Source organism: Mauremys mutica, chromosome 1, assembly GCF_020497125.1.
Source record: "Mauremys mutica isolate MM-2020 ecotype Southern chromosome 1, ASM2049712v1, whole genome shotgun sequence".
NCBI classification, from domain to species: Eukaryota; Metazoa; Chordata; order Testudines; family Geoemydidae; genus Mauremys; species Mauremys mutica.
In genome coordinates, this window is record NC_059072.1 from 252,056,813 (window position 1) to 252,200,991 (window position 144,179).

The following is a 144,179-nucleotide window of genomic DNA, read 5'->3' on the forward strand; positions in this document are numbered from 1 at the left end:
TCAGGCCTCTGATGTGGATGCAGCAGTGGGAACTGCAGTAATGCAAGCATCTTTGCTGCCAGCTTCCTCGCACCCTTCTCCTGTCTGAGCACTGCTTGTCAATCACCCACATGTGGAATATACATAGGGACCAGCACTCAAAGGAAAAATTGAGATGATTTACCTGTAACTGGAAGTTCTTTGAGATGTGTGGTCCCTGTCTGATTTCCTCTACCTGCCCTCTGTCCACTCTGCTTTGGATCTTATTGGATTCATGGTAAGAAGGGGAACTGGAGAGGCATCAGTCAGCATTTCCTCTTATACCCTCAGTCAGGCGCATGAGGAGACCTACTGTGCACGTGCAGGCCAATGGACACTGCTAGTTAGAATTTCTAGACTCGGAGGCATGGTGTGCATGCTTATCCACATGTGGAATACAAAGAGGAACCACACATCTTGAAGAACTTTCAGTTACAGTAAGTAAGTAACTTCCAGTTACTAATTTTTTTTACTCTTACATCATTCATGTATTTTATGTACTTTTCAAAGCGATACTCTTAACCTGTAGTATGTGTGTCTGAAATTTGTGTGTGTATAAAAATAATGAGAGAGAGAGAGATTCATGAGCATACCCTATTGCAGTGAAAGCATGAATCAAGCAATGCAAGAAATTAAATCTATTAAGGAGGAAGAAATGGCTGCAAGTTAAAAAATGGATAAGGTTAGACATGCATATTGACTAGATTATATTTACAAGATGGAAAGAAATCCCTCCTATTTTAGTTAATAAACACTAGACATCTTGATGAAATTCTCCCTGAAAACCCACTTCCTCCGCTACATCTACAAGAAATTAGCTACATCTATTTATCTCATGTACAATTTTAAAAAGTGCTTACTTGACTTAGGAGCCAAATTTCATTTTCAAAAGTCACTTTTGAGACTAAGGGTGACAATTTGGAAATCTGTCTGAACATGAATTTCAGTTCGCTTTTATGAATGTGTGTATGTTTATACCCTTACGGTTGTCTTTTATTGTCTTCCTTCATGTGATGAGGCAGAATGGCCTCCCACTGATCCAGGGGGTAGTCAACTGCTAACCCAGGGTGGGCAGAGCCTGAGTGGTCTCGCCCCACCCCCCCAGAAGTCAACGGGCGGGACAGAAAGTATAAAGGCCAAACCCAGCAGCTCAGTTGATGGCAAGCGGTTGGAGGATACAGATGCCTCCTGCCTGCTCCAGGAGTTGGAGCCTGGCCACGCCGAAGATTTGCCAGAGTTGCTGACATCGCCAATGGACCTGTGCACAGAAGAGTGGCTGGGGCAGTTGCCAGATATCTACCCCAAGGAGTCAGAGGACCCACAGAGTCAGGTATACCCCAAGGGGAGGGGAGGAAGTGTCCCGGGGCAGCCGATTCCAGTCAGGCTGCAGCGCATGCCAGAGACTAGGTTAGCATGTTGCAGTCAGAATCCCTGCTGACTCAATGGCAGGGTGGCCCTGAGCTGGGACACAGTGGAGTTGGGTGGGCCTGCATCCTCCAACCCCTGCCACCCAACCCTGGGGGTGGTAGTACTCCCACTCCTGCCTGAGGCCTAGGCTGACAACTGCCCTAACTATAGGACAGAGCCCCCTCAACAGTTGGTGCCCTGCCCTGCCTAAGGTCCCAGGGATTCCTAGACTGCTATTCCCCTAACTATTTGTTCTGCCCCGCCTAGGGCTAGAGCCACGGACTATTTATTCCCCTGCTAATTCCCCAATTGTGAGTGGCCTCCTGACAGGTAGTGAGGCGGAGGAGCCTCCCACTGAGCTAAAGGGGGAGGAACCAACCACTAAACCACTACACTGCATCATAGCTCTTGTGTGTTGAACGGATGGGGTTGGCAGCTAGGCGTCTGCCCTTTAATCACACAGCTTATGGACCATCAACCACTGAATAAACTTGCCCTAGCAGGACAATGGTGACTCTCTGAAAGCACCCTGTTAATTTGCTAATGTCTCCCATCAGCTCTACCACCCTCTGTGACTAAGGGGGTAGTGCATATGAATGCAGCAAGGCCAGGGCATGAGGTCTTAAGCTAGGACTCATGATCAAAAACTGCATATAAGCGGGAGGGCTTCTATGTGCGTGTTCAAACAGAGAGAGATCAGAACCAGAAGACGAGACTAGTTGAGGGGTGTGTGTGTGTGTGTGTGTAGAATTCTAGATGCTCTGGAAGATGCTGATTAAGACCCAGAGGACGGGGTCAGGATGGATGAGGAAACGGAGTCTGGGTCCTGTGTGCAGGGGTTTATTTTTCTATAGATCGGTATGTCTCTTGTGCTTTCTCTGTGACTAAAGGAGGGGGGGAGTGTTTCAATATTCATTTGCAGAGTCTGTGTGTGACTTGCTTACACAGTCACAGCCCTTGAAAAGGGAAACTAAATCAGAGGGCCCCGGCTTTGGGGTGTAACTCTGCGAGTGTGCAACAGCTACCAGGGAGGCTTGGGCAAGCCGGCACTAGTTTCAGGGCCTAGGTAATTGGACTGCGAGATCTTCACTGCCAAGAAGGGTGTCAGAAATTAGATCTGCCCCTGACATATGTAGACAGAACCTAAGCTCTGCCCATCCCCAGCAAGCCAAGAGCACATGAGACCCAAGGTTTGGGTCCAGTACAGCAGCCAGGTGAGCCAGCAGTGACAGCATATGTAGAGTTGAAACACTAAGTCAATGGGATTTAGGAGCTTAAGTGCTAAATCACTTTTGAAAATGAGACTTAGGTTCCAAAGTCATGTAGGCTCTTAAAGTATGGGTCTTTTTTCAAAAAAATGGAGTGTACTGCTATTTTTCCCTGAGGAAAGACATCATTGTTGGAAGGGAGAGGCAAAAGAATGCTGCAATTGAAGCATAGGATTGCTGTGTGCAGATTTAACAGTGGAGAGAGGATGAGAGGGGAACAAATATGTAACCAGCAAGTCATGTGTTTATCATCCTGATCTCTTTGCTTGTGCTTTGTGCCCAATTTTCCCCACCCTGTGTCTTTTTTGTGAGCTATCAGCTTCTCTAGCAAATTTCCTGTCTGTTTTGTGGCACCCACCAGATTCAGAAGCTGTGAAACTGACCACAGTTGGATTCATTTCACTCTGCTGCTGTTTGGCAAAGCTGAGAGCCACTACAGAGGCCAGGTCAGAAGAGGCACTGCATTTGGTAACTTGGAAAGTTTACTTCACAACAAAGGCTAGAAACTTTGTTTAAAAAATTGTTACATTTTGCAGAACTTCATGTCTTACTACACCATGCTCACCATGGAAAGCTTCCCACTTCCCATTAACAAGTGGGCAAATAGATATTTTGTGTTTGAGCTACAAACTTTGATAAAAATATAAACAAAGTAAGTGAACATTTTAAAGAGACGTTGCTGCTGTTTGGGATGCATGGTGGTTGTTGCTTTTTCATAAACACAATGGATTCAGGGAAATAAATTGGCTAACAAGTCCTGGCCTGAACAATTGTACTGGTTACCTACATAGTTTTAACTGTTGCCAGCCAATCAAATGTCTCTCTTTCATAATGGCATGTAATTCATAGTTATCTACCAACTTCACTGTATATGAGTCAGTTTTCTATTTTTAAGTTTTAAATAAATGGATTTAACAATAAATTATAGGGAAAAGATTTTTAAGCAGATAAATTAAACTGAAAGCTAAAAGATATGCCTATAGCAATATTTTTTCCTTAAGAGCTTTCATTCACAATAAGCATCAGTGTCTACTATGTATAGTTTAATTTATCACATCAAATTAAAAAAGAGCTGTGAGCAAAATTCATAATTCACAGCTGTGACATTGCATCCTTTAATTATAGGCTAAAGTTTTTCTTCCATAGAACTGAAAGGCTTGGGGGATTGATAATCTGATACAGAGCCTTTTAGGTCTAGTAACCCATTCAAATCTGGCCCAGATTGGTAGCTTCTGAAAGCTCAATGGTTTATGTCAAATAATTTGGTCTCCTATTTCTTGGTGGCCAGAAGCTGGGCTATGATACTTCAGTAACTGTGGGAGCTATTATTTTCTCAGCAATAGTTTAATGCTCACACATTTCTATAACTTTCTACAATTATTATTAAGAAAGGAGAAGTAGGCCGGCACATCAGTGTTGTCCTCTTCCCTTTCTGAAATGTATCATATGATCTTTAACTTCCACCTGGACTACTGCCAGGGAAAGGTGTCTTCTCATGTGAAGTATGGTGTCTCTAACAGTGCAACCCAAAACAACTTGGTTTGGTACAGGTCTTCAATCCACAGTCTTGTGCCCAATTATAGGAGTATATTCCTTTTTATGAGGCTGATAGTGTTCCACAGAGGAAACATGGAGAGGAAATACTGTGCACGACTAGGAGGTATGGAACGGCTGCCTCATGACTCATAGGAGAGGTAACTTTGGACAAAGCTACTTGTTAGACTTGTAGCTCCCTTTGCTGAATGGATGTTCCTGAACTTTGCATTTAGCTTTTATGAGAAGTTCTGACCCCAATTTCTGTGGGTCAAAATAATCAGGTGTGCATGGGAGAGAACCCATTACTTTAATGAACTATAGAGGTTTTTCAAATTAAGCCGTGGTTGATTCATAAGAACGGCAATACTGGGTCAGACCAAAGGTCCATCTAGCCCAGTATCCTGTCTTCTGACTGGCTAATGCCAGGTGCCCCAGAGGGAAGGAACAGAACAGGTTATCATCAAGTGATCCATCCTCTGTCGCCCATTCCCAGCTTCTGGCAAACAGAGGCTAGGGACACCATCCCTGCCCATCCTGGCTAATAGCCATTGATGGACCTATTCTCCATGAATTTATCTAGTTCTTTTTTGAACCCTGTTATAGTCTTGGCCTTCACAACATCTTCTGGCAAGGAGTTCCACAGGTTGACTGTGCATTGTGTGACAAAATACTTCCTTTTGTTTGTTTTAAACTAGCTGCCTATTAATTTCATTTGGTGGCCCCTAGCTCTTGTCTTATGAGAAGAGGTAAATAACACTTCCTTATTTACTTTCGTCACACCAGTCATGATTTTATAGACCTCTATCATACCCACCCCCCATATAGTTGTCTCTTTTCCAAGCTGAAAAGTCCCAGTCTTATTAATCTCTCCTCATACAGCAGCCGTTCCATACCCTTAATCATTTTTGTTGCCCTTTTCTGAACCTTTTCCAAATTCCAATATATCTTTTTTGAGATGGGGCGACCACCTCTGCATGCAGTATTAAAGATGTGGGCATATCACGGATTTATATAGAGGCAATATGATATTTGCTGTCTTATTATCTATCCCTTTCTTAATGATTCCCAACATTCTGTTAGCTTTTTTGACTGCCACTGCACATTGAGTGGATATTTTCAGAGAACTATCCACAATGACTCCAAGATCTTTCTTGAGTGATAACAGCTAACTTAGACCCCATCATTTTATATGTATAGTTGGGATTATGTTCTCCAATGTGCATTACTTCGCATTTATCAACATTGAATTTCATCTGCCATTTTGTTGCCCAGTCACCCAGTTTTGAGAGATCCTTTTGTAGCTCTTTGCAGTCTGCCTGGGTCTTAACTATCTTGAGTAGTTTTGTATTATCTGCAAATTTTGCCACCTCACTGTTTACCCCTTTTTCCAGACCATTTATGAATATGTTGATTAGGACTGGGCCCAGTACAGACCCTGGGGAGACACCACTATTTACCTATCTCCATTCTGAAAACTAGTCATTTATTTCTACCCTTTTAACCAGTTACCAATCCATGAGAGGACCTTCCCTCCTATCCCATGGCAGCTTACTTTGCTTAAGAGCCTTTGGTGAGGGACCTTGTCAAAGGCTTTCTGAAAATCTAAGTACACACTGGACCCCCTCAAAGAATTCTAGTAGAGTGGTGAGGCATTATTTCCCTTTACAAAAAACATGTTGACTATTCTCCAACAAATTATGTTCCTCTATGTGTCTGACAATTTTGTTCTTTACTATAGTTTCAACCAGTTTGCCCGATACTGAAGGCAGGCTTACCAGCCTGTAATTGTCGGGGTGACCTTTGGAGCCCTTTTTAAAAATTGGCGTCACACTAGATATCCTCCAGTCATTTGGTACAGAAGCTGATTTAAATAATAGGTTACAGACTACAGTTAGTAGTCCTGCAATTTCACATTTGAGTTCCTTCAGAACTCTTGAGTGATACCATCTGGTCCTGGTGATTTATTACTGTTTAGATTATCAATTTGTTCCAAAACCTCCTCTAGTGACACCTCAGTCTGGGGCAGTTCCTCAGATTTGTCACCTAAAAAGAATGGCTCAGGTTTGAGAATCTCCCTCACATCCTCACTCGTGAAGACCAATGCAAAAATTCATTTAGTTTCTCCTCATTGGCCTTATCGTCCTGGAGTGCTCCTTTAGCATCTTGATCATCCAGTGCCCCACTGGTTGTTTAGCAGGCTTCCTGCTTCTCATGTACTTAAAATGTTTTTTGCTATTAGCCTTTGGCTAGCTATTCTTTAAATTCTTTTTTGGCCTTCCTAATTATATTTTTACGCTTCATTTACCAGAGTTTATGCTCCTTTCTATTTTCCTCACTAGGATTTAACTTCCACTTTTTAAAGGATGCCTTTTTTGCCTCTCACTGCTTACTTTGTTGTTTAGCCACAGTGGCTCTTTTTTAGTTCTCTTACTATGTTTTTTAATTTGGGGTATACAGTTAAGTGGAGCCTCTATTATGGTGTCTTTAAGAAGTTTCCATGCAGCTTGTTGGGATTTTACTTTTGGTGCTGTACCTTTCAATTTCTGTTTAACTAATCTCCTCATTTTTGTGCAGTTCCCCTTTCTGAAATTAAATGCTACAGTGTTGGGCCGCTGTGGTGTTTTCCCTGCCACAGGAATGTTAAATTTAATTATATTATGGTCACTATTACCAAGCGGTCCAGCTATATTCACCTCTTGCACCAGATCCTGTGTTCCACTTAGAACTAAATCAAGAATTGCCTCTCTTCTTATGGGTTCCACGACCAGCTGCTCCAAGAAGCAGTCATTTAAGGTGTCAAGAAACTTTATCTCTGCATCCCATCCTGAGGTGACATGTACCCAGTCAATGTGGGGATTGTTGAAATCCCCCATTATAATTGAGTTTTTTAATTTAATAGCCTCTCTAATCTCCCTGAGCATTTCACAGTCACTATCACCATCCTGGTCAGGTGGTTGGTAATATATCCCTACTGCTATATTCTTATTATTCAAGCATGGTATTACTATCCATAAAGATTCTATGGTACAGTTTAAGATTTTTGCTTCATTTGATTCTACGCTTTCTTTCACATATAGTGCCACTCCCACACCAGCACAACCTGTTCTGTCCTTCCGATATATTTTGTACCCTGGTACTACTGTGTCCCATTGATTAGACTCATTCCACCAAGTTTCTGTGATGCCATTGCCTATTATATCAATATCCTCATTTAATACAAGGCACTCTAGTTCACCCATCTTATTATTTAGACTTCTAGCATTGGTATATAAGCACTTTAAAAACTTGTCACTTTGTAGCTGTCTCTCATTACATGATGTAATTGAATGGGACTCTGTTTCATTTGACTGTTTCTGATCAAATCCTACCTGTATTTTATTATCTTCCATACTCTCCTTGTTGTGTATTTGGTTGTCATGGGTTTTGTTACTATGGCAACTGAGTTAGACTATTAAGGGATAGCTCAGCTGGTTTCAACCGGCTGAGTGAGCTCTCTGTGTCTGTAAATAAAATGGAGGTTTTGGTTAGCTGTCTGCTCTCTGGCCTCAAGTGATTGCTTCCTACACCGGCTGCCCCAAGGATATAACACTGGCGACGAGGGTGGGATCCTGGTGCTGCTCCAGTAACAGAAGGAAGTAGAAGTCAAGGTAAAGACCAAACAAAGAAAAAAAGCTGCTTGTTTGCACTGACTGTGAAAGTGAAACTAAAAATCATGGCTACTCTGACCAGGCCCCTGGAGCCTTTTGATGAGAATACAAAGCAGTGGCATGTGTATACTGAGCGTTTTGAGCTTTTTGGTATTGCAAATGACATTACAGAAGCGAAGAAGGTGCCAATATTCTTAACTGTTGTAGGGGCTAAAACCTACTCTCTGCTACGCAGCTTACTACACCCTGTTAAGCCTGAGACTAAATCTTACAGTGACATTGTGGAAATCCTGGGGTCTCATTTCTCCCCAAAACCACTGGTAATTGCTGAAAGATATAGGTTCCACAAAAGAGACCAAAAGGAAGATGAAACAGTTGTAGAATTTGTAGCCATTTTAAAAAAGCTAGCAGAACACTGTGAATTTAAAGAGATGTTAAATGATGCCCTGCGTGACAGGTTAGTGTGTGGCCTCTGCAGTGAAGCTATACGGAAGCGCCTACTGACAGAGGCTCAGCTTACATTACAGAAGGCTGTTGATATTGCTGTCTCCATGGAACTGGCTACAAGGGAGGCACAATACATCGGTGCACCCCCTAGGGTGCAAAAAGTGTCACAAGAACCGACCCACAAAACTGTGCAGAGTCAAGAATGTTACCGCTGTGGTAAGCCAGGACACCAGGCATCAGAATGCTGGTGTAAGGACCTGGTGTGTCGACACTGTGGCAAAAAGGGACACATTGAGTGTGCCTGTAAACAAAAGAAAAAGAGGCCTGTGGTCTGGCCGACAAAAAGAAGAACCTTGCATACCCTAGAGCAGACCCAGGATGATCAAGGTGACACCGCCTCACAAGAGGAAGTGCCACTGCATGTTTTGTCTTTGGCAGCGGGCTCACATGAATACTGGGTAACCCCCTTATTGGAGGGCAAACCTATACGCATGGAACTAGACACCGGTGCAGCTGTCTCGCTGGTTCCTGAGACTGTGTATAAGGAAAATCTACAGCATCTTCCGCTTAAGGCAACAAAAACTGTTCTGAAGACGTATACAGGTGAAGCTGTGCCCATGTTGGGCACTATTGATGTTAAGGTGGAGCTCAATGGACGGGCGGCTAAATTGCCACTGTTTGTGGTGAGAGGTAACTACCCAGCCTTAATGGGTAGGTCTTGGCTTGGGAAGATTCAGCTGAACTGGGCAGAAGTGCACCGGATGACTAAAGAAGAAACCAGTCTAACCCCTATACTAAGGAAACATGCTGCTGTTTTTGGAGATGATTTGGGAAGTATGAAGGGAATCACTGTGACATTGAACATTAAACCTGGCAGTCCACCAAAATATCTGAAAGCCCGAACTGTGCCATATGCCATCAGGCCAAAAGTTGAAGCAGACCTGGAGCACCTGGTCACCAATGGAGTCCTAATACCAGTTACCCATAGCTCATGGGCCTCTCCTATCGTTCCAATAGTGAAGAAAGATGGCTCTCTCCGGATTTGCGGTGATTTTAAAGTCACTGTCAACCCAGTGTTGTGTGCAGAGCAATACCCGCTTCCCCGCATCGATGACCTCTTCGCAGGCCTGGCTGGGGGACAAAAGTTCAGTAAGATTGATCTGAGTCAAGCATATTTACAGATGCACGTCGATGAAAAGTCCCAAGAGCTGTTGACTATTGTGACTCATAAGGGGCTTTATCGATACTGTCGCCTACCCTTCGGAATCACATCGGCTCCCGCCCTGTTCCAGAGGGCTATGGACCAGATCTTGTGTGGCTTGTCAGGAGTTCAGTGCTATCTGGATGATATCCTGGTCACTGGAAGAAATGAAGAGGATCACTTAAAGAATTTAGAGGCTACCCTACAAAGACTGGAAGAGTATGGCCTACGAGTTCGCAAAGACAAGTGTGAATTCTTCAAGCCCTCTGTTGAATATTTGGGACACATCGATTCTGCAGGTCTTCATAAGGCCCCTGCAAAAGTTAAAGCTATTGTGGAGGCTCCCCCACCTCGAAATGTAAGCCAGCTGCGCTCATTTCTAGGACTACTGAACTATTATGGAAAGTTCATCTCACAGTTAGCCACACTGCTAAAACCACTTCATGAGCTCCTTGGGCAGAACAAGGCCTGGAAGTGGACTGAAGCCTGTGATGTTGCATTTAACAAAGCTAAGGATGCATTGTTAAATTCTGAAGTCTCTATAATGCAGTCCACTACTGCAGAGAGTACTATTCAAAAACTACGAGGACTCTTTAGTCGTTTTGGTCTGCCAGAACAACTTGTGAGCGACAACGGACCGCAGTTCGTCTCTCAGGAGTTTCAAAATTTTATGAAGGCAAATGGGATACACCACATCACGTCAGCACCATATCATCCGTCCACTAACGGATTAGCTGAAAGATTTGTGCAGACAATGAAAAACGCTTTGAAATCAGCAAAGGGACAACACTCCATTCAAAAGCGTCTGGATACCTTCTTACTTTCCTATAGAAACACACCTCATGCTACGACCCAGGCTTCCCCAGCCTTTCTAATGATGGGACGACAGCTGCGCACTTGCTTTGATCTGCTGAAACCTTCTGAACCCAGACAAACTGTGCAACATCAGCAGCAATATCAAGTCATCAGACGGGCACCCAGAGCAAAAGACCGAACCTTTAGCCCAGGACAGCCAGTTTTGGCTCGGAATTATACTTCCAGAGCTAAATGGGTCCCGGCCACAGTCATCACTCAAACAGGACCTGTTTCCTATACAGTCCGGACTGCAGAGAATCTTACCTGGCGGCGACATGTAGATCAGCTGTTGCCAGGTCATGCCAGTCTTCAGGACGCATCTGCAGTTGAGGGGTCTGACTTCACCCCTCCTGGTGAGACACCGAATCATGAGTCACCTGTTCCTGACTGTTCTCCTCCATTACCGCCGGCAGCTGAGATACCCCTTTGCCCAGCACGAGCTGATACCACCTCCTCACCTATTCGTGCTGCGGACCCTGAGCCCCTAGTACTTTCGGGTGCAACAACACCAGAAGTTCGCCGTAATCCACCTAGAGACAGAAGGCCTTCTCATCGGCTGGATCTTTAGTTAGGGCGAACCCACGGTTATGGGGCAAAATAATCCCCAGGGTTTAGCTGGGAATGGAGGCAGTCTACCCTCCTTCTCTAGTTTAGTGTGTGTTTTATTTTGGGGATGTTCTTATTAGGGGGGGAGGAATATGTTGTGTATTTGGTTGTCATGGGTTTTGTTACTATGGCAACTGAGTTAGACTATTAAGGGATAGCTCAGCCGGTTTCAACCGGCTGAGTGAGCTCTCTGTGTCTGTAAATAAAATGGAGGTTTTGGTTAGCTGTCTGCTCTCTGGCCTCAAGTGATTGCTTCCTACACCGGCTGCCCCAAGGATATAACACTCCTCCTTACTAGAACATAGAGAATCTCCATTATTAGATCCTCCCCTAAGAGATGTCTCTGTCTGAACCACGTGATCCTCCGCACCTGTCAACTTTCCCCCAGCCCTTAGTTTAAAAACTGCTCTATGACCTTTTTAAGGTTAAGTGCCAGCAACCTGGTTCCATTTTGGCTTAGGTGGAGCCCATCCTTCCTGTATAGGCTCCTCCTTTCCCCAAAGTTTCCCCAGTTTCTAATAAATCTAAACCCCTCCTCCCTATACCGTCGTTTCATCCACACATTGAGACCTGCAATTCTGCCTGTCTAACTGGCCCTGTGCATTCAGTCCAATGAAAGCTGATTAAATATTTTGGTTCTTTGAGTGATTGAACATGTGCATTCCACTCTTGGTGTGTGCATGCCCCAAGCACAATTGTTGGAAATTTTTCACCCAGCAGTACCCATTGGGACAATTCAAGTGTCCTCTGCTGCCATGTGCCACTGCATGCAGGTATAAAAGATGGAGCTTCCCCTGATCCCTGTCAGTTCCTTCATACTGCCCATGACAGTTATTGGAATCTATTGGTCTTGCTTTAGCAAGATTTGTCAGGATGTATTTCTTGTATATAGTTACATAGCTGTATATTTCTTAGTGTTAGTGAAAAGTTTGTTTAGTGACAGTTTTTTCTTGGTTCTCCAATTTTGGGGTTCTGCATGTTGGTACCAAGGAATGCCTTGGTCACTGGGCTTTGAGCCCTGTCTTTCATGGTTGAAGCGGATGCCAATGAGTGACCTGCACTCTAGCTGTTTAAAGTATTTGGGTGAGTCTCACATTAGGGATCAGTGCCAGATTTGCAAGGACTTCAAACCAAGGACCAAAAAGATTGAGTGGCCAAGCTGAAGTTTCTTTTGATGGAGGCTGTTTTGAGATCACCTTCAGAGCCTTGTTGGTTGAAGAGGGTGCCAAGGTCTTTGGCATCTGTGAGAAGTGGGCCTCCAGTGCTCATGAGTCCCAGCATTGCTCACCCTTGTCAGTGCCCAGGAAGAAACAGAAGGCTTCCAAGGATGTTGCTGGGAGAGGCGGATCTCTGGTCCCTATATCTGCCAAGAAAGGGAACAAAGCATTGAGTAATGTATCAGAGCATTCCTCCATTTGCTTTTTGTTTAAGATGGCACTGTTGACAGTGGTGCTGGGGCAGGCATTGTTGAGTCTGGGGCCTGAAGCAGCACCTTCATTGTCAGTGGTAATGTCTTTGTCTTGTGCCCTGGTCAGAGTGTCACATTCTGGGGTGCAATCCAGACTCGTGAGGGGTTGTCATCACCTGCCCTGCAACCATGGGTGCCTCACAATGCTGTGGTGCTATAACTTCTACCTGGGCCGCTCACAAACAGCCAAACAGAATACAGGTCATGCCGTGAGTGTCTGTGTATATAGCTGCAACCTGCCAGCTACACACCAGTCACACTTGGCTTCCAGCTGCTTCGGTTACTGCTTTCAGAGTGACCCCAACTCACTCCCAGTCCTGAATTTTTCCCAAAATCTGTGTTCTGAGAGAGTGTAAGGGTACGGTGTGAAAGCAGATTCTATTGTAATTAATGAGGATAAACCAATAGGTAAAATTTTCAAAAATACCCCAAGTAACTTAGAAGCCCGATTTCCAATTTAAAATGTAACTTAGAAGCCTAAGTCCCACTGACTTTCAAGGATACTTAGGGCAAAAATTTGAAATGTCTAAGTAACTTATGCTCCTAAGTCCCATTCCGAAAAATGAGTTGGGCAGTTAGCAGCTTAAGTCTCATTCTTTTGAAAATGGGACAGGTGCTTAGTCACTTTGATGCTTTTAAAAATGGCACACAAACACCACCTTCAGCCCCAGGACATAGTAGCCTCAATACATGGGTTTGGAACTACAGGGAAAAAGGGAGAGAGAAATGAAACAGGAATCTAAAATTAAAAAACCAAAACATTAATTTACACCGTTTAAATATTTTAAATATTGTTTTTAAAGGAATTACTTTTTTAAAACTATAGATATATATAAAAATGATCTTTTTCTAGATACCACTTAATTTTTAAGAAATAATTTTACTGCTCTTTCACTGTTTGTACAGGTATTTATTGTAGTTGTATTGCCTATATCTCAATTCTGTGACATTTGTTCTCAGTGATACTCTTCTATTAATTAATCTGTATATAGTGGCTTCATAGATAAAATAGCATCTGGCTAGAGTTCATTCACAGGGAAATGTGGGAGCCTTGATCCAGAGTGCGTTTAAAACACAGGCAATGGCAATATCAATATCTTGCCTTGGGCAATTTGTCTCCCTAAAATATAAGTCAGAGAATGCACTAGAATCTGTCACTCATCCAATGATAGAAATATTTCTAAAAAAATCATAGTTGAGCCTTCTGATTGAAAAAATTAGAATATATCTGCTTTCCTGGATGGCCTCTGGTGCTCCCCTCCTCTCTGTTTTGGAAAGGTGTTGGCTAATTATCAATGGGTTGGTCGAGTATTTGGGTTTGATTTCTGTCATCCGGTAGAAACAAAATTCTGTCTAAAATGTGGATTAAAAACTATTTATTTTTAAAACTTGGCTAAATGGAATGTCTGGGATACCTGATTTTTCCAGACACACAAGTTAGATAATAAAAGTGTATTACTTCCTTTGTTTCCCTCCATGTGTGACTTCATGCTTTTTTCACACCATTCCTTATGTCTGGTACACAAAGTGTAGACCAAAACCAGATATAGATTCAGGCTCTTTTTATATATTATAATAATATATACAATATATAATAATTTTATATATTTATATAATATATAAAAAGAGCCTGAATTTAGGCTCCCAACTGGCTTTCCTTTCCTACTTCAAATCGTCCGTGTATGTTGTGTAGGCAGTCTGTTCCACAGGAATATAAAGTGCCTGCTAGCCTTGAGTGATTTATTTAATTACAGATGTCTGGATCAATAAGCAATTTAAATGAAGACATGACTAATATTATGTTCAATATCTTTATTTTATTAGTATATATGTTTATTCGTATTATACAATTTAATAAGTTATATGTACAGCATTAAACAAAATTATTAGAAATGACGCCTTTAGGCAAGATATACAGAAGTATTCTGTTTTATTCCTGTACATCTTTTGTGTAACACAATAAAAAATTCTCTATATACCAAATAAAATAATGTTAAATAGTCTGTGTGCACATTGGCACATTAATTTCAAGGGCCTAATGTTTCTCAAGGCTCAATAAACAAATGATCACTGTTTGTCTTTACATAAGTATACAATATGTTAATATTAAATGAAACAATAAATGTCAGACCAGTCCTATAGTTGTAGGACAACACTGTAGTTATATAGTGGCATAAGAAAAATAGCAACTTTCCTTTTTATTAGAGTTGGGCTCAAACTGCAGAATTCAGATCTTGCCTGAAATCCTGGCCCCACTGAAGTCAATTGGGGTTTTGTTATCTCTGTTTTTTAAATGTGAAAGTATTTTTTTTAAGGAAGCAGCAAACTTCCTTTAAGGACAGAATTATGATTAAATTTGGCATTTGCAAACTAATTGAGGGAAGCATTTTTATAATTTCCATAGAACAAGTACTAAAAGAAGATTTCAAAGAGAAACTAAAAGGATAATTAAATTATGTAGCTCCCAGACTACATGAAATAAGTACTGAAAAGATCAGCAAATTAGAAGCTACATGGTGATATTAAACATTCAGCACATAATTATAGCCCTGTCATAGATAAGTTCTGTATGCTCACTGGTGGAAAACTGGTTGTTAGTTTCAAGGATATCACTGATATTTTTATAACACATTAGCTCAGTCATGCAATTTGTAATTAAAAAAGTATTGCTTTGTAAGTCATGGAATTTGTTTTAATTTAGTAATAACTCTCTCTGAAATCTGTCACCACACCATTGAGCAATGAACTGAACTGTAAATTAACCAACTGGGTTGTTAACAGCTACTGGCTTCTGGCCTCCACAATTATAGGTTTAAAAAACCCACTATCGCAAGAAAAATAGAGATTTGTTAACTTTTAAACAAATAAGTTGATAGGTTGCTGCCGTGGACAACCTCAAAATAAAGCTTCCATGGTTTGTTTAATCCTGTGATCTCTGTGTTCATGTTCATATCACATTTTTACAAGAGCACAGCTTTTCAAATACCACTTGATTTGCTACATTTTCTTCTTTTTCAAGTGTTTTACTGAATCTACCTTTTTTGTTCTCTTTGTCTTCTGCAGTTCTAGAGTATGCACCATTTTTGTTTGGAATTCCTCTATTTGGAATATAACTTAAGAAGCACAGACGTCATTAATACTGAGAAAGCAAAATGTCTTGTAATGCAATAGACGAGGGTTGGTTAAAAATACAGAGAATAGAAAAAATATTGTCCTTTTAACTTAAGAGCAATCACTGCCATCTTTCTTACCAGTATATACAGTCATTTGAAGCACTTGGATCATGTAGACTCCATTAGTAACTTTTTTCATACAGTATAATAAGTTAATCTAAGCACTTCTTGATTCAACAAATCTGTAGTATGTATAAGGAATGAAATTGGTTACAATTACATGTGTTAGAGCTGTTAGAAATATGTAAGCTTTCTCTGTATTCCATGGTACTGTATCTAACTGTAGATTTTAAATTATTGAACAGAGCCCAAGGTGATAGAACTATCCTTAGACAGTAATTAAATGGGCTTTCTTCCAAGCCAGACAGGCTATCAGCAGATTGACCTGTACCTATACTTGTAAACTTTGTGGAAAATGGATATTAGTGTCCACTTACTATCAGTAACTGTTTAACAAAACCCATTCTGTTTAATTAAATATTTCATGTTGAGCTTCAAAGAAGAATTTTTGCCCTTGTTTATTTTGTTGGTGATAAATTCAGTTGCAAATCTTGCCTCACTTTACTCTTTGGAGTCAATGTGAGTAGTGTATGAGAAAACCACCGATTCTTTTAAGTCTGTGCCCCATGTCTTTGAACCATTGCTCTTGGGATCAATGTTCTTGCAAATCCTTTGGAAATGATGCTCACATCAGGATGTAACCACTGGTTCAGGTGAAGGCATCACTTGTGCCCACTCCAAAATATCTGCGCACAAAGACTCAACAGCATCTAACCGCTCAATTTGCACTAGTTTGGTTAGAAGTTCTGGGATACTGTAGCCGGCTGTGCTGATGCGGTCGAAGAGTTGCATGCCATCTGTCATACCACCTATTTCATCCCTCTTTAGGCCAAAGCTCTCAGCAAGGTGGCGCCATGTTTTCACAATAGCTTTTTCTGAGTTGTACGTTGAGCTGAGCATCCTGCTGGTCTTCTCCAGGCAATCAAATGGCAGCTCTGTGGGACTGAGACCTATGAAGTAAAAATTCTTAGAGTCAGAAGTTCTATATACAGATCTTCATGACTACTAGAAATGTTCCCTTGTTCAGTACTATAATATTATTATTATTAGCATAATCTTAAAATATTAAATAATAAGTACACCCCAAAAAATCATGAGTAACACACTTTGTCTGGTACTCAACTCTTTGGGTCACTCTCACATGAGTATTTTGACATGGGTAGGCCTAAATTAATAGCCCCAAATGACAGTATCAAATTGGAAAAGTCTTGAAAGAGAGAAAAAACTGAAACAGGAGAGAGGATAAGAGAAAGGATAAGAGAAGAACGCATGTGTGAATTTGGGTGGGAAATAATTAAGATAAGAACATAGAACATAAGAACAGCCATATTGGGTCAGACCAATCATCCATCTAGCCCAGTAGCCTGTCTTCTGACATGGTCAATGCCAGGGGCTTCAGAGGGAATGAACAGCACCGGTAATCATCAAGTGATCCATTACCAGATCCCAGCAAACAGAGGCTTGGGACACTTCAGAGCATGGTTTTGCATCCCTGCCCATCCAGACTAATAGCCATTGATGGACTTATTCTCCATGAACTTATCCAGTTCTTCTTTGGACTCTGTTATAGTCTTGGCCTTCAGAACATCCTCTGGCAAAGAGTTCCACAGATTGACTGTATGTTGTGTGAAGAAATACTTCCTTTTGTTTGTTTTAAACCTGCTGTCTATTAATTTCATTTGGTGACCCCTAGTTCTTGTGTAATGAGGAGTAAATAACACTTCCTTATTTACTTTCTTTGTACCAGTCATGATTTTATAGACCTCAATCATATCCCCCCTTAGTCATCTCTTTTCTAAACTGAAAAATCCGTTTTATTAATCTCTCATCCTATGGAATTCTTAACTGAGTTGTGTATTGCCTTACTACTGTATCCCTTTCTCAGCTAATCCTGAAGTAGCTATCCCAGGGAATAAATTGTAGATGTATCCCTAGTGAGCACTTCAATAGATGTAGCTAAGCATGTTTCATTACAAGAGTTTCATTTTGGCTTTGCAAACTGGCCAGCAGCCACCAGTTTTCTAATGGTACAAAATTCAGTTATTTAATGGCACAGAGAGTACTTTGCAGACAATAATCATCTCCCACAGATGGCTCAGTGTTTGACTCTCCCCTGACTCTCTCTGTCTCCGTAAATGGAAGGTGGTCTTGCAGGGATGAGATGAGCACAGGTGGTACCATGATGCCTACTGCCTCCATGCATATAAATTCCTGCAAGAGTTTTATTGTTGAAGTACCTCCATAGGAGATCTTAGTGAATATTAGCACTGATCATGTGGTTGAATGGATGCTCTTTGCTAGACAGTTTCTCCATAATACTAGATGTAGTACAGGAGACAGTATCAGCAACAAATAATTAAGCATCAATTTCTGAACACCTAGAAGATAATAAGGTGATAAGTAACAGCATGGATTTGTCAAGAACAAATTGTGTCAAACCAATCTAATAGCTTTTTTAGATAGGGTAACAAGCCTTGTGGATGGTAGATGTGATATATCTTGACTGTAGTAAGGTTTTTGATACTGTCTTGCATGAGCGTCTCATAAACAAACTAGGGAAATGCAACCTAGATGCAGCTAGTATAAGGTGGGTGCAGAACTGGTTGGAAAACCGTTCCCAGAGAGTAGTTATCAGTGGTTCACAGTCAAGCTGGAAGGGCATATCAAGTGGGGTCCCGTAGGGATCAGTTCTGGGTCCGGTTCTGTTCAATATCTTCATCAATGATTTAGATAATGACATAGAGAATACACTTATAAAGTTTGTGGACGATATCATGCTGGGAGGAATTGAAGTGCTTTGCAGGCTAGGATTATAATTCAAAATGATCTGGACAAACTAGAGAAATGGTCTGAAGTAAATAGGATGAACTTCAATAAGGACAAATGCAAAGTACTCCTTTTAGGAAGGAACAATCACTTACACATACAAAATGGGAAATGACTGCCTAGGAAGGAGTACTGCAGAAAGGGATCTGGGGGTCATAGTGGATCACAAGCTAAATATGAGACAGCAGTGTAACACTACCCAAAAAAAAAAAGCGAACATCATTCTGGGATGTATTAGCAGGAGTGTTGTAAACAAGACATGAGAAGTAATTCTTCCACTCTACTCTGTGCTTGACAAGACCTCAGCTGGAGTATTGTGTCCAGTTCTGGGTGCCACATTTGAGGAAAGATGTGGACAAATTGGAGAAAGTCCAGAGAACAGCAACAAAAATTATTAAAGATCTAGAAAACCAGACCTATGAGGGAAGATTGAAAAAATTGGATTTGTTTAGTCTGGAGAAGAGAGGCCTGAGGAGGGACATAACAGTTTTCAAGTACAGAAAAGTTGTTACAAGGAGGAGGGAGAAAGATTGTGCTCCTTAACCTCTGAGGCTAGGACAAGAGGCAATGAGCTTAAATTACAGCAAGGGAGGTTTAGTTTGGACATTAGGAAAAATGTCCCACCTGTCAGGGTAATTAACCACTGGAACAAATTGCCTTGGGAGATTGTGGAATCTCCGTCATTCCTGCAAGGTAGTTAGACAAACACTTATCAGAAATGGTCTAGTTATTACATAATCCTGCCACGAGTGCAGGGCACTGGACTAGATGACCTGTCAAGGTCCCTTCCAGTCCTACACTTCTATGATTCTGACTTTTGTATTTACCCCTCTTTAATTGATTTGGAGGCTGATAGAGCTTTTTCCATTTCAAATTCAATACCAGTGGTCTTGTGGGAGCTGGGATTGCTCTGAGCCATAGAACACACAGAAAAAGAGAGAATTAAATAAGATTATGTACTCTTTGATGCAGTGAAATGAATCCATGTCCACTGTGCCTAGGTAACACAGGTAATCAGGTGCTAAATCAAATTAAACCCTTAAAAACTGTCCAACTTGGAAACTTCTGTTTTCAGGATGTGGTGGCAGAGCGGAATAGGGCTTGAGGGAGTTGAGAGCTGAAATACAAATCTGATCCTTCCCAAATCTTAATTTTAAACTTATCAGAACATATTTTAATAAGTTTGTGTTCATCCAATTTACTTAAATAACTAATACAAATTATACAATTTATAATTTACCCCAAATGTGGATTATCTCTTTGTAGACCATTTTTGACAGTTATGAAGGCAAAAGGAAATACATTCCATAGCCAGTAGTTAAGATCTAATTCTGTACAGTCAGTTTATACGTATTTTGTTCACACTCACCTTCGGCAACACCACATACGTTGGCATACACATCAAGTATCTTTTTCCTTCGACTTTGAATCTAAAGGGAGCAGCAACAAAACATATTTTAAAGACTAGTATCTTATTTCTTCAGTCGCATGAGGAGATAATTACTAGGCAAACAGAGGCACCAGACACACAATGCAACCTCTTGACGTGCTCTCTAGAGGCTCCTCTTCGAAGACTCTCAACACACTGCCTTAGCACAGGAAGCCTCCAAGGATCTCTTCTGAAGAGTCATAGACGAGTAGGATAAGTGTAAATGAGCTAAGAGTAAAAATATTTTTCGGCTTTCACTTTCCACTGTCTGAGATCTCACTTTTTCTGTATCCCAGTGTCATGTAATTTGGATTAATGAACTTTTTGCTTTAAGTGTTTTAGTATTTAATTTCCCTTTATAGACCCTGCCCAAGGGAGAGAGTAAACTAAATACTATAGCTGCGGGCCCCAAATTGTTAGGTACACAGGATTGGACCTGCTGTGATGAATTAATTCTCTACTTGCAGGAATTGTTGCTGGTTGGCATTAGGGATCCATTATGCCAATTGGAACATTTTCAATTAAATGGTTTTTTTTGCCAAAATATGCTCTTTTGTCAAAGCTGAAGCAGAGACATCTTGATTTAAACAAGAAGGGTTTCTGAGGTCCAGGGCTCTCTGATCACTTCTGATGAGAGAGACATGAATTGACCTGACCTTTTCAATCTGAAACCAGATGTTTTAACACAGTTCTATTTTGCAAAAACATTGAAAAGGTTTTGTTTTTGTTCCAATGCCAAGTGAAAACAATTGTAAAACCTTGAAAGTTGTCAGAATACAGAATTGTTGTCTTCCAGCCAGCTCTGGCTAGGAGCAAGCTATTAGAAAAATTCTCTTTATCATGGGACTCAAGCACTTGGTTCGCAAACTCACCAGTTGTCAAAAATGTATTTAGAAAACACCCTGAGAAAAGCCTGCTTGAGCTTCTGGGTTTCTGGGATGATCTTGTCTGATTTGTTTTCACTGGCCTATAAAAGCCCAGGTACATCAACCAGTTAGATTTCTAGGCCTGTGGTCATGGACCCCCAATGGACTGCTGCTCATTTGACCTGTCGTGTAGACATGTTAGGTCTGCAGGTATTTTGAACATAATGAGATGGGAAGACAGCTATTGAACGGATTTTACATATTCTTGGTGTTGTTTATTTCATAATAAAAACTTGCAAGTTTGGGGTTTTCTAAGTGCAGTAACTGTTGTGCATTTGGAGTAGCCGTTTTATAAACATGTCAGGAGCTCACTTTTTTTTTTCATAAGGGATTTTTAGAGTTCCTCTTAAAGCATCTTGGATCCCCCATTTTCTCTCTCCATTCGAGAGCCTCCCTTCTGTGCTGATTGTCTCTGGGGCAGATAGAGACTAACTAACACCTCCCTCCCAAGTCCAGCGAGAGGGATGCCAGAGGCTGTCTTCTTTTCCAAAGGCTGAGGTTGCTGATTCTGCACTGTGCTTAGCCCACAAGCAAATGGCTACATTTTGTGTTTTGATCTTGGCTCCTCTGTGTGGTAACTCATTGCATAATATTTTTTTAAAATAGGAAGGAGCAGTCCAGAGTAAGGCGAAGAGCCTGCCAAATCTAGCTTTGAAATTCTCTATATTTTTCTACCTTTCTCTCTAGCTGTCCTTATCCTCACTCAACACCCATTGAGCTCTATGATCTATCTTATAAAGACTATTTCCTCTGCACCCCCCAAGTATTTTATTGCTCTTCCAAGGCATGGAACCTGGTTTGGTCCTAAAATCCGAGGCATGGAAGCTGAGAGTCTCAGCACAAACTGTATTGCCATCAAAGACCTTGTTTTATACTTGTTAAGATGTCTCAAGTCGTCATAACCGTATTCCAGGCGAGAGGTCTAGGATAAGGGATCTATCTATGCTTTAGACAAGATTACAAGCCAAAGAAAAGCTTCTGAGGCTGTATCTACTGTATATACAATCTTTAGAGCCTTTTCTTATGACATTGCCACTTGGTCTGAGAACCTGTGTATCAGATTTCAACCCAATGTGAAGTATAGCTAGACAATGGTGCCTAGAGTCTATGATGATGTGTGCACTAGAAATACCTAAGGACAGATAACAAAAATTCATACATAGGGTTAATGGTATTTTTCAGCTGTTCATAACTTTCTAAAAGCAAAGCTAAAAGCATCTCCCATGGGGCTGAAACTTCCTATGTCTGGTCTTAGTGGAAAGATGAGCTATTTTGGAAAGTTTTGAGATAAATCATCTCAGCCAACTATGCAAGTGTGAAAAGATACTTTTCAAAGTTTTTTTTTTAAGTTTCTTTTTCAGTCTTGGATAACCAAAAATGGTTGATGCTACAAACTTCTATCTTGGCCTGACTGACTTCATTGTGGTTGGTATAATATTTTTAAAGCTATGAAAGTATAAAACATATCCATATGAATATGTGCATTTTCTTTTTAAGTATGCTTTAATGTTAACATGGGTTAAAAAGTTTGGTATGTGCTGAAGCACCTTACGTATGTCTTTATATGCCCTTAGCTGCCTTTAAATTCACTGTGAGGGAGCCAGCCAGCCAGAAGGAATGTATGCCACAAGTAGAGAAACCAACCAGTGAGATGGCGCAGGTGTGGTTCTTTGCAATATTGGAGCCACCTTCAATGTGATTCTTGTATCTTTGAAAAATAAACAGGAAAACTAAGTATGAAAAATAATATTAATGAAACATGAAGGTGTAGAAATGAGCATGTTGTGCTTAAGCACACAAGTCAGGAAATTCAGAAGTTAAGGTTCCCACTATAACACTAGGCTAGCCCATTGTCCATATAGTCATGTTCCTACAGCAACATTAATGGTGCTCTTTTGAACACTGTACATTTTATGGTATAAATTTTAACAAAAAGTCAATAATACAGCAAGGCATGCATTTAAACAGAAAAACCAAGACTCAATTTTTCTTTCTTGATTTGCCGGTTTAAATGCATGCCTTGCTGTAGTATTGATTTTTTTTGTTAAAATTTATACCATAAAATGTACAGTGTTCAAAAGAGCAGAGTTAATATTGCTGAGGGAAACTTTCTTTTGAATTTCCTGACTTTTGGGTGCTTAATTTCTCAGCCATTAACAGTGCATTTTATATGCACACACAGCATTTTTGGCATATTGAAGGAATATTATATGCTGTCTCTATAGATGAGATTGTCAGACAATTTCTTATTACCTTGCAAAAATTTCCTGTAGATTAGTTTGATCTGCATTGTGATTCATTGTTTTATTGTGGTGATGATTTGTGCATGTATTTTTTTTTAAAAACTATCAAAATACTTCTCCATTTTCAATTTTGAAAAAAGCCTTACCCCAGTTGATTTGTTATTTGTAGAAGATTTGTCCCTGGTGAGATGAACTAAAGATAACAAACACAGGTCTGGGGTCCCTTGTTTATCAACAGCAGCTTCTTCATCACTGTCCATGCTTCGGCTTAAAAGTCGTTCATTCTCAGAAGATGCATCATTTTCACTGAAAAATTAAGGGTAAGGTTATGGCAATGCAGCCTTTGATAGTATGAGTCCAGTTCTGTCTTTTCTTCTATCTTAGAGGCAATGGAATATTTTTTTTATTTAAAAAATGTCTATCCTGAGGGATCATATAATTAAAGCTTGATCCTGCAATTGAAGATGTATGTGCAACTGTCTCTATTTAAGTTACACAGTCATGAATACCTGTGTGAGAACAAGAAGGAGACTTTATAAAGGGTTTTTTAAAAATATGTTTCTTTACTCAGGGCCAAATTCTAGCTCTTCCTGACTTTACCTTTGTCTACACTCTGAGCTAGGGGTGTGATTCCAAGCTTGCATTCATGTTCTTGTGCTAGTCTGATGACAGCTAACATGAATATAAATAGTAGCGTAGCCGTGGTAGCCTGAGCAGTGGCAGCACGTACCCAGGCTGCCCATGATATTGTGGCATTTATACTCTCTCCTCATTCCCCTATTACGACTATGTGTTGGCAAGCTGGGAATCACCCCCTGGCTTTGTAGTGTAGACGTAGCCTTTGTGGTGTGGTACCAAGCTCATTGTGTCATCTAGCTGGGCTCAGCAGCCAGGGAGAGCTCAGAGAATCCTAAAGGCGAATGGAGCTGTAGCCAATTATTTCATATAATCATTTAATTGTGTTCTGAATTAATCACAGCAATAGAGATGTAATCAATGCGTGATGAATAGATTTAGGCATAGTATAGGAATAAGAAGGGTAGTATTATAAGGGTAGAAGGTTGACAAACATTTATGAGAGAACAGTGTGTATTAGGTAGGTAAGCAAAGTGAGGCTGTAATGCAGGCCCTACAGGCTGCGGCTGGTACGATTTTAGGTTAGCCGCATTAGGCCTCAGGCCTAAAAGAAGGGTTGACATAAGCCAGTGACCCAGGAATAATCCTGTACCAGTAACGTTACAAGATTACTATAAAGAATGTGACAATGAGTGATGTTTGGGGAAATATGCTGCACTGTACCTGTCAGGACTGCAAGGCACCCAATTGTAACAACATAGACAATTCTGCAGCAACTGCAGGTTGCCATGGGGCCTTGTTGATGTAAATGCTAATGCAAATAAGGGGAACTAAGAGACTAGCCTTTGAAAAGTGGGACACCCCAAATTTTATGGGGGTTGGAAGTCCCGATAAGGACAAAGGGGTTGGAACTTTCATGCAAATGTATAGGGGTTATGGGTGTGAGTGTAACTCAGCATAAAAGGGGTTCATCAGCATGAACAGGGAGGAAGAATCCATCAAGAGACCCTCCACAAATGACCATCTACTGAGAGAGCCACCTAGCTTGGTGGTACCCTTGGAGATGTGTGTGTGAGAGCATTTATGCTGGACACCTTTTGGTATTGCTACATGTTCATTTATATATCTGTAACTGTAGCATTGATTATCTGTGTAGTAAGGTTTTTAAGACCAGGAAGTTTAATAACTTGTGAATGCTGTTGTGGTCCCTGCTATCATTCCTTGTGTGATCTGAGAGCCTCCAGACCAAACGACATTTCTAATGGTGATTCTCGCTCTGCTAATTCTAATACTGTAGCAGCCCTTAGGGAGCACAACAATTTGACCCAGGTTACTATGGTTTAAGCGACTGTTGGCAATATCAACCCATCAATAATGTAAAGGCTACTGACCTGTGTGACTTTGTGTCATCTAAAAGCTGAGCAATAAAGTTAAAGGCTAAAGCGCTTTTTTGATGTGTGGAGCAGGAAATGTGTTCTCCCGTGCTGGCTGATAGGCAACGGGGAGAAGATTAATGAAGAGCACGTACCTGAAAACCACACTTCCGGCGTACACTACCAAAATGAAGCTGTCAGGAAAGACAACAGAGCCCCGTAGGGCTGAGGAGGGAGATGGGATGAGAGAATGATCAGCCCTCCCCCCAACTAACATCTGCCATCCTATTGTAGAAGTTAGAGATTGAAAATACTTAAGTCATCTAGTCTTTCCCCTGCAGCTGCAAGATTGTTAGTACATTTTCAACTCCCAGGTCTAGCTTTAAAAAACTCAAGCAATGGGGCTTCTGGCGCTTCCCTTGGCAGAATGTTCCTCATTCTATCAGATCTCACCATCAGGAAGCTTTTAGCCTATTTTCCCTTTGTCTTAATTGCATCTCCTTTTTTCTTGTTGTATTCCCATGTGCCAGTCTAAATAATTCCTTTGCCTCAAGTATCTGGAAATGGTTACGTTCCTTTTCCACCTTAAGCAAGCTAAAGTCATGGGTTTTTTTCACATACCTTTTAACAGTCTTAACTGGAGTTGCTGTCAGTTTTTCAAACTCCTCTTTCTCTGAGAAAATCACAACATTTTCTGCAGATCAAAAAATAAAGATATTCAATTGGCCGAGAGATTGCAAATGTGTGTTTTGCCTCACTAGCTTCGTCAGCTGGCAGTCTTACTACAAACTTAAATCTCCCTGAATTCTTCTACACTTTTAATTTCTAGCACAGGATTAAGTGCAATTTTGGTGGTACAGAAACTTTTTTTGCATATTGCTTTACTAAATGGAATTGGAGTTTAAACACTTACAAAGGGAATTGCACAGGAAGATGGATTAAGGGAGTTTAAGCCCTGTGTTATCTGGTGTGGAGAAAGTGGAAACTAATAAAACAGCTCAAACCTTGTACGTCTGTCTTCTCTTCTTGCATATTGGCTTGGGCTTCGACTGTTTTTACTGAATGGCTGGTGCAACAGGCTAGAATATAAAGAATGTAACTTATTAATAGTCATTCTCAGCAGTTGTCTGGAGATAGCATTTTGCAACTGGAATTTCTTATGCACACAATTACCTTGACCAGAAGGTTTTGTTTTCACAATGTAAAACATGATGATCAAGACAATGGCAATAGCCATTATAAATATAGTAGACATGGCAATTATTAGAGCAGTAGCCAGATGCCCTTGTCCTGAAAGATCTGCTGGAGACACAAAGAAATAGTTTATTGTAAAGGAGCCATTATTGAAAACAAAGAATGTTGATCAGTTTGAGGTCTGCACTAAACTTAATCCCTAGTTCATTTCTTTATTTACTTAAAACTTGATTAATTTATTTGAACTGGAGCTTTGCTGGATGAAGCACTGCAGAACTTAGCTCTTACGCTTCAAAAGCCAACCAATATACAGAATTTTACAAATCAGGGCAGTTTGTTTTACAATAGTTAATAATAATGACAACAAATACGAGACCATGCAGTCCTGCAGAAATGAAGGAAGCTATAATGTCCTCTAATATTAAAAGAAATTATGTATGAAGAGGAAAATATACTATGCTCTTCCAAATACCTTGTGAAATTTTCAGTTTCAGTAAGAAGAAATATGAGCTACCAAAATTTTACCTCTTTTCATATTTCAGTTTTTTAAAATTATATACACAAATTTTCATTAAATTTTGTTTGCTTTGCTTATTGTAAAAAAAATTATGAAAATAAAATATGCGGATGAAATTTCTTTGGTAATTTTCTTTTCTCCCACTGTCATTCTGCTCCTGAGAGAATGAGGTTTGTCATTGTTACTAACAGGTGAAAATAGTACGCTGAAATTTATGTTGGCTGAAAATTATAACAGGCTTGTAGGCCCAGTTTTGCCCGTGGTTGCACTCACAACTGTCTTCAGTGGGCTCTTTGTGTGTGCACATCTGAAGATAGGATTTGGCTTTTTCTAAGACAGAAAGTGGTATTCCTCTGTATCATAACATGCGGTATTGCAGTTAATTGTGTGTAACTGTGAACAGCTATTAGCTCTCAACCCTGAGTGAAAATTGGACATTCTCTTAATTGTAAAATCAGTTATTTAGCTTTCCTTTATAGAACAATGAAAGAAGTCAGTAAAACAACAAAATGTGTAATTTCTTTTCATAGACCTACACCGACATACAAAGTGGGTGTACAGCTGGTACTGTTCCATCAGTGTAAACATATTTAAAATTCTTCTCTTGAAAGATTTATCAAAAGTGCAGGTGAAAACTCTAATGTTTAGGTCGATTTGTGTTGGTTTGTATGGATTATAAAACCTGTCTGATGCCATTTTTACAGATGCTTCTCTGGGATGAAACCACTGCTTAAAAATAAATTATAAAACTTTTAAATTATTAAAAATGTGATGGGAAGCCAAAAAAAGGATCTTAAAACAAGGAAAAATTCAATCATCAGAATAGGAGCTGCTGTTGTCTAGACAATATATCTTTGGGACCCCCCAGGAAGAAGGAATTACAGTAGTAAGTTTTGAAAAATGGAATAATTGATAAATGATTCTAATTGTTTCTTATCAGAGCAATATCTGGAAGAGAGTACAAGGCTGTTCTAGTTATGAAATCTGAGTATAGGGCTATTGACAAATATGTCATTCTAGCACCTAGTGTCTTTATGCTAAGGAGATAGGCTCAGTAAATATTGCCAAAATGAACTGTTAGGCTAAGTGCTCATAACAACCAGCTAAAACCTGCTAGCAATCAGCTTTAGTTGCATAATTTTATAAAATAATGTGACATCGGTAACTGGATATCATGTTAGCAGCCTGACAACTGGCTGGAAGCATGAGGTAGGTCTGGACAGTGTCTGCCCAGCAATGAAAATATACAGTATAGTCCCTAAAAAATAACACCCAATGGTAATGTACACATTCAGAAGAGCATTGGTCCTACCACTAATCCCTCAGGCAAGGCACAGAGAAGCAGACTAAGGTCTAAACTGACCTATGGTAACTGTGGCTGACTGCTTTCTTCAGTAGGATTCAAGCCAAAGCAGTTTCTGACAGCCCAACAACAGACAGTAAGCACATCAAAAGAATACTATGATCAATGCTACTGAATGCTGAAAAATGAAACAAAACTGAAAGTAAACTGAATTAGCAGAACTGAATAACGCATAATTCACATTCACCAGATTATCCTCTGTGGTATGGTACACTCGATAACCTGATTGGAATTCTCAGACAAGTCTAACGTTTATATCTGAATAAGGTAATAAAATCAGGATGAAAATTAGGCATCAGCAAAGGATTTTTAAAGAACCAACGTCAAAGAGATTCATTATTCCTCAGATAAACAGTGCCATGAAAAGTAAATGCTCCCTCAGCAGTGAAGTGGGAAAGGGATCCAAAGACACATGATCTTGCGCTCAAGCCAAAATATCGTGTATGTAATATCAGAGAGAAGAACTGAAAGCCAAGGATAGAGTCAATAATGATAATAAATAACTTAAAAGCTGACTTCTATGCTGTCTCTCAATGTCTGGAGCTCATTCATGAAATAAATTCATCATAGGGGTAACTACATCCGTCCTTACTTCAGAAAGAGTATCTGAATATTTTAACATATAGTTTCCATGCTTCAGAAGGACTGTTTGATCATGTTGATGTCATTTTGCTTCAAGGGGTTTTTAATGCCCTCAAAAGAGAGGTAAGAAAAGGGAAAAGTGCAAGCCACAATCTGCAAAAGAATTGTTATACTTGCTTTTCTAACACAGATTTCGCACGTAGCATTGACAGAAGATGAATTTAAAATAAGGTAGGTAAGATCAGAGATGAAAATCATAGGCAATAAGCTAGGATCTAAAAAGCCATGTAGGGTTATAGAAAATGATAAATACTTCAAAGCATGTGGGAAGCTGAATTAAAAATGAGAATAAAATGTCTGGAAACATCACAAAACCAGACACACAATGGTCAGCTTTGGTAATTTTTTACCTCCCACTATGTATGCAGTGTTCTTATTTTCATGTATTTTTGACAAACCAAAAATAATATTGTAGAACTGTTTGTTTAGTCCATAAAGAGACCGGCCACATAGTTATACTAAATTTTCACATCTGACCAGTCTCTGCTAGGGCATAATGACATTTCCTGGTTGCTAGAAATAATGAGCTAAATTAATTGCTGGCATAAATCAGTACAACTCAGTTGAAGTCCATTTTAAGTCCATCTCCACTGAAGTAATAATATTGATTGATCCAGGAATAAGAAATCATTGTAAATTATTACTATTTTTAGTGATTCTTCAAATGTGGGAAAATAGTGCAAAGTAATTTTACAGGAGGTGTTTTCAGCTCAATAGTATGTTATACCAGCTGATACTGTATTCTGAAGAAATAGCTGCTGAATAAAAGTGGGGAAGCTTTTCTTACCTTTGTGTGCATGCTGAAAAGGTGAGAGTGTGTTTGTGCCAGAGGTACTTGGGAAAATGGCTGAAACACCAGAGGTCATGCCAGCACCTGCAATAGTAACAAAATTGCCATAAATTTCCCTGATTACCTTGTGAAGTTTCAGCCATGGCTTGACCTAGTCATAGTAAGCAGAGCACTTAATTACTTTCATTGAATTTCCCATTCATTAAAAAATAATCCACAGAGCCACTTTTATTTTCCGTAATGTCAACAATCCCCAAGTACATTTCTGGCATTTTGAAAAATGTATTTAGTATATATTTTTGCATAGGACTTGAAGGAATTTTCAAAGCCCCGCTGACTGGTTTATTAACCTGTATAAAGACAAAATGTTCTATGATATACACAGGGTCAGATTTGGTCAACAGGTTCCCCTCGTGTGAACTGGGAGCAGAATGTCTGCCAGGAGTGAGGCAAAGTGCCCCAAGTCACTCACAACTCCTTTTCCATGATGGAGTCTGGAGCTGGCCAGTGCAACCCCCAATGTAGGAAGGTCATCTAGGAGATTCATCAAATGAGTGCCTCTCTCAGGCAGCCTCCATCAGTGAGATTTCCATAGAGCCTTGATTAGTATTTAAAGCTACATTGTCCCAGTGGAGACTCCAGGGAAGATGGCAAACAGTACTGCAGAATGCCTTCCCTTGGGTGAAACTGCGTAGGGAGTATGCATATTTTTTGCAGCCTGGCAGGACAACATGCGTCATATGATTCTGCCAGCTAGAATCCATCATCTGGAAAAAACTGTAAATCACCATTGTTACGAGACACAACCCTTAAATCTATTGTAGAAAACAATTAGCAATGACAGAGAGAGGGATAACGTAATAGGTTCTTTTCCCTACCAGATTTCTATGATTGATTACCCAAAAAAATAGTAATTTTTTTTTAATTTGGCTGTGAGGCAATACATGTGCTATGTTTTCAGAATGAAAAATCAGGTCACAAACGGGGGAAAAATACCAATCCTGCGAGCTTCTTTTGACTCTAGGCAGAGACAGAAACAGTGGGAACTAAGCCTGAAGCTAGGAATACTCTGATTCTTCACATTTACCTTGTGGAGTAAAAGGCAAGTATTAGTGAGTTAATTCCTCTAAATCTAAAGTTTCTGTATGGCTAGTCTGTGTTTGTGGGGGCACGGGGGTAATATAATCATCAAAGACCTCGTCTGACAAATTCACTCCACAACTGAAAAATGACTAATGCTATTCTGCTGTTCTGGGAAATGTGGTAAGGAATTTCAGGGTCTTGGCCCATCACTTAAGGTCAACAGGAAATTAAGCTGTCTGGTAGGGTATGAAAAATGTCTCATGGTCTATGAAGTAAAGAAATATACATGATCTTTAAATCAAAAAATGTTTTTTAGAAAATGAAAAAATATTACCCAATATAAAATGTTACTGTGTTAGGAATGATAAACACATACTTTTAACTTGGCACAAAGAATACAGTGCAGATGACTTTAAAAGATTTTTTTTCCCTATAACAATGGCAAAACACCTTCCAAACCTCATTTGTTGGTATGGAAGGAAATACTATTTATTACACTTTCATTTTTTGAAACAGCACTTATTTCTATCGAATTTTAAATATACTGGTATGTTAACTAAGGCACTTTCAATGCTATGTACGTAAAATAATTACATCTGTTTAATCTTTAAATGTGTTTAAATGTGTATATTGGAAGACAGCCCTTCGTCTGCAGAAGCCTTAGCAACCAGACCGATGACTAAGAACCCCGTTCTGTTCATGGGATGCTTGTGAATTACGGTGAATAAATAATAGAACTAAGTCCTATAGTCCTTAATCAGTCCTTACTTAGGCAAAACTTTCATTGACTCAGTTTCCCATTTGTTTAAATATGAGTTTTGCCTGAAAAAGGACTTTAGGGTTTGACTCATAGACGTTACAGATGTAAAAGACCCACTAGGTCACCTAGAGAGACAAGGTGGGGGAGGTAATATCTTTTATTGAACCAGTGTCTATTAGTGAGAGAGACAAGCTTTCGAGCTTACACAGAGCTCTTCTTCAAGGTTGTCTCTCTCATCAACAGACATTGGTCCAATGTCTGTCTGATATCCTGGGACCAACACAGCTACAACAACACTGCATAGTAGGTGAGCTAATCTATCTGTCTACCAGTGCAGGATTGGTCCCTTTATGTTGTAGTGCTTTGTCAAGTCTACATTTAAATATCTCAGATGGGGATCTTTTACCATGTTTCTTGGAAAACTATATTCATAGTATGAAATCGCTCCCAAAAAATAAATTTTTATTTGTTATTTAGCCTACTTTTTTCTTTTTTTTTAGTTCCCCGCTCCCCTTAATTTCTAAAGCTGCAGAATGAACACCTATTTATACTGTGACCTCTGGTCACTTCTCTGTGACAGACCTGGTCCAAAGAGAAGTTAGGTCTAAGCAATTAAAACACCCTTTGCTGTTAGACCATTCTAAATATAAAAATGAAGTTAGTTTCTATATGAAATGGAGATTAAGGATAAACAATCCCTTAATTTCTCTACTGTTGTGCTAGTTCTTTGCACAGAACTGAATTTTACCCTCTGTAAAATTTATTTATTTATTTATTTCTTCATCACAGTTTGATAGTGGCAGACTTAAGTCAATGTTCAGCCTATGGAATGGGCCGAAAACAATTGTGATGCCATACAATTCTTGCAGGCTGCACCAAGTCAACAATAGCTATTCTTACCCAGCAGTTTAATTAACACAGGCAAATAATATGCTGCTTTGTCTGCTTTTAAATAATCCAACAAGCTCTAGCTCGTCCCTCTTTGTTTAGTTGAGTTCAAGCATGTATTTATTCAACTGTTTCGGTTTTGCTTGAGCAGGCTTTCAGGCACTCTTATATTGTTAACTGTTTGTCATTCCTCCATGAACAGGAGGAGCAGTCAGGGTGTAGAATACGATTGCCCAACTAAAGGACCAAGAGATGCTATTAGAGCCATTTCTGCATTTCATACCATTACTTTCCTACTTCAAACAGAGAGAGATCCTACCCTGTCCTACATCAGCATGCTGAGGAGTCCTCCGTTCACTCTGAGTCCAGTCTTAGGCTCAGAGTTCAGTACATGTAGGATCAGAATGCTTGAACAAGAATTTTCTTATGGTTACCTAGGAATGGGACTGATTGGGTTTTTTTTTTGTAGTAAATGTCATAATGAACTCCACCCTGATGCTACAACAGAGTTGTCTTTCAAATATACTTATGTAAGTGTTAGTGATCACATACATTTTAAACCTGATAGCAAATTTAATTATTTGGCAGATTTTATTATGAGCTAAGATTTTACTTTGGATGTGGTTTTGAAGACTATGCCAAATAATGCACCTGCAAACCTGAAAACTGCCATGTTTTGAAGGTCTTTTGTTAATTATGCTGCCAGCTTATGTCAGCTTTCGGTGGATAAAAGGGAAAAAAAACCTTATTAGTTTTCACTCTTTTCCCATCCAACAATACATCAAGACTATGAAAGTCTAGTTTGTACCCAGACCATGTTCCTAATTCTGGTTCCAATGCAGATGATGTCACTTACATTATCTCTAAAGATTTAGATATAGTTCAGGCAGAGACATTCTAAGTGCATGCTGCACCACATGTGGAAATCACTCTATTCTGGCCATGAAAAAAAGGCTGAAATCCAGTTGTATGGCAGAACACTTTACATTCTTAGGCACCAGTATGTAATACCTTTGGAATGTAATAAAGACACCTGCTAGCAGTGCTATATCATTAAGGGTTTGTCAGCTTTTCCATTATAAACCTTGTTATTTAGGGAGGTTATAATCTGGCCATCAAAGTTTTCTCTGGACTCAGACTCTGTCTTCAGCCTTATTTCAAAAATGTATTAAAAATAATTTTGATTGTTTTGAGAATAAGTGCATTTGTTTTCACATTTGAATGTGCTTTTGTAACTCAAAAACAGCTTTCACTTTTAAATCGCTATGTGGCCAGTCATTTGTCCATAACACAGATGAGGGGCTGTGTTTTAAAGTAACTTTTTTGCTTTCTTTCCTTTTAAAGAACAGTTCTTCTGTGCACAGCAGGACTATTACAATTATTTGTACTTAGCAAGCCCAATTCACAATAAAGAACACTACTGCACTCGTTGGGTGGCAGGCACAGGGGGGAGATTTGTGGACATGTTGCCCAGATAATATTTATGGCTTTTGATAATCTGATGTACAAATGGAAAAGCACATTTATTATTATTTTTCTTTGTTTAGTGAAGCGGTGGATACTGAAATGAACCGTACAAGGAGGAATATCCTGCATGGATTTTAAAAGTTATTACATGTATTTGAACTGAATACAGTCTGGTTTTAGATGTCCTCATAGATGTGCAGATTGAAAAGAAAAAAGTTGGCCAATATTTAAAATGTATAATAAGGCACATTCTGAATATCGCCCCTAAAACACAAACTTGAATAAAACATCAATGCCAGTGACCAGTTTTGAAGTTATGTGGGTTTATCTGTTTGTTTTCCTTCTCTTTTCTGTCTCTGACTTCCTTTTCCTTCACCCCCCTTTCTGTGTTTTGCCTCTTGTATTCCCTCCCCATCTAATTCCTTCTTTTCCTGTATCTAGTGACTACCTCCTTCAAATTTTCTCCTTTTCTCTGTGTCTCTCTCTCTCCTCATTGCTTTTCCTCAGATCTCCACACTATCCATTCATGCCATATATTTCTTCCTCCAGTTTTCCGTCTCCCTATTTGTTATCCTCTGGCTCCCTAGTCCTACCTGCTTCCCTCCTATCTGTTACCCTAATATTTTCTCCTGCTACTTCACTTTCCTTTCCTAAGTTCCACTCACCTTCTCTTCCCTTTTCATCATCATCTTGTCTCCCCTCCCTCGCAAAGATTTCCCCTGGCAATGTCAACCAAGATCTGTGCCTCTATAGGCCAGTCAAGAGGATCCATGCAATATATGGGCTCGGCATGGTGCTACCCAGCAGCAAAAATCAGATGACCCTTTTACTCCTCAGTGTAGCTATTTGGAGTGGTGGTGAGAGAACAGCAGCTCCTCCTGCTGGCCAGTGCAAGGGGACCCTACTACTGAGATAGAAGTGTCAGCAGCAGCAAAGCTGGCAGGACACCAAGTTGGTATGTAACTTCCTGGGTGTTCTTGAAGCATACTGCTCTAGGAGAACACCAACAAGGTTGCCACAGCTTCTTCACAGTATACATAAAACACAGTGTAAAAATATGTGCATTTACAGTACCTGACTGTCACAGCAACTGTAAATAGTGTGTATTTTAAATTGTCTTTGTAAAACTATCTGTTAGTGGAATGAATAGCAATGTATACTCATTAGAACATACTGCCTTCTGAACTGTTAGTGTAGGGTCTGTGAGGGGAGCAGAAGTACGATAAAATGGAAAAATAACGGTAACCCAGAATATGGGTTGGACTGAAATCTAGTCTGGTGAAAGGCAACGAAGGTGTGAAATCTGTAACTGGCCCTGAGCAAGGCACCTTGAACCAAGACGACAAGTGTAAATCTAGTCCTATGTATAGAACTAGCTATCTGGCAAACACAGGCCAGAATTTTCAAAGTGTGACTTCATATTTAGGGAGCTGCATGCGTGGTCTGTAAAAGGTGCAGTTCCCAAATGGGAGCTGCAGCATCTGTTGAAATTAGTCCATTTATTTAGGTGCCTAATATTAGCCTGTCAAATTTGGAAATGTTGCCTAACCACACACTGAGATTAACTAAAAATCACTAACTAAGAGGAAGAATCTCCCAGGCAATAGAATTTCACTTTAAATTGAAGAAGATTGCTGATTAGTAAAAATGGCATTTGTGAGGTGTGCAATAATAGTATCATTTGCAGAAATACTGTCAAAGAGATACTGGGGGCCCTACCTAGTGCTTATTGAAATCCGTGTAAGAGTTCCCGTTGTCTTCAGTGGTCATGAGATCAGGCCCATTCTGAAATAATTTAGCTCACAGATTTGAGCCTTTTAAACCTGTAATAATTTGGCAATATAATCCAAACTTTTACATTAGCTCTTGCCAAACTTGTAAGTAGCCACTGGTGTTAAGACACACAAAAGGAAACTTTTTGTGCTGTTGTGGTCTCTCTGCTACCCCTTCAAGTAGCAATGTAACTTTTCTCTTGTGTTTTTGATTAGGTGGCTGTGATTGGGTGTCCCTCCTACACAAGCCCAGGAGGAGTGAAGGTGGCAAGATGGGCCAATTAACTCAGGCTGCGTCTGGAGGAGGAGTCAGGGAGCAGGGGTTGATTAAATGAGGCTTAGCTGGGCAGGAAAAGGAGGGGCCTGTATAAAGCCCCAGGAGCCGAGAGCAGAAAGGGGCTGCAGGGAGGTAGCCTGCAGTCACTCCCTGGGTGAAGGGACGTGTGTTGGTACTGTAAAGGGTATTCCACAGTTACTCCTTGGGAGGAGGGAGTTGGGAGGCTGGCAAACCCAAAGAGGGGAGAATCCAGGACGGTACAAGAAGGCTTGGGGGAAAGCAGCAAGGAATAGGAGTGCAGACATTGGCTACTGACTGGAGGGACCCTGAGCTGGAACCTGGAGTAGAGGGTGGGCCTGGGTTCCCTTACCAGTCACTGGGGACATGGCACAGGCTAGGCTGAGGACAGTGGACTGCCTGGGATGATTTATTCTGGAAAGATTTTGTTACGCCTCCCTGGAAGTGGGAGCCATGTCGAGGGGGCAGGCAGGGTCATGAAGGGGAGACTGCGGTTCCTGGAGCAAGAGGGGTTCGTAGGGTGAGAGGATGACAGAAGAGACACCACCTGAGGAGGGCACAACGTCTGGGAGAGCAAATCCCCAGGACAGCTGGAAAGAGGTGCTATGAGTGGTGAGTGCACCCTGTGACAGTGCTCTCTTGAGGGAGCAGAGGTGGTGATTATTCTAGGCCAGGGGTTCTCAAACTGGGGGTCGGGACCCCTCAGGGGGTCGTGAGCTGTCAGCCTCCACCCCAAACCCTGCTTTTCCTCCAGCATTTATAATGATGTTAAACACATTTTTATGTACTTTTAATGCATGGGGGGGTTCGCACTCAGAGGCTTGCTATGTGAAAGGGGTCACCAGTGCAAAAGTTTGAGAACCACTGTGAATCTAGGCTATGTGGCCTTGGTTTGGCACTTCATTTGCATGTGTTGTATTTTGATTTTGGATTTTATAACTGTTGTAATTGTTATGTGGCACCTATAATTTATAGGTATCTGCCCTGTGAATTAAACTCTGTATGTGGGGTCTAACATCTCTTTTGTTGTGCAAAATGAAGGGGATAAAAAGAGCTGAAATTCTACTATAATGGTTCCAAAAGTGTGAGATGGAGGAGAATGGACCCAAAATGACTTTAATCTCCTAGTCTTGCTATGAGACCTTGAAAGCCCTTCTACTGAAAGGGGGCAAAGCTGTGGCAACCCCCTAGAATTTCCCACTGTCGCTCACGTGAAAAAACAATGGCATCATGGCTTCTGAATGAGCTATGAGACTAGGAGCTGGTGTTCCATGGGCAGCATGGAGAGGCCGGCCCTCTCAAAGGATGACACAAGACCTACACAGTTGGAACAAAGTTTTCCCATATATCCTCAGGCTCCAGGTGATTGAGCAGGCATTCTTTTTTGTTGGCCCTCAAATCCCTCCCTCTGAGGTTTTGTCTAGAATAAGAAATGGGGTTGAGGCTAATTAACCTTGACCTAACCAAGGCTGACCAAAGGGGGGGGCAAGTGGGGCAATTTGCCCCGAGTCCCACAGGGTCCCCGTGAGCCCTGGCCCGGGGGTGGTCCGGGTCTTTGGCGACATTTTGGCGGGGGGGACTCTTCAGTGCTGCCGAAGACATGGAGCGACTGAAGGGCCCCCCGCTGCCAAAATGCCGCCGAAGGCCCGGACCGCTGCCGGGTGAGTACAAGCGCCGCAGCTCCCCTGCTTTGCCCCAGGCCTCCTGAATCCTCTGGGCAGCCCTGGACCTAACCTCAACTCTTGTCTTAATGTCGCCAAACCTCAAGGGAATGAGAGCTGGGCTAGTCAACAACCTAGCATTTCCTCCATTCTGCGGGGTAAGAGGAATTGGGTGCTCTAAGGTCAAAGAAGTGAAGAAAATAAGTTTGTCAGTTCCAGCTAACAAGGCTATTCATTTGTAAGCATCACTGGACACAAGGAAGAAATGGGGGGGGTTAAGGGGGGGGAATGAGGGAGGGAATGATCAAATATGAAAGGACAGAACTGGCAAGGAAAGAAAATGGTGATATTACAAAGAATGGAGAGTTCAAAAGAAAAAAAATATAAAAATGATTTGTATATAGTATTACTAGTACTGTAAGGAGTTTTTCTGTGGTAAGTGTTTTAAGCATTTCAGCTAAAGGCCCAGAATTCAGGGTCTTTAAAACAGAGATATAAAAGTGGTGATCTGATTGGAACATGACATACAAAGCCCTTGGCCGTTTAATACATTATTTTGTACAACATAACAATTCTCATCTGTTTGGTTGTTTTAAAGTTCTAAGAATGCAACAACAACAAAAAGGGTATGTCCAGAGGTTAGTCTCACTCTGGTAATTAAAAATTACTTTAGTATCTCTTATAAAAAATTAAATTGTCAGACCATTAGTCTATGTGTGTTAGGTTAAAAACCTAGATAGGTTGATCAATACCACTTCTTTCAGCATCTGAGTGGGAAGTGGGGAAAGATTAGAAGGAATGATTTTTTGACTGATCTGCTGTCATGGTTGCTATAAAAAAATTCACTTTTTGGCACAATGCACTTGATTATGGTGTGACTACTGCAAGTGAATGTATTTATTTAGCTGCCCCTGGGATATTCTTTCTTATATGTGTATCTCAGTTGCTTTGGGGTCAGAGTCTTGTTTCACAAAGTTCTTGTGACCTCTGGTCGACTATTTATTATCTGTAACATATAGCTGGGAAGAGAGCACGGCTTATAGCCATAGCTACAGTCCATGAACTTAATGAGATATTGGCCAATTGGCCAATATTCTACAAACTGTAGTCCATATAAGAAGTGTGATTTAGTCAGTGTCCTCATCCCCGTTTCCACAGTATCTCTGCTTTTATCTAATACAGGCCAATAATTTTTCTGTATTTTACCAAGTCTCCTTTACACCTTGGTTATGTTTTGCCAGGTGTTCATTCCCCTGTATATAACAAAAGACATGCAACTAATCGGAAGGCAGCATCCATTGTAGGCCTTCTGTCTTCACAGGATTTGCAATCTTCTTACTTGAAGATCTGTATGTACTTGAATCTAACGTTTATCCCTCATTGAGGTCTCATCGGGGAGAGCAAAAGTGAGGTCACTTCCAGCACTTTCTTGACCGCTATCCAGAGCTAATGCTCATTTTGAAAGTTTTGCAGTCCTTGTTCACCTACCACGTCTCAGCCCACCTTCCTAGTGGGTTGTACAGCTTGCTAATCTCTCACAAATATGAATAAGCAGAGGCAACTTGAAGAAGGAAGAGAGGTTACTTTTAAGTAGCTCTTCTCTGAGAGTGTCACCTCTACATAGTCACATTCCCCACCCACCTTCCCTGCTTCTTTGGAGTCTCAGGAAAAGAATTCTGACATTGGGGAAGGAACTGCAGGCTGTTGGGCACATTTCCCCTCTTGTTATCCTCAGAATCCTCCATGAGGCTTGGGGGAGGGAGAAATGAGCAGCTCTAACATTCACTGCTGGCAAGAAGATTCCACAGTTCAACACCAGGAGTCGCTAATCCCACAAGAGTGACAAGGCAGAGGTGACGCTCTGGAAGAACAACACTGGTAAGTAACCTCTTTATTACATTACTGATTTATTATTTTATGTGGGGAAAAAACAGAGATAAAATGGGCTGCCAAACTCCCAAAAGTTGAAATTTCTAAAAAGTCAATTGTTTTGGCTTTTCTTCCACTCTCCTCCCCCCTGCCTTTTTTTTTTTGCTCACTTCATTCTTCTACTTTCCCCAGCTCCTTCTTTCTCTAAGGATCAGCAAGTCTTTTGTCCATCGATGTAAATATATATATGTACAGTGTGTGTGTGTTTAAAAGCTGAATCTGGAGGGAAGTGCTGGAATTTTCCTACTGTTTGACATATGGCAGCTATTCTGAGAACACAAACCTTTCTGAGACGAAAAGATGGGAGACAGTTGAGAGGACAAAGGGAAATAAGTAAAGATTTAAAATATTCTGGCAATTTCACTGACCCATTTACTGTAGGGTTTTTATATTATCTTGTTCCTTTCTTCATGTTAAACCGTAGTCTTTTTTGATGTCCTAGAATCATAGAAATGTAGGCCTGGAAGAGACCTTGAGAAGTCATTAAGTCCAGCCCCCTGTGCTGAGGCAGGACCAAGTAAACCTAGACCATCGCTGACTGCTGTTTGTCCAACCTATTCTTAAAAACCTCCAGTGATGGTGATTCCACAACCTCCCTTGGCAGCCTATTCAAGAGCTTAACTGCCTTCATAGTTAGAAAGTTTTTCTTAATATCTAACATAAATCTCCCTTGCTGCAGATTAAGCCCATTACTACTTGTCCTACCTTCAGTGGACATGGAGAACAATTGATCACAGTTCTCTTTATAGCAGCCCTTAAATATTTGAAGACTGTTATCAGGTCTTCCCTCTCTCTCCTTTTCTCAAGACTAAACATGCCCAGTTTGTTTTTTGTTTTTAAACCTTTCCTCTGAGCTCAGGTTTTCTAAACAATTTATCGTTTTTGTTGCTTCCCTCTGGACTCTCTCCAATTTGTCCACATCTTTCCTAAAGTGCGGTGCCCACAATTGAACACAATACTCCAGCCGAGGCCTTCCCAGTGCCGAGTAGAGAGGGACAGTTACATCCCGTGTCTCATATACAGCTCTCCTGTTAATACACCCCAGACTGATATTACCCTTTTTTCCAACTGCATCACATTGTTGACTTGTATTCAGTTTGTGATCCCCTATAATCCCCTGCTCCTTTTCAGCCGTACTACCACCTACCTGGTTATTCCCCATTTTGTAGTTGTACATTTAATTTTTTCTTTCCTAAGTAAAGTACTTTGCACTTGTCTTTATTGAATTTCACCCTGTTGAACTCAGACCAGTTCTCCAGTTTATCTGAAGGGAGCGAGAAATGGAGGCACCATTTCTGTTGCTGGCACACAACATGAAACATCAGAATACAGGAGCCAATCATAGCAGAAGTATCATAGTAGTAAATCAGAATGAAGAAAGTGCATACTCCTAGTACAGTACTGTAGTTATGCAACTTGGACCCACAACCAATCAGAGTAGGAAATTGTATGATTGGAAAAATTATGCATCAATAACTGTATAATATCCTTGCACGCTGGATGAGACCGTTTGATTTCACTGTAATTTATGATAAAGATGTTTTCTTTCTGGTCATTTGCTGTTAACGTATTTTATGCTGCTTGCCCCAGTGACTGTGAGCTCTTCAAGGGATCACACAGGAAAGGGATTTTACATTTTAATTGCAAATTATTATTTATTATAAAGCACCAATATCACAACAGTATCTAGAGTTCTGTACCTAATAAAACAAATACCTTGGTGTTAATGCCAAGAGGGATCCGCTGCAAGCAACTTGGATTTAATTTTTTTTCAGAAATTGTTAAATACTCTTCAATGTGTAGTCAAATTATTGGTTTTACTGGAATTGATTGAAGTGATGATGTGCACTCTGATTTAGATTGCTATTTTCTCCTACAGCTCATTTGATTGCTTAGTAGATTAATGTGCTTGCCTAAACTACTCCCAAAGATCATGTGTATTCTACCCATTTATTAGTGCCTTCGGCAAATTCAGAACGAATGTGGTCAGTAAGTCGCATAATGTACTTTTCTCAAAGAATTAGACACGCTTATATTGTACCTGCCAAATACCCTATAAAAAACAGAAGTTGCCTTTTTGAAGTAGTCAATAGCCATAAGCCTCTCTCATGACTCCTTGCCAGACATTCCATATCTTACATGTTTGGCATGATTCAGGCTCCAATTTACAAAACTCTTAAGCATGTGCTCACACCCATCACAATTCAGGATGTCATGTCTACTAGATCAACCTGATCCCTTCTCCATGGTTTATGTAGAGATGGGACAAACACAAGCAGAAGATGGGAGTGCAGCTGCAGTGACCAGTGGTGGTAAGAGGAAATGGCCGGGCCTAGTAGTCACAGGTGTACAGTTCCTTGCAGTAACCCCACCTCTTGAAACAAAGACCAAAAAGTATTATAAACCTGAAACTTGTTTTGTTTGCTGTGTATCAGTGATCATCTGTTAGTTAATTGCTACATAGCCATCTGAACTGTTTGGTAGCTGTATGACAATCCCAGGCCTTATATCATACAGATCAAATATCGCTATACTTGTGAATTTGATGGACTTTTAAAAAATAGAAGGATGTACGAGCAGGCCTCATTCTTATCTGCTTATAGGGGAAAAAAAACTCTCTACCCACCCCCTTGGCTGCTGACTGGGCTGGGGCTCTCCTCTGTTCCTCCCCATATCTCCTCTTTCCTGGATTAGTTGAGAGAAGTTCCACTCCCTTTACTCCCACCACAGAGGATTTCTAATCCCACCACCTCCTTCTTCATCCCCCACAGAAAGAGGAGATCAGTCTCCCAGAAGCTTTAATTACAGTGAGGTGTTGTTGGTGTCTCTCTCTCTCTTTTCTTTCCATGGGCAGGGATGAATCAACCACTGGCCCAGTTCAACATGATGATTAGCAAGTGCCACTGGAGTACAGTCTATCTCTTTTTGCAATCAACAAATGAAAGTTCAGCAGCTTCTTAAACAACTTCAAATTCTACCGTCAGCCCTCCCACCTTGTGACTTAAAAAGAGCATGAAAAGGCAAGATGCTCTTTTACCTGGATCCAGAGGAAGATGTTCCATATTTTGGTTGTCTCACGATTACCATAGCGTGAGGTTGTATGCTTAGAAGACAACCGCTGCTTTATAGCAAACTGATGAGATGATGGTTAGGGATATCTTTCTTTCCAGTTTTAACCTTAACCTTTAACCTAAAAAGTAGTTGTTCTTGCCAGGAATGTATAAACTTAGGAACAGGAGACAAGTAGTCTTGGCTTCCATCCCTTCCCTAGTTTCCTCCCACTACTAGCAGGACTTCATCCTTCCTCTTGAACTCACCCTTTCTGCTCTTATTAAATAAGACCTTTTCTCATTCCTAGTTTGAACTCCAAAAGAGTCCCATCCTCATCCACTTTTCTTCAGCTGCCAGCCTTGCGCTCCCTGCTGAAACACCTTGTCAGCTGTATGTCATTCTTTCTCTCACCCCAGTCTTTTTTGCAGACCCCCATATCCCTGCTTCTTCCTATCTTAATGGAGGGGCAGGGAGCCAGCACAGCAGAGAAGTGGCTAATTGGAACTTTCAAGTAATTAGAATTCCAGTGTTGCTTATCTCCCAGTACAGCAGCCTCAGAGAAACCTGGAAACTAGCTAGTCTTTAAGACATTGAACGCCAAGAGAGCAGCCAAAGAAGGGTAATTGATCACATATGAGTATTTTTGGAGATGGGGGGGGGGACATCACATGACAGAATAATAGGACCTAAAATCAAAAGTTCTAATTTCTTTGAATTGTTTGCTGAATTTGCAGTGTGATCTTGCTGGAAGCAGATCTAGCTTTCCTGAGGGATGATTCTGATTTTTGACTGGCATGTGCATCAGCACAACACTGAACTGCATATGAAGCTTCCAGCTGAATCCAAGTCAAAACCTTATGAAATACATAGAAACTAAGGAACACTTACATTCCTTGGTATTAGGAGGTGCCAACAAGCATGAGTAGCAAACCATGCCATAGATGTTCCTGGGTCTGTTTTCCAACATGTAGTAACTGCAATAAAGGGCAAGACAAGGCAAAACCATGTAAGTGCATCCATCAGAGTTGAGTACGGTTGAGCAGAAAGCAATTACCCTAAGATAATTCACTTTTTAAAACGTTTATAACCATTTTGATGGCAACATTATCACTTCTTACTGCCTGATTTGAGACAGCCTTTCTCATCTTCCCTTCCCTCATAAAGGCAGCTAACCCACCATTAACCATACATGACGCAAAGCAGTAACATTGCCTAAAACAACATTATTCTGCCTGCTGAGTTCTTGCTGCAATTTACAGCATGCCCTGAAATGAGACTCTCTAAACAAAGACAATATTTCTTTTCAAGTAGTAATTTTCCAGACAAGACCACCAGCTGGATTTATTTAGTCTTCTGTGTACACAACACAAGAATAATCTCCTTAACTAAGGAGGAAAACGCCAAATTTGAGCAGGCCACCAATCATGACTAGAAAAACCATCACGATTGAGAGAGAGCCAGATTATAGTTTATAGTATTTCAAACAGCTCCTTGCTGGGGATGGTTTATGTTTAGATTTAACATAAGAGTTATGGTCTGTATTAGGTCCCTCTTGGCAAAGAAAAGATTTTCATGTTTTAAACTGCCATTTTCCTCAAAGTTTGTCTTGGAACATGGTAGCTGGGCAGTATGTATGTAAGAATCTCATTCACAGATGAGCTGATGAGTAAACAGTCTTAAAATTTTGTCAATAAATGACATTCCTATGCTTTACATAACTATTTTTAATACATGGGTCTAATAACTACTACTGAACATATATGCAGCAAAGAGTCTTGTGGCACCTTATAGACTAACAGACGTTTTGGAGCATGAGCTTTCATGGGTGAATGCCGACTTCGTCGGATGCATGATCCAGGCTAACACGGCTACCGCTCTGATACTGAACATATATGTTATGTTTCATTATGCATTTGTTCTATATTTTTCATTGTGGTATCTCAGTACCCAATATATACTTGACCCTGCATAAATTCTGAATTCTGCTTTATTCTGTCCATGTATGCACGTGACTTTTTTTCTGAAAGCATTCACATTCAGAAATTATCGCTGAAACTATTAATCAAAATTCTAAAATAGCCTGTTATATTTTTGTTTTTGTTCTTTACTACATCTCTGCTATTATTTTGTACTTACAAACTTGGACTCACCTGTTATATTTTATCTGCTTTAACTTCTCAATAACGCTCATTCTTTTTTCTTAGCTGATAAATTTATAGTTTACTATAGAATTGTCTTTGGTGTAAAATCTGGAGTATCAATTGATTTGGGGGTAAGGGACTGGTCCTTCGGGACTGGGAGAAAACTGATATGGTGTGATTTTTGGTTATTGCAACCATTATCACTAAGTCCAGTTTGTCTGGGTGGCAAGATAGGCTGGAGAGTCTAAGGGGACTGTCTGTGACTCCGTGGTAAGACTGGTATAGTGATCCAGGAGTTGACATTTGTTGTTGGCTTGGTGGAATCTAATTATAGAATATATACCATCAGTTTGGAGAATCTGCCCTGTTTTCTGACAGCGTGGCACTCACAGTGAGCCAGTCCAATGTGACATATACAGTAAAAGCTTTGTTATCTGGCATGTTGAGGGGATGGTGGCAGGGGGAGGGGGGGTGCTGGTTAATCAAAAATTCCAGTTAACTAAGAGTTAACAATGAAGGGAGGGAGTTGGGGCATGGGAGGGCTTTCGGGGTGCTGGATCCAGGTAGCACTCACTTTGGGCGGCTCCCCGCAAGCAGCGACATGTCCCTGCTGCTCGTAGGCAGAGGTGCGGCCAGGCGGCTCTGCGTGCAGCCTCTACCTGCAGGCACCGCCCCCGCAGCTCCCATTAGCCACAGTTCCCAGCCAGTGGGAACTGCAGAATCAGCGCTCGGGGCAGGGCAGGAGCAGTGCCAACCAGACTTTTAATAGATATCAGAAATAATGGTTTCTAGAGCTTTCCCGTTGGTAAAGTGCCAGATACCACAGGTTTTACTGTACATAAAGAGACCAGTAATTATTTCTAACAATTTTGTGGCCTGCCATCTAATATATAAAATAAGTGATTATAACTACTGTTATACTGAGAGGTACTGGTGACTGCACAGATCTCAAGCCTCGTTAAGATCGGGTGTGAGCACACTGTTCAATTAACGTAACTATCAAGAAAAGTTAATCACAAGCCCCCCACCAAAGGCAAAAGGGGTTTTGAATCTGCCCAGGAGTTTTGGACCCAGTGGGTGGAAGGGTTTTGCTGAGTACATCTACACTGCAATTTTATAGCCCCACAGCTGGAGCCCCACAAGCCCAAGTCAGCTGACATAGGCCAGCTGTGGGTGTTTTATTGCAGTGTAGACATACCTAAGAGCGGGCACAGACTAGCAGATACTGTTTTTTTAGTAGTTTTGAAAGAGATGCTCATTCCTTTCTTTTTATGCTTCCTGTACCCAGTCTACCTCCCCACCTTTGCCTCAGTAGTATTCGTTGGTGGATTGTTAGTGACGCGTAATGATGCACTGGGAAGCACATAATGAATAAAAGGGAATTATTGCCAAACCACAAATGAGAATGGCAGGCCAAAGATACTTATTGTTCCATAAAGATAAATATGGAATAGTCTAGATCCAGTGTCTTTTAGCCACAATGGTTTAGAAAAAATAAACAGCCCTTCATTCAGCTTATCAAATCAAGCTGAAGAAATATTTCTTGGGTTTTTGCCATGAAACAGCATGATGGGTTTACTTTTGTTCTAAAAAAAATAAAATAAATAAAAAACATGGGGGAAGGTGCTAGAGGGCATGTAAGTGTTCATCTGTGTTTGAAGAAAGCTCTCCAATCACAAAGCTTAATCCATATCTGTCAACTTTACACAGCAGAATTATTTTTTGTGTTACCTTACTATTCACCAAGTATTTGGACAATGTTGGAAAGTATTTACTAATCCAATTATAGCACTAATTGTGGAAAAGGTGGGTCAAGAGCAAGAGAACTGTCATGGATTTGATGGCCTAACTCTTCCACTGTAATACTAATACTTTCCACTTCTCTAGCACCTTCCAACCTAGGATTTCAAAGTATTTCACAAGTATTGATGATTTAAGTCTCACAACATCCCTGTGCATAGATAAGTAGTAGTATTCTCATTTTACACATGGGGAAACTTGGGCACAGACAGCTTGTGAATGACCCAAGGTCACACACCAAAGGCCTGAGTCTTCACTAATATTTATTGTAGGGAATACAGTAATGCCTCACTTAATGTCGACCCGGTTAATGTTGTTTTGTTGTTACGTTGCCGATCAATTAGAGAACATGCCCATTTAAAGTTGCGCAATTCTCCCTTATAATGTTTGGCAGCCGCCTGCTTTGTCCACTGCTTGCAGAAAGAGCAGCCCATTGGAGCTAGGTGGTGGGGGCTTAGAACCAGGGTGGGCCTGCAGTCCCCCTATCAGCTCCCGTAAGTTCCAGCAGGCTATCAATTGCTGGGCAGTTCAGCTGTCCCTCCCCCCCACTGCCCTGTGCTGCTCCTGCCCTCCGCAGTGTAGCTGCTCCTACAAGCATGTTTGTAGAAATTTTGGTGGTGCCCAGAACCCAGGGCCGGCTTTAGGCCTATTCCACCAATTCCCCCAAATCGGGCCCCGCGCCTAAGAGGGCCCTGCGCCCAGTGAGAATCCCTTCCCTGGCTGGAGGCACCTTTTTAAATTTTACTCACCTGGCGGCGCTCCGGGTCTTCAGCGGCACTTTGGTGGCGGGTCCTTCACTTGCTCTGGGTCTTCAGTGGCACTTCGATGTTGGGTCCGTCAGTGCCGCTGAAGACCTGGAGCGAGTGAAGCAGGGCCGGCTCCAGACCCCAGCGCGCCAAGCGCACGCGTGGGGCGGCATTTTAACTGGAGGGCAGCAGGCGGGTCCGGCGGATCTTCCGCAGTTATGCCTGCGGGAGGTCCAATGGAGCCGCGGGACGACCGGACCTCCCGCAGGCATGACTGCAGCGGGTGCACTGGTCCCGCGGCTCGTGTGGACCTCCCGCAGGCATGACTGCGGAAGCTCCACCGTAGGCGCGGGACCAGCGGCACGTCTGCGGGAGGTCCCGCGGAGGCGCGGGACTGGCGCCCGGCAGCACGAGCGGCGCAGCGCGCCGCCCTGCTTGGGGCGGCAGAATTCGTAGAGCCGCCCCTGGAGTGAAGGACCCGCCGCCGAAGTGCTGCTGAAGACTCGGAGCACCGCCCGGTGAGTACAAGCCCCACGTGTTTTTTTACATGGTTTTTTTTTTAGTCATCCCTGCCGGGGCCCCGTCGAAACTATTTGAATTGGGCCCCACACTTCCTAAAGCTGGCCCTGCCAGAACCCGCCCCTGCCCAAACTCTGCCCCCCCAAACTCCAACCCCCCACCTGCCGAAGGCTCTGGGAGGGAGTTTTGGTGAGGGAGGAGGTCTGGAGTGCAGGCCCTAGGCTGGGGCAGGGGATTGGGGTGCAGGGTGCCGGCTCTGGGAGGGAGTTTGGGGATGAGAGGGGTGCAGAGGGATGGGGTGCAGGGGTGAGGGCTGTAGGGAGTGGCTGCAGATAAGGGGTTTGGAGTGTGGGAGGGGTTCAGGGCAAGAGTAGGGGTGTAGGGGGTGAGGGCTCTGTCTGGGGCTGGCAATGGGGGGGTTTTGGGTGTGGGAAGGGCTCAGGGCGAGAGTAGGAGTGTGGGGGATGAAGGCTCTGACTGGGACTGGGGATAAGGTGGTTGGGGTGCTGGAGGGGCTCAGGGCTCGGGCAGAAGGTTGAGGGTGAGGTAGGGGGGTGAAAGCTCTGACTGGGGGTGTGGGCTCTGGGGTGGGGCAGGGCTGGGGATGAGTTTGGGGTGCAGGCAGGCTGCTCCAGGACAGGGGCCAGAGAGGAAGACTCCCCCCAGCCCTTTCCCTGCCAGCAGCAGCAAGCTCTGGGGGAGGAGCCCCCCTTTCCTGCCCCCCCCAGCAGCACACTCACCCCCACCACTGTCACTGCATGTGCTTCTAGGGCCTCTCTCAGGTCCAGGAATCTCCCTCGCCTCCCCCGTGGTGGGTGCCGGGGGGTGCTGCATGCGCCTCCTCTCCTGCTGTTGCCCCTGACTGTAGCCTCACTGGGGGTGGGGGATGGGGCTGCCTCCTTGCCCAGCAAGGGGCAGGAGCAGTGACTGCAGGTGGTGGTGGTGGTGGTGGGGCTGTGCTGCTGGAGGGGCCTGCCGGAAAGTGGAGGGGTTTGAGGGGAAAGACAGGCTCAGAGTCAGTCTGCCCTGGCAGTGGGAAGGGGGGCACCAGGACCCTGCGGCAGCAGTTGCTGCAGGGAAGCAGCATGGAGGAGACAAAGACAGAGATGTTCTGCTCTGGGGCACGGGAAGGCGAGTGGGGGGAGGGGGCAGCAAGCCGGGGACGCAGGACACTTGGTGGGGGGGATGCAGGTGGGGCTGGGGGGTGCCCTGGCCCCAAATTTTGGTGGAGCTGGGCCCCTGGCTCTGAATATTGCTGGTGCCCGAGCACCATGTGGGTATGGAACTCACCGCTTATGCTCCTGGGAGCCTCCTGCTTGCTGGGCGGGGGGGGGGGGAAGAGGGGTACTAATGTCAGGGTGTCCCCCTGCTCCTGCCCCCCACTCCTCTACCTCATCTCCACAGAGCGGGGGTTGGGGGAGAACACAACAGGGCTCAGGATGGAGGGAGCTTGCTGGCAGCAGCTGCTCTCTCAACTTGCTGATCTACTTAAAAAGGCAATGTACTTAAAGTGGGGTCAGCGTCCTTAAAGGGGCAATGCACATCCCTCTCTCACGCGCACACACACAGTGTGTGTCTGTCCCTTCCCCTCTCTCTCACGGTGCTGTCTCCTCCCTCCATTCGTGCTGCCTTGTAGAGTGCGAGGCTACCTTAACAACATGTTAACCCTTGAGGGCTCAGCCGAATGCTAGTTCATCATTTAGCAGTGAGGCATTCCCTGGGAAATATCCCACCCTCTGACTCCTCCATCTCAACCAAGCTTCACAATCATCATGGCTGTGTACAGTATTAAATTCTTTGTTTAAAACTTACAGGGTCTCTCTCTCCATGTATATGTGTGTGTGTGTGTGTGTGTGTGTGTGTGTATATATATATATATACAAAATAATAGTCTTTTGTCTGGTGAAAAAAATGTCCCTGGAACCTAACCTCCCCCCACCCCCCTTACTTAATTCTTATGCGGAAATTGGATTCGCTTAACATTGTTTCACTTAAAGTAGCATTTTTCAGGAACATAACTACAATGTTAAGCGAGGAGTTACTGTTACAGTAGAGCTATATAATTCTCTATTTCATTATTTGAGGTAAGTGGTGTGAGGGCTCACTGTAGCAGCGGGCAGAGCTCTACTATACAGAATAGAGTTTTGTCTAATTATGGACTGAGGGTCACTGATTCCATGAGGTATTTCTGCTAAACACTGATGGAAAGATATATCCCTGGGTCAAGATCACAGAATTTGGCCCATCATCTTGGTAGCTATATGTATTACATTTCTTAACTGCTATTCTACTCTGCAAACTGAGGCTCTGCCCCTTGAGAATTACTCCCTGTGTAAAAGAGCCTTTGCCTGGCAGGGAGCTGCCCACACGCCATCCCACCTCACTGTCCCCATTCAGAAGATAGGCATGAGGAGACATAGCAAAAGTTTGTGTGCTCCAAATAATCTGGTCTGGCAGAGCAGTCCTAAATTATAACAACTTTCCATAGCTACTTAGGAGCAGCCTGTGGGGCTTCTCTCAGTAATGGTGCCCAAGTCTGTAAAAATAGCACAGTGGGGGTTCCGTGTTTATTTTATCTCAGTAATTTCATATCCAATCACCTCAGTTTCCAATTAAGAAGATATTTTTCTAACTGCCAGCCCTCCAAAATCACTGTGGGATCTGAAAGTCAAATAAGTCCCTTCTTTCTCATGCATCAGCCATTTAGCAATAGAATCCTCTAATCCAAATTCTGTTTCCACTCCCACCTGTGCAAACAGAGTATCTTCCAATCATGCCCCAAGTGACAGCTGTGCAGCCTTATTGTTTACAGATTGAACCCCCAGTTATACCTGTGCAACTCCATTAGTCTTCCGTGAGGTTGCGCAGGTGTGACTGAGGCCATTATTTAACCTTCATACTTTTCCTTACTGTTGGTGATGTATGAGGAGACAGTGAAGCAGGATTTCTTTGAGTTTGCTAGGCTGGCAGTTAGATAAACCCTTCTTTTTACCTGTAAACTGAGGAAAATTTCATATCGAATCACTGATGCAATAAACTCAGGGTCTAACTGATTGTCACATAGGATTGAGAAAGAATTTTCCCCGAGGTCAGATTGGGGGGAGACTTTGTTTTTTTCCCCACCTTTCTCTGCCACATGGGGCGCAGGTTGCTTGCTGGCATTATGGTTTGCTGGCATAATCTCACCTTCAATCCCTGCACACAACTTCTATTGATGTCAGTGGGAGTGTCACATATAGACCAAAGGTGAAAATGTGTATAAAAGAAAAATAGTGACTTTTCTTGTAAAATATTTACTTAAATAAAGCCAACTAAAATAAAGTTCTAACAAATTGCATGCCATATGTATGCAGACATTAAAAGATAATACAGTAGAGCCTCAATTATGAACACCAGAGTTACGAACTGACCAGTCAACCATACACCTCGTTTGTAACCAGAAGTACACAATCAGGAGGCAGCAGAGATTAAAAAAAAAAAAAAAGTAAACACAGTACAGGAATGTGTTAATGTAAGCTACTGTAAAAATAAAGGGAAAGCAGCATTTTTCTTCTGCATAGTAAAGTTTCAAAGCGGTATTAAGTCAATGTGCAGTTGTAAACTTTTGAAAGCACCACCATAATGTTCTGTTCAGAGTTATGAACATTTCAGAGTTACGAACAACCTCCTTCCGTGAGGTGTTCGTAACTCTGAGGTTCTACTTTATGTCTGAGAGAACTTCTCTAATATATTTAATTTGGTGATTGTTCTATTATGCTATCTGCTCTCAGTAGAGCTCAGAATGGTAATAAAAAGGTAGCCCTAATGCATGGCATCTGTTCTATCTTCATTTCAAACCAATATGACATTCTCTATGAATTCCTTGTTTTTTATCCCTTCTAGTGCTGCCTTCCCATGATAAGTGACTAGTATCAGCCACGTAATATTATTTTTAATCTCGAGAGGGTGTTAATAATAGGTAATATGGCTTAAGTAGCCCTTGAGGGTACATCTACAATGCAAAAGAAAAAACCCCAAAAAACCCAAACCCCAAAACCTCAGAAGTAGCGAGTCTCAGAGCCTGAGGCTCATGCTATGGGGATAAAAATAGCAGTGTAGACATTAACACGTGGGCTGAAGCCATGGGTTTGAAACCTGGCATGAAGGTGGTTTCAGAGCCTGGGCTCCACATCCAAGTGGGAATGTCTATTTTTTTTTTAGCTCTATAGTGCAAGCCCAAGTCAGTTGACCCAGGCTCTGAGACTTGCTGCCTTCAATTTTTTTTCTTGTGGACATATCTTAGACAGCTGTACTACAGAACTACTAAATGCTGCATATTGCCATGCTTGATGGCTAGTAATAATAATAATTGGAGATATACCAATCTCCTAGAACTGGAAGGGACCTTGAAAGGTCATCGAGTCCAGCCCCCTGCCTTCACTAGCAGGACCAAGTACTGATTTTTGCCCCAGATCCCTAAGTGGCCCCCTCAAGGATTGAACTCACAACCCTGGGTTTAGCAGGCCAATCTCATTCTCTGTTTTTAAGGGGGAAACTACATCTTTTTCTCCCACTCTGTCCCTCAGAAATATTCCTCCAGTCTATTGCATTTCAATGGGATTAAAGGCACACGGCTATCAATTACTACAACTACTCAAAAGCTTTCAAATAATGACATCTATTATTTTTACCAATACCATAAATTATGACTAATTGACATAGTACTTATAACCAGGTGGGGAGAAAATAGGAGGATGTCAGAGGTGTCAGTGGGGAAAAGACATTCAGGGTTTTTTTACATCTGTGAAGATTCATGGTTATATCCTTACCCAGGGAGACAAGGCCCACATTCTGCATCATTCTCTGTATCACCAGGTGTCATGACAGTGGCTCGAAAAAATCCCTCACAATCTTTGTGACGCCTGCATATCTGGTAACCTCCTTTAGAAAACTTTTCAGACGGGCAAGGAACGCAGCCGTAGTCTTCATCTTTGGTGCCATAGCCACAAGTCTATAACAACAGACAGACACTGTATGATAGAACTGCACTTGGTGCTACCATGTAGGAAAAGAGAGCACTCTAGTCTGGCCCCATGGCTTTGTAGTGCTATGGAATACCAAATAGGAGAGCCAAGTCTGTGGTTCAGTCTCTTACTATCTGTACTGATAAGGCTGAAGAATGATGAGGAGACGGCATGATGTGATTTTTAGAAAGGGAAAGAGGAGAGACTTCTGTTTTTCTCAAAAGCAGCCCCCTTTAGCCACTTATATTATATTCCTGACACAGGGCAGGTGCAATCCATTAGGCGACCTAGGCGGTCGCCTAGGCCACTAGCATTTGGGGGGTGGCATTTCGGGTCCTTTGGCGGCGACCGCAGCGGCCAGATCTTCAGCCGCCCTGGTCGGTGGCGGCATTTAGGCGGAGGGACCTGAGGCAGGGGGGTGCGGGGAGGGCCACCTGCAGCAAGTAAGGGGGGCGCGGCACACAGGGGAACAGCTCCCCACCCCAGCTCACCTCTGCTCCGCCTCCTCCCCTGAGCACGCCGCCCCGCTCTGCCTCTCTCCCTCCCAGGCTTGCGGTGCCGAACAGCTGATTGGCGCTGCAAGCCTGGGAGGCGGGAGAAGTGGAGCGGCGACGTCATGCTTGGGGAGGAGGCGGAGCAGAGGTGAGTTGGGGTGGGAAGCTGCCACAGGGGTGGGCGCCTTAGTGCGGGGGGGGGGTGCAAGGTGGAAGTTTCGCCTAGAGCGCGAAACATCCTTGCACCTGCCCTGTCCTGACAGACTCAGAAGTGAGTTTCATTCACTCCTCAACTGGAAAGATGGTGACTATACATTAGGGCAGGGGTAGTTGATAGATGGACTGGGGGCAAAATCCAGACTGCCAAAAACTTTTGAATGGACCCCAAAATCTTTTTACTTACTTACTATCATTGGGTTTTGTTTATTATTTTATCTGGAGACTAGATCTTAACTAGATCTCGGAGGGATAGCTCAGTGGTTTGAGCATTGGCCTGCTAAACCCAGGGTTGTGAGTTCAATTCTTGAGGAGGCCACTTGGGGATCTGGGGCAAAAATTGGTCCTGCTAGTGGGGGCTGGACTAGATGACCTTTGAAGGTCCCTTCCAGTTCTAGGAGATTGGTATATCTCCTATTTTTATCATTTATTATTATTATACCTTGACCAAGAAATGTGGACCTTGTAAAAAACAATTGACTACCCTTGCATTAGGCAGTTGAAGATTAGGGATTAAAGCAGAAAAATGTGGGTGAAGCATTATCGTTCCAGAAGGAATATCAGAGATCTCTTAATTGGTGGGGAGGAAAGAGGCTCTGAGTGCTTCTCTTATGGCAATGTTTGCATGATACTCAGTAACCCCCTAACTCTGATTTCCCAGATGAGCATTCAGTTTAGATTAAATAAAACATCATTGGTGTTCTGAACTAAAACCAACTGGTTATTACAAACATATTTATTCAGGAATAGCAACTGTGCAAAACTTACAATTGGAAAGTTAGCTTATTAAAAAGGTTTTCAGTAATTAATTTTTTTAATATGCAAATTATCTGCTATAAATTAAATAGCTATTTGGGAACTGTAATTTAAAATGTTGCAGAGGTTTCCAAGTTTCTTTAATGCCAAAGTATTGTAGCAGGAAAGCAAAATTAAATTGTCTGTGTGTGGGGTCAGCAAGCACTCCATGCTTTTCATCACACAAAATCTCCAATGTTAATGTCAGATTTTTAAATTGCTGATTAGCTGAAATACGGGAACCAAGATGAGACTACTGGCAAAATTGTGTGTATGTGTATAATTTTTTTACATAAGAACTGTTTCAAAGTATTACTTTTAAGAAACTATTTGTGGGCTGTGGTTTACAGGCACATAAAAGAGTAAGACCTCAATCCAGCAAAGCATTTAAGCACATGAGTAGTCATACAGGCTTAAAGTTAAGCATGTGCTGAAATACTTCTTGGATTGGGTCTGAGTTTCTTTCCTTTCTCTCTACAATACAAATATAATAAAATCATGTTAGAAATCATGTCTATCTTTAAAAAAACGAATAATACTTTTTAAAGAACCAAGAATCCTTTGCACTTGTACAGCATCTTTTATCCAAGGATTTCAAGGGGCACAGCAGTCTGCTGAGCATCATAAATTTGGTACGATCAGTAGTAGATATCTGAGATCCAGAACCACTTCTGTTTAGCGGTGCACAGAGACACTAAACTGCATTTTCATAACTTATACCCAATGTAAAAACAATCCATTATGAACAATATATTTAATTTTTGTAGGCTATTTTTTCCTATTTCAGCCTCGGGTGTGGCATTTCACAATAAGATTGAGACTCCGAATTTACCATATAAGGCTCTTCTCCTGGCTTGCACTGGGGACAATCATGGCACATTCCAGTGGTCTGGTTATAGTATTCATTTTCACCGCAGTTAGAATACTCAGCATTAGCAGAGTACACCAGCGACACCTGTCACGAAAGGTTAAACATTTAAAATATTTAATGTAATCAGCCAGTTTTCCTATTACAGACATGTTATCCTTGCCAAACAGCCAGGGTTTGGAAGGCTGACGGATTGACTTTTAGTGCAAAACATCCTTAATGCTACTGCCTGGAAGTGAAGATAGAATGAATTATGGGTGTTTTAAAACACGCATTCTGGTAAAATGGCTGGTGCCCTAAAACTGCGGAGTTGATCCAGTTTACTAGTACATAAGCACTGAGGCCCCAGTTCAGTGAAGCATTTAAGCACATGCTTAGGTCCTGTTGCAGTCAATGGGACTAAAGCATGGGACTAAAGTTAAACACATGCTTTATGCTTTGCTGAATGGGCTGCTAAATTGGGACAGGAACCTGTCATTTCAATTGTTTGTAGAAGTGCTATGTTAATTTACTGACGTTAAAAGCAAACACCCTCTCCCCCCAGGACAGCTATCTTCGCAAGTTTGTTGTACCTTAGGCAATTAAATACCTACCACCAGAAAAGGGAACACATGCGTCCATTTATGTTCACCCAGATGAGCCATATCTTCTTGATACTTTACCTGAAAAGATATGATCAGTCATTATAATGTACACATTCATAAATATTCTTAATGTTTTTCTCTTTGGGTTTGTATTCTGTCCTCTCCCTCATTTTACTCTTCAAAGTAAAGGCTGCTTCATTCACAACTTGGGAGTTGGTTTTGAGAGCTGCTGTGAAGATGAGCAGTTCTAGTCTGCTGTCAAAGTATGAACATTTTATAATTAAAACCAAAGCGATGCCTGAAGTTATATAAAGCTCAAAAGAGACACACCCATGAAAAAAATCTAAATATTACTTTAAAAGTGAAGCCCTTTCCTCTTCTTGAGAGCAGACTGTCGTTATGTAACCCATACGCTTTGTACCGCAGCATTAAACTTTGTTTCTCCCGGGGAGGGGAAGAGAAACCGTGGGTAGGGGACTTGGATCTTAGTGGGATACTCTGTGACTTTGAACATATGCAGAGAGCAGGGCAGGGTCACTCAGTTAGAAAAGACCCTCAAACTTCCAGAACAGGGTACAGAAGTTACCAGACATGCCTCGTAGCTATTCTGAGGCTATATAGGAAGTTTTCATTGTGGGCAACCCACCTTGAGAGTTCATTTCTTCATTACCCTCTGAGAGTTGAGCCCACCAAAGAGCAAAACTGTGTGTGTGTGAGGGGGTGCAGAATATTGTAAATAGAATATTTACAAACAGCCCCATGGACTCTGATCAGTGCAGGACCAAGAATTGGGTCTATTGTGAGGGCTGGGTCGCAATCCCTATAGCACTTTGGAGACAGGCTATAGACTTCCGTTTCACTACCAGCTGAGAAAACCAGTCGGCTATTAAGCCAAGGGCTGGGATGCTGCAAGCTGTCGAGCACTGGCTTGCTTTCTGACTGGGTTCTGAAGTGAAAGGGCTGAGATGCTGCCATTTCGCAAGCTCTGATGGGTCCAAATGACACACACACTCTATGGGCACACTATAAATACTGAGAAGTCGTCTCTGCAAGACAATCAGAGGAGAATGTGTTATGATGTGTGTGCTAAAGAATAGAAAATTGTATGCTGAAGCCTTATACTGGAATGTGAGTAACAGAAACTGAAGAGTGGAAAGTCTATACAAGGAACAGCTGTAGATTTACTGTCTAATAGCTTGTGTTTAAAAGTTATTCATAGTATTCCAAATACTATTACAATATTTCATACTATATATGATGTGTTTTGTGTGCATTAAATGTTTGTTTTACTAAGAAAATGTATTTTGCTCTGTCTTTGAAATTGACTGAGAATTGTGAACATCTGTTTATGCAGGTTTTACATACAATAGCCTTGGGATTTAACTCTGTGTAATGCTTTTTGAAAGGTCCCCAAAAGACACAACTTTGGCCTATGTTTCAGGTAAGCAGGAAGAATGGGAGTGTACAGTTATACAGATTATTGCCTGAGTTTTCTTCACCCCCTGTTACAATTGCATAACGGAGCCTAATTCTACAGTCCTTACTAAGATCTACTGAAGTTAGGGCAGGAGGGCAGATTGTGAGCACCATTACACCTGCAGTTTAACTGACCTTTTAAGGATTACCCCTTCACAGGAACCAGGAATAATGTCCCGGGGGCATAGAATTGACCTCAGTGGATACTGCTGAGTGCTCAGCACTTTTGACAAATAAGCCATAGCTTTAGGAGCCTACCTTTAGGTATTAGGTAGAATGACAGTAGTTTAAAAGAATTCATCACAATCTTTGTGACAGCTGCATCTCTGGTAACTTCTTTTAGAAATATTTGCAGATGAAAAATGTTAGGCTCTTTTTTAAAATACTGGCTATAGAGTCTGAACATAATTTTTCATAAGCAATTCTGAAGGGGCGCTAATGCTATTTATTAATTTTTGCAGTGTTTTTTGGAAAAAAAAAGTAGGAAAGGAGGTACAGATCCTTTCTACAGCACAATGAAGAATATATTTAGTGGTACCATTGCTGCAGGGATTTTACAAATTAAAAATCTCAAATAGTTGAGGTGTGGCTGTAATACTTTGGTTATTGCAGATGCAAACTACCCTTTAAGAAGCTTCAGTTGGCAATTCTCTGCCACTTTCAAAGGCTTTCTTAAGTCTCCAGTGAGAGTTCAATTACTGCATTGTGTCAAATTCTAGCACAAGAGCTATAATATATTAGTGCTCAATTAACTGAGATACCCCTTAAGTTTACAGTTCTAAACACTAAATAGATTAAGTAAAGATTATATTGCTCTACCGTCGAGCAATTAACTCACTATAAGTTCCTTCTGGCAACTGGGCTAGCTGAGGCAGGTAACTGGGTGGGTGGGGAAAAGACTGAATTATAGAGTACTTCAATTTCTTCAGGATATTACTGTTGATAAAAACAGAAACAAAAGAAAATCAGGGATAAATTGGCCTAAATCTAGAAGCTGAGAGGTAGGGAAACTTTTTTAATTTTTTTTTTTTGGAGAATATAATCTTGTATTCATCATTATGGAAAATAGTCCTGTGATGGTGCTAGTGGTTAAATAAGTTTAAATTGGCCAAAAGTTCTAGCTACCAGAGTATGGTTACTCTGGAGGCATTCCAAGATATAGTCTTAAGACATACTATTATTAAACTGAATCCTAATTATAACTGAGCTTGGGAGAGGTACCATGTAAATATTGCAAACGCAGTGTTTTTCTTAAAAATTGGCTCTGAGACTGTTCTCGGCCAAATCTTCACTGAGAGAATTTCAGTGGTAACCAGTTGTACAATAAATAAATAAGTTTCAGTTGCTTTCAGACTACACAGATGTTTAGTGGTCTTAAATGCTTATTCGCAGAGATAGCCAGATTTGTCTAGTTCAAATTAAATGTTGTACCCTATTTGTCTACACTGTAATCTGCACACATTTGGTATTGATATAAACAAAAATGTCAAGTGTCAAAGTATATGTATTATAAGTATGTGCATGTGTATATATATGGTTATATATATATACACATACTCATTTTTAAATGTGTGTGAGTTTAATATTGTGTTAACATAGTTGTTTAATTTAATTTCCTAGTTTGGATTGTTTTTAAAATAAAGATTTGGAAGAAAGAAAACCCTGAATTAAATTGCACAAATGTGCATTTCCTCCAGGTGCAGACAGGTGTCTTATAGTATTGTATTGATGCCTCTCTGAAGTGTGAATTTCTTTAACGTTAGCATTAATATATGTGTACTTCAAGGAGTGTGCACTTACTATAGGAACAGGTGAGGCATGAAGTCATCTGGGAGGAGACTTGGGAAATGCTTCCCATAAGGACAATTGGGACAGAGATTGGTCTCAATACCCAGAAAGGGAAGTGCCTGAGAACCTCACCATCCAAACAGAGGAGGCATGGAGCAGTTTTGAGGACCAGCTCTCTGATCACAGACTTTAGAACTCTTGGACTTTGGAGGTCCCCGTGCAAAACTTGAGAGATTGGCATATATGAATGGCATGTGATCACACATTCATTATCAAAATTTTAGGGAAGAAAATGGAGAGTGGAAAGCTGACCAGGAGATTAGAAGTTTTATATTCAGAAGACACAATCAGGCAGCATGCAATTCCCAAGTTCGTGTATTCACACACAGTGTATCCCTCTTGAGTGGCTTACCTTACAACTTAACACAATTGTCTGCTGAATTTGTTCAGTAGATCATTTTTGTACGCTCCCTGCTTTGTTAAATCAATACCTTTTTTTTTCTCAAGCTAAAAAAAGCACACAATCCCCACTGAGGGCTATATCTCTGACAAGTTTCAGTTTTGCCTGTAGCCTGGCTGAAAAAAAATGTAGTTAGAATTATTTTTTCCATGGAGAAAAGGGTTCACTCAACCCAACCCTGGATGACAATTGAGTGCACAATAATCAATTTTGGAGCAGAGACGAAATATGGAAAGCTTCAGCCAAAAAAGGTGTGATAACTTTTAGAAAGTTATAAGAAAAGAAAAACGAATTAGTAATCTTGGGTGCAAAAAACCCCCCTCTGGCAGCCAGTCTCAGAGTCCAGGTCAATTGACTTGGGCTTGTGGGGCTCATGCTACAGAGCTAAAAATAGAAGTGTGGATGTTCCCATTTTGGCTGGATGACAGGCTCTGAGACCCATTCCCCTTGCCAGGTTTCAGAGCCTGGGCTCCAGCTCAAGTGGGAATACCAACACTCAGAGGCGACATGTTGATAGTGGGGTGGGGGTGGGGCGGTGGGGAGCACAATTTAAAGGTTCTGGCAGTATTTTGAACCCACTCCCCACAAAAAAAGAAATAAAAATATAAATCCTGGCAGAAATCGGGAGGGGGTGGGCACATGACCCTGCATGTCCATTTACATGTTGCCTCTGCCAAAACCGCTGTTTTTAGCCCTGTCGCCCATGTCCCATGAGCTTGAGTCAGTGGACCCAGGTTCTGAGACTTGCTGCTATGCGGTTTATTTTTGCAATGTAAGATGTATCATTTGACTCTATAGCATGAACACATATTGCACTTAAAAATCACTTAAAAACATATTGTAGGGAACAATTTTCTGTTCTGCCTATTCCCATTCCTGGGATACTCTGACACTGAGGTGCAGCTTAGATGGTGGAACTCTGCCTAGCAGAGTCTCTTGTAGCTCATGTCCCACTCCAACACCGCCCCATATGTTCTGATGGTGAGGCTACAAAAGGGGCTGTGGTGTTCCAGCCACTTCAGTTCCCTCCAACCACGACCAGCAGGCAGGTAGGGACCACTCTGGGCATGACCTGGCTGGGTCTCTTCAGAGCCTTTCCTTAGAGAATTTTAGCTTAGGCTTTAGTTTAATTATTGTATGTATTGTATTTTTAGATGGTATTAGGGCTTGTTTCTAAGGAAACTATAGTGAGGCGGAGTGGCCTCGTTCTGGGACAGAGGGGGTTACCTCACCTTGTTGGGCCCTGGTAACCCCACCCTGCCCCCCTCACCAGAAGTATGGGGGCAGGGCAGGAAGCATAAGATCAGGCCCCTGCAGCTCAGCTGGAGGCAAGCCAGGGAAGGAGCTAGACATCCTTCCCAGGGAGCCAAATTGCCAGCAGAGCTCTCAACCAGCTGTGGCAGATGACGGCTCCCTGAGCCAGCCTGGAGAGAAGGCCATCCGCTGCTCCAGGAGACAGAGAGACCCAGAGGGGAAGTGGAGAGTGAACCACTCGATGTGGGGATGAGGAACCAGGCCTCAGTGGTTATGGAGTAGCTCCCCCAGATGCCAGTAGAAAGTAGCCCAGGGAAGCGAGACATTGGCTTGTCTGTATTGCCGGGGGACAAGGCAGTGACCCCACACTTCCCCACTGACCCTGTGGCAGGACCACCTGTTGCCTCTAGGGCATTGGGCTGGGACCCAATGGAGTAGGGCAGGCCCAGGTCCCCGTACCCCTGGGCCCTGCACTTGGGGCTGAATGAGCACTAACCCCTAGGCCAGGAGGTTTGAGCCATGGACTGTTTGCCTGCTCAGCCCTTACCCCACAGGCCTGATCCCTTGACTATCTCTCTGTTTAGCCCTCAGCCAGGAGGCCTGAGCTATCACCCAGTGGCTCAACTGCGAACCAGGACACATCAACCCACCTGGGCATGAGCACCGATTCCCCACCATTGCCAAAGGGGTCGTCCTGGCCTTGAGACCCAAGGAATGTTACAGAGACTTAGGCCTTGTCTACACTACAAGACTATTTCGAATCAACTTAGTTCGAATTTGTGGATTCGACCTTATGAAGTCGAATTTGTGTATCCATACTAAATACACTAATTCGAATTTCTGAGTCCACATTCACGGGGCCAGCGTCGACTTTGGAAGCGGTGCACTGTGGGAAGCTATCCCACAGTTCCCGCAGTCCCCGCTGCCCATTGGAATGCTGGGTAGAGCCCCCAATGCCTGCTGGGGGGAGAAATGTGTCGAGGGTGGTTTTGGGTAAGTGTCGTCATTGAACCGTCAATCACAACCTCCCTCCCTCCCTCCTTGAAAGCGCCTGCGGGCAATCTGTTCGTGCACTTTTCTGGTCAGTGACAGCGCGGACGCCACAGCACTGCAAGCATGGAGCCCGCTGCGATCATCGCCGTTTTCTCCTCCTCGCACTTTATCGTCCACCTCTTCCACAGTCAGCTGATGAGAAATTGGGCTACTTTTCAATGGTGCTGCAAGCACTGGGGGACCATAGGGGACGTTTTGCAAACATCAACGTCGGGTGGCCGGGCAAGGTTCATGATGCGTGTGTTTTCAGGAACTGTGGGCTGCTCAGACGCCTGCAGGAAGGTAGTTTCTTCCCGGACCACGAAATAACTGTTGTGGATGTGCAGATGCCTATAGTCATCCTCGGGGACCCAGCCTGCCCGCTAATGCACTTGCTCATGAAGCCCTATACAGGCGCCTGGGACAGCGACAAGGAACTCTTCAAATACCAGCGAGCAGCGAGCAGCGTGACCTGTGACTGTTCAGTTTCTTTACAGAGAAGCTGAACCTGCCCCTGTTTCTTTACCCAGTTACTGTTGACTCTCCTCTTCGGTTACATACCCCGTTCACCCCGTTTCCCCCACTTCCAACACACGTGTAAAAATAAAATACATGTGCCATTGTTCCTTAAGAAAGGTTTCTTTATTCATGACTTTGCGTTAAAGGGTTGAAACTGGGAGGCAGACTGTGCTGGGTAGGGTGTGCGGTGATGTAAAGACCGCCTCTAAATTCAAGGAATGACAGGCTCCTGCTCCTAGAGCGGTCCGCAGTGCCGGAATGCTTCTTTCAATGGAGCCTGCCATCCCTCTTTATGGAATTCTGTGTGCGGGCGGATATGTGACCTTGTGGTGGAGGAGGATGGATACAGATTCCTCAGCTGCGTGACTCAGCGGTCCAGGACAAGGACCGCTGTATAAGATCTGTAACCGCCCTCCCCCGCTGCAAAGTCACATCTCCCCCGCCCACACAGATCCTGGAAACCACCTCCCATACCGACCAGGGTGCCTACTGACTGCACCGTGTGTGTGACCCGCTGCTGATCCTGCCCCCGTGTCTGTACCCTGGGAAAGGTGACTGTCCTATGCAATTAACCACCCCGTTCCCCACGCCCCCCATTCAAACACAGTCTTCTTTGAAAAAACATAACGGAAACAGTAATTAACAGCAAAGCATTTTTATTAATTAAGTAGACAGTTAGGGGATGGGACTGGGATTGGGACTACTGTGAGTCTGGAAGTGAAGGACTTCGGCAAATGTAGGGTATGAGAGCTTTTGGGTACTTGAGCACTGTGCTGTGGTGCAGTGACAGTATTCACGTCCCCGGCCGCCCCTCCTCCTGATTATTTTCGGTGAGGGAGGTATGGGTCTTTGTGGCGGGGGAGTGCGGTTGCAGATACACTGCAGGGTGTCTCTGTCCTCCTGCGGTCCTGCAGAACATCCACAAGGCGCCTGAGCGTGTCCGTTTGCTCCCTCACTAGTCCAAGCATTGTTTCAGTCGCCTGCTTGTCTTCCTCACGCCACCTCTCCTCCCGTTCGCTGTGTGAGCGCTGGCACAGAGAGACGGTCTCCCTCCACTGGCTCTGCTGGTCCGCCTCTGCTAGGTAGCAGCCCATACGTTCCTCGAACATCCTGTCCCTTGTCTTTTTCTTTCGCCGCCTAATCTTTGCAAGCCTCTGTGAGGGGGATGCTGTGTCAGGTCTGGAGACAGTGGAAGCTGTGAGATGGGAAACAGGGAGTGAATTCCTTGCAAATATTCTTTTTTGCGAACAATTAACTGAGTCTAGGCTGTCTGTGTGAATTCTGGGTTGAGACCCCTGTGCCTGCTAGGGCACAAATCATTTTCGCGGTGGATTCTGGGTAAATGTCGCCAGTCATTCCTTCCTCCGGGAAAGCAACGGCAGACAATCATTTTGAGCACGTTTTCCATGAATTGCCCTGGCATACGCCATAGTGTGGCAACCATGGAGCCTGTTTTGGATTTTGTGTATGTCACCGTATGTGTACTAGATGCCGCTGACAGAGGCGGGCCAGCAGTGCTGCACAGCAGCATGCTTTTGCTTTTGCATGACAGCAGCGATGGTTACCAGGCATACTGCACCGTCTACCATACCATGAATTGGTAAGAAGACGGTAATAAGATGGTCATGGTTACCTGTCCTTTTGCACTGCACCATTTGGTGCTGTCATAAGTGCCCCTGGCCGATCAGCCAGGGGCGCAAAAGCCAAAATTGGGAATGACTCCCTGAGTCAATCCCTCCTTTTTGGTATCTAAAAATAGAATCAGTCCTGCCTAGAATATGGGCAAGTGTACTACAGAACCACTGTATCATAGAACCAGAGAGCACAGCTGCTCTGTGTCCGATCCTGCATAAATTATGAGCTGTATGCTATTCACAGGGGGTGCTCCTGCAACAACCCCACCTGTTCATTCCATTCTTCCCCAGCCTTCCTGGGCTACCATAGCATTGTCCCCCCACTTGTGTGATGAAGTAATAAAGAATGCAGGAATAAGACACAGTGACTTGTTTGTGAGAAATGAGTGGAAGGAAGCCTCCAGCTGCAATGATAGTCCAGGCAGGACATTAAGGAGTGTGGATGAAGGAGCCCATCATCCCTCTGCTAGTCCAGGGGCAATTGAATCTTTTATTTACAATGAAGGGTGGGGGCTGATGGAGCTCAGCCCCCTGTTGCAATGATGAGGACGGTTACCAGCCATATTGCACCATCTGCCATGAAAAATTAGGGACAGGCGCCCTTGATTGACCTTACTGATGCTAGTCGGCATGGTTACCAGCCCTTTTGCACTTCCCCATGTGCCAATAGGCTGACGATGATGACGGGTATCAATCGTATTGTACCGTCAGCCACCCATGGCGGGGGGGGGGAGCAAGGATATTGGTGTTGAGTGCTGCAGCATCGCATCTATCTGCAGCATTCAGTAAAGATACGGTGACATGTAAACGAGTCAACAGAGGATTGATTTCCCTTTAACTTCTCGGGTTCGGGGGGGGGGGTGCGTAAATTGCAGAGCTGTGCCCTGAACCAACGCGGACACGGTGTTTTACCATAAAAGCATTTGGAGCTCATCCAAGAATGCAAATGATTTTCGGAGACAGCAGGAACTGTGGGATACCTTGCGTCCTCATTCCCCCCTCCCTCCATGAGCGTCCATTTGATTCTTTGGCTTTCCGTTACGCTCGTCACGCAGCTGCGTGCTGAGTCTGTGCTATGCCGTCTGTCCGTGGATTTATTAAAAATACTTTGGACCAGGCACACCATAACAATAATTCCACTACTTAGATGCATGAGTCTCCTAGCGAGATCACCGTGAGGACGGGCACTGAAGGAGATAGAGCGCATGCTGCGTGAAATCTATCACGAACTACGGACCGATGCAGCCGTGCTCGGGGAGGCAATGCTCCCTGAATACCGCATGAAAGCCTCACGCGGAAAAGGGTGCTATCACGGAGCACCCAATAAGGCAGCTCTCCCCAGGAACCTCCTGCTGATGCTTATCGATTAACGGAAGGAGAGCTTCGTGGAGATCTCCCAGGAGGATTTCTGTTCTATCACCATATATAGAGAGACCTCCTTCTCACACACTTCAGATTCCTGTTATATTAAGAATAAAAGTTAACATGGTTAAAGCACTTACCGACTGCTCCTTCCCCTGATTCAGGCTCCGGGTTCATGGCCGGGGAGGGTTGGGAGGGGATCTCCGTGACGGTGATGAATAGATCCTGGCTGTTGGGGAAACCAGCGTTGTAAGCGCTATCGCCTGCCTCGTCCTCCACAAACACTTCCTCATTTTCCCCGTCCATGAACATCGTCGAGGAACTGTCCGTCGACACTGTCCCATCATCAGAGTCCATGGTCACTGGTGGGGCAGTGGTGGCAGGCTCCGTAGCGTCCATTTGCCGCTTTGATTTTTTGGTAGCCTTGTCTGGGGTCCTTGGTTTTCACGCGGCGATGCGTTGCATGACGGCTGTATCCTCTGTCTGGATCATGGCTTTGGAGACCTTCTCGTAGGTCTTTGCATTCTGTTTGTTGGAGCGCAGCTCCGAAAGCACAGACTCCTCGCCCCACACACCGATCAGATCCAAGAGTTCCCAGTCAGTCTATGCCGGGTCCCTCTTTCTATTCAGAGATTACATGAACTCCTCTGCTGGAGAGCTCTGCATTGCTGCCGGTGCTGCTGAGCTCGCCCCAATGTCCAACCACGAAATGAGATTCTAACTGTCCAGAAAGGAAAAGGAATTCAAATTTTCCCGGGTCGTTTCCTGTGTGGCTGCTCAGAGCATCGAAGCTCGGACTGCTGTCCAGAGCGTCAACAGAGTGGTGCACTGTGGGATAGCTCCCGGAGCTACTAAGTTCGATTTGCATCCACACCTAGCCTAATTCGAGCTAGCCATGTCGAATTTAGCGTTACTCCACCTGTCGGGGTGGAGTACCAAATTCGAACTAAAGAGCCCTCTAGTTCGAATTAAATGGCTTCCTGGTGTGGACGGTTGAGCGGTTAGTTTGAATTAACACTGCTAAATTCTAATTAAAGTCCTAGTGTAGACCAGGCCTTAGTGCCTGGGAAGCCAGGGTGTAAATCTAAATGCTCTAGCCTATCACACACCATCTGACGGTGTGGAGCCTACTGCCAGGGACTAAAAGCTCTGTAGTGGCGCTTTAATCTACTGCCATTTGAAACAGAAAGATCCAGATCATCCACCTGGATCCCAGTATGGATTTTTAGCCAGATTGGCAAGTTCTTCCATGAGTGAGATGGCCATACTGGCCCTTCCTCCCCAGGATAATACTGAGAGTCACAACAACGTTCTATCCAAAAATCCTTCTCCACCACAGATCCAAAAGAGATTGCAACTTTCAGATGCAAATATTCAGGATCTGTCTATGTAACACAAGAGTAAGGTTCAGTCCCCTAAAGTTGTACCAGACACTGTTTTAGAGGAAGAGGAACCATTGATGGCTGAACAATCTCATGAAATGAATCCTGACTCAGAGGACCAGACATCCCCAGAAGAAAAGTGTGGGGATTACAACTGCTCACCCCCTTCAGAGGATGCAATTCTTTTTCCATGAGCTTACAGATAAGATGACAAAGACTCTCTGGATTTCCTCTGTCTCTATTGAGGAGACTTCCACTCAATATTTGACATCCCAGGAGCATCTTTTAGATGTAGGATTACACTTCCTCTTTTAGATGGACTGTCTCACCCAGTAAAAGCAATCTGATCATCACCTTCATCACTTCAAATAATTTCAAAAAGGCTAATAAAGTTTACCAGCTAATTAAAGAGAGGGTTTCTTTGTATGTTCCATACACATCCAGCCCAGAATTCTGATGATCAAAGCTGCAGTACAGGGGGAAAGTTCATGTAACACCATGTGATAAGGAGAGTAAGAGAATGAATGTGTTAGGAAGAAAATGGACATGTTGGGAAGAAAAGTCTTCTCATCTGCTACATTAGGCATAAGGGTAGCAAATTTCCAGGCACTAATGTCTAGCTACTAATACCATTTCTGGAAAAAATGTAGATATTTATTAAGAATTTTTTGAATGATGAAAATTAGCTAATGTCCTCATTGCTGAAGGACAAAGTGTTGCATAACATGAATTCAGACCATCCTTTGACTTTTCAGATATTTCTACTAGGTCAGTAGTCCCTGTGATATCTCTAAAACATTACGCGTGGTTGAGATCTCCAGTACTTCCACCAGAGAAAAGAGCAAAGGTGGAATATCTTCTATTTTAAGGGGAAGACTTGTTCAGTTCTAAAATAGATGTTCTGGAAAGAATGAGAAATATTCGATCCCCAGCCAGATTTCTGGGTGGATCTCAGCTTCCAAGAAAGAGATCTGGAATACCTCTGTTTAGATATCAGAGACAGTATCCTCCTTCCACTTCTTTGTATTTCTATCAACCATGTAATTACCAACAATATCAAAACCTTCCTCAACAGTAACATCAACAGAGGAGGAGGAGGAGCTTTAAATTCCAGTGTAGGGGGAAACAAACATCAACTTCATCTTCATCAGGCCCACACGGGCATCCTCAGATTTGACATGAGGACTGAGAGTTTGGAGACTGCCGGTGCCATTTTTGCCACAACTGGCAATCAATAACTTCAGAGAGATGGATTCTAGAGAGAGTACACAGCAGATATGTTATTCAGTTTGAGGCCTGTCCTCCTTCCTCCCATCCTTTTCCTGTCTGAAAGTGAGCCCAGGAAATGTGCCACAGTGAGGAACATCGCGAAGAGTGCTCTGCAGGATGCCATCAAGAAGCGAATCACCAGGACCACTCCAACCAAGATGTTGCCACCTACCAGAGCGGCTCGCTGGAAGGTGAATTTGGAAGAGACAGGGGAGACTTTGCTTTGCTCTGGACTTGTGCCTGCAATTATATGGCTGCCAATGCCACTGGACATGGTGCGAGGAACACCAGGAGGTGGGAGTCCTGGTGCCACAGGTGAAGAATACAGATTAAACTATTATAACTGGAGAGGACCCTGAAAGATGCCATCCGCTGCCAATACGTGGAAAACCTCAAACTGAAGCTGGACCAGGGCAAGACGTTCAAGGTGACCTGCAAATGGGATGCCAGCAACCACTTTCTCCCTGGGGGCAGCTTCACCCGATTTGCCTGCTGGAGGTTCATCCACAGGGCCCAGCTCAACTGAGTCCTACTGAAGGGAGTCATCTGCCATGGGAATTGGGACAAGTGATGCAAGAAGTGCGGCTATGCCAATGAGACACTACCCCACATCCTGTGTAGCTGCAAGCCCCATTTGAGAGCTTGGCAGTCGTGACACAACACCATCCAAGATCACCTGGCCAGAGCCATCCCGCCACCTGTGGGGAAGGTTGCCATAAACTCTGCCATCCCTGGAACTGACAGCCAACTGCAACCGGACATTGTCATCACCAAGAGGAACAGAAGAAGATCATCATGGTGGATGTCACAGTGCTGTTCGAGAACAGGACCCCAACTTTCCACGATGTCCAAGCTTGAAAGATAGAGAAATATGCCGCTCTGGCCAAAACCTTGAATGCTAAAGATTACCAGGTCCAGACACACGCATTGATTGTTGAACCCTTAGGCGCATGGGACCCCAGTAATGAGCGAGGGCTAAGAGAAAGCGGAATCGGTCAATACTACGCTCGGCTGATGCGGCAACTCATGGTGTCAGATACCATCAGGTGGTCAAGAGACATCTACATAGAACACATCACCAGACATTGGCAATACCAGGAGGGATGAGCTGGAATGCCAATGAGAAGGACAGTCAGGAAAGTAACAAATACTTTCCTCATGGATAGTATTTTCTAAATGGACAACCTACCCAATTCTCAGTTACTGAGGGACAATCTCCACTCATTGATATATTTTGCTTTCCACAACCAAATCTCTGTACAACTTTTCATGAGTGATGTGCCCGAGTATTCGGATTCTAATATCTTAACTGTATTGTTAAATCTATTCACCTAAAATTAGGTTATTGCTGATTATGTACTCTATGTTTCATATGACTTTTAAAAACTAACTTTGTATTTGTGGATAATGTAAGCATGATACCCAAATGTACAGACACTCTTTTCTCAAATTATGTATTATATTATATTTTTAACATTAGCTTTAATAAAATTTTTAAATCTGAACAAGCAAGTAAATGCTCACTCCACTCATCTATGCAAAGAGGCAATAGCTCTTTGGGACTGGGGTACAGAGCACAAGATATATCTATGCCCAGTGGGTAAGCACAGCAGCCATGTAGATCAGCAAAAACGCTGCACACATGGTCTTTTGAAGACATCAGTGATGAATGAAATCTTCACTCCATGGGGAAGTCTGAACACAGACCTATTTGCTCCCAACAGAATGTGAAATGCCAAAAGTTCTGTTCAAGAGCAGGGAGAGACTATCAATCCATTTCAGATGCCTTCCTCAGAGACTGGGAACAAGTTCTCCCCTCCTACACTCTTCCCCCTTTTCCACTCATTCAAAAGGTGTTAAAGATAAAATAGGATAGAGCCAAAGTAAGCTTAATACCCCTAGCTTGGGCCAGACAGCAAAGATTTCTGGACCTGCTTCCCTTATGACAATGAGCACAAATCTGTTTGTTTTTCCCTGATACATCAAAATGGAGCCATCATGGATCAAACTACACACAAAAATTTTATTGCTGTGTATGATCTGACCTCTTCAGCAGTAAAATAATTCATTGATGGAGCATAGTCGCAAAATTCCCTTCCCGTGGGAGTTGTGTGGACCAGATGTGACATATCAAATTCTTTATGGGTACTGTACATTGAAGAAATGGCGGTAATAAATGCTAAAAATCTCTCTCCACAGATCTGCTATATTGAAACTATATCTGGAAGTTATGACCTTTCAGCACCAGTAAATCAGTACTTAATTATTACATTGTACATTCAAGAGGAGGCAATATTTTTGGACGTCAACCATCTCTAGGAAGGACATAGCAGTTTTTCCTCCACGAGTAATTATTGAAGGTACCAAAATATAAGTGCTGGGTGAATCTCAAAAAAGTTGGTGAAGATAATAAGACACTTATGGCTTGATGTTAAATAGACCTCAACATGATCTTATGTTTGGAGGCACGAATAATTGTGCCCTAATTTTTGCACCTAATTTTTCACATGTGCATATCCTTCCATTTATCCATCTAAGGACTTGATTCCCACAAGAAGCTGAGTGCTGTGGCTCAATGGAACTACCCACATACATAAAGTTAAGCATGTACTTAAGTGCTTTGCTGGATCAGGGACAGAATGCTCGGCATTCAGAATCAAGACCTAAGTATCTGTTAAATAAGTACAGTCAGCTACTTAGAAGTCTTCATGGTAGGCTTTATCCCCACCTTTTAATTGTGGGTGGAAATAATCATAGGCACAATATCATGCCCACAAAAACCAGCAACAATGAAAATCTGGCCAGAGAAAGTAACAAATAACTATCCCAAAGTCACACAGGAATGATGTAGCAGAGACCACAGTGGAACTGAGATCTCCTGACTTACAGCCCTGTGCTTTGACCACAAATGCAACCCTTCTGTTGTGCTAGAAATCTTGAGAGAGCAGCACCATATTTTGGTACTCCTATCTGTGGTACTCTCTGGAACCAGGAATGGCTGGGGAACAGAAGAAAACATGAAGTTGCTTTGTTGAAGCTTAATAAAAAACCTTGCAGTGCGGGTTCAGCTTGAGTTTGGGGTGAGAGTTCAGATTAGTTCTTATTTTATTCAAATTGGGTTTGCTCAGCCCCTTCAAAAAAACACCTTCATGAAACAGTTCTCAAACCTGTTCAGCTTAATGCTAGTGTGGACAGGGCAGATGTGGTCTTTCTGATAAAGTTTTCATATAAATAAAGACAGGATAGAGGTAAACAGAACAAGAGAAAGAGGTTTTGCTTGATTGATTAATATATTTTTGTACAGCTGACATCCATTTTTAGACATGGATGCAGTAATGAGCAACTAGCAGTGTAAGGCTCTAAGCCCACAACCATTTATGCACAAGTGTAAATTTCTGTTCATGAGTAGTCACACTGATCATAATGGGACTACACACACATGCAGATAGTCAGGAATTTCCTGACTCGTTCATTAGAAAATGTTGGTTTCTTTAAACGAAAACTGATGGTGGGAACATATCTGTTTTGCTAAAACTTTCAGTAGGAAAGGTTTCTCAGGTTCAGAATGGAATTTGTGGTCAAAACCAGAAAGTGAAGGATCTGCCCTAGAATAACCTAGTCACTAGGGCCTCCACCTAGGCTATTGGAGACTGAGTTCAAGTCCTGGTCTGAATCAAGCTAAGCAAGAATTGGAACTTAGGCCTGGTCTACACTGTGAGGGGATCGATCTAAGATATGCAACTTCAGCTACGAGAATAGCGTAGCTGAATTCGATGTATCTTCGATTGACTTAGATTGACTTACTTCATGTCCTCATGGTGCGGGATCGACGGCCGCCACTCCCCCATCGACTCTGCTTCCGCCTCTCGCCCTGGTGGAGTTCCGGAGTTGACGGGGAGCGCACTCGGGGATCGATGTATTGCGTCTAGATGAGACGTGATATATCGATCCCCGATAGATTGATCACTACCCGCTGATCTGGCGGGTAGTGTAGACATACCCTTAATATCCCACATTCCAGGTAAATGCCCTAATCATGGGCCTATTCTGGAGTGGGGAGAGGGGGCGTGTCACTCTCTGTTCTTGTTCAAAAACTTTGAAAAGTCCTGGTTTCATCCCAGTGCAGAACAGGACAATTTTAGAAATTGCGAACATTGTCTCAGGGTGGGAAACCTGTTTCCCTTCCAGCTCTACTCACATATACAAGTGTTTACAGGATCAGGGCCTACATTAGCAAGTTATTCATGAGGTGGTTCACCAGCATCTATTGCAGCAGGATCCAGGGAGAAAGGAAAGCTGGTTACAACTTGCTTTCCTTACCCCTTCTGCCATGGAATTATCAGGGTAGGATCTGCTAGCAGTCTGCCCCTGCCCTGGTGCCAGAATCTTTAATGAAGAAGCAATCAACAGATACTTCTTCCTCTGGCTACAACAAATGTACTTGGCCGAGATTACTGAGCATTCCTGCTCTTCCCTCCAGGGGCACCAGGATCACAGGAGAGGGCGGGGCACTGATTGGCTCATGTCCCTTTCCAGAAACAAAATCCTTTTCCTTGCAGACTCCCTCACCCAATGCTAGCCTCTTACTTCCCTCTAGTAAGGACAGATCCTTGAGTCCAGCCAAGCTGTGCCCAGCACTGTATTTGCGGGATGGAGGGAGGTGGTTCTAAGCACATTTCTATCCCCTTAATCCCTGGGGCAGCCAGGGGCTTGTTCAGTCTCCCTCATGAGATAACTTAAAGCAACTTTAGAGCTACTGTAAGTTACTCTGGCTGGAACATGCTCCCCTAGGAGCCATTGTGCTAGAGCAGCGTGTGCCAGCCATGCCTCTGGGCTGCCCTGACACATTTACTATACTACAGGTGGCGTAGAGCAAACCACATGAAGGGAATCTCCAGCTGCACTTACAGCTTTCTGGTTACTCTACGATGCCTCAGGAACACCAGGCATCTGGAAGGGAAACTCAGGACTTTGGCCATGGGAGAATTTCATTTTCACTGTAGCTGAAAACTATAATATTTGAAGTGACATACACAAAGACTTGTATTTTCAGTTTCCACATTCTCTGCTGGGTAATGTTCTGAAGTGCTGTGCTTTAGAAAGTGTGGAATGATACCAGTGGAAGAAGCTGGTCTGAGGCAAGTCACAACTCTGCTGAGAGCACAGCACAAGAACTGTTGTGTTATCACCCAGGTGAGCCAACACAAGTTATGGCTGTCTACCACTGGTGACCAATTTCCATTTGCATGGAAATAAATGGTTGAGCTGTGAAAACAATGCAAGATTTTAAAACACAGACTTTTGGAATGTTCCCTTGTCTCAACTGTATATTCAAATCATTTTATTGGTATTAGTACAGGAAGTAAAGAGCAAATGGTGCAGATTTGCAACATCTATGAAGTATTCTCAGCACATCCATTACCTTGTTTTTTTCTCTTATTATTTCTGTTCCTCAGAAACAGAATCAGAAAGGTCACCATCAGCCAGTAGCTGAGAATGAGGACTCTCATTTGTAGAATTCTACTGCTAGCTGAGAGCTGTAATTGCTGGCTGGAAAAAAAATCCCAGACTTCAGAAGCTCTCTTTAATGGCTGAAATATGTAGTACTTTCCATTTTGAGGGAGGAGGGGAGGGAAGCCAGTTAAAGAAATTTAAATAAACCAAAAACAGTAGAAAGAGAATGATATTTCCCTAATATTTCTTTTTAGTGGGCTTTGTGATTTCTAGATGGCAGATAATCATAATAATAGTGTAATGAATCCTGACTGCCGTGGTTAAGGTGGTTTAGCTGACTTTTGAGATTAATAAGCATTTAAGCCCCACTAAACCACTTGGTTGGTTCCTTTACAGGGCCAATTCTTAAGATGCCGAGCACCCGCAACTCCCTTAAAAGTCAGGGAGTTGCTGGTTCTCAGCTCCCTGCAAGATTTGGTCAGTAATACCCATTTTATAAGATTATGGGCAATGCACACAGAACCACAAACCGCAAAAGCAAAGAAATCCAGAGCTGTGTCAAAGGAATACACTCAGAGGAAATTCTATGGTGACCTTAAATAAATCCATTTGCACCTAGGCTTGCTGCATATTTAGTCCTCTTAAATAAGCACCAGGTATTATTATTACAGGGTTCAAAATACCTGCTTAACATTGTCAAATTATTTCAGAAATCAAGTATGTAGCCAGATAATGCCAAAATATCTTGTTTCTTGCTTCTGTGAAGTTTGTGGCTATAGTATATACATTACGGAGGTGCTGGTCAGAGCTCCATAGTTCCAGTTAATTCTGTTTTGCAGAGTATATGAAAACTATCCAAATGATTGTGTCTCTTATTGACATTATGATACCAACCACTGTGCAGCTGAAGCCTGCTACAGCAGAACACAGCGGTGTTCTTTTAAGTGCTGACATTCCATTAAGATGCCAACATTTATAGGGGCGGTTGCTGGAGCATGCATTTTTTTCCTCCATGTACAAATACATTAAGCAACACTGAAGCAGTTACATTTACATCGATCTTTTTGGCAGATGTAATAAATCAAATATGTTAGGCAGAGCCTGCTTGCACTTTGGCTGAATTTTCAGATTTGATGAGCACCTTCTAATCCCACTGAAGTCAATGTGATCTTCACATGCTCAGCAATTCTGAAAAGCAGGACACGTGTTGCACATAAAAGAGCCTATTTCAACACCCCTTGAAAGGATGACATCTTTTTTGTATAACTGAGTTAGAACAGGGTTTGTAATTTCTGTACAAAGAGCTGGTCTGGGGGTTCAGTGGCAGCACAATGGTCTATCATGCTGGAAATCTAAAATGATATCCCAAGCTGTGTGGGCTAGCAGGGTTGGAAATACTACAAAAGGAATGTGCTGAGGTCTGAGCACAACATAGTCATTTGATTGCATAGGACAAATCCAGATAGGTGGTGATGCTAAAAGCATGACTGAAGTACTAGTATTAGTAGGCTTCATGGAGAGTCTTCCACAACATTTCTCACTGATCAGCTCTGCTGATGTAGGAATCTGAGGAAGACAATGGAGGGACTTTATGGGTACCTCTGTGCTGCGGGTGGCAGCATGCCTCCCAGCTCAGGAAGACAGACATGCATTTAATCTGCTTGAATCAGCATGCTACAAATAGTAGTATAGCTGGGGGTAGCACGGGCAGCAGCTCAGGCTAGCCACCTGAGTACAAACCCACCCAGACCCCCAGGTATGTATTCAGGCAGTTAGCTGGCACCTATGCTACTCCTGGCTACACTGCTATCTTTAGGGCACTAGCTTAAGCAGAGATAGCAGGTGTCTGTCTACCTGAGCTGGGTAGCACACTCACAGCTGCTGTGTAGACGTACCCGAAGAGTGAAGAGCTCAGTGTTGATCAATAGATACAGGAGCACTTAGTCTTTCTTATTAACTTTGTTATTTTGATCTATGGGCATCTTGTTGAAGCTGTTGGGCATGCTAGGCACCTTTCATTCAGACTAAATGAAGGAACAATTAAATTCCTCTTTGTTTAGTGATAGCTGAAACAATGGATCCCGCCATCCAAAGACTAGATGGAATGACCTCAGGATAGAGTTGATTTCAGCTGTGAGACTATCTGTGTCTGAGAGTCAGAGGCAGCCAGCAAGCAGGCAGAGAAGCAGTGAGCCAAAGAGACAGCCAAAAAAGCACTTGCAGAGAAGGCCAAAAGAGACTTTTGGGCAGAGTTCTGGCTGGAAGAGGCTTGGAATTATGAGCAACAAAACTACTTCTTGTTGTTTGAGTCCTACTGTGTCAAGATAAACAGGACTTTATGTACATTCTTTGTAAATACCTGATTCCATCATCAATTTCTCCTAACAGAAACACTCTGCAAAACCCCATTGGCTAACTGCTTGGACCCAACAGGGATAGCAATAATCTAATTTAATAAGGGGTGGTCAGGAATTTTTTGATGAACCATTTTTTTGGTAGAAAAATGTTGATTCATTAAAACCAAATCTATTTGCAGGAAAGGTCTGGTTTAGATGAATTTAGTTGAGACTTGATTATTTTTTTGTAAAAAAAAGTTTTGAAGTTGTTGAAATGTCCTATTTTGATATATTCTTAAAGAAAAAAATCTGATCTCCTAGTTCAGAACAACCTTTTGTTTTTAAATTTGAGTTAATATAGTATAAAAACCTAAAAATCATCCAAACTGAAACAAAATGTTTAAGTTGAACTGAACCAGGTTTTTTTTTTCCTGTTTGTTGGTTTGCAAAAATTGTCAAGAACTTGACCGTTTGTCCCAATTCAGGACAGGAACTTTTTTTTGAAATCTTGAATATTTTCCCCTGAATGGGAAAACTGTTTCCCATCATCTGTAAGTTTAAAGCACACACATTTCCGAAGAGAAAGCCAGTTCACTGGCAGGGCTATTACCTGTTTCTTCACTGATAGAAGACCACAGCATAACAGTTAGCCTATTTAACAGAGAACATGCCCCCTTCCCAGGGCCGGCTCCAGGCACCAGCTGAGCAAGCTGGTGCTTGGGGCGGCAGATTCTAGGGGGCGGCATTCTGCCCAATCCTAGGGCGGCACTGACTTTTTTTTTGTTTTGTTTTGTTTTGTTTGCTGCTCTGGCCGCCCTGTAGGGGGCAGAGGAGGGGAGCGCCCTGCAGCAAAGTTGGCAGGGCAGCCCGCGTCCTTCCCTCCCCACTGACCGGAGCAGCGCAGAGCCCTCCCAGCAGGCAGCGCGGAGGTCGGGGCTGCGGGGTGAGCGCCCCCCTGAAGCCCTGGCTGCCCTCCTTCTCTCTCTCCCGCCTCGCTCCCTCCCCTTCCCCCCATTAGACCCGGCGCGCACTCTGCAGCACAGGGAGTCCCCTGGCTCTGGCCGCCCTGTAGGGTTTTTTTGTTGTGTTCTCCCCTGCTTTGCCGGCCGCGCCGTTCCCCCACCCCCGCTTTGCCGCTCCAGCCGCGCCGCAGGTTGGTTTTTTTTTCACCTGCTTTGCCGCTCCAGCCGTGCAGTTTTTTTTGGTTTCCCCCCCACCCCCGCTTTACCACTCCCGCTGTGCTGCAGGGTTTTTTTTTTTCTTCCCTGCTTTGCCATTCCACCTGCGCCGGGTTTTTGTTCCCCCCACCCTGCTTTGCCGCTCTGGCTGCGCCGTGTTTTCTTTTTCTTTTTTTTTTCTTCACCTGCTTTGCCGCTCCAGCGCCCTGTTCTCCCCCCCCCGCCCTTTACCGCTCCAGCCCCACCGTGGTTTTATGTTGTTGTTTTGTTTTTGTTTTTCCCTGCTTTGCTGCTCCGGCTGTGCTGCAGTTTCCCCCCGTTCCCCTTTGCCATTCCAGCCACGCCGTTTTTTGGTCCCCCCCCACCCCGCTTTGCCGCTCTGGCGCCGCTGTGGTTTTGTTTTTGTTTTTTCTCTTGCTTTGCCGCTCCGGCGGCCCCTGCCTCCCCCCCCTTTTTTTTTGCTTGGGGCGGCAAAAAAGCCAGCGCCTGCCCTGCCTCTTCCAGCTTCAGCACACTCCTGATTGGTTTTGCATTCTCTCCTCTTGTTAATTGTAGATGCCTTTTACACTACTGCAGAGTCACCAATGGGCAGGATGATGGAGCAAACAGGTGTTTACCACATATTGCCATGCATAGGCCTTTGCACTCTTTTACACCTTCATTCCATCCACACACATTCACTTCCTACCCCCCCAAAACAAGCCCAAAGGGAATGGGGGTGTGGACATGGTCTGAACAAAGAAAAATGGGTAGTAGGTAATAAATCAGATGTAAAGTGTATAGAATCAGTAAAATGGCACAGTCCTCTGGAAGAAGCAATAGTTATTACTGAAGAGCGTTAGAGCAGTAATGAAGGTGGAAAGTAAAGATTTCTGCAGCCTAGTCTCTTAGCAGTGCTCATTTCTTGTAAGTACCGTTTACATAAAACCACCAGTTGACAAACTTTAATCTCTGGAATGCACTGAAAGTGGGACTGCGGCCACAAACTAAATCATACACTTCCTCCTTTCCGCAATATATTGTATGTTGCTGTAGAAAGCATGAAACAGAAAGATACCCAACAAGGGGGCCTTTGGGAACCAATCAAATCCCAAAGAAATCAGGAGGAAAACGAGTCCGTGAGACAGGGAAATGCAAAACTAAAGTTTATTTAAAAGCTATTTTCTAAAAGCACTTAATATTCTCAGCTAAACTATTATTACTAATTATTAGTTGGTATTTGTTTTTGGTAGAAATCATAATGTGCTAGGTACTTTCCAAACAGAAAGGAAGAAGGGATCTTGTAAAGACCAAATGGAACTATTTCCTGGCTGTTTAGTAATATTGGCTCTGTACCACCTGATGTTAGAGATGCTTTACATTTAACGGTGTTTAAAAATTATAATTTGGTTTCCCTTTGGTCCCAATCCTGTGTGATGCTAAGGATTTTCCAGGAACAGCTGAGCACCTTCAGCTCCCATTGACTCCAGTAGAAGTTGATTGCTTTTGGCACCTTACAAGATCAGGCTCTAGTTAGCATTACACAGTTAAGATAAATTGCAGCTCCTTTAATTTCCTAAAATGCATCCAGATATAAGAAATAACAATATTCTCCCCCTTACTAATCTGATGCTGCAGTATAATTTTTTCACGTTTTCTTTATCGCTGCCTCCAATTTCTGTGAGGTAGAATGAAGATAATGAGGCTTTTGCACAATACAAGTGCAGACATTCAAAGCAAGCACTCCTAAACTAGATCCAGATTCCACTGGAGGGCAGTAAATTAGCACATATATTAAAATATTCAGTTTGCTTTTGAAATGGGCTTTTCTGGAAGAATGTTTAGATGTCACATCACAGCTACTGAAGAGAACAGAAACAAATATAATGAACAACTATTGTATGCGTGGTTAAAATACAGAACTCTCCTAGGCATGCAATAGGCATAACTTTGACAGTGAAACTATTCCCCAAAGTATTAGGTAGTTTAAAAAGAAACAAATTCTTGGCACTGGGATCAATAGATTCTATATTGGCTACAAAGGTGCAGGGAATAATTAAGCATGGAGAAGTTTATTATTATTTTTTAATTTTTACCCCCCAACCAGGTCTGAGAAGGTTTAATGTTCTCTGGAGAGTTGTCAAATGCTATATAATTTATTAGGCAGCCAACGTGGGTGGTTGCTACTGGCAGGCATTCCAATGTGAGGAAGACTTGCTCTGCAAAGTAAAGTCAAGCTGCATTTGGAACTAAATAAAAAATGGGAAGCCCAGCAATGAAAGTACATTGACTGCTAGATTTGATAGATATAATGCAACCCCTATTATTTCTTTTCAGCTGTGTTGCATTTTTTTCTGAGACAGCAGTGGAGCACATTAGAGGGACAGTGGTTATAACATATAGGCCCTATTCTTCCAATTCTTCTGCAGGTACAGAGGTGACCTTGAAGTCAAACGGAGGAGAGCAGGATACCAGGAGTTCATGCAAAATATAGTGATCTCCAGCGTACCCTAAAGCTCAGCTTCATGTACAGCAACTCTGGTGATGTGGTTGCAGGTGGGAGCAGTAATGGAGGATTTCTCTTTAGGAGAATATTCCAGGTCTTCCCCCCACACAGGGGTCACTAAGCTGCAGAGCCTATTCTGCCATGAGGCTAAAGTAGGGGTTGCAGGGTGGCTCTGCTGCCACTTTGTGGGCAGGGAGAGTGGGCTTCACACCATGCCCCTGCAGAGTTCTCTAGCACTACGCCAGGTTACTTGGACTGGTGTCAAGATTTGGGACGTAATGATTAAACTGAAGAGTGACACACATGTAATGGGAGCTGTACTGTACTGGGACAGGACAACAGCTACACCCCATCCTGAAGGTGACTGCAGAGAGATCAGTATAAAAGCAGGAGGTGTGTATCTGAGGAATCCCCAAGTACAATTGACATACTGTAGGTGAGACAAAGCACAGAGCTTGCACCCCGGGGGAGGAGGGACTGAGGTGTGTATGCGCCCTCCTGATTCTGGGATGGTGAGGCCTGTGGAATAACTGAGGCTATGTCTACACTAGCACTTTTGTCGGTCAGGGGTATGAAAAAAACACACCCCTGACTGACATAAGTTACACCGACAGAAGCACCAGTGTGGACAGTGCTATATTGGCGGGAGAGTGTCTCCCGCCAACATAGCTATGGCCACGCATTGAGGGGTTGTTTAATTATGCCAGCAGAAGACCTCTCTCCCCTCCGCACAGAGCGGCTACACAGGAGACCTTACAGTGGCGCAATTGCATTGGAACATCTGTGCCACTGAAAGGTCTCTAGTGTAGACATAGCATTAGACAACTTTATGTAGGGCTGCCTAAGTTATAGCAGCCTGTCCCTAGCTGTCTGTGGGTGGCATTGCTACCCAGAATTGCCACATAGCCCTCTGCTATGCTCCCGCCCCCAACATAGTCCCTACAGTGAGGTTTGTGGTGGCGGTCTTGTAGGGCAGCCTAAACTGCCTTGTGCAAAGCCTGTACTGGGAGAACCCTCCCCTGGCTGGATTTGGGGCTCTCTCAGTCTTTGTACGCTGCCAGAGCAGTGTAAATGGGCTGTAGCAGAGGAGAGACTTAGCGGAGGAGAGGCTTTGCGGAGTTTGGGGACTTAGAAAGTGATGAAGTGCAAAAGTGATATCTGTACCAAAGCAGCATACAAGGGGGCTTGACTGTACTGTCTATGTTAATCGGATCTAAAAGTAGAAATGTGCCTAATGATTGCCATTGGCCACTGCTACCAATGTTTTGAAAGTCACCCAGTGACTTCCTTCCCTTGAAAGGTTTAAATGCTTCACCAGTATTTTAAATATACTGCGACCTGCAAAATATTCAGTTTAGTGGAGACTTTGCACCAGTTATTACTATTGCAGGCATATGCTACTTTTTTCTAAAGATACAATATTAAAAGGATTCCTACTCTCAGCTCTTGTGCTTGTAGCAAAGGACAGGTAGGAACTCCCCCCTCTGACAAAGAGTTTTGAGTATTTGAAGGAATGGTAGGTTCATGTAATGTAGGGGTTCTCAAACTGGGGGTCGGGATCACGAACTGTCAGCCTGCACCCCAAACCCTGCTTTGCCTCCAGCATTTATAATGGTGTTAAATATAGTAAACCGTGTTTTTAATTTATCAGGGGGGTCGCACTCAGAGGCTTGCTATGTGAAACGGATCACCAGTACAAGTTTGAGAACCACTGATGTAATGCTACAGCTCTTTCTGAAATGCTCCATTTCACTTCCTTTCTGACCATACCCAACCATTCTTGCAGACTTCAGTTAAAATAATGATATTTAACTTTGATGCTTCACCCCATATTTTTCATAGTTATATTATTATATGATTATGGTATAATTATGATGCATTATGTACAAGATGGGTCATGTGAGGTGTCATTGGAAAAGTTATGATTTGCTGACTATGATTATCCTGTTTGTACACATGTACGCATTTTTGTATCTGAAGTTATGAATATTGACTGTGTAACTGTATTTCAAATGTAGTTACACCTGAGTGATGCCCACTAGGCAAGATGCTTTCGGTCTAGATAGCTGGTTGGGAAGGGCCTATTTAGGGTAATGAGCCATTAGGGAAAACAATAGGTCATAGGAGAAGCTTTTCTCCCACCTGGTGGGCCTTCCTGAGAACACTCCAGATGCCTGTAAGTAATGGCTGCTCTGACTCAGCAAAGTATGCAAGGGCCTGTGACCAGGCCACATGACTCCGGATGCCATCTTGGGATGTCAGTGTTTTTCCACAAACTAAGTGTGGGACAAAGGGTTCCCAGCATATGCTAAAGTTATTTAAGGCAGGGAATGACATCATCAGTGGTCCTTCACTCCTCACACAGGAAGACTCCTGGAAACACTTGAGGAACAAAGACCGAACTGGGGGAAGAGCTGGACCCAGCTCAAGAGATTTCTAGCCTGTGTATGAAAGACGTAAAGCAAGTGAAGCTTGCCCCTTAAGAATCTGCAGCCTGCTTGTATCATCAGCCATACTTTCAAAATGGCCAACAGATCCCTTCACAAAACTGAGGAGGACAGACACGTTCAGAAGGTTTGTTTAGATTCAGAAAAGATGTCAAGACTAGCTCAGGGCTGGCCCTGCGAAACTGAGGTAATAGGTACCTGCATCTGCACTAGGGATAAGGCAGTAGTTAGAAAGGGGTGACATGCATTAGTCAGCCCCCAGCAAATCTCAACCTCTTTTTCCCTAGACTAGACAAACCCTAAATGACAGAGACTTCACTCCTGTTCAGAGAAGCATTGAGACCTTTAACACATTCTGTACTGAGACAATTCATGGAAGCCATCTTGATCAGGAGTGGCTCTAGCAATTTCGCCGCCCCAAGCACGGCGGCACACCACGGGGGGCGCTCTGCCGGTCACCGGTCCTGTGGCTCCGGTGGACCTCCTGCAGACGTGCCTGCGGGGGGTCCGCTGGTCCCGCGGCTTCGGTGGAGCATCCGCAGGCACGCCTGCGGGAGGTCCACCAGAGCTGCCTGCCGCCCTCCTGGCGACCGGCAGAGCTCCCCCCGTGGCATGCCACCCCAAGCACACACTTGGCGTGCTGGGGCCTGGAGCCGCCCCTGATCTTGATGCATCTAAATGTCTCAAGACTAGCACCTATGGATTGATTAACTATTTGGCTACAAGGTCACAAGACTTAATTAAACTGGTGTTCTGAGAACTTGGTTTGTCCCACCAAGAAACCTACTGGGAGCAGGGGAAGCAACTGAAAATAATAAAAAGCTAGTGGATAGAGAACTAGACTGGGACTCAGGAGAGCTGATTTCTATTCCTGGCTCTACTGCTGGCCTGTTGGATGACCTTAAACAAACCACTCACTGTGCCTCATCTGTAAAATGGGGAAAATAATACTGACTTTCTTTGTAAAGTGCTTTGAGATCTACTGGTGAAAAGTGCTATATGGAGCTTATGCATGTCACCTCTTTCTAACTATTGCCTTATCCCTAGTGCAGATACAGGTACCTATTACCTAAGTTTCGCAGGGCCAGCCCTGAGCTAGTCTTGACATCTTTTCTGAATCTAAACAAACCTTCAGAATGTGTCTGTCCTCCTCAGTTTTGTGAAGGGATCTGTTGGCCATTTTGAAAGTATGGCCTCTGACAGAATGTATGGTCTGTCTTGTCTTCTCTCTTTCTCCTAGATTCTTAACTTAAACTGCATACTGCAAATGATACAGATTTCTGCCAGTCTTTTATAGCTGCCACTTAGTAGCAGTGTGGGCATCTGACAGTGGAGGTTCAGAGGACTTGTCAAACTGAGAAAAAAGGTCCAGGGAAAATTGCCTCCCCTGGGCTCATTCTAGTGATCAAAGTACATATCAGAAAGTGTTTCTGTAGGTTTAGCAAGTCTGCTTTGAAAATTTTGAATAATTTAAAATTAATAAAGTTTGAGGGGGTTAGATATTGTTCATCATAAATAAAGTTTGTTTTTTCCCACTCCTAGAAATAAGTATACTTTTCTCTATGTCATTATGCACTGACACTGAAATGACCCAGCCACAGGTGGTATTTGATCACATAGATGACTGGGATGTTCAGTGGTTATAAATAACCATGTATTGTCACCTCTCAGAGAAGCTGTTTGGAAAATTCAAGTCCAAGCATGAAACAAGCAAGACATAAATTTGGGTCTTTCCTGTCAAACATGATGTCCTGTTCTACCAGTTTAGAAGATATTTTGTTTTTCAGTGTTTTTCTTAGTAATATGAAAGCCTTGGGTGTATAAAGGTAGCCAAGGATTCAGTGTATAACATATACAGCCTGACTGCTGGAAATATCTCTCTGACAGACCTAAATGAGAAGCTACCTTGCTATGAGTTGGCAAAACTTTTAATGCCTGTTTACACAAAGTGGAGTCTTAGGCCTTGTCTACGTTGGCAAGTTTCTGCACAGCAAAGCAGCTTTCTGCGTTGTAACTCCTGAGGTGTACACACGGCCAAGCTACTTAGTGCGCAGAAACTGTGCAGGTGCAATGCTGTAAAAAAACTCACCCTGACGAGAAGCATAGAGCTTTCTGCGCCAGGGCTACAGCGCCGTGGTGCCAGTGTAGACACCCAGGTTGATTACAGCGCTGCGATTGGCCTCTAATTAGATGACCTTAAGGAAGCCACTCTCTGTGCCTCATCTGTAAAATGGGGGAAATAATACTGACTTTCTTTGTAAAGTGCTTTGAGATCTACAGATGAAAAGTGTTATATGGAGCTTGTCCCAGGTTCCCCCTAGGGTGCCATCTGGAATTGGAGTCCCACAATGCCTGTTCTCACCTTTCTGGTCATCGGTTTGAACTCTACTGCCCTGTCCTCAAGTGAACAATCATCATCCCTACCCTGTAAATTCCTTTGGAATTTTGCATGTTGTGCAGTGGTCATGTGTGCAGTGGTCTCAGCGCATCTTTCCAGGTGGCCATGCCTGCTCCATGCACCAGGCGATCCCCCACTTGGAGCAATGCTGAGCTACTGGACCTCTTTAGTATTTGGGGAGAGGAGGCTGTTCAGTCCCAGCTGCGCTCCAGCTGTAGGAATTATGATACCTACGGACAGATTTCACAACGAATGACAGAAAAGGGCCATGACTGGGATACACTGCAGTGCAGGGACAAAGTGAAGGAGCTATGGAACACCTACCATAAGGTGTGGGAGGCAAACTGCCTCACTGGTGCTGCGTGCACGAGCTGCCAGTTCTACAAAGAGCTGGATGCGATACTCTGTGGCAACCCCACCTTCACTGCAAAGGCCACTGTGGATATTTCGTTGGCTCACGTGCCAGTCAAGAGTGGACTGAGCCAGGAGGAGGAAATCTTGGCCGAGGATGTGGATGGAGAGGGGTACCCAGAGGCAGAGGACGACTTGGAGGTCAGAGATGCATGCAGCCAGGAGCTCTTTTCTACCCTGGAGGAGCCTAGCCAGTCACAGCTGTTGGATCTTGGCGAAGTGCAAACAGTAGAGGAGGCTCCTGGTAAGTGGATTTGATTTTGGGAATTGCTGAAGTGAGTTGTTGGGGGCATGAGGATTGCAGAAAGCAGGCTTGTGTCTGTATGATGCATGTACCACCACATGTCTAGTCTGAGCGGCGAAACAAGGTGTTGATTGACTCCCTCACTTCACAAGAATCTGCCTCAGAGATCTCCAGGAAACGCTTGTGGAGATACTGGGCAATCCGCTACCGCAGTCGACAAAGCATACTTTCAATATACATACATTATTCCTTAAATATTATCCATACATACCTCTTACAATGATTATTAGTCTTGACAAGTTATGAGCTTTCTGTAGATACTTTTACATGTTACTCTCTATGGATAAATATCCTGTAAGACGTGTTTGGTGTAGTGATTTGTCAGGTCTGAGGTGAGAGTTGTTCACAGAGAACTTCAGACCCTTTGCCAGAAGCCTCTGTGTCACATATGTCTACATAGCATTTTGGAACGAGCCTCCCAACCCACTTTGACAGACTCAGGCTAGTGGGACTGGTGCTAGTGCTCTAAAATGGCTGTGGGAGGTGCTTTGAAGTTGTGGATTGGGCTAGAGACTTGGCTCTGAACCTCCCAGTTCCTAGGCTACCCTAGGAGACTTTCTTCAGGGACACTACTTTAGAAATATAGTTTGAATACATTGCTTACCTCACTCAGTTAGTGTGGAGACTTTTGCCATTATTTCAGTTCCACCTGTCATAGCTTCTAATGCTTGATGCAAAGGTGAGAAGATCAAATACCACAACATGGCTTATGAATGAGATATGTGTAGTTGAAAATGTATTCTTGTGTTGGGGGAATTCTTTTCTTTTGTACTTTAGATATGAATTTGAGGCTAATGTCTTGTGTGTGTGTCACTGTCCCTCAGATGTGCACATACTAAAACCCAGTGATTCTGTGTTTGTATTATTGTAGTTCATTCCCTTCCTCAGTCTTTCCTTCCTCAGTTTTTAATTCCACCATTGTTTTGTCTCTTTCTCTCACATATCTCATAGACTTTAAGACCAGAAGGGACCACCACGATCATCTAGTCTGACCTCCTGCACATTGCAGGCCATAGAACCTCACCCTCCCACTCCTGAAGTAGGCTTGTAACCTCTGGCTGAGTAACTGAAGTCCTCAGATCTTGATTTAGAGTCTTCAAGTTATAAGGAATACACCATTTACTCTACTTGAAATCAGCAAATGACCCGTGCCCCACACTACAGAGGAAGGCGAGCCCCCTTTCCCTCGCCAGTGTCTCTGCCAATCTGACCTGAGGAAAATTCCTTCCCAACCCTAAATATGATGATCAAAGACTCTGAGCATGTGGGCAAGACCCACCAGCCAGATATCTGAGAAAGAATTCTCCGTATCACATTGGGAATTAGATTGTCAGCTCTGTGGGGAAAAGATGTTATTTTTTGTATGTTGCATATGATACATTCTTGGGTACTGCAAAAAATATATATAATAAAGATAAATGTCAGTGAGTAATGAATAGCACTGTCATAAACCAGCTAGGGTTTAGACAGATGCTGTGCATGTATTTTCACACAACTCGTGAAACAAACCTGAGTCTTGACTTGAAATACCCCTGCTATTCCTGTTCTGGGCTTTACTTGAGAAAAGACTACCAGTCATACCAAGATGTGGTTTAGATTTGTGTGCTGCACTTATGGACACAATAGGCCTCTTTAGTGAAAATGTGTCTCATTCCAGCTTTGGAGGCTATATAGTGATAACAATGGAAGCTGGGGATGAGTTAAGAAAATAACATAGTAATGGATTTCTGTAGCTGCTTCACTAAAGCAGGTAGTTTCCACCCTGTTTTAAAAGGGATGCTGTGGATCCAGTACTTTCCAGTATTTCTATATTTGTAAACCTGTTATCTTTGCAATACCCTGAGGAAATGTGGGAAAGAGGTATGTGATTGTGTCTATTAAGTTGTCCAAAAGCCCGAGGGGGTAGTACCTTAAATTCCAGATAATTTGATATTTTTGGCCTTATTCTAGTGATCTTTGGCAAAGGTAATCAAAAAGATCCATTTATTAAGTCAAAGGTGATTTGTTTGGTTGGTTTTAATACTGTTTTTGTTCATGAGATGGTTCCAGAAAAAAACGTAACAGAGCATTGCTGTTTATTTTGATGATACTATGTACAGATGTATAGTAAAGGATGTGAAAACTCATTTATAGGTGTTTTATTAGGAATGTTGATATTATGTATATTGCAGTTCAAATGCTACTGTTTCCAATGCCAAATACTGTAAGTCTTGGAAGGTGTTTGTTAGCCCAGGTAATAGAATTCTTAGAAAGACATCTTTAAGTCATAGGCTCATAAGGCCAAACCCAGATCTCTGTTACATACCAGTGTGAATCTGGACTTATTCCGTTGTCTTGAAGAGGGTTACTCTGAACTTACATTGTGTGACAGACCCAGGCCAGTGGGGTACAGGAGTCTGGTCGAAGGCAAATATACTGGTCACTGGATGAGTAGTTTTCTGTTCCCTGAGTGACCAGAGCAAGGGCTGCACTAGAGTAATCAGGAACCTGCTAGAACCAATTAAGGCAGACAGGCTGATTAGAACACCTGCAGCCAATCAAGGCAGGCTAATCAGGGCACCTGGGTTTAAAAAGGAGCTCACTCCAGTCAGGTGAGGAGGAGCCAGAGGAGAGGAAGTGCGTGTGAGGAGCTGGGAGCAAGAGGCACAAGGAGCTGAGAGTGAGAGGCTGTGCTGCTGGAGGACTAAGGAGTACAAGCGTTATCAGAGACCAGGAGGAAGGTCCAGTGGTGAGGATAAAGAAGGTGTTTGGAGGAGGCCATAGGGAAGTAGCCCAGGGAGTTGTAGCTGTCATGCAGCTGTTACAGGAGGCACTATAGACAGCTGCAATCCACAGGGCCCTGGGCTGGAACCCAGAGTAGAGGGCCGGCCTGGGTTCCCCTCAAACCTCCCAACTCCTGATCAGACACAGGAGAAGTTGACCCAGACTGTGGGGAAGATCACTGAGGTGAGCAAAATCTGCCAAATAATCGCAGGACCCACCAAGGTAGAGGAGGAACTTCACAATTGGTATAACTGAGATCAGAATTTGGCCTTGAACATACTAAGTATTCTAACAAGAGTGTTGTCTTTGATTCTTAAATGTCTTCCATACAGAAGAAGGATGTTTTTAAATACTATGCAGGGTATAAAAGTAAGATAAATATTAGACTGAATACTTTAGAGTGGTTTGGCAGCAGCAAATATAGGAACCATTCACTCTTATACATGCTTCTTTTATCATGCTTTGGATATGCCTCCGTAGGATGAGCTCATGTAGAACTGAATAGTGCTTATTTCAATTATCTTGTGGGTGGGTCTGTGTGACAGAGTGCTGACAGCCTGCAGCTTATCCAGCACTCTGGTCACTTAGGCACTAACTAGTTCCCTCTGGAAAAGCCCTGATTGAGGGGCAGAGTACTTAATGACCTAATCAGACTGTGGGTTGGTGAGCTAAGAGGCTAATTAGCCCTGCAGCTGAGAAGGTGATTAAAAAGCACAGTAAGGAAGCACAAAGGGAGGAGAGAGAGAGGGCTAGCAAAGTTTAGGGGGAAGCCAACTCTGGCTGGTTGGATTGCCTCTGCTTCCTAGAGAAAGAGCAGAGGATTGAAGGACACTGTAAGTAGATGTGCTGCTGCACTGTGGGGGTGGTAATATTAATAACTCATACAGAGGTGTTAATAAACAAGAGGCATACAAGACTGTCTGTATGGGGTTGCAGGACAGGAGTGGAGTCTGCCCTGTTACAGTCTGACAAGTTGACATAGCTGCTTCAAACAACTTGGAGGGCCTGTAACCATTCATGTGCCCTGATTATTCCCCAGTAGCATAACAGCCCATCTGAGCCATTGTAGTTTCGGTGCAAGTTAAGGCAGACTCAGAGCTGGTCTAGCCTGTGCTAGAGCCAAACCCAGATAGGGGAAGCACAAATCCCCACCCCCTTGATCCTGGCAATGGGCTCAGCATTGCCATGCAGATAAATTCCCCCCCATGTGGCTTTAAGCAAGTTCTGCCCCCCCCTTTCAACAGAATACACACACATTGGGGACAGTTCCAGTTTATTCCCTACTTGGCATTTGCCTATGTTGTTCCTGTTAGTTAAGTGAACAATAATCTCAGCTTCAGCTTTCTCTTGCGCTTGGCTCTTTTTGTTTTTGTTTTTGCTTTTGCCTCTAGGGACACCATTCTACTCAGGTTTTTATACAGCCCTCATCATCAAGTGATACGATTCCATCTCTTCTTCTAGTTCTCTATACTTCAGCATGACACTCTCAATCCTTTTTAAATCTTAGGGTGGAGGTAATGACTGCCTGCCATCTCGAGTCAGCAAAATAACTCTGCGCTGCTCTGTAGAATTCTATTATCTGACACTGGTGTGACATGGTATCTCTCTCCAACGTAGTAGAAATTGCTGCTCTTACATGTCAAACTCCTGCAGAGCACAACCACTAATCCAAACTTTCTTACTTTAAAAAGGATAGCCCCTTCACAAAACTGAGTTTGAACAGTGAGAAGTCTTGAAGGTTTGTAGTCTTTAAAGTTCAAAGGTATTTGGAGCCAAAACTCTCATTGACTTCAGTGAGGGCAGGATTTGGTCTAATATCTATAGGCGCCAACTCTGTCTCTCATCCAAGCATAGGTGCAGATGTTCTGAGAAAATCCAAGTACTATAGGAAGTGGTGTGGGCACACTTTCGTCTTGGTCAGTATTGAACAAATGCCCCAGCAAGGTGTTTGAAATATTGCACTGCTGAAGGTGCCATCGTTTGGATGAGCAGTAAGCTGATATCCTAGTAAACTGCAGTAATTAAAGATCCCATGGCACTTCTTGTGAAAGTGAGTGTCAGCACTACCAGAGTTCAACTCCAGTAATTACATTCCACCAACTTCCCCTGTAGGTTGTGATAAAGTATTCTTTATTTCCTGTGCTTTAAATTGTCATGTAGTGTTCTTTTCTACATTTCACCCCAGAGGTAGCGGCATTTCAGTGGTGGATGAAATTGTGCCTATGTGTAATTAGTAATCCTTTTGTAAAGCACTTTGGAAATCCTTGGGTTCTATATAAATAAGATATAAAAGGAAGTGTAAATGTAACACTGACAGACCCCAGTTGTTGGGATTGAACCTGGGACCTCTGGAGCTAAATGCCACATGTCTCTTAGCTAAGGCTGCAGCAGACTCATTAATCTCTAAGTGGTCTTGGTGCCACTAGAGGGGACAGAACACCACATGCAGGAGGTATGTGGGTTAAATAAAAATTAAAGCTAAAAAGATACAGCCGTGGGGGCGGGGAATGGTGGGTGCTGAGCACTTATCAATACTTCCCCCTCCCACCAGTGCCTCCTGTCCACTGGCAGGCCCTGTTGATCAGCACTTCCCCCTCCCTTCCCATGCCTCTTGCTTGCTGCAGTCAGCTGTTTTGCAGCATGCAGGAGGCTGGGGGGAAAAGAGGTAGGAGCGGGGAAGCAGCATGCTTGGGGGAGGGGGTGGGATGAGGTGGAGCAGGGGTAGGAAGAGGTGGAGTGGGGGCAGGGCCTGGGGCAGAGCTGGGGGTCGAGCATTCCCCGGCACAATGGAAAGTTGGTGCCTGTGGGCTTTAATTATATGATTTTCATACTATTTCTCAAATAATACAGGGTGATATGCTGAGCACATGTTCAAACATCACTTTTACATTCTGCAGCCTTCAATTTGGTTACATAAAATTTTTGCATTTTCGATGCTTTTTTCTAAAGAATAAAAAGAATAAAGAGAGCTCCCCAGTTCTATAGATAGGTTCCAGATAGCTGAGACTAACAGGTGTTTGTCTTTTAGTAAGCTGTGCATTTGAACATGTAACAGGAACCAGAAACAAAAGGGCAACTAGTGTCTGTTAGTCCTGCAGACTAAATACACATTCCCATACCTGTGCATGTGTGGATACTTATAAAAGCATTCCTTCAGCCAGCCCTTTAGTTATTTAATGCCATTGCCAATTGTTACATGGCATTTATTTATGCAATTAAAAAGGCCTTATGTCACCTTAAAATCACTTTGAGGCCTATCACTAAATGAAAAACCCACAAAAACACCATTTTGGGGGCCCAAGAAGAGAAGCTAAGAGCTGCTTGGGGGATAGGATTGTTGCCTTTTAACTAATTTTAAACAGTATGCACTTTCTGAGCTGCTCACACATGTTCATGGAACAGGGCCGCCCAGAGGATTCCAGGGGCCCGGGGTCTTCGGCGGCGGGGGGCCCCCGCTTCGGCTGTAAGTCGGCGGCGGGGGGTCCTTCCGTTCCAGGACCCGCCGCCAAAGTGCCCCAAAGACCCACGGCGGGGACCCCCTGCCGCCGAATTACCGCCGAAGCGGGACCCGCCACCGAAGTGCAGCCCCCACGCGGGTCTTCGGGGCACTTCGGCGGCAGGTCCCGGAACGGAAGCATCCCCCCGCCACCCAATTACCGCAGAAGACCCGGCTGCACTCCGGCGGCGGGTCCTGCTTCGGCGGTGTTTCAGCGGCAGGGGGGGTCCTGCCTTCCTGGAGAGGAAGGACCCCCCGCCAGCGAAGACTGGGAGCGAAGAAGCTCCGGGGGCCCGGGCCGGGCCCCACGAGAGTTTTCCAGGCCCCCGGAGCAAGTGAAGGACCCTGCTCCAGGGGCCCCGAAAAACTCTCGTGGGGGCCCCTGCTGGGCCCGGGGCCTGGGGCAAATTGCCCCACTTGCCCCCCCCTCTGGGCGGCCCTGTCATGGAATAGATCTTTAAAATACACACCTTCTGGCCTATTGAAAAATCTGCTGTATATACCCAGTGCGTGATTTTCAAATGCTCCTAACTTTATTTAATCAAACGCATTGTTGTTTTCAAACCAAGCAAAGTGCATACCCCTCAATGATTATTTCCATGCCAAGTTTTAACTGTCAAAATTCAGCTGTATTCAGGGAGCTCTTTTTAAATAAATGGGACTAGAATTTTTTAGAATGATGACACATAGATGTTTCACTCACCTACTTAGAAACATCTGAAAGGATTTCATTCACATATTCCACAAATTGGGCAGAGGCCAAGCCCAGAAAATTGCAGTTTCAAATGTGAAAGATTCCCAAAGGAAAATTATGACCATGTGAAAAGAGAGGTGTTGTAGCACTCAGGGGTGCTGGAATTAGGGATACTGGGTGTGTAGCAGCGCCCCCCAGCTTGAAGTAGTTTCCATCATAGACAATGTTTACAGTTTTGTTCAGTGGCTTTCAGCACCTCAGCTATAAAAATTGTTCCAACATGCCTGGTAGCACCTTCACTTAAAGCAGCTGATATCATGCAACAGTAATAGTATTTTCTGGGTTTGCTATGGAAAGAAAAATCCCTCTGAATTCTTTCAATGGATTACACTTCTCTTGTGCACGATGAGGATAGAATTATTTTCTCAGTATTGGCTACTACGGAGAGTGGGGGTCGGATCGGATTTCTTATCTTATTTTGTTTTTGCATGTATAGGGGCAGATACTCGGCTTTTGTAAACTGGTATAGCTTCATTGGAATCAGCTCAGGATCTACCCCATACTACCTTCTATCCAAGGATTTGAGCTCAAGCACTTTTCAGACATTAGTGAATTTACCAGGAGAAGGCAGAGGATTAGACGTTGTGTTGGAGCAGGCCGTAGATAGGTAAATTAATCTAGAACAGTATTTTTGCCTATTTTATATTTAATGAGTGTTTTTAGCCTATGGGAACAACATCCAAGATGCAACACCTCTGCCATAATATATGGTATTGTAGGTACTCTAAAAGCCTGCTTTTGTCAGTGCAAAACATCATTAGCCAACCATTAAGGCATCTAGGAAAAATCCTGAACAATTCCACATTTCTCCCTGGAGTACAGTATTCCAAATTTGCAAAGGGAACGTGTAAGGAGTATTTTTTTTTCATGCTCAATTTAAATAGCTTAGGAGGCCTAAAATCCCCAGTGTAATATATCTTTGAATGATCTCTTCTCTAAAGATACCCATCATAACATATACCCACTCCTGGGTATATAATTCTTTGTGTGAACCACAGGAAATTCCCAGCCTCAAACTTATCAGCTATTGGTTCCAATAGACTTCTCATGTCCATCCTTACAATGGATAAAAGGTGCTACCAAATGCTCTGATTGTCAATTCCTTTCTGACCTGTGTTTAAGAAAAGCTCTGGGACTGTTGCAGTCTGGTACTTTAGACTAGTGGTTACGTAGCACTGCTGCAGGCTAGGAAACAACTGGCTAAGCAGCAATTCTGCAGAAAAGGGCCTGTGGATTACAGTGGATGAGAAGCTGGATATGAGTCAACAGCGTGTCCTTGTTGCCAAGAAGGCTAACGGCATATTGGGCTGCATTAGTAGGAACATTGCCAGCAGATCGAGGGAAGTGATTATTCCCCTCTATTCAGCACTGGTGAGGCCACATCTGGAGTATTGTGTCCAGTTTTGGGCCCCCCACTACAAGAAGGATGTGGACAAATTGGAGAGATTCCAGCGGAGGGCAACGAACATGATCAGGGGGCTGGAGCACATGACTTACGAGGAGAAGCTGAGGGAACTGAGCTTGTTTAGTCTACAGAAGAGAATTGTGAGGAGGAATTTGAGAGCAGCCTTCAACTCCCTGAAGCGGGGCCTGAAGCGGGGTTCCAAAGAGGATGGAGCTAGGCTGTTCTTAGTGGTGACAGATGACAGAACAAGGAGCAATGGTCTCAAGTTGCAGTGCGGGAGGTCTAGGTTGGGTGTTAAGAAAACTGTTTCACTAGGATGGTGCTGAAGCACTGGAAAGGGTTACTTAGGGAGGTGATGGAATCTCCATCCTTAGAGGTTTTTAAGACCCGGCTTGACAAAGCCCTGGCTGGGATAATTTAGTTGGGGATTGGTCCTGCTTTGAACAGGGGGGTTGGACTAGATGTCCTGAGGTCTCTTCCAACCCTAATATTCTATGATTCTAGCTCACCTTGTCACTCTGCTGGCTATTGCTACTTTAAAGAGCTGCAGTTTCAGTTCTGTTAATCGCTTGTCAGTCAACACACTGAAATTCTAAACTCCATGACTCCCATCTCTTTATGTGGCTTTTGTTCTCCTTCATTCTTGGCATTGGTAAATGTGACTCTTTTTCTTTAGTTTTTTTTCCCTCTTTCTCCAGTGCCTTTTTGTCTTGCAAACTGGGAAATAAAGCAGCTCAGTGGATTTCAAAAGTGTTCCAAGTGCAATCGGACCATGTTTGTCTTGGAGAGGCAAAACTGCAGCCATCTTTGCCCTGGAATGGAACACAATTGCTTTGGGAGGTTAGGTTTGCTCACCAATGTCACTGCTGGTCATTATTTAAGTCCCTAATTTAAAAGCTTTCCTGACCTCCCACAATGTTTTTCAGAAGTCTGATATGAAACTGGACTTGATGCTCTCCAGAATTGATAGTCCCAGCTGCATAGTGGGTTGTCCCAGTCTGTTCATATTGAAATTGGTCTGGGGAGAGAACTGGCTCTCTTCACCCTCCAAATAATGAATGAGACCAGCATGTAACTGTCATAAAAACATGCTTAAGCTTCAACAACTGTAGTACATGGATGCACTATTCAAGTGGTTCTCAGCACCAGCCCTTGTAAAGCCAGGCACATCTTCCTCTGAGGTACCAGCCAAGCTAGGTCTGTGTCAGATCATTCAGCTCCTGACATGCTAGCTCTGCCTTGGACTCCTGACAACAACTTGTCAAGGCTGCTCTCTGCTCAAGCTCCAGTTGCCTCAGGACCATGGCCACACACAGGAGCATGATTCAAGAGAGCTATTGTTACATACTATATAGCTTCAGAGAACAATTATTACAGGTAAGTGATTCTCTCTTATTTACAAATACCTCACCACTCCACTTCATTAAAGGTGCCACAGATCCTGAGTTTTCCCCCAGACTTACTATCTTTGGGTCCATATTAACAACTCATCACTAGGACAGAGAGGGTTTCTATGTAGCCCAGAAAGTATGGGATCAGCAGCTTTATTAGCTTGACACAGACCAAGTGAAGGTATCCACTAACATTAAAAAGGTGTAATGCTTGGCCAGATATATAGCTGCATACACATTCATTTTTCCAGAAATCGTATTGTTTGTGGATCCCAGTCTGCCAGAATGGCAAGAGAGAGTGCTTTGATATATCCCAAATATGGACATGGCTCAACTTTCCTTTTTCATGTCTTTTTAATGAGAGAGAGTTTGTAGAGATCTGCAAATTCTGACATAAGGATAAAGCAGAAATTTTAAAAAATCACTACCACATCCATCCTTGTGATAGAAACACTTGCTTTGCTTGAGGAACTGTAAACCTAGACACAATTTTAGGCATTCATATTAAACTTGTAATGATCAAACTGGTTCAGGGCTGGAAAATTCCCTTTACGTTCATCGATTCCAAGGCCAGAAGGGACCGCTGTGACCATCTAGTCTGACATCCTGTATAACAGACCATAGAATTTTCCCAAAACAATTCCTAGAGCCGATCTTCTAGAAAAACATCCAATCTTGGGTCCAGATCTACTGCGTCCGAGGGTGCTGAGGGAATTGGCTGATGTGAGTGTAGAGCCATTGGCCATTTTCTTTGAAAACTCATGGCGATTGGAGGAGCTCCCAGATGATTGGAAAAGGCAAATATAGTGCCCATCTTTAAAAAAGGGAAGAAGGAGAATCAGGGGAACTGCAGACCGGTCAGCCTCACCTCAATAATGGAGCAGGTCCTCAAGGAAACCATGCTGAAGCACTTGGAGAAGAGGAAGATGATCAGGGCTGGTGCTGAGAACCACTTTTGTGGATAGAAAGCTGGCTAGATTGTTGGGCTAAACAGGTATTGATCAACGGCTCGATGTCTAGTTGGCAGCTGGTATCAAGTGGAGTGCCCCAGGGGCTGGTCCTGGGGCCGATTTGTTCCAGATCTTTATTAATGATCTGGGATGGATTGCACCCTCAGGAAGTTGGCGGATGACACTAAGCTTGGGTTAAAAATAGATACGCTGGGGGGTAGGGATAGGGTCCAGAGTGACCTAGACAAATTGGAGGATTGGGCCAAAAGAAATCTGATGAGGTTCAATAATTTAGGATGGACTGTAGCATGCACTGCACCGACTGGCTAAGCAGCAGTTCTGCAGAAAAGGAGCTGGGGATTACAGTGGATGAGAAGCTGGTTATGAGTCAGCAGTCTGCCCTTGTTGCCAAGAAGACTAACAACATATTGGGCTGCATTAGTAGGAGCATTGCCAGCAGACCGAGGGAAATGTTTATTCCACTCTATTTGGCACTGGTGAGGCCACATCTGGAGTATTGCATCCAGTTTTGGGCCACCCACTAGAGAAAGGGTGTAGACATACTGGAGAGAGTCCAGTGGAAGGCAACAAAAATGAGGGCACATGACTTACGAGGAGAGGCTGAAGGAACTGGGCAGAAGAGATGAGTGAGGGGAGATTTGATAGCCGCCTTCAACTACCTGAAAGGGGGGTTCCAAAGAGGATGGAGTTCGGCTGTTCTCAGTGGTGGCAGATGACAGAACAAGGAACCATGGTCTCAAGTTACAGTGCGGGAGGTCTAGGTTGGATATTGGGGAAACACTATTTCACTAGGAGGGTGGTGAAGCACTGGAATGGGTTACCTAGGGAGGTGGTGGAATCTCCATCCTTAGAGGTTTTTAAGGCCTGGCTTGACAAAGCCCTGGCTGGGATGATTTAGTTGGTGTTGGTCCTGCATTGAGCAGGGGGTTGTACTAGATTACCCCCTGAAGTCTCTTCTAACCCCATCTTCTATGATTGTCTTTGGTAAGCTAAATAGATTGAGCTCCTTGAGTCTAAGGCATGTCTTCTAATCCTTTAATCATTCTCATGGCCAAGGCCAATGCAAGGATATTTTGCGCCCTAGGCGAAACTTCCACCTTGCGCCTCCCCCTCCAGCCAGAGGAGCCAGGGCTGTCCCTAGCTATTTTGGTGCCCTACGCAGCTCCTCTGCGGGGGGGGCTGTGTGGGGCCCCACCCCAGGCCTCTGCGGGGGGGGGGGCTGTGTGGGGCCCCACCCCAGGCCTCTGCCGGGGGGGGGCAGGGCTGGTCCCAGGCCTCCGTGGGGGACGGGGTGGGGAGGGGAGCTGGCCACTTCCTGCGGCAGTTCCTCCCTCCCCAAGCATGGGAGCAGAGCAGGCTGGGGCCGGGTCACTCCACTTCCTGCAGGAAGTAGCCAGCCCCCCATCCCCCACGGAGACCTGGGGCCAGCCCCTCCCCCTCCGCAGAAGCCTGGGGCCCCAGCCTGCTCTGCTCCCCTGGCTCCCATGCTTGGGGGGGGGTGGGGGAGAACTGCCCCCAGCACTTGCCAGCGGCACGGCTGGGAGCAGACCAGGCTGGGGCTGGGTCACTCCACTTACCATGCGGTGAGTGCAGGGTCGGACCTGGCTGCAATCTTCAGAGGACTGGGGGCGGGGTTGGGGTGGAGCAGGGGTGGGGGCCATGGGGAAGGGCCCCGAGCCCCCCCCATGGCAACTCCCAGACCTGCAGTGCCCCCCCCGCTGCAGCTCCCCACCCCCTCCGCCTGGGGAGCCCCTCCTGCAATAGCTCCCAGCCCTGCGGCACTCCCCCGTGCAGCAGCTCACCGCCCCCAACTCACCTCCGCTCCGCCTTAGCCCCTGAGCATGCCGGCGTCGCTCCACTTCTCCTGCCTCCCAGGCTTGTGGCAGCAATCAGCGGTTTGGTGCGGCAAGCCTGGGAGGGGAGGAGAATTAGAGTGGGGGCGGTGTGCTCAGGGGAGAAGGCAGAGTGGAGGTGAGTTGGGGTGGGTAGCGGTTCCCCTGCATGCTCCCTCCGTTACTTGCTGCAGGCAGCCCTCCCTGTGCTTCCCCGCCCCAGCTCACCTCCACTCCGCGGCCTCCCCTGAACACGCTTTTTGGCGCCCCCAATCACTTGGCGCCCTAGGCGGCCACCTAGTTCGCCTAATGGTTGCACCGGCCCTGCTCATGGCTCTTCTCCATTTTATCTACATCCTTGGATTGTGGATACCACAAATGGGAACAGCAGCAGTTGTGCAGAGGTAAAATAATCTCGCTAATCCTACTCAAAATTCCTCTTATTTATGCATCCAAGAAAACCAGTGTCATACTGGTTGCTCATGTTAACTGATTATACACTGTAACCCACAAATCTTTTTCATAGTCACTGCTTCCCAGGGTTGAGTCCCCAATCCTGTAGGTATGTCCTACATTCTTTGTTCCTAGATTTATACATTTACATTTAGCTGTATTAAAATGTATATTGTTTGCTTGCGCTCATCTTCCCAAGCAATCCAGATTGCTCTGAATCAGTGACCTGTCCTCTTCATTATTTATCATTCCCCCAATTTTTGTGTCACCTGTTAACTTTCAGTAATGATTTTATTTTTTCTTCCAGGTTATTGGTAAAAATGTTAAATAGCATAGGGCCAAGAACCAATCGTTGCAGGAATGCACTAGAAATACTCTCTCTCAAAGATGATTTCCTATTTAAAGTTATATTTTGAGACCTATCAAATATGTATGTTAATTTTATATCTTTCTGGTTTTTAATCAATATCTTGTGCAGTACCAAATCAAATGCCTTACTGAAGTCTAATGCAGCACTGTTGCAGAGTCAGTCCCAGGATATTAGAGAGACAACGTGGGGGAGGTAATATCTTATATTGGACCAACTTCAGTTGGTGAGAGGGATAAGCTTTTGAGATGTAACAGACTTCCTGTGATCTGGGAAACTGACACTTTGAGTATGCTTTCCCCAGACCCGAAGAAGAGCTTTGTGTGGCTCAAAAGCTTGTCCCTCTCTCCAACAGAAGTTGGTCCAATTAAAGATGTTACCTCATCAACCTTGTCTTACTGAAGTCAAAGTATATTACATTTGTCAACCAAACTTGTAATCTCATCCTAAAAAAATCATATTTGGTTGTCAGGATCTATTTTCCATAAACCCTTGCTGATTGGCATTCATTATGTTAACCTCCTTTAATTCATTGTTAATTGAGTCCTATATCATTATTGGTTTGAGAAATGATCCTCACTCCTATTCTAGCTTCCAGATATTCACCTCACTCTACCAAATCTTTAAATTTTTGTTTCCAATTGGTTTGATCAAGTCACTCTCCAGAATATCTTTAAAGTATAGGATAAAACGAAGAACACCCATGAAATATAGGAATATCAGATTAGTAAAATATTTTTGTTTCCTGTCTCCCTTTAAATAGAAATAATCTATAGATTAAGTAAGGCTGAAATGAAGCCTATATTGACCTCTACTTTTCAGATGGATTAATTTTGTTTTAGAAATTTCACAGGTCTGATTTTATTTCAGGGTAGATGGTTTCTGGAAAGACTGAGGCAAATTGCACAAGGTATTTGAAAGGTATAGAGATTTTAAAAAAATCATAACTTTATTGGTAACTCAAAAACAGGCTGATCTTGAGAAATGGTGTATTTTACTCATTTGGAGGGAATAGGAGAGTGATTGATTTATGAACAGCTGTTTACACATCAGTGTCAGTGGTTGCCTTTTAAAATAAGCATTTGCCAAGAACTACCAAACAATGGAATCTAGAGAAATTATGGTGTCTTAGAACAGGGGTCGGCAACCTTTCAGAAGTGGTGTGCTGAGTCTTCATTTATTCACTCTAATTTAAGTTTTCACGTGCCAGTAATACATTTTAACGTTTTTAGAAGGTCTCTTTCTAGAAGTCCATAATATATAACTAAACTATTGTTGTATGTAAAGTAAATAAGGTTTTTAAAATGTTTAAGAAGCTTCATTTAAAATTAAATTAAAACACAGAGCCCCCTGGACCGGTGGCCAGGACCTGGGCAGTGTAAGTGCCACTGAAAATCAACTTGCGTGCCGCCTTTGGCACACGTGCCATAGGTTGCCTACCCCTGATCTAGAACAATGTAAAATACCTTTTGTACCTGTATGGTAACTGTTTTGTGCTCACTGACAAATACTGTACCTCTACAGAGTCTTTAATTCCACATGGGCGCCAGTTCAGGTTCTATAAATTTCATATGGTCCTGATGCAAGGTTTGTAGAACCTGCAAAGCACTGACACAAGCACTCAAGATTTAGGGAGCAGAAGCCACAAAAGTATTGTTGGATGGCTAGGAGGCCAGTCTAAAGGAGAGGAGGGGAGAGTCATGGGTGGGGAGGGCACCAGCTGTAGTAGCTGTGAGAGGTGCAGGTAAAAGGAAGCCCTATGGGGATCTGGGGAAGTGATTTAGGGAGGAGTAGGGTTCATTGTTGCACATCTTGCCATCTGTGGAAGCTCCTGTAAAGTTTGTTAGAGCCAAAGGGATTCCTGTCACTGAGCACTTCTTACACACTTTTTTAAATCCAAGAAATTGTTACATCTGTGTAGCTACATTGAAAACTACAGGGTTGCCCAGGTGTAACAAAGAGTAGTGTTTGAAGATAGTGGTGTTGGAAGGGAGAGCAGATTTTGGCCTGCAGAGTCTTTGAATCATGTGAGGATGCAAGAGCAGGGAAGAGCACAGCTTGACTTTCAGATTCCAGCTTATGAGCGATGGCAGTTAGAGAAAATGGGCATAAATCTCCACTGCCTGCCACACTGGTTATTTATTCTTGTGCAACGGGAGTGGAAAGTGGGTGCAAAAAACCACTATGCTGATTTTAGCAGCATTTATTCTGACTTTGCCTGGATGAAAATGATTACACAAGGTGAAAGGCAGCGGGGAGTCAGAATAAACATTTGTATACTGAGCACATATATGGAGTAAGCGAGACAAATAGAAAATCCCATGAAGCCATTTTTACTGTCATTTTCAGAGCAGAACTGCGCTTTAAGGGAAGGATCACAAATTAGATTTCTTACACAGTGGTTTTGTGGAGTGACTGGGGTAATCTCTGCATATCATAGACCCATGTACTCAAAATCAAATTGCTTGGTTTCCAGAGTTCTTTGACTCCACAGACAAACTAAACAAAGGCAATGTAGCAGATGCAAGAAGTCCACAGTCACAGGCTGTAAACTTCTTAAAGCCCTTCTGAAAAGTTCCTTATCAGAACACCCTCATGACAAGGTCTCCAATTCACATGCAAGTCACACAGGGCAGAAAGTTAGCTGAGAGGGAGGAGAGTAAAACTTTTGGTGTGAATTAAACTGTGTATTTCATTATATATTTGTTAGCTTTTAAAGTGTAACCTTAACTTCAAATTTTCAGGTTTTCTAATGTGGTGGTGTTAAACTGCTATATATATATATATAATATATATATATATTATATATATGCTTAAAATTCCACCCTCCCTTTAAATAGAAAAAAATTAGAACCTTTACTTCATCTTAAACTATTTTGGTTGACAATTGTTCACAGGTAGGAAATAACTAATACTAATTACTATTAGTTAATAATTGAAAACATATTCAATTCTGTACAATGCATAAAGACAGGTTTCAGAGTAGCAGCCGTGTTAGTCTGTATCTGCAAAAAGAACAGGAGTACTTGTGGCCGTAGCCCACAAAAGCTTATGCTCAAATAGTCTCTAAGGTGCCACAAGTACTCCTGTTCTTTTTTCAAAAATAAAGAGAGTTCCTGCCTCAAAACGTTATCGTCCGAAAGATAGGAACATGAACAGCACAGCACACTGGGCAATGTAGAGGATGGATAACTTAGGAATTTTGTTCTCTGAATTAGTTTTTATAAGACCACATCTTATGCATTTCATAGAAGTCAGACTTCTCATTTGAAGAGCATGCATTTTTTTATTGCTAAAAGTATGTATCCATTTTTTCCGAGTAATGGTAGGCTTCCAGTAAACAAGTAATTATTCATAGTTGTGGGGAAGCTTCTGACATTTGTTTGTCTCGTATTTTTTTTTTTAAAGGATTTAGGTCAGTAGTTCTCAAACTCTTGTACTGGTGACCCCTTTCACATAGCAAGCCTCTGAGTGTGACACCCCCTCCCCTCTTATAAATTAAAAACACTTTTTATATATCTAACCATTTGCCTCTATATGCTAGAGGCAAAGCGAGATTTGGGGTGGAGGCTGACGGCTCACGACCCCCCATGTAATAACCTCGTTACTCCCTGAGGGGTCCTGACTGCCAGATTGAGAACCCCTGCTTTAGGTAGTATATTGCTGTTCATTCCCTCAGCCCACATTACATAGTGATATCATTCCATTACTGATTGTCTCCGCAGTCAAGCTGTACTTTTCTGTATTAATCAGAACACTGTTCTTCATTTTTTTTTCTGTCTACGACTTGTGTTGAAAGCTCAATAAATAGAATTTTAAAGTCACCTTCTTCCAAAAAGCACAGGGTGGGGCTAGCTTCATAGCAGCATAGTTCACATGAAGTCATGCTACCAGTGACATCTATTCTATATAGGTTTTTTACCACGCTTTTCACCATAGCATCTGAGCACCTTCCAGCAGTGCATTAAACAATGACTGCACATCTGTCACATGTTTGTTCTCTCATCCTTTCACCAGAGGGAGAAACATGTGCAGTGTAGTGTCTAGGTTTGATTGTATGGGTGTGTGGCGAGGGTGTTGCTTATAAATATTCCTGTTGCAATCTGTTTGCCTTAAAGAAGGCAAGGTCACAGAAATGTGCCTTTTGCTTGGAGCTGAAAGTGGTGGGATTTGTGATGATCTTTGCTTCCTGGGGAGGGGGCTCATTCCACAGTCTCACACCAGCCCCCTAGAAAGGTCCATTTCCCCCATGGACGAGCGTAAGGCTTATTGTTGAAAGTTCCATTGGGCCAGAGGAGTGGAGTTGTAGACCACGGTCTTCGTCCCAGAGCCTTGCACAGTCTTTTAGGTATCCTGGGCCCAGAACATGGACCATTTTGAAAATAAGGACTGACACCTTGAACTTGATTTGAAATTCTAGAGGAAGCCAGTGTAGCGAGCGGAGGATATGTTTGATGTGCCCACAGTATCCTGTGTTACTAAGGGGATGAGCTGCAGCATTTTGGAATAGAGTAGATGAAGGTCTGAGTAACCTGAGGTCAGGTCTTCATCTCCTGGGATAGGACCAAGTCTCCTAGTCAAGCTCAGATGGCAGAAAGCATTATTTGGACTGAATTGACTGATTGTGGGTGTGTATCCTCAACCAATGGAGACTGCACTGTGACTGTGAACTGTTCAAAATCCTTTCCTCTGCCCACCTCCATGTTCGGCTTCAGTCAGCTGCTCTACTCGCTGTTGCCCCTGGACCTCCACTAGGGACTACACAGACCATAGGAGTCTCCAGGGTAAACTTAACGCAGCCTCAGGTGGCACTCCCATCCCCTTCCTAATGGGTAATTTGCACCGCTAGTCCCTTCCCAACATGTTCCCTCTCAGGTGAAACCTGAATCCCACAGAGGTGACAGGGAATATTGATTCCGACAGGGTGGTGCCCTCCACTTTTGGATCTTAGAGGAATGATCCATCCCAAATTCTTAAAGAATTTAAATGCACCCTAAATCAGACCAATTACAGCCTAATTTTGGCTTATTGCTGATTGCTGTCAGACCAATTGTGAGTTGAGTTTCTGCATATTTATTTGCAGCACAGATGTAAAGATGACTATATGAAATGAATGCTTTCCCGCAAGATAAATTAATGTTCCGATTGTTTGTACAAAGTGTGCATTTGTTTTGTGAATCAGCAATATTTAGAGCCAGCCATGTTTTGAGTTACCCCAATGGTGGCTACGTCTTGATTTCCTCGCTTTAGCTGAGGCTCTTGTGATGACAAAAAGGAGGTGGGGCAGTAGGGTGGGAAGTTCTGATGTTTAAGTTCTGGAAACTTAAAACAGCAGCAGGGATAAAAGATGATTAGGGCTGTCAAGCGATTAAAAAAATTGTGTGATTAATCGCACTGTTAAACAATAATAGAATACCATTTATTTAAATATTTTTTGATATTTTCTACATTTTCAAATATATTGATTTCAATTACAACACAGAATACAAAGTGTACAGTGCTCACTTTATATTTTTTCATTACAAGTACCTGCACTGTAAAAAAAACAAAAGAAATAGTATTTCTCAATTCACCTAATACAAGTACTGTAATTCAATCTCTTTATCATGGAAGTTGGACTTACAAATGTAGAATTATGTACAAAAAAACCTGCATTCAAAAATAAAACAATGTAAAATTTTAGAGCCTTGTATTTTAGAGTGCAAGTCCACTCAGTCCCACTTCTTGTTCAGTCACTCAGACAAATAAGTTTGTTTACATTTGCAGGAGATAATGCTGCCCACTTCTTGTTTACACTATCACCTGAAAGTGAGAACAGATGTTCTCATGGTACTGTTGTAGCCGGCATCCCAAGATACTTATGTGCCAGATGCGCTAAAGCTTCACGTGTCCCTTCATGTTTCAAGCACCATTCCAGGGGACATGTGTCCATGCTGATGCTGGATTCTGCTCGATAACAATCCAAAGCAGTGGAATGTCGGAGGCTGCCCCCTGCCTCCACCTTCCCCATCCCCCGGTGCCTCAGCGCGCTGCGTCCAGGAGTGGCCCTGGACAGAGATAAAGCAGTGTGGCTTGCTCTGCTGGGGCCTGAGCTCCTCCTGCTTGGAGCCACATGGTAAGGGGGTGGGGGTGGGGGCTGAGAGCTGCAGCCAAGTGGCGGGAGCTCAAGTCCCGTGAAGCCAGGCCGCTGCAGTGCTGTCCAGGGCCGCTTCTGGACACGGTGCGCTGAGGCTCCGGGAGACAGGGGAGGTGGGAGTAAGCAGCATGGTAAGCCCCTCTGAGCCAGACACTCCCAACAGCCCATTATGTAATTGCAAATATATACATACCATTAAAGCATTTAATGTTTTTAAATAATGTATTTTGTGTATTTTCAAATTATTCAAAAATTATTTTTGAATAATTTCACTGGTTAGTATCATGTATTTGGAAACGTAAAAAATATAGTATTGCAGCTTTTTTTATGGAAGGGCCCCCTGAAACTGCTTTGCCCCAGGCCCCCTGAATCCTCTGGGTGGCCCTGTTTGGTCACCCTACAATAAAGTGATTGCACTATAGTACTTGAATGAGGTGAATTGAAAAATACTGTTTCTTTTGTTTACAAATATACACTTTGATTTCAATTACAACACAGAATACAATATATGAAAATGTAGAAAAACATCCAAAATAGTTAATATTTTTCAATTGGTATTCTCTTGTTTAACCGTGCGATTAAAACCACAATTAATCACAATTTAATTTTTTTTAGTTAATCGCGTGAGTTAACTGTGATTAATCAACAGCCCTAAAGATAATCTGTTCTACAAAATTCCCAAAGGCAAAGACATTAAGATTTTTTTAACATGTAAAATCCTGAAACTGCTGTGTTGCTTTTGAAGCTTTGATTGACACCCACACATATCCAGACACACACTCTTGCCTGCTTATGAGCCCATCATGGAAGATGCTGAGCGCTTTGGCTTCCAGTTAAGCCACTAGGAATCAGTGCCATGGAGCCCTTTGACTGTACTTGTAGAATAGGTGCTCAGCGTTTAATGTGATGAAACAGCCATATTCCTCTGGGTTTTAGAACCTATTATTTTTCACCAAAATGTATTTTAATAGCTATCACTGTATAGGGAAAGTGCTTACAGATACTTTGAAGAAAAGGGTGGTGTTTTTAATTTTACTTCTATAATTGCTGCAGATGTTGCATAGCTTCATCTATGTTAGTTAAATATTATGCCTCTAACATTTTTGATCCTCATTAATTATAGCTCAGGAAAGCATACAAAGACAACCTGCCTCTTTAATACAATCAAGATTAATTGTATGGTTCCTTCATAAGAATGAACCACCAACAGCTTAACAAAAAATGTTTGTCTTTAAGCAGCCCTTGGATAATTTTTTTTTAAACTGTTACAGGAAGTGAGAGGCTGCCAAATTATCATGCCCGTGAGCCTCACCCTCATTATCAGAATAAACGAATGTATACACCCCTGCACTTTTATCCTCTTCCAAGCCCAAGGAAAAGAAAAGGGGGGAATAAAAAAATCTTTACACAAAGAAGAGTCTCTGATGTCTGGAATGCGCCTGGTTGTTTGAAGACAAGATTTATACCTGCCAGCTTTCTTTTAAGTTCATTGTTGAGACTCGTCTGTTTTCAAATCAACCGCAGACTGACTGCTTCAAGTACTTCATCTTATAATGACCACATAATCTAAGATAAACGCACAAGGAATTGCGATCACTTTCAGGCAACAATCAAATCCCTGATGCAGCTAGTGGGAGAAGGTAAAAGGGGATTGGTAAGAGATGTATGGGGGGACGGGATGCACAAGAAAGCAGACGGAGTGCAGTGTCTGTGACATGGACAGCAAATATAAAATGGATGTGGCTACTGCGAGTGCATGTGCAGGCAGCTGTGTTTTAGTCTTTAAACATACTGGCTACTGAATTTAGGCATAGGAGGGGCATATTTTTATATAGGCAAAAGTGTTCATAGCATTTTATAGATGACAGAGTGTCTTGCCCGATATGCTCACATTCTAGTAAAGAGACGAGAAGGACTGTGATATAAAATCATGTTATTTAATTTGTTTGGCCATGTTTCTTGTTGGTTCCAATGTTTTTATATAGCCCATCCTCCCACTAAGAAACACTGTCAGATCGCTACTTTCTGTTTCATAACTTCCTTTCCAGTTTCAAAACTAACCATCATAGCATCAAAAGTTTCTATTCTGAGAAGCTTCAGGCTTCAACATTCCAGAAAAGCTCAGATGACTACTTGATTTTTTTCCCCCCTTTTTTCAGGTGGGATCAGCCTAAGTCACAAGGTATTAGGGTGTGTAAAGAAGAAAAGGGGTGGGAAGGAAGAAAGGACAGAAAACAGAACATGCAGAAGAGGGGCAACATGTCCTGGACAGACAACATTTCCTCTAGCTTTGGTTGATGTAAATCCAATATTAACAGGTATCAATGCACTAGTTATAGAATATGTTGAGGTGATGTGGACAGAAAAAAGTCCATCATAAATAGACCCCCTCCCCCCACAACAATTTGCAGACTTATCATTCATTTTGCAGTATTACTCAGAGGCCCCTGCCAAGTGTGAGGCCATAGTGTGCTAGGTGCTGTATAAAAACACACTAAGATGCTTTCCTGTCCTGAGGAGTTTGTCATCTAATCTGACATACAAGCTACAAATGTACGGTAGGAAATGTCCGCTACTCCCTGTAGCAGAGTGGACCCCTGCTCGGGCCCTGATGGGGTTTAAAACAGCCCTGGGAAGGGGCTTTAGGCTGGGCTGATTGGGGAAGTGGCGGCAGCTGGGGCCACGCCCCAAACTGAGCCACAGGGCCTTATAAGAAGGCCAGGAAAGCCAGAAGCTAGACAGTCTCTCTCTGCATTCAGAGGGAGATGGGCCTGGCTGCAGGGAGCTAGACCGGGTACCTGAGTGAAGGAGGGCTGGGGAAAGGCAGAGGAGCTGGGGAGCTCCAGCCTGGAAAACCCCAGGCTGCCACCTGAGGGCTAACAGGTACTGGGGGTTGCAGAGGCAGCCCAGGGGTAGGCCAAAGCAGCAGGTCCAAACCCTCCTTGCCAGTGATGAATAGGCTGATACTGCAGTCTGCCCCAGGATGTGGGGCTAGACAATGACTGGCAGTGGCCATACACTGAGGCAAGGTGGGGATAGAGGGTGGGAGTTCCCTGGGGAGGGGAGACCCTGAGAGAAAGGGGTTACTGCCAGGGGGCAGCACCCCATGTAAAAGGGCACCAGGTCCAGGGAGGGACATGGGGGGCCAGAGGACAGGCGGATCACTGGCCTGCAGAGGGCGCTCCAGGGCTGGAATGAGCTAATTCCCCGGAGCAACCAGTAGGAGGCGCCGCAGGGGTGAGTTGGCCCATTTACACTCCCACAAACAATTAGGCATTCTAAGCTGGCAACATAGTGACAACACTATAGGAGAATCGCTGTACAGCAGTGATTGAAATAAAATTAAAAAGAGAAAATGATATTTTTATCAATCCATTCAGAACTGTTTTCATTGGTTTAGGCACTAAGAAGCATTGTAGGACTGATAACAGAAGGATGCAACAGATGTCATGACCCCAATAGGCTGGTTTATAGCATTTTATTTGGACCGCACATCTCTTTAGTTATTTGTTGAAGGTAGACATGAGTTACAGTAAGCTTGATCCAATGCCTGTAAAGTCAGTGGGAGTATTTCCATTGACATCAGTGGGTGCTGGATTGGGCCCAACATTAAGCTCTGGATCTGGATTTCTAACTCTCAATGTTCAGGGATGTTTAGATTCAAAGTTTTAGTTACCAGTTTTAAAGATAAAGGTCACTTGCAAAATTTCCAGGCTTATGAGATATTTGGGATGTTCAGATTTTGAGTTTTGATTAGGATCCATCTGAGTTAGAACATTATCAAAATTTTGCATCCTAATAAGTATAATTTTCAATACAAATAAAAATGTTTCCAGGACACAAGGTACAGCATTTGTTTTCAGCTAGACATGCCATTACAAGTCTGAATAAAGTGGATTTACGATTAAAAAAGAAAATGCAAAGTTCAGCTATAAAACTTACACAAAAGAATAATCCTTGTCTGGGATAGTAGGAAAAACACCAGTACTCTAAATGAAGTGTAGTGATAAAGATGCTTGTGTCGACAATGTCAATATGAGCTCAGTCACAATTGCCCCCCCCCCCCAACAGATGAAAGGTTTCACATTTGTGCTGATATTTCTCAAGGTTTGATATCCTGTTACTGGTGCCAGCAGGAGGTTTGTGACGTTCCCAAAGAAATCAATTTCATGAGACCATAGTCAGTGGATTGAAAAAAGGAACATAGGTCCATGGGATAATCACAGGATTACATTGTGGACACATAGCTTGGCACCTTTATAACTTAAGACATTGGGTATCTGAGAAAATAGCATTCTGTATTTCATTCTGACATTTTAGCTCTTGGCAGCAAAGTAAGGACTATTGGTTGAGCCCAAGTCAAATGCAATGAAAGAAAAGCAGTTTTACTAAAAGAGATGCAGGTGAAGGAACTCACTTGTCACACAACAGCAGTAAAAGAGAAAAATCTAAATATGTGGCCCTAGGCAGTCATTTCATTACAGTTGCTCTGTATCTGTCTAAAAATAGCTTACTTGCAATTCCAAAGTATTTAAAGCCATAATCAAAGCATCTTGTCCTAATTAGAACATTAGACATGAATTATACAGCAGAGACCCTGAAATTATACAGCACTGCCCCTCCATTTCTATACACACAATCCTACACCCACAAGCCCTCTATTTTCTGCCCAATGCAGTTCAATCACAACAGTATCTCTTGTGCTATTATTTAATTTGAAATCTGCATGTAGAGTAAGAAATATTGAATTTAATATCTATGTGCTGAAGAATTTTTTTGTACTGCATCGCCCCCATACCGCACCGTGTTCCATCTGGATTATCCATAGTACCTTGGAAAAGATCACCACTATCTTCTTGCATACAACAAAAGTTAGATTCCCCCCTGCAACTGACACTGCACTTGCAGCCAGAATGCCTCCTCTCATACTCCTTGTAGAGAGGTGTTTATAGGATATTGTAATTTAGAGACGCTCCCTCATAAAGGACAGTATTATGAACATAGGAATTTAGCGATGTACCCTGGAGATGAGGGTTGGGAACACTGCACAACTGTGTGCAGCAGTTCATCAGAGATGCTCTCTAGTTTGTTTTATTAAAGTTTTATTCCTTTCACAGTCATCGATTTGTTATTTAATGAACCACAATGGTCTCAGAAGTGCTGAGTTACATGGTCTCAGAAGTGCTGGATAAGAAGGAAACTGAAGTCATTTTGAAGTTAACTTCTGTGTTTGCAACTGAAAGCTGAGACAAAGGAAGGCACCAGAGAAGCACGTGGTGCACCAGGCACAGAGGCTTTTGCATGTATTTGGTGAGCACACTTGTAGCTTGCCTAGCTTAAGAAGAGGGGGAAAAGCCAAAAATGGATGTGTTGTAACCTCCATCTAATCTGCAATTGTCAGGCAATGTTGCAGAGAACTGGAAAAAAATTCAGAGATTTAAATTGTATTTAGCAGCCATTGGGGCAGATGAGAAAAATGATCAAATGAAATAATCTTTTTGCATATTGTTAGGGAGAAAGCATTGGATATTTATAACAATTTTAAATTTGAGGAAGATGAAAGGATGAAATTAAGTAAAATACTGACTAAATTTGAGGAACATTGAATGCCAAAAAGGAATAAAACCTTTGAGAGAGAAATTTATTTTTACGTGCATGCAAAAAACTGATGATGGCATAGTAGAGCAATATGTCACAGAATTAAGGAAAGTTAGTAAAATCTGGGACTTTGGTGAGCTGACAGAGTCTTTGGTCAGGAATAGAATCATCTGTGGCATTAAAGACAACATGTTAAGAGAGAGACTGCTCCGTGAAGGAGATTTAACTTTTAAAAAAAGCTTTCCGAATATGCAGGGCAGCAGAAACTGTGAAAGCACAAACCAAATTCATGAATTCACCAGAAGGGTTACCATGTACTAAGTACAAAAGAATATAGCCTGAATAGGTCAAATCAAAGAGTGGAATCACTCACTATGAAAACCACCACTAGGATGAAGAATGAATATAGAAAGTCATATGGGAAGTGTGGATCACAGCATGGACCCAAACATTGTAGTGCCTTTGGGAAACTCTGTCATAAATGTGGGAAAATAATCATTTTTCATAATGCCGCAGATCCCAAATGCAGAAAAGTCAAGTGCATCCAGTTCCGCAAAGGCCATATGAGAAGGTTGGCACTGACTGAATGCCAGGTATTTAAAAGGATTACTTAATAGTCACAGATAATTGTTCTTTGCATTCCAAAATTTGCACATTGTACAGTACTAATTGTAAGCCAGTGACAGCCAGCATGAAGGGAATCTTCTCCAGACATGAAATTTCAGATGAAGTCTTCAGCGACAATGGGCCACCATTTTCCAGTGCAGATTTTAGGCAATTTGCCATAGATTGGGATTTTCATCACAAAATGTCAAGTCCAAATGACCCCCAGTAAAATGGACTTGTGGAAAGGTATATATGGACAGTAAAAAACCTTCTGAAAAAGACTTTTGACAGTCTGGGCGATTTTGTATAAAGCTTTATTTGTTTATCAAAGTACACCTCTGGACAATGGCTTTTCTCCAGCTCAGCTGTTAATGGAAGAAGGATCAGATCTAATTTACCAATTACTGATAACTTGCTGAAAGCTCATAACAATGAAACCATATGGAAAATGAAAGAAAATCAGAAGTGGAAGGAGAGAGATTATTTTGACAAAAGCGCCCGTGATCTCCCATTGCTTAACCCGGGTGACAGAGTGTGCCTGAGAAATCACACATCTGGTACTTGGGGCCAAAGAGGTGCCATTAAAGAACAGCTGTATCCCAGTCTAGACAGACCAGGAGGACACATTTTGATGTAATTAAAGGGATCTATGAGTAATCCCAGGAAGTTCCAACACATTGACAGCTGATCTGGCATTTCCTATCTGACTGATCCTTAATCATCAAGGCACAAAGGAGAAACTGTCAGAAACAAGAGAACAAGTCAGATTCTAATGTAAGACTGATACTGAGAAGAACAGAGCGGGAGATTAAATGTCCTGAAAGACTCATAGAGACTTGCTAACCTGCCTGGAGAAGGGGTATGATGTGCTGGTAACTGCTCCTCTCTAGGTAGTTGATATGTTGGGTTTATGGAAATGTGCTACATGGGTTGAGAATTTAATGTATGTGTTATATAGAAACAGCTAACAACTATGTATGTGTATATGTGAGTTAATTCGTTTTTCTTTAAGAGGGAAGATGTAGAAATGTTTGTAGAAGATTGTAATTTAGAGATGCTCCCTCCTAAAGGACAGTATTATGAACATAGGGATTTGGAGATGTACCCTGGAGGGGGGCGGTTGGGAACATCGCCTGGCGGTGTGCAGCAGTTCACCAGAGATGTTCTCCAGTTTTTTGTTCCTTTCTTGTTTATTACACTCCTTACCCTTTAATTGTCCCCAAAGATCGTAGTGGAGAGTTAAATAACTTCTTTCTCCACCCTCTTTTCAGTCATTCAAACACCACTTCCTCAAACTCTTCTTCCTCTTCCTCGTCATATAGACATCTTCTACAATCCCCTAACTCCCTCCTATTCACCTTTTCCTCTGATTTCATCACCTAGCTCTTCCTCTTCATTTCATTCCAATTTCCCTTCCTTATTGTAATTGACCACAATGATGGGTAGTCTCATTTCCTAGCTTCCTGCCTCCTCGCCATCAATTCTTTGCTTGACCTTCTACCCTAGATCAACAGTCTCTGTTACCAAAATGGCTACTCATAGACTAGTCTTCACTAAATACTGCCTTTTCCACACTCTCCATTTCAGAGTTGCCTCACGTTTACCTCTCTCCAACTGCCATCTCATCTGCTTCAACATCACCCATTTAACCTCTAGTTTCCACCTGCCCACCACATACTTCTTGAACTTCAAACCATTTTACTTCCATTCTCAGGACCCTCCTTCCCTCTCTCTCTCCTCCCACCTCATAGGAATGGATCAGACTAGCGATCCACTGGATCAGACTAGTGATCCATCTAATTCAGTATCTTAGAGACAAGAGTGCTTTGGAGGAAGGTGGAGGAAAACTTACAGAAGGCAAAGTTGTGGATTGAGCTGCCATACAGGGGAGTTTCTTCCAGACCTCTGGTAATTAGAGTATGGCTTTTGCCTTGAAGCTTGATAGTCTATATCTGTTCCCAGACTCTTGGGGTTTTATTCTTCGCTGTTATAATTTGAATATTCTTATATATAGATATAGATAGATGTCTAACTTTTTTCTTGTTCAACTGAGTTCTTGGTTTCAGGGATATTTTGTGGCGGTAATCTACAGGCTAACTGTGTGATAAGTGAATGTGTATTTCCTTCTAGCAATTTTAAATTATTTGCCTTTCAGGTTCAATGAATCTCCCTCTCTTTTTGTGCATTGTCTGAAAGAGTGAAAAGGTAGAAGTTTCCTACATGTCTTCTGTAGTCATTTCTCTGGATATCTTTATTATGCCCCTTTGTATTAGTTTCTTCTCTAGAATGAAGAGACCCAGTTTTTTCAATCTCTCGTCTCATGAAAGTTTTTTAAGGCCTCTACTCACTGTTTTTGCCTGTTTCTGAAACCCCTCCATCCCTTTTGAGGTAGGGTGACCAGAAATGAACACAGTCTTCCAAGAGTCAGCATAGCTTTGATTTACATAATGGCATTATATTTTAGAATTATTCTCCATCTCATTCCTTGTGCATCCAAAAAAGAGAAAAAGACCACTGCTTATTGTTGAGCAAAGGTTTTCACTAAGCTGTTTGCAATGATGCCCAAGTCTGTTTCTTGTGTTGTCATAGTTAACTTAGAACCTAGTAAGGTATATGTTCTGGTTATTGCTTTCGTTCAGCATTATTTGCATTTGTCAATGCTTAATTTTATCTACTAACCTGTTTCCTATTGACGTAGCTTGGTTAGTTACCGCTGAAGTTCCTCACACTCTCTCCTTTCGTTTTGACTAGCCTAAATAATTTTGTCATGGGCAATTTTTGCCACCTCATTCTTGCTATAGTGCATTCACTAGCAAGGGTGGGATGAAATGGATATAAGGACACAAGAAACTTGTAGTGTTCCCATCCCCATGTGGGACCATTAAGACAAGATCAAGATAAGGAACACTGAAATCAAACTAAAGAGAGCCTGTACAGGAATACCTTCCTGTATCAATCCTTGTGCTAGGCAAGTATTGTTCCCATGAAGGATCAACATTTCAAAGGGACATTTCAATAGCACAGATGTTATAACAAAAATCAGCAAAGGAGTTAAAGTACAAAAGAAGATATCCCTGAAGAATGTGTGAAGATGACTGGAACATGGAGATTATAAAAAATGGAAGAACAACAGTACTCAGTTACTAAAACTAATGCAGCAAATGATGCTGCATATTAGAAATAGATGTAAGTAACATGCAAATCTATCTATGGCAAAATCATATACATGTAATATTTTAGACTATTCATACCATGTTACCATCAAAATTTTAACAAAGATTTCAGATGCAGTTTGCATTGACATTATCCGACTTTCTGTTACCTTGGGGCTATGACCTGGGGATTTTCATAGCATCATAGGGGTCAGATTACAGCAAAACTTCAACAAACTATGTATTCCTATTGCTGTAAGGGAAATAACCCAAAACGAACAGACTTCTGCATAAAACTTCCAAAACCAACAGTATTGTGATCTTCCTGTAATACTATGGTTTGATCTTTGCACAATACAGACTGTTACAGTGCACATTTTACACGTTACTCAGGAAATGCTTTCACTGGAGTTTGTGGGAGGTTTGCCTGAGTAATGACCAAGGGTCAAATCACCCCTTCCATAGGCATATAAAAAGGAGAGGAAATGCTGTGAGTTGTAACTCCCAGCCCACTAGGGAGGAGAATGGGTTTCACCTACAGGCACAGAGAGCAGGCTAGGGGCACAGCCTTAAAAGGCCATTGGTGGCATTTTGGCAGTGCTAAGTGCTCCAGAGAGTTCGAAGCACCAACCCATACAATTGCAGGATGAGGTCAGAGAAGAAGAGAGAGTCTCTACTGCATGTATGTGCCTTCCTTCCCACCCCTGTACCAGAATAATCTCTCAGGAAGCCATACTGTCATAGGAACGTCACTTGGCTGAAACCCTACTGCCCTTGGGACTGTGTCAGTGTGCTCAGGAGGTTTCTGCACAAGTAGTGCTGATAATGTCAATGCAATCTTGCATCTAAAATCTTACAGGGGGATGATGATGCTTTGGTGAGCAGCCCCCCACTAGCTCCTCCCTCTTCATAGCAAAGGGATAGATGTGATGCCATTTCCATTCATCTCCCCCACATTTGGCCCACACTGGCCACTTTTACCTTTTTTTTTTACCCCCACGGTTTTTTAGTCCACGGTCAGGCACTCCCCATAAGGGATGGTCTGGCTCTGAGTAGGTACAGCCTTGTGTAACTATGGAAAGAAGAGCATTAATACCGAAGCAACTGAATGTGCACCAAAGAGCAAAACTACACAATATAATACTATTTCCCCAAATGAATAGTTGATTAAAGGAAAGCAAAGATCATAACGAAAAGGTCTGGAAAATACAGCTGCCAAATATAAAACAACTGGTGAACCACAATGTCACACAATGCTGGGAGCCCCCTGGCGCATTTTCCTGAAATGCTTCAGCTGTTGAAATACAAAAGCCAATCCTACCGGAAAAATAAACACAAGTGGGAAAGTGTTTGTTTACAATGGCAAACCTTTGTAGAGAAAAGGTGGGCGAAGTACGCACCCACCTTGTCTCTCTAATATTGTGGGATCAACACACCTACAGCAACACTGCATAAAGCATTTTGTAATAGTAAGAGCTTCATGCTTGTGTTTGAACACACGTGATGTGAGCTACTTTGCAGGCTGAATTTTTGCTGGCTTGGCTCTGCTTTGTACCTCAGTTACATAAATCCATGTATGCTCCTCAACGCCAAATTTGTATATCACATCTCCAACTGCAAGTGACATTTAATTAAAACCATAAATTATCTTTTAATGATAACAGTGATGGTATTGACAAATGAGTTATTTTTCTGTTAAGGTTAATTACATCAAAGTTAGACACACCAATGTGTGGTTGGGCAAGGCTGTTTTGATTGTTGCTAACAAGCTGTATGGTATGCTGCTAGCACTTTTTTCATGGGCAGATAATAGGAAATGAACAAAAACCTGTTGTGTCATGATTTATTGACTTCAGACACTCCACTATGAAAAGCTTTGGACCACCAAACTTGTTATTGGCATCTCGAGATGATGCATCTTTAGGATTGTAAAGAAATGTGACTAACCTTGATTGGTTTGCAGAGGGCCATTTTATCAAAGCATCTCCTGTGCTCAGACTGTTACATGCATAAAGCTGTTCAGCTGAAATACTGAAGTCTATTTTTTTCCTACATGTGCATCCTTTTGATGGAAAGCTCCAGAAGCAGGACGCAGATATACAAAACGTATGGACCTAATAAGACAATCAAAGCTCTTTAACAGAGAGAGAATATTAGTCAACAAGAAACTCAGAGACAGATTTTGCCACCCTTACTCTCTGAGGCATGCTAGCCACTGAAATCGGTAGGCCTACATATGGAGTAAGGTATTATTCTACATGAGTAAAGTTGGAAAAATCCCTAACTAAAAGCCAAATAGTTTAGAGTGAAAATGCATATCACAGTTTGCTTAATGTCCATAAAATGTATGATCATTTCCATAAAATAATTCTTCTGCCTCAGAAATGTGGAAGTCTGGAAATGAACAGGTACGGGATGTAGCCACTTCTCTCATGGCACCCATTCTTTCTTCACTTATTATCACTACATGGAAGTTATATCTTTCCACCAACCTCAACGACTGTATTCCCCTTTGTTGTGTTCTGAAACAATTATAAATATATTGTTGAATATATACAGACACATATGCAATTTAGCTGAATAAGAAGTAAAGACTTTCATACTAGTTTAATCTCAGGGTGGATTAGAAAATTTTCCTCTCAGTCCATGTATTGAAGGAGTAGCAAGATTCCTTTCATGAATGAAGCAGGAAATCTTATCACTAGGGATTTGGAATGTATCAAATATATGGTCTTTTATTTTATATAATTGGTACATTTGCTTGTGTTTAACAACTAATATGCATACTGTCTTTTTAATAAGTAATAGTGTACTATATGTTAGAAGTATATAAAACATTGGAAATTATACCCTTAGTAAGGAAATGGAATTTTACAACCTTCTAATAGTACGTGCTTCTTAACTTTACATGTGTTTGTGGAACTTATAAGGAGGCAACGTTAAAGTTGCTAAAATGTAGGCTTTCATTCAGCAATTCCATTTTCAATAATCTGCTAGTCATTTGTTATTTTGACTTTTATATATTGTTATACAAATTTAATTAAGAGGCAATGTTAGGTTTGGATGGGTGATAAAAGTTGAGTGCCCTTTTTTATTTTATTTTTTTAAATCTAACTATTTTGGGTTTTTTCCACTTTTCAACCAGCCCTAACAAACTAGACTGGACAAAGCTCTACCAAATATTCTGCAACAGACAATCCTGCAATGGCAGGGGAATGCACTATGACCTGCAACACAGTAAGTCAGTATCCCACCTCTGCCACCATGTCATAGGTCTCACCCCCACTTGGAGCTGTTGGGCTCCAATGTGGGGACCTGACTTGGTTTCCCTCTAAACTAAAATCCTAGTTTAGATCTAGTAAGCTGCCACCACTCAATCAGATATGTGGATTGAGACACAGTCCTTCCCCAAAATCCTAGGGGATTCCAAGAGCCCCAAATCCATGGAGTTCTTACACCCAGGAGAACTAAACCATTCCCCCTGCTTCCTCCCCCCTCCCTTTTCCTAGGAGAGATACCGGGATCTAACTACAGAGGGATACCTCCCCCTTCTCTTTCCCTGAGAATCCACCCAAGGAAAGACCAAACAAGTCCTTAATAGAAAAGAATTTATTAAAGAATAAAAAGAAAGTAACTTGTCTCTGTAATCCAAGATAGAACCATACAGGGTCTAAACTTATCAATCTCTGGAGAGAATCCCCCCTCCTTTCTTTCTCAGTAAAAGCAAAGTAACAGCAAACAGAAATAAAGAATTTCCTTTAGCAAACACACAATTGCAAATGTAGAAAACAACTTAAAAACTAATTCGCCTTTTTAATTAATACTCACTATTAAATAGTAGAAACTACTCCAGGAGAACTTGGAGACATGACGAGCTTTAGCCCACGAAAGCTCATGCTAAAATAAATTTGTTAGTCTCTAAGGTGCCACAAGTACTCCTGGTTTTTTTTGCGGATACAGACTAACACGGCTGCTACTCTGAAACCTGTTACTTCTTTGTATTTTCTTAGCACCTAGAGGCCCCGAGCAAGCCACCAATTGCGCTAGGTGCTATACACACGTCCATCTCTAACTTCCTGATGAGAATATAGTGTTTGGTTTGTATATAAGAAAAAAAAAAGGTGAAAAGGTTAGAGGGAAACCCTTTTTGTAATTAAAAATAATATTCAGAATGTATGAGCTTTCACCCATCCTACAGCTATGTGCAGCTAAACTGACAATAAGCGAACGCCAAAAACAAAAGAAAAAACAAGATCCACTATATAAAATTAGCTTCTGTAGTTAACAGAAGCTGAGATAGATTTCCATGAAATCAAGGACAATATGGCAACCATAATGGAACAACTGTAGTCCTTCTAAGAATTTTTGTTTTAAAAGGGGATTGGAAGAAAATGTACAAGGAATAACTAATACAAGAGGAGTACCTCCTCCTTTCATTGTTCCTTGTTATTTATGTTTTCAAACTGAGTGAAAAAGAGTTGCACATAGAAAAATACATATATTTCTGCGCGGCACATTTAAATGTTAGCTCAGGCCCTTCTTAATTGTTTTGTTATATTAAACATTTTCTTCAAGTAATAACTTTGCCACTTACATGTAGTTCTGTGAAACACTTGAATGTCTCCTAAGTACATATGAGAGGAATGATTGGGTTAACAAGCCATAGTATTTTGGAAATAAACTAAAGTACATCTAAAGCCGAAAGATATATTGTATATAGTATGTTCAGGATATGCAAGCACACGTGACATTTATTTATATACACTATTAAATTTGAGTCAAAACAGAAACTGCTTTAACCTCTAAAGAAGACAGTAATCCCACCAGTTTGCTCCTTGTAAATTTAGCACAATACCAGCAATGAACTAGCACAATAGTGCTTCACAAAGACTTCCTAACCAGTGAGATTTTACATCATTTCTACCAAATCAAAATACCACAAGTATGAATCCTGTTCAGACGGACTTACATCTAGAACTATGACTTCCTCATGGTTACTAGGTTAGTCAGTCTCAGCAGTTGTATATGAGATTGCTAAATCTGTGCTATTCCTGGTACAATTTTCTCCTAAGGGAGATTCCTTGTTACTAAGATTTATAAAGTGAGGGTATTGTGATGTCATCTCTTACCATTGTGCTGCTTTGTTGTTCTTGCATTCCCATCTTAATGACCACACAAGTTGATAGACTCAAAGAAAAGGTGGAGATATGTAAATTCAGTGGTTGATGCCGGGGAGGCGCAGCAGATTTCTAAACTGGGAGGCAGTGAAGGGAGCAACCCAACATTCAAACTATTTGAAAGAAACCTTTCATGTTTCATCAGCCTGGCACTTTAAAACTGCCCCCCCCCCTGAACCTGTCCTGAAAACTGGAAAAACTGGGTGTCTGACTGCAATTTATGGAGACATTAGTAATGAAAAGACATTACAGATCCCATGACATCTTTGTTTTTTGGTAGATAGAAATGTTATTTTATCCTCTAAAATTAGATCCAAATACTGTTCTGGAGCCACGTGAGAAACTGCCATTAATATCAAAATTTCAAAATAATGTGATTATTTCTGAGCTTGTAATCGAAATCTGAAACTTCAATGCAGTTTCATTTTTAGACTAGCTCTCCTGTTTGATAATTGGTATGTTGCCATTATCAATATTTTTAGCACTTTTAGTATCCCTCACATTGTGAAGCACTGTAGAATGCAATACAGCCTGGGGCCGAGTCCTGAGAGCTGCTGAATGCCTGCAACCCCACTGAGGTCAGCACCTCTCTCAGGATTTGACCCATGACTTAATTAATCTCTGGGCTGAATTTCAGTGAACGGATACTTTTGCATTTTTCATACACACAGAGCAAAAATGCATCATTTCAGTCTGGATGTCTCATTTCAGCATATGGAAAATAACAAAGAAAGAACGAATGTAAGTCTCCATGAGAGAGAGCGCAGTGTGATAAGACCCATACATTTCAAACAGTGCACTGTCCCTGCAACAGTTAGATAGGAAGACTCCTGACCTTTAAAGGTCCAGGTCCTGAACCAGCAAAGTTTTTAAGCATGACTAGTCTTATTGGCTTCTAGGGGACTACTCGCATGCTTCAAATCATCTGAGTGTTTATATGCTTTGCTGGATTCACATTCCTTCTGCTCAAATAATCGACCTTTTCAAGTCAGCACTGCCTATTCTAGAATTTGGTAGGTAGGTAGGTTCGTGGTAGGTAAAAAAGAGCAAGTAAATCCATACCTCCTGCTCCTCACATCTTCAAAGCTATCATTTTAAGTTAACATTTAATTTCTATTGATCTTTTTTTTTTTATTACTGAATATGCTTACAACAGTTCTGGTTTGCTACAGCTGGTTTCCTGTTATTTCTGCCAAATGTGAAATAGCTATAAAACTTGAAAAGGTTTTGGTGCTGTCACTGCATGAAAAATTGCATCTACAGAGGAAAATTAAGTATGAGCCGTATCCTTTAATTGCTTTAATCTTATTTCATAAGTCAACTTTTTTACCCCCAGCCCATCTCAAAGCTTCCGATACGTAACTATTTTTTGCCCTTTAGGTTATGTTATTTCAGTCAGGTATAATGTGTTCATTAGCAACAACAAAAGAAATGAGAATTATCTGCTTGCATTTCAGGTCCAAACCAACTTAACAGTCCCCATCTTTAGCTAACAAGAGCACTGCCTCTGGCTCAGCTTCACAAAATATGTAATCTAATCTCTACTAGACAAGATAAAAGGTGCTGGCTGCAACCATTTATTAAGGAAATAGATCATGCCAGCAGACAAACTAATAGAAAATGGTTTTGTTACTCCCAAGGGGCCAAATCTTTCACTCCATATGTAGGCAAATCTCCCACTGAGATCAATGGAAATTTTACTTGAATAAGTAAAGAATAGCCTACAAGTAATTCAAGGAAAAATTAAATGTAAGTTCCTTCTAGCATGAGTATAGGGACACACTCAGTGTGTGTGTGTGAGAGAGCGAGAACACACACAGTAGACTATAAAGCATATTATCAGCAGGAGTCTGGGAAAACCATATTCCTCATGAGTAGTGGAGCTGAGTGAGTTATGCACATCCTCTCAAATGTGTGCCAAAAAAGTCTTCTGCATATGCCACTCGTTTTACAGAAAAAAAACTATTTTGGAAATATTTTAGAGCATTGAATTTTTTTGCTATTTTTCAGATCTCTCTACCAATAAAGCTGGGTTCACTTAACTGCAGTGAGTCTGCCTGTATAGGCCTTGAATGGAGAGAAAAAAAATAAGTAAATATTAGAAACTTCTTTAAATTATAAAAGTGTGTTTGTATACATATATATGTGATATTGCAGGACCTCTTAGGGCTAGAAGCAATTGCTGTGTATCCTATTGGAAATTTGTGACTCTCCCTTTTCCACTGAATTAAGACTCACACTTTTAGCTTTATTGTTGCTCTGGTGGAGATGGATTAGTGGGCAGAGTGAAGGTGAAACAGTCATAGGTAAGGCTAAGATTTTTGTCATGGATATTTATAGTAAAAGTCACGGACAGGTCACGGGCAATAAAGAAAAATTCATGGAAGCCCATGACCTGTCTGTGACTCTTACTAAAAATATCTATGACAAAATGGGGAGCTTAGCTGCAGGGTCTCCACACCACCTGCAGAGGCTGGGCAGCTGCGAGGGCCCACTCTGAGCTCTGGGGGTCCCCACCCCCGGTGGCGGCTAGCCGTTCCACGGTCTCCTGCCACCCACAGCGGCTGCGAGCTCTGGGGGCCCCCGCTGCCTGCGGTGGCTAGGAGCTGCTGCCAGTGGTGGCTTGGAGCTTGGGGACCGTGCCACCTGTGGCAGTCAGAAGATTCAGGGGTACTCCCACCTCTCGCAGCTGCTGGGGAGGGGGATGAGGGTACCCTACAGCTCCAGCCACTGGGGCTGAATTCACAGAGGTTGCTGGAAGTCACTGATTCCGTGACTTCCATGACCCCCGTGAAAAAATCATAGCGTTAGTCATAGGTCCAAAATATTCAGACTTTTCATACATACACACACACGCGCACCAAGTATCAGAAGGGTAGCCGTGTTAGTCTGATTCTGTAAAAGCAGCAAAGAATCCTGTGGCACCCAAGTCTTGCATCCGAAGAAGTGGGTATTCACCCACGAAAGCTCATGCTGCAAAACGTCTGTTAGTCTATAAGGTGCCACAGGATTCTTTGCTGCTTTTACACACGTGCGTGTGCACACACACCCCAATTGGCAATGTACTAGCATATCCTTTTTCTGCACTGAAACTTTGAAATGAAAGCACTTTTCAAAGGAAGATTATATTTGAATGATATGAAATAAATATGCCTTGTGATGTTCAGAGACTTAGTTTTGCCTTTCCCAATCTCACTTTCCACCCAGTTAAAAGCTGGGGCCACCTCCTTTTATTTGTTTTGGGGTTTTTTTGGGAAATGGGAAACTTTGTACAGCTGAATAGTCAGGTGATCACCAGCTAACTACATGTGAAGAAAAGGAAGTGGCAAAATTTCAAGATGAGGCATTCCTGGTCTCCTCTCCATACTCTTGTAGTTACACTTTAAAGGTAAGGTTTTCAAAATGCTTGGCATTGACCTAACTCTGTTCTCATTGAAGTCAGTGATAAAATTCTTGTTCACTTCACTGGGAACAGACTTAGCCCAATGTTAAATGCTCATCCTAAATCTTTTTTATGACGAATAAAGATCCTGTGTTTTAGGATATACCGTAACTATTTCTGATTATAGGAAAAAATAGTCTAATGTCCACTACTTGGCTTTTTTAAAGAGTCCATCAATTTCATCCTCATTCTATTTGAAATTCTCAGTCCTCTCTCCCTTCCTCCCTCCAGGATGCTTGATCTTGATTCAGAGTGTATTTGCATCTCATGTCCTCCAGTGACAGCAGCCAGTCTTTGTGGAACCCCTGTTTATCACCTAGTAAGTTATGATAGCACAGCTCATCCTATTCCATCTCCCAGACAGTGGACTATATATACAATTAAAAGAAAAAAGGGTGCATTCTGTATCAGATATTTTACAAAAGAACACTGATAGCATTTCCTAAAGCATTAAAATGCCTCTCTCTTAAATATCAGGCCTTTCATTTTATTTTAAGTTCCATCTATCTTAGTTCTGTCCTATTTAACTGACAGTTTAACATTTTGTGAGCTATTGGGCCTATTGGAAGGAGAAGAGGGAAGATCAGCATGTATTGCCATAATTAGAAGCTCTCTTGGCACAATGTGCAGTACAGAGCACCCCAAAGGAGTCAGAAGTCAAATCTTTCCTGTGTGCCTTATAACTAAATAGCTTGTTTAGGTTTAGTCTCAAGTCCAGCAAATAAGTTGTTAGTACCAAGTCCTAGTCTCAAGTCCAATAAATCAGAGGTTGTTAGCACAGTCTCTGGAGGAGAAGGATCCATGTCATTCGCAGATTTTGCCCACCAGAGGTCAAAGACTTAGCTAGCAAGGATACCCAGTTGTATCTTGTTAGGGCCTGATTCAGTGCACTTTTATGCCGGTGACATTTTCATTGAAGGATCAGACTGAAAAGGATGTAAGGTCTACATTCAGAGCAGAAATAACTGGGAGTAAAATGAAGAGTTTGATTTAAGTGTCATTAAGACTAAATGAGACCTGCATCCATCAAAATTTCAGGGCCCCACAAAAAAAAGGTCAGTTTTCAGCCCCTCAGCCCCAGTGGACACCTCCACCTCAGACCCTACCCAGCAAGTATACTTTAGAAACAGTTCACTCCAGGCCCTTATCACAGGTGCTGCTGGGCCGGCTCTATGGTGTGTGGGCTCATCAACGTTGTCCCAATGTCATGCATGAGGTATGCTAGGTGAGGGTCACACCACACGTGACTCAAGTGCAGCCAACCTAGGCTGCACAGAAGACGAGGTTGGGATATTGCCCTTGTCTGTGGCTGCTGTGAGGCAGGGGCCGGGATACTAAAATCTTCTTCTCTTATGTCCCCCTGCTCCTGATAAGGGAGCTCTAGTTATTTCCAGAGGAGATCAGGTAAATCCAGAATCTTTAGGAAACCTTCCTCTTTGAAAAAGCCTTTCCACCAAAAGGATGGCACAACATAGACACCCTCTTCTACCTAACCCTCTACCAACCAAAAAAGGAAAATAATAACATCTAAAAAGTCTATACCAAAAATCCTATCCCAAGCAGAGTTTTACCCTGAAAAGGGAGACATGCCAGAGACTCCAAGAAGTCTGCTCAGGATTTCACTATTGCTCTTGATTTGACATGGAAGGTGCTTAAATACTATGGTACTGAGCGGTGATATAGACTCTGTGGAAATAAATAGATGGCTGGATTCTAAAATTCTAAACTAACCTCAAAAACTCCACTTTTTGACAGTTGAAAAAGTAGCAATCACAAGCACCAATGCGGGGGAGGTGTGCCTGCCTCTCTCTAGAGATTATGAAAGCCAAATCCCTTAGAGAAAACTTCAGACAACTTCTTAAAAAGGTGATATCAGATAATGCTTTAAAATAGTCTTAGTCTTTTGCTTGTTATTTCTAATATACCCACTTACAAGTTTGAAAATAGTATTTTCCCCCACCCCTGTAGTTCAGATTTTCTTGTTTGGAAAGTAACTGAATCACATCTACTTTTGTTTCACAGTTTCAACGTATAAAGCACACTATCATCCCAAAAGAAATCTGTGCAGTAGAGTTACCAGTTGAAGTTAGCAGAGTTCTGGAAAGAGTTTGGTTGTTGTTGTTTGCTGCCTCTGAGCCAGTGAGAGGGAACACACAACATTTGGAGTTAAATCCTGCCCCTACTGAAGTCAATGGGGTCAGGATTTCACACTTTGAGTTAGATTCACTGGGAGGACTTAGGTGTGTAACTGCCACTTTAGACGCCTAAATCCAACATTTAGGCACCACTGGCATCCACAAAACCACTGGTCAGCTGCTGCCACCTAACACTGTAGACGCCTACAGTCCTTAGGTACCTGTGGGTTTGTCTGCACAGGGCCACAGGCCAGACTATGGAGATGTGAATGGTAGCGTACTCTAATGTGTTGTGCTCTGACTACCCCATGTAGACCCTGCTGGTGTGACTCTGTTAATGTGAACTAGGTATCTTTTAGTGCACACCAGCAGGGTCTACACAGCACGGTTAGAGCACTACCTGTTAGAATGCAATTCACACCCCCCATAGAAAAGACTGTGGCTCCGTGCAGACAAGCCCTAAATTTCCATTGGTAAACTCCGTTAGGCACCTAGGTTCTGCCACTGAGAAAGCACATAACCACCTAAGTCCTGACACCACTGAGCTGCTCAGCACCTAATTCATGCCTAAACTCAGTGTGATTCACAATCTAAGCTCTCCCCCACCTATCGGGCCTGATCTGATAGGTGTGCTTATAAACATCTAAAAGCATAACTACCAGCTTGGAGCCCACATAAAACTGGAAGGAGCAGGTTCCACACTTGTGCCCAATAGCCAGGTGCTCAGGGTACTCCCTTTGCATGTGGGAGACCCACGTTCGAATCCACCTGATGGGAAGCAGGGATTTGAAGCCTGGTCTGCTCACTGCCCTGGTGACGGGGTGCTAATCACTAAGTTATCAGGTATTGTAATATGAGACTCTCCTGTTGAAGCTGTTCTACTGTGTATAAAATACTTAAATATTCATTGTACCAGGGACTGGAGCCTGTGTCTCCCAGGTGTGGGCATGCTAACCAGTAGACTATACAGTCTCTCTGGTCCAGTGAATATTTAGGCATTTAATACAAAATGGTACTCCCAATCCTTGCAAAGGACTCTTGCATGGCTTGGTTGAACTGGACCCTGTGTGTTCATTCAGCCATAGGCAGTAGCTTATATTGCTGTTTCACAACATTTTAACTGATCAAAGGAGCAACACAGATACAATCTGAATCCCAATTCCATCCTAGCTCGGTTAAAGGAAAATTGTCTACTGAAGATATTAGAAGGGGAAAGTCCTCCAAGGATGACAACGCAAGAAAAGCATTATCTTCATTGACTGTTTTACCTTTGAAAGAATATTCTGTTATTTTTTTCAAAAGCTACGTTTGGACCATTTACCTGTCAGTGCCGTACTAGTTCAGTTAGAAACCATGGTCTCTTTCAAAGTATTCAAATCCTCCCGGAGGTGCCAGAAATAAATGTGAAACTGATTTCCTAAATGAAGTAATTCTCAGATGGAATGTGTATATCCTTATGGGGTGCAACCATTTGACCCAGTATTTGTAGTGACTTTACTTCTGCTTCAAGTAATATAGTGTGAGTCCCTGAAATGTCACAAAGTGACATTAAAATGAAGAAATCATGTATTGGATTTTTTTTTAAAACAGCTGGATTAAAAAAAATACATTTATGGAAAGATTTTTCCACCTTCTATAAAGAGAAAACCCAGTGGAGTTCCTTGGCCAAAGCCTCTTTTGATTCCTCTGCTGATGTGAGAGTTCTTTATCATAGAATCATAGAAGATTAGGATTGGAAGAGACCTCAGGAGGTCATCTAGTCCAACCCCCTGCTCAAAGCAGGACCAACCCCAACTAAATCATTTATAGTGAATAATAACTATATTGTACTCCTGTGAAAAAATATGGACCAAATTCTGATCTTTATTAAACCAGTGTAAATCAACTCCACTGCTGAATTAGTCTGATTTACACCAGTTTCTCAGATCAGAATTTGGCCCATTGAACACAGTCTGGAGCCAAACAGACTGCTGCCAAAAGTAATTTATTTGCCTATGTACTCTAAAGTGTAAATGTACATGTCCTGAGGGAATAATTACAAACATTAACATTTAACAATTATTTTCTTCTTGGTGGCTTTATTAAATTGAGTATTCCAAAGCAAAGTTGCTTTTGACTTTAAACTACATTAATGACAGCCAAGAAAGAGAAATTGAGTATGCCAGCCTGATCTCAGTCATTTGAACTGACTTCCTCTTGTCCAGTAAAGCCAATGTCCTTTCTAAATGTTATGATATTCCATGATTTGGCCCTTATCAATATCTCTGACATGGACATATTTCCAGACCTATAGCTGGATACTGCAACATCCATCGATATTTTTTTCTTCTTTTGCCGAGGAGGGGGGACTAGCACCTTTAGGCCCAGTCCAGTAGCTCTTGTTCCAGGTGTGACAATTGTAAGATTAAGCCCTGGTATTGCACTTTTTCTTTGGCATAAAAATTGACACTCTGGGTCAGATCCCCAGCTGGTGTAGATCAACCCAGCTCCATTCACTCCAGTGGTGTAAATTGGTGTAGCACCACTGACTTTTATGGAATGACACCAGTTTACTCCAGCTGAGGATCTGGCCCTTTATCTTACAGAACACGGAACGCAAATACTATCCAGCACCTGTTTGTGCAATTTCCAAAGATCCAGAGTCTGCAAAAATTAAAACTAATTTCCCCTTTAGCATACAAGAGTTCCCTTGCATTTTTCTAATCTACCACAACAGTTAGTGGTTAAACAGTATTCTCATGGGTCTGGTACAGTACCATGGTTTGCTCTTCTGTACAGGACTTGGACTCCACAGTGCTCTATTTTAGCAGGACTGAGGAACCTCTCTGCTGGAAACAAAACTCAGCATGCTCCTAAACTTGTATTTACAGGTACATAATTCCCCACATTCATTCAGCCTCATACCCCAGCTGGTGCACTGAAGTCTTGCAGTAACATTCTTTGTTCAGAATGGCATAAAAATATTGTAAGGTGTAGAGGCTACATTTGAATGCTGGGTTGTGAAATAACAATCCAGACAAAGTATTCTTCCTCTCAAATTAAGTCACACTATGCTGAACACCTCCAAAGGGGTTTGTGGGCTAATGAGGGCATTGACACTTTCACTAATCAACATATCTGAAACAAGTTTAACACAAGGAAACTTTACTTCTTTAATTAAATGTGCAACTAAGCAAGCACTCTGTTTACTTTCTAATGTGTGCAGAAATAACAAAGAAAAGCTCTTTGGCATTAATGCCCTAAGCAAAGATGCATGCCGAAAGGTAGTGCTTGTTCAAACTAAACCTAATAACGACACACTTTTCAGAAATATTTCTTGACTGTTATCTCATGACAGTTGCGTTTCTGCCTTGGAACAATATCTAGTTTTTAGAAAGAGAGAGAAAATGTATTATAAAAAAAAAAATCTTACCTGATGCAGATATAAGTAACAAAACCAAAATCCAGCCAGGAGATCCCTCTGTGAATAAAGCTCTAGCAATATCCAATCCAAATAAGGCAAGAGGTTTTCACAGGTGGCAATGGTCGTTCTCAGCCAGATGTTGCATGGTACATTTGTGGAGAATTTGCCACGAGTATCCACAGATCCACTCCCGTGTGCTGAGGTGCAGTATAAACCTTCTGCTGTCCGCGCACTTGCCGTCTCAGAGGACTTCCCAATAACTTTTCCTTTGCTGCTTTCTCTTTAGCTTCAGAGTTTTGAAAACTACTGTGACTGGAAAAGGGGTTTTCTCTCTGTGGAAACTCACCTGCACCACCTAGAGGTGTACCACAGGATTAGAAAAACCAAGCAGTTATCCTACGCAGATCTGACACCTGCTCTTTTCCAATTCATCCCATGACTATTTATACAGCTTATATTCTACTTTCAGTTTTTGTACTCTTGTTTATATGGACATAATTCACTTAAAGATTTCTTTGCCTGTTTGTTAACAGGCATCGAGAGCCAAAACATGAGCTATAACACATTAATCCAAATTTTTATGTATCGGGGGTAGCTGTGTTAGTCTGTATCCACAAAAACAACAAGGAGTCCGGTGGCACCTTAAAGACTAACAGATTTATTTGGGCATAAGCTTTTGTGGGTAAAAAACCCACTTCTTCAGATCCATGAAGTAAAAGTTACAGATGCAGGCATTATTATACTGACACATGAAGAGAAAGGAGTTACCTCACAAGTGGCAAACCAGTGTTGGCAGGGCCAATTCGATCATGGTGGATGTAGTCCACTCCCAATAATAGATGAGGAGGTGTCAGTCCCAGGAGAGGTAAAATTGCTTTTGTAATGAGCCAGCCACTCCCAGTCCTTATTCAAGCCCAAATTAATGGTGTTAAATTTACAAATGAATTTTAGTTCTGCAGTTTCTCTTTGAAGTCTGTTTCTGAAGTTTTTTTGTTCAAGGATGGCTACTTTTAAATCTGTTATAGAATGTCCAGGAAGACTGAAGCATAAGTCGGTGGTGTCTCGAAGATAGCTAGGAGTGCTGGTAGCGTAGGGTCTGAGAAGAGAGTCTAAATAGCCAGATAATCCTGCTGTAAGAGTGCCAATGCCTGAGATGATGGGGTGTCCAGGGTTTCCAGGTTTATGGATCTTGGGTAGCTGATAGAATACCCCTGGTTGGGGCTCTGGGGTGTGTCTGTGTAGATTTGTTCCTGTGCTATAGCAAGGAGTTTCTTGAGCAGATGGTGTAGTTTCTTTTGGTATTCCTCAGTGGGATCAGAGGATAGTGACCTGTAGAATGTGGTGTTGGAGAGTTGGCTGGCAGCGTCCTGTTCATAATCCAACCTGTTCCTTATGACTACAGCACCTCCTGTGTCAGCCCCTTTGATTATAATGTCAGAGTTGTTTCTGAGGCCGTGGATGGCGTTGCGTTCTGTATGGCTGAGGTTATGGGGCAAGTGATGCTGTTTTTTCACAATTTCCACCTGTGCACATCTGTGGAAGCACTCTATGTAGAAGTCCAGTCTGTCATTTCGACCATGTGGAGGGGTCCACATTGAATTCTTCTTGCAGTGTTGGTAGGAGGGTTCCTGTGGGTCAGTGCACTGTTCAGTGGTGTGTTGAAAATATTCCTTGAGTTGGAGATGACAAAAGTAGGCTTCCAGATCACTGCAGAACTGTATCATGTTCGTGGGGGTGGTGGGGAGAAAGAGAGTCCCCGAAATAGGACAGACTCTTCCACTGGGCTAAGTTTGTGGTTGGATAGATTAACAATATTGTTAGGTGAGTTGAGGGTACCACTGTTGTAGTCCCCTGTGGCATGTAGGAGTTTAGATACTTTACTGTCCTTTTTTCTCTGTAGAGAAGTGAAGTGTGTGTTGTAAATGGCTTGTCACAGGTGAGTGCAGTCACCTGTGGGCTATTGACTAGGCTGGGTGGATGGGTGTCTCGTGTTCAATCTCTCTGTCTCTCATATATATGTTTTTTACAAAAAAATTCACAAGGGTATGGTTTCATTCCACATTGGAACAAATAAATTTTGAAGCCTCAAACTTTTTTTGCTGAATAGAAATGTTATTTTTCTGGCCAGCCATACAGTTAATCCCAAATGCAGGTAAGTCCGATAAAGAATAGCTTAGTATTATAAATACCTCAGTTTGCATCCAATATCTAATATTGAAATTTGGCAGCACTGGGTGGTTCAGTGAAGAATATTTCTCGGGCAGGGGAATTAAAAAAAGCATTTCAGCTCCAATGGAGTTTTGTAAATTCCAGGTTCATAAGATTAGGTTTCTACTGTATTACATTGGAAAACTCTGCAGCTGGGCTGAGCACCAAACTCATGGGCTAGGATAACATCCAAAACGTGCATGTGCATGTGTTGGCATCAAAAACTTGTGTGCATATGGCACCATCACTTGCCTCACCTTGTCAGCCTCCTGTTTGTGAGTTGGTATGAAATTGTCATTCAAGATTGTTTTATATTTTTAAGGATCCTTTTAAATAAAGTGTCTGTCACTCCTAAGAAGCAGGTTTCAGAGTAGCAGCCGTGTTAGTCCGTATCCGCAAAAAGAAACAGGAGTACTTGTGGCACCTTAGAGACTAACAAATTTAATTGAGCACAAGCTTTTGTGGGCTACAGCCCACTTCATCGGATGCACAGAATGGAACATATAGTAAGAAGATGTATATACATACATAGAACATGTGTATATACATCTTATTATAAATTAACAGAGATATCCTATCTCCTAGGACTGGAAGGGACCTTGAAAGGTCATCAAGTCCAGCCCCTTGCCTTCACTAGCAGGACCAAGTACTGATTTTGCCCTAGATCCCTAAGTGGCCCCCTCAAGAATTGAACTCACAACCCTGGGTTTAGCAGGCCAATGCTCAAACCACTGAGCTATCCCTCCTTCCTATATGTGCCATTCTGTGCAGCTGATGAAGTGAGCTGTAGCCCACGAAAGCTTATGCTCAAATAAATTTGTTAGTCTCTAAGGTGCCACAAGTACGCCTGTTCTTTTTCCTAAGAAGCAGTGACCACACAGGAGTACCACTAATGGCTGCACATTCACATGCAGAGAAGAAAAGCTCATAGCTGCCAGTACCCAGCCTGGCTGGGATTGTCACTGGCTTTCCACTTCCATTCTGCTTGGCGCTAGTCTTTGCCAAAATCCTGGGATGAGAGACAGGGCTGTCTGACCTCCTGACTGCTCAGTGGCACCCTGTCCCAGCTGCCACTGTCAGCTGTAGGCAATTGAATCCCAGCTCCATTCCCCTGCTGAGCTGAGCAGATGAATGATAGGGACTGAGCTGGGAGCCACAGCTGAGAACAGTAGCTCTTAGAGAGCAAAGAAGGGGGCTGAGCAATCTGGAGAAGATGAGCTTACACTGCTTCAGACAAAAAGAGGGGTGCAGGCTTGGGGAACCTTGAACTGTGAGGGGCAGCAGAGGACACTGGGGAAAAGAACTATGCAGGGGGGAGATGGGAAACAACCTTTTCCCAAGTGTGTTTATTTCATTTAGTTTAGCTACAAGACTGATGGGAAAAATAACAAAGCGTTGTTCATAATATTCTTGTTAAAAATAGAAATTATTATTACAGGCGGTTTTTCAAGCGTGGAAACTATAGAGTATAATTAGGACACATACTACATGTATTTTCTACAAGTGACCTGAACTCCCCCTTTAGTTCAGTGCATGTGAAGAAAATATTTTCTGCTGGTTATTGTGCCTAATGATCTTTCCCCTCTGGTTCTCACACTGAACCACATGGTGTAAGGGGGATGCTTTGGGGCAGCAAGGACAGAGTGGGTACACTTGGCCAGGGGAAGGGAAAGGGTGGCCATGGCAAGGGTGGTATAAAGAAACTCCAAGCTGTAACCGTACATAGCCTCAAGCATTTTGATTGTGCAGGTTTTATTATTTGTCTTTGTCTTAGGGTTCTGAGCTCTTTGGGGTAGCAGCCACCTCCTCTTGTGGGTATGTATAATGCCTCACACATCTTGGGTGATACCGCAATATAAATAATCACCATTCCAAGCAGCACTATTTTGTGTTTTTTCATGGCGGTCAATAACCAAATAAGTCCCTCAGGCCTGCCTTTACCCTGCCTTTTGGGCTAGGCATCCTGAAACTAGAAATTCCCCACTGTTGCAATTCAGGGTTTATAACTCAAAGGGCCATAAAGAGGGCTCTTGACCATGTGGGTCCTTTCCCCTTTTTCAGTAGCAAAAATTTCTGCCTTTTGAAGGTTTTTGTATTGTAGAAAAATCTTCTCTTTGTCCCAAAAATTGTGGCATCCATTTCAATGCAAAACCAATGTTTAATGGGGGTGGGGAGAAGAGCAGCAACAAGAATACAACTGAAGTGAAATCTGCACTTTCCTCAGTAGCAGAACTCCTCAGTATATAGGAGCGGCACTTCTGTGGGTGACCCTCCACCAGTACAGACAATGGGCCTCCTTCTCAGTGCCCCTTTGGAACTTTTCTTCCCCAGCTCCGGAACGCCTAAGGTGTGTCTGGGCAAAGCTTCCTCCTGCCACATGTGCCTCATTTGGTGCACAGGTTGGCCTCATTCGAGGTTAACTGAGAATTAAATAGGAGTATACTCATACTTCGCTTCTGACCCTGCCTCTTCCTCTGAACAATACTTCTGACGTTTCCCTAGCTCCCTAATTCTGGTGCAATACAATCCAACTTTCCTCCACAGCCAGCTCCCTCCCCCTATCTACCTGCCTTCTGGCTACTAACCCACCTGCTTCTCCGCTTCACAGGTTCTTACCCCAAACTTTGTGATCACTCTGTTTCCTCACACCTGTCTCATGCTTTTCATTAGGACTGAGGTACAATATTTGGGAGGTATCTTGCCTAAGGAATATATGCTGGGGATTGGGAAGAATTTACAACAGGATCAGGGCTCATTCAAGAAAAGACCACCTACCTGCCGGAAATTCTCCCAGTTTTCCAGGCTAGTGTCTCTTCCTGACTCCTTCAAAACTCTGAAGTTTGTGTGTGCCTATGAACTCAACCAGTCAACTAAGGATGAGCCAAAAACTGCATGTTTGAAGACCCTTTTCAAATTGTAACACACCTGGATCAGCCTAGTCCAGGGGTCGGCAACCTTTGGCACGCAGCTCACCAGGGTAAACACCCTGGTGGGCTGGGCTGGTTTGTTTACCTGCCACATCTGCAGGTTCAGCCAATCGCGGCTCCCACTGGCTGTGGTTCACCGCACCAGACCAATAGGGGTGGCGGGAAGTAGTGGCCAGCACATTCCTTGGCCCGCGCCGCTTCCCACAGTCCCCATTGGCCTGGAGCGGCGAACTGCAGATGCAGCAGATAAACAAACCGGCCCGGCCCGCCAAGATGCTTACCCTGAAGAGCTGTGTGCCAAAGGTTGCTGACCCCTGGCCTAGTCAAAGATTTCAAACATTCCTCTAATTTTCAGCATCATATTATTCTTGGTGGAGGGCAGCAAACATATCTGGAAAAAAAGTATAGTTATTAGCTTAGCCCTAAATTCTCAACACTAATGGTACTCTGTTTCTATTGCACAGTGTATATTAGATTAACATCCCATTTCTAAATCTACAAAACTGTCCTTAATTAACACATGTAACAAATTAACGTTCCTTTCCTAGAATGCAGAACTTATGTGGACTACTGTAAAAATAGTAAAAAATCAGTATTGTTGCTGAAAGAGAACCTTCTCTACTTTAACACATGCTTATGAAAGTTGCACAGTTTTTCTTGCATATCACTAGTTACTTTTCCATTCCCATCTTTTTACTCTGAATCTCTACAGCTCAAATGTTTTAATAGTGAGGATAATTAACCATTGGAATAATTTACCAAGGGCTGTGGGGGAGTCTCCATCACTGGCAATTTAAAGGGAGATTGGATGTTTTTCTAAAAGCTCCACTCTTGTTCAAAGAGGAATTATTTCAGAGAAGTCCTGTGGTCTGTATTATGCAGCAGTTCAGACTAAATTATCACAGTGGTCCCTTCTGGCCTTCAAATCTATGAAAAAACCTTAAGAGGAACCTTATCTCAAGCAATTTTATCAATGGCTGATTTCAAATGCAATAGAAACTCAATTATCTGAATCACATTTTATCTGAAACTCTGTTATCCAAAACAATATCCTCATGGTCCTTAGGCACCCTGATATTATGGTGATGAGAGCCATATAAGTACTTGGATAGATATAAATTTTCAGATAACAGAGGGTTTCAGAAAAGTGATTTTAGATAACTATGATTGGGGGAGGAACTTGGGGAAGCCCAAGAGCCAAACACAAGTGTAGAGTGGGACATCGTAGCTAAGTTTTTTTTTAGTTTGAATTAGCGAAAACACTTTAAGAGGCCTGCTCTGGCATCACTAAAGTCAATTGGAATTTAGCCACTGACATCAATGAGGCAAGGTCAGATACTAGGTACAGCTGTTAAAGCTCTTTAATGCTGGACCTCCATTAAAGCACCTGAACTATAGTTCATTGGATGCTTACCAAGCCGTCTTGCGCAAAAACTAACTTTCTGTCTGAGTTTGGAGTTTCACTATTTCTGTGTCTTTGTTGATCTGTATGGTTTTAGAGTTGCACAGGTTATAATTTTTTCACCCGTCGCTATTCCTTGTCACTTCCTGTCTGTTGGTATTTCTGTAGTTGCTATTGTAAAATTATTTGCTTAACCAAATAATTGTCTTTATGTCTCTTAGTTTTGTTCTTTGGTACATTACTCTATGTACTGGTGCTTTTTTCTTCTCATTACCATTTCTATAAAACATCCAGTACTTTATACTGGTACAGTATTATTTTATTTTTTAGCTTGGGAGAAGGATCATTACTTTTAGATTAATTATTTCATATTCCAAACTTTCATAGTAGCATGCAAATTAGGATCCCAATAAGCATTTTCCTTCCAGAAAGAGTTGTGCCAATTTATTACCATCACCTGTATTTCCTCCTGAAATTCTTCTTATTGCATTCTTCATTGAGGGTGTTTATCCTGATTCCATACCTGCAGTCTTCCTATCTATTAGAATTTTGTGTAAAGTGTATATGTTGCTAGGTTGACTCTTATGGATTTTCTATTCTTGTCTTCATCTTTGCCTTTCTTGCCACTATTAGTAACTTCCAGAACTTTTCTCACTTTTACAGATCTAATAGACATCTGGCATAGCAGATGCCAATTTCAGACAGTATATATATTGTGCTCTCCTTTAAACCTGTGTGAAGATGTACATGTGTTTGATATGGTTTATATATGTTTAAGTAAGTAAAAAGAACACATGACGGGGTGGTGTGGTCACAAAAATATTCTAACAAAAGATTAAAAGCTTCATATTCCAAATATAGATAAACTGTTAAGTTGGAGAAACAGACAAGATTCTTTTTAGCTCTTTTCTGGCTGAGGTCACTGGCGATTTTATTAATGCCTTGCAGAATAATGGACTCACCTTTGTTCCAAGGAGCTTAAGGCCAGACTTTTCAGAACCATTTTTGCCCTGGACAAGTTTATATGAAAGATAGACACTGCACACTGATAAACTTTGAGTGTTTTGAGGACAGAGAGCAAATATGAGATCATCTCGTTGATTTTGCACAAAATGTCAGCATCTGCTTAAGTATGAACATTGTCCCATCTTGTAAATAAACTGAGAATTATTTTTGTAATCATCCTGAAAGCATGACATTAATTTTTATATAAAAGTTCCTGGAAGAGCTTATGGAATCACTTTATCAACCAAGCAGCAAAGAGTCCTGTGGCACCTTATAGACTAACAGACGTTTTGCAGCATGAGCTTTCGTGGGTGAATACCCACTTCTTCACTTGCATCTGAAGAAGAAGTGCCACAGGACTCTTTGCTGCTTCTACAGAACCAGACTAACATGGCTACCCCTCTGATACTTTATCAACCAAGTTATCAAGCCACTAAAATATATTCACTCATTTCTGGTGCACTGTAAGGCCTAAGACCCTTGTTTTTATACCTCTTTAAGACCACATAAGGGAGCATGTTATACCACCACTAATTTTGAATTTGTAGTGAATGAATACATTATAGTTTTTCTTCAATAACTGGATGTACAGTTAGCTTTAATGGAGAAATCTGCATGTGGGCTAGAAAAAGCGATAACTATCCAGGTCTCTAATGCTGATTTCTTATAAGCTATCACAGATGTTTTGGCTAAAAAACCCTATATAATTAGAAATGAAAGATGAAGCTGGAAATAGTTCCTCTAATTAAGGTTGACTAACACTTTGAGACCCTATTTCCAATGCTTATAACTTTGCCAGACTTTGGGGCTGACATTGTCCTTGCTGGATATCTTTCTCAGATTGAATTTTTTTTTTTGCAAGTTTCAGCAAAAACTATTCATCTGTTCAAAAACCACCCAACTATTCAGCTGGGAGACGGGTTTCGTTCATGAAGTGTGAAGGTGAACACAATTTAAGTTGAACAAGTGAAACATTATTAAACTCTGTGGCCTGCTCTGTCCAGGTGGCTGAGTTCTTTCAGCCTAACTCCTCACCTTCCCTGTCCCACTAATGTTTCATCACCAATAATCCCTCCTGGGAACACTGGCTGTCCGATTCTAGTTCCAGCGATCGTGATGCAAGAGGTTAGGAAAAAATAAATTGTTTTGCCACGTTCACATTTTTTTAACAACAGTTTTATTAATGAATTCTTGCACCTCTATGCTTAGGAGCAGGGATTTGAAGTTTGTCCCAGGGAAGGAGGTAGAGAGGCCTGGGATCAGAGAGGTGCTTTTTGCTGACCTTGTGAAAATCCACACAATCTTGTCAGAGTAATTAGCTTCTGAAAATTGCAGTTTGAATAAGGATTGTTAGAAACTGGGTACTGAATTCTCCAAACCTGTCTTCTGCACTGAATATGCTCCATCCTAGGGCTGGAGGGACAGAGCAGGACTTTTCCTGTTGTTATTCCTCCTGGCCCTCTTGGGGTGGGGTGAGGCAGGAACCAGAACTGAGAGCAGGGAGGCTTGCTCTTGTGTTCTCAGTCACCCCTCTCCTGACACCCAGGCAATGTGGAGGAGGAGAATTAGAAACCAATTTAACTAGAATGCAGGGGGCCAGGGACAATGCTGGTTAGGTGGCTTAGATCAGGAGGGGAGACAGGGAGGGGCTGGAGCATGAGGGGAACAGGAGCATGGTAGGGCAGGGATAGACATAGGATTAGAGGGAAGATTCAGTGGGGGACAGGGGCAGAGTGGATCCAGGTGGGGATCTCCATGGAATTTATGAAGCATTAATGAATTTATCTTCAATATCCCTGTGAAATTAGGTGGCATTATTACCTCCATTTTACAGATGGGGAACTGAAGCACAGAGATAGAGAGAGATTAAGGTCAAAAGTGTCTAGAGTTTTGTGTCCAATTTGAGATGACTCAGACCTGATTTTTTCAGAGTACTTAGTATTATATAGGATGCCATATTCTTAAGTACAACTCCCATTGACTGCAGTTGCAGCTGTGTGTGCTCAGCACTTCTGCATATAAAGCCCCATGTGTCTCATGCTGAGCACCTAGAAAATGAGAAACCCATGGTGGTATTTGTCCAGCTGGAAGGAGTGGGGAACCATGCTGGTAAATGGCTGAATGGCTCCTGCCCTCATGATTATCCGAACTCCCAATTATCCCAATATAATCCGTGTCCCACCTGCTATTCGGATAACAGGAGTATACTATCAGAGGGGTAGCCGTGTTAGTCTGGATCTGTAAAAGCAGCAAAGAGTCCTGTGGCACCTTATAGACTAACAGATGTATTGGAGCATGAGCTTTCGTGGGTGAATACCCACTTCGTCGGATGCATGCAGGAGTATACTGTATCTTGAAAATAATAAAACAGCTCATATGCATGCCTGTCCTACCAGGTGTCACTCATCTTCCACACGGAGACCCTGTGAGGTTTCAAAATTCTTCAAAACTTTTCAGCAGGGTCTGCCCCTCTTGATTACAGTGCCATGTCCGTTCTTGGGTTGGGTGAGAGTGACACCCCACCCCCACCTCAAGGCAGGCTGGTCACTTCCTACAGTTCTCAATTCTTGGTCTGGTAGCCTTCCTCAACCACTTCAAACCAGGAGATACAATTACCCCCAGGCAGATGGTATTTCTCTAGGCATATTTACCTATCAAGCACTTTGCGTTAATTATTTCTCAGTAACTTTAGTTCCTGCAGGAAACTCCAGGAACTTCCCCATGGAGCCAAAACAGAAACACTAGCTCATAAAGATACATATGACACTTACAAAGCTGAGACCATAGTCTTTGCTTATTCCACAGTTCTATAACTCGTTTCACAGACTGATACTTCCTGATAGTTTGTTCATGCTGATATCACTTCTCTCCCTGCCCCTTCTCCCCCCACCTCAGTCACTGCATTGCTTATCTTGTTTAAAAAAATAAATTAACCCCTTCCCTCTGGCGGATAGCTATACAAGAAGAAAAACAGAGTCATGCCTCTTTTTCACAGAAAGAAACCAGAACTTTTCATTGGTCTGTAATATCTGTCACAAGGACAATTCAGGGTGCATAGACAACATGCCTCAGTCAGTAAAGGAGTATTTACCTGATGCTTTTATACAACAGGAATAATCTGTTTCTCTGTAATCACCAACGCTGTAAGAAATGTCTTGCACTGTTAAATCTACAAAGCAGTAGGTAACTTCTTTATCCTCTTCAGATAGCAATTGGACAGCACTATACTCTCCTGCTACATAATTAGTGATCATTGCTTGATTTTTATTTAATTTTACAATGTAAACTAGACCCGAATAGCACTGGGCCTATAAATTATAGGTGATCCAGGGTACCACAGTCAAACCAAAGCCTAATGTAAACTGTGTTCACAGAATATAACACTACAGGTAACACTGTGTCTAAACTACAAGCAGTTTTTGACCACATTGGTGATGCACTTTATCACTTAAATTACAGAAAAATCAGAGATGCTTAAGGCATGTCTGGTCAGAGCAGACCTCTAGAGCTAATGGAATATTATATTCAATTTGCTATTCAGTTGACATCTATGGCATTTCTTCTTTACAATGACAGGAGATTTTAAATTCAGATTCTTTACATTCATTTATACGTCCATTATTCCTAATAATTTAATACAAAGTTCCTAGGCTAAATATGTATCAAATGTAAGGGGAAAATTCTAGGATGTTTTCCAAACATTAATATACTTTGGCATGCAGCACATTTATTAAATATATTTTTCTGAAATTCCATTTTGTTTATAACTCCTTTGCTGGCAGATTATTTGCTGTAGTGAATCTAGATGGTTTGCAGATTTGATGAGTATTTTAATATGGTATCATGTCACCTGTAATGTATGAGTTTGGTATACTACTAACTTTCAGGATGCATGATAAATTCAAACTGTCAGCATGGTATATGAACAAACCCAGCTTTGTAATAATACTTTCTATGAGCATAGACAGTTTTAGGTTGGAAGGAAGTCGGGAGGCCCAGTCTGTTCTCCAAATGTGCTTTTTGTTCTCCTTTTAAAAGTGAACTGAAAGGCTGCTTAGTTGCCAAGAGCAAAGTTCTGGGTTCTCAGTTTGTCCTACAGCAGCTGATATCACTAACACCAAAACCAAGGTTGATGATAATGCTTTAGATATTAATTATGTCCACAGAAGGTGGAGGAGACTAAGAACACTGGACTCAGGTTTTGGCAAGGGCAAACTATTTTGTTTTAAATTGCATTTAGTCTTCAGTGTATTTTCTGTCACTGACTTGGCTCTTAATCGGTTTGGGCTAGATTGTGCAACCCATTACTCCTGCTGGTGAGCACTTACTCATGCAAGTAGTCCCAATGAAGTCAAGGGAACTGCTTGTCTAAGCGCGCACCAACAGGTGAAATTCACCCCTGTGCAAAGGGTTAGCATGAGGCCTACGTCTACCTTAAATCCTATAACTGAAAAGGTAGGTGGGCCACACATAAAGGTTGCATGATCTAGTCTTTTCTTTGTATTTTTCTTTTGATATAGAAAAAAACATTGTCCAAATGTGATCCTTAGTAAGCTAGCATGGGTTCGGAAGTTTGTACCTGGTGCATAGATAATACAGTGGTAGACTTATTAGAGGTGTCATACATAGTTAGATTTATACACCTTACTTGTACTCGTCACTCCAATATCTGCATTTGGTGGTTTACTTCATATATTAACTTCTCTCTGTGTACATTCTGACTGAACTCCTTTACCAGGCAGCACTTTCTCATCTTGTATTCTTCTTCCTGCTGTTTAGATGGGATCTGTGCTAAAATAGCTGTGTAGCATTTTGTAGACAATTTTTGCAGATAATAGTTGCTTAGCAGCTATTTCCTTCAAAAGTGGAATACTTCAGTGAGGTCTTTCCTTTTAAACTACTCTTGATGAATATTATTAATTTGTATTTCAGTAGTGCCTAGAGGTCCCCCCGAAAGATCAGGGATTCATTGTGCTATACAGACACAAAGTTAGAGACGGTGCCAGCTCCCAAGAGTTTACAGTCTAAATAGACAATATAGACAACAGAGGAAAGAGAGGGATGGAGAATGAAGTGATTAGGACTGGGAATAGAACCCATGTGTCTTATTGGCTGGACCATAATGTCTAAGAACACCACCGTAGCTGTATATTTATGAATAACTAACCTTTACATATTTCGGTTTTCCCCATGCTAGTGCCACCTTAGTTTCTATAAAACATTCAGATTATCTTCATTTGTAATTTAGCAAAGACTTCATTACTTCAGTTATTAAAGAAAGTTAATTTAAATGCTTAGCAAAGCCAGTGACCTGATGTGCTCTATGAGCTTCAAACTTCGGCATTAAAAAATGTTATCAGAACACAGCGGTAACCTTAATCTGAATTTACTAGATTTGTTGACTTCAGGCTAACATAAGGCCAGATTTTCAAGAGTCTCCTAAACTGCATCCACAAAATTTGGATAGGTATCTACTTACTTGTATGCATTTGCATGCACAAATGCATAGTTGCATTTATACTTATTTGTTCACTTCCATATTATGAATGTGCCAATAGATGCATGTGCACATTTTCAGGCCATTTATTATGCTCCTTTGGAAACTCAGCCTTTAACGTTAGCAAGAATGTTATATGATTTATCTCCAACGTTAAAGCTGTAATGATTTTTCTATGCCATTCGTTCAGAGTATCTGAAGTACACATGTGAGAGACTCTATCGTGGCTATTTATGTGGCTCCCCATTATTGTATTATCTGATTATCTCATAATCTTTAATTTATTTGTCCTCCCCTCCCCTCCGTGAGATAGAGAAGTACTATTGCTACTTTCAGATGAGGCACCGAGTGAGGATTTCTGGGTTCTAAACATAACTGAGCCACTTGTGCGCTATGGGCTTGATCTTGTAAAGTGCTGAGTGCCATCTATATGTAAGCCCTGTGGCCTAAGGCCTTAGGGAATAAAAATATCTTTATTTTCACCTGTTGGTGAAATGGAAGAAGGTGGTCTTCAGAGACAGAGCTCCAGCCCAAGCCCATAGGACTACACAGCTATTTTAAGCATCATCACATGAGCTCTGCAAGCCTGAGTCTGTAGACAAGGGCTCTGAGACCTGCTGCCATGGGATCCTGCTTGCTGTGTAGACATATCTTCAAGGTCTAGAGTCCAGGGTGGCCCCACCATGTGTACAGTCCCTGAGCTGGGGACATCAGGGCTTCAAGGTTCTGTGGCTCCAGGGCAGCCCTGGCATGTGGAATGCCCTGGGGTTGGAGATCCCAGGGTTTCCATACTACTGGGCCAGCTGACTTCCCTGACTCCTGACTCCCACAGGCAATGGGGCCATCTTCCCTGAGAGTCAGGTAGCCTGGAGAGTCAGCTGGACCAGGAGTCTGAGGGTCCTGAGGTCCCTAACTCTGAGGCAGTCAGCATGGTGGGGCTGCTATGGAGCTGGGGACCCCAGAAGCTCTGGACTAAAATCAATATGATTTTTGTCTGTTTCACTGCTGCCTGCCAGTTAGGTCAGTTTCACCATGACAAGAATCATGTACATTTTAGTCAGCCCCTGCTGGGGTTCTCAGGGAGCATACTTCATTTTAGAAACGCTCTGTTTCAGTGCACCAGGAGGCTGAATTCACAGTGCACAGTCAACCTTAATTTTGGCATTTCCTAACTTTTGAGTTCATGACTTTGCAACCTTAACAGTCTTCTTTTAATGTAACATGTGTGTAATTAATATTTATACAGCACTTAAGATATTTGCTTAGTAGACATAAAAAAAAACAAAAGTCCCAGTATGCAAAGTAAATAATCTAAATTCCTCTTAACCTCTCTATTTTATCATAGTTATGTTGTAATCTCTTGTAAATCCCTCAGATACTTTACACAGCACCAACTCCAATTGTATCCCAGTTAAATCCAAAACACACACAATTTAACCTCTTCTTCTTCTTCCCCTTATCCCATCAACTTGGGTCAGGTCATCATGCAAGCATCCACCATCTTCATCTTTCAGAAGTGGCACTAAGGTTCACTGCTTCCCATCTTCTTTGGTGCAATCCGTCCATCACTTTGGCAACTTTCCCAGGAATCTTTCCTACCACCCTCTCTCCTACCATGCTATATTCACCAAGTACCCTTCATTCATCCTCTGTATGTTCTAAACCAAACTCTGGACCTAAAATATCACTGATGTTTGGTTGATAGACTATTAAAAAAGTCAACATTCTGTAAGATACCTGCAAATTCTAGATATTCTAAATTCATCTTTTCTTCATATGACATTAATTCGGCCATACATTGTGTTACCCTTTTTACCTTAGTATGATCTATTTATTCCCTCTTCGGAGTCTAATCATATCATTGCTATTACATAATAGATTTGAACTCTCTCGCTGTAGACACAATCTATAAGATCTGGGGACATACAATTTAATCATCCTGGATAATTGTATGGTGGTAGCCCTGAAAATTAAGTTAGAGCAGCTGCAAAACATGTGGAATAATGAGATTTTATCTATATTACAGCCCTGATGAAATAATGTGGAGACTTTATAACAAGTTGTATTGACCTCCTCTGGGGTATCATCATAATATCTCCTGTGTCAGATCTACATCATTGTAACTGGATTTTAAAGAATTTCTGTGATGGCTCAAAAAAAAAATCTGTTCCACAGCACTGCTTCTTTCAATACAATCTAAATCTCTTTTTCATTTCTCCTTTTAATTGGCGGGGGAGGGGGAGTGTTACCAGTCTTTCTAGGACTAGAACTCTCTGCTGAAGTTAAAGTTTACCCAACATCAGTTGTAGGCTAGATTGCTACTGGCCCTTATGCAGATTGTGGTACGGTGCAAGAAGTTTTCTGCTACCTTATGCACCCTGGGCAAGGGACAGATACAATTGCAGCCCCTGCACTTGAGATTCACACAGACTGTTCTTCTTCGAGTGATTGCTCCTATCCATTCCATGTAGGCGTGCGCGCCGCGCGTGCACGGCTCTTCGGAACATTTTTAGCCTAGCAACTCTGGTGGGCCGGCTGGCGCCCCCTGGAGTGGCGCCGCCATGGCGGCGGATATATACCCCAGCCGGCCCGTCCGCTCCTCAGTTCCTTCTTTCCGCCCGTGACGGCTAGTAGGAACAGTGGAGTGATCTGCTTTCCTCCACAGCCTTAGCGTTCTCCGATCGCTAATCAAATGGCCCTGCTCTCAAGATATACATTCAACATCTTGGGCTGCCTAGGGAAATTTGCGGTCCTCCCCACTTTGCAACGAGGCATTGCTCCTCTGGGATTTCTGCGTAGCCCACTCGATTCGCCTCGAAGCGTTTTTTCTGCCAGGAGCGCAGAACACATTGGCCGACCGCCTCAGCAGGTCCTTCGCCTCTCACGAGTGGTCCCTTCGCCCAGATGTGGCTTATTCCATCTTCCAGAGGTGGGGCTTTCCCCAGATAGACCTCTTTGCTTCCCGGTCCAACCGCAAATGCCACAGGTTCTGCTCCTTCCAAGGTCAAGCTCCAGGCTCCCTCTCAGATGCGTTTCTCCTGTCATGGACAGAGCCTCTTCTCTACGCGTTTCCTCCATTTCCGCTCGTCCACCGAGTGTTAGTCAAGATCCGGAGAGACAGCGCCCGCATCATACTCGTCGCTCCGGCCTGGCCGAGGCAGCACTGGTATACCCTGCTGCTCGAGCTGTCGGTTCGGGAACCCATTCCCCTTCCGCTGTGGCCGGACCTCATA

The 144,179-nt window shown here is 42.7% G+C and overlaps 1 protein-coding gene across 1 annotated transcript; it reads right to left on the reverse strand.

Annotated features, from left to right (window-relative positions):
* Nucleotides 1–16,142: 16,142 nt before the first annotated feature.
* EDAR (ectodysplasin A receptor) lies at nt 16,143–115,793 on the reverse strand. The gene is made up of 12 exons (XM_044984914.1): nt 115,698–115,793; nt 55,647–55,715; nt 55,018–55,140; nt 52,486–52,667; nt 43,360–43,445; nt 29,563–29,649; nt 26,233–26,361; nt 26,064–26,138; nt 25,681–25,753; nt 23,257–23,416; nt 19,882–19,942; nt 16,143–16,636 (listed from the first exon to the last, which is right to left on the reverse strand). The coding sequence occupies exons 1-12, from the start codon at nt 115,719–115,721 to the stop codon at nt 16,317–16,319; spliced, it is 1,389 nt and encodes a 462-aa protein (XP_044840849.1). The 5' UTR covers nt 115,722–115,793; the 3' UTR covers nt 16,143–16,316.
* Nucleotides 115,794–144,179: the final 28,386 nt, after the last annotated feature.

What these genes read in the sequence shown, in the direction of transcription:
- EDAR (XM_044984914.1), bottom strand. Translation starts at nt 115,721, where the DNA reads ATGGCCCTCTGCAAACCAATCAAG. An exon ending in ATGTGTTCCCTTTTCTGGTG is followed by an intron (nt 55,141 to 55,646) that starts GTAGGTATTTAA and finishes CTTTCGTGACAG; the next exon opens with GTGTCGCTGGTGTACTCTGC. An exon ending in TGTGGGCCTTGTCTCCCTGG is followed by an intron (nt 43,446 to 52,485) that starts GTAAGGATATAA and finishes CCTTTATTGCAG; the next exon opens with TTACTACATGTTGGAAAACA.